Source organism: Aphis gossypii, chromosome 2 (assembly GCF_020184175.1).
Source record: "Aphis gossypii isolate Hap1 chromosome 2, ASM2018417v2, whole genome shotgun sequence".
Taxonomy (NCBI): Eukaryota; Metazoa; Arthropoda; class Insecta; order Hemiptera; family Aphididae; genus Aphis; species Aphis gossypii.
In genome coordinates, this window is record NC_065531.1 from 7,208,791 (window position 1) to 7,333,854 (window position 125,064).

The 125,064-nt window shown below is 25.4% G+C and overlaps 8 protein-coding genes and 4 long non-coding RNA genes across 19 annotated transcripts; 6 read left to right on the top strand and 6 right to left on the bottom strand.

Moving 5' to 3' along the window:
- The first annotated feature begins 12,151 nt into the window (after window positions 1-12,151).
- Window positions 12,152-15,087, top strand: LOC126549992 (uncharacterized). Its single transcript, XR_007604018.1, has 4 exons — window positions 12,152-13,151; window positions 13,555-13,584; window positions 13,814-13,849; window positions 14,838-15,087. It is a non-coding gene; the product is annotated as an uncharacterized LOC126549992 (long non-coding RNA).
- A 118-nt stretch (window positions 15,088-15,205) lies between these two features.
- On the top strand, window positions 15,206-17,593 carry LOC126550102 (uncharacterized). The gene is made up of 3 exons (XR_007604147.1): window positions 15,206-16,156; window positions 16,563-16,616; window positions 17,358-17,593. It is a non-coding gene; the product is annotated as an uncharacterized LOC126550102 (long non-coding RNA).
- A 3,831-nt stretch (window positions 17,594-21,424) lies between these two features.
- LOC126550565 (E3 SUMO-protein ligase KIAA1586-like) lies at window positions 21,425-24,306 on the bottom strand. Its single transcript, XM_050202408.1, has 6 exons — window positions 24,106-24,306; window positions 24,044-24,056; window positions 23,005-23,361; window positions 22,429-22,902; window positions 22,054-22,239; window positions 21,425-21,987 (listed from the first exon to the last, which is right to left on the bottom strand). The coding sequence occupies exons 1-6, from the start codon at window positions 24,304-24,306 to the stop codon at window positions 21,425-21,427; spliced, it is 1,794 nt and encodes a 597-aa protein (XP_050058365.1).
- A 1,404-nt stretch (window positions 24,307-25,710) lies between these two features.
- LOC114125785 (metal cation symporter ZIP8-like) lies at window positions 25,711-78,956 on the bottom strand. Of its 4 annotated transcripts, XR_007604221.1 has the most exons (10): window positions 78,587-78,956; window positions 67,292-67,427; window positions 67,056-67,228; window positions 65,926-66,051; window positions 65,716-65,835; window positions 65,422-65,587; window positions 64,733-64,917; window positions 45,929-46,077; window positions 27,538-27,588; window positions 25,711-25,907 (listed from the first exon to the last, which is right to left on the bottom strand). XR_007604221.1 is itself a non-coding variant. In XM_027989558.2 (9 exons), exons 1-8 carry the CDS (start codon window positions 78,761-78,763, stop codon window positions 45,931-45,933), a joined length of 1,230 nt encoding a protein of 409 aa, XP_027845359.1. In that variant the 5' UTR covers window positions 78,764-78,956; the 3' UTR covers window positions 25,711-25,907; window positions 45,929-45,930. The 4 variants fall into 4 exon arrangements, 3 of the variants coding, with proteins under 3 accessions (XP_027845359.1, XP_027845358.1, XP_027845360.1); XM_027989558.2 differs by lacking the exon at window positions 27,538-27,588; XM_027989557.2 differs by lacking the exons at window positions 25,711-25,907; window positions 27,538-27,588 and adding an exon at window positions 43,406-45,755.
- Window positions 78,957-79,164: 208 nt separating this feature from the next.
- Window positions 79,165-89,989, top strand: LOC114125787 (uncharacterized). Of its 3 annotated transcripts, XR_003592542.2 has the most exons (4): window positions 79,165-79,304; window positions 79,378-79,452; window positions 87,627-87,739; window positions 89,676-89,989. It is a non-coding gene; the product is annotated as an uncharacterized LOC114125787 (long non-coding RNA). The 3 variants fall into 3 exon arrangements; XR_003592541.2 differs by lacking the exon at window positions 89,676-89,989 and having other exon boundaries at window positions 87,624-88,328; XR_007604222.1 differs by lacking the exon at window positions 89,676-89,989 and having other exon boundaries at window positions 87,627-88,328.
- LOC126550185 (uncharacterized) lies at window positions 82,935-83,995 on the top strand. The gene has a single exon (XM_050201230.1). The coding sequence runs from the start codon at window positions 83,162-83,164 to the stop codon at window positions 83,927-83,929; it is 768 nt and encodes a 255-aa protein (XP_050057187.1). The 5' UTR covers window positions 82,935-83,161; the 3' UTR covers window positions 83,930-83,995.
- On the bottom strand, window positions 84,542-86,970 carry LOC126550186 (uncharacterized). Its single transcript, XM_050201232.1, has 3 exons — window positions 86,808-86,970; window positions 86,560-86,708; window positions 84,542-85,161 (listed from the first exon to the last, which is right to left on the bottom strand). Exons 2-3 carry the CDS (start codon window positions 86,592-86,594, stop codon window positions 84,576-84,578), a joined length of 621 nt encoding a protein of 206 aa, XP_050057189.1. The 5' UTR covers window positions 86,595-86,708; window positions 86,808-86,970; the 3' UTR covers window positions 84,542-84,575.
- A 4,729-nt stretch (window positions 89,990-94,718) lies between the features above and the next one.
- Window positions 94,719-99,925, bottom strand: LOC114125837 (uncharacterized). Its single transcript, XM_027989632.2, has 3 exons — window positions 98,915-99,925; window positions 97,948-98,747; window positions 94,719-95,982 (listed from the first exon to the last, which is right to left on the bottom strand). The coding sequence occupies exons 1-3, from the start codon at window positions 99,092-99,094 to the stop codon at window positions 95,898-95,900; spliced, it is 1,065 nt and encodes a 354-aa protein (XP_027845433.2). The 5' UTR covers window positions 99,095-99,925; the 3' UTR covers window positions 94,719-95,897.
- Window positions 99,926-100,054: 129 nt separating this feature from the next.
- On the top strand, window positions 100,055-101,001 carry LOC114125836 (uncharacterized). The gene is made up of 2 exons (XR_003592546.2): window positions 100,055-100,637; window positions 100,710-101,001. It is a non-coding gene; the product is annotated as an uncharacterized LOC114125836 (long non-coding RNA).
- Window positions 101,002-101,154: 153 nt separating this feature from the next.
- On the bottom strand, window positions 101,155-108,962 carry LOC114125834 (probable aconitate hydratase, mitochondrial). Of its 2 annotated transcripts, none has more exons than XM_027989630.2 (15): window positions 108,663-108,962; window positions 108,431-108,496; window positions 108,149-108,306; window positions 105,429-105,654; window positions 105,242-105,367; window positions 105,004-105,162; window positions 104,786-104,936; window positions 104,398-104,573; window positions 104,200-104,329; window positions 103,252-103,409; window positions 102,928-103,186; window positions 102,224-102,429; window positions 102,040-102,137; window positions 101,630-101,978; window positions 101,155-101,508 (listed from the first exon to the last, which is right to left on the bottom strand). In XM_027989630.2, exons 2-15 carry the CDS (start codon window positions 108,458-108,460, stop codon window positions 101,365-101,367), a joined length of 2,370 nt encoding a protein of 789 aa, XP_027845431.2. In that variant the 5' UTR covers window positions 108,461-108,496; window positions 108,663-108,962; the 3' UTR covers window positions 101,155-101,364. The 2 variants fall into 2 exon arrangements, with proteins under 2 accessions (XP_027845431.2, XP_027845429.2); XM_027989628.2 differs by having other exon boundaries at window positions 108,431-108,501.
- A 4,821-nt stretch (window positions 108,963-113,783) lies between these two features.
- On the bottom strand, window positions 113,784-115,721 carry LOC114125783 (uncharacterized). The gene is made up of 2 exons (XM_027989555.2): window positions 115,432-115,721; window positions 113,784-115,300 (listed from the first exon to the last, which is right to left on the bottom strand). Exons 1-2 carry the CDS (start codon window positions 115,483-115,485, stop codon window positions 113,984-113,986), a joined length of 1,371 nt encoding a protein of 456 aa, XP_027845356.1. The 5' UTR covers window positions 115,486-115,721; the 3' UTR covers window positions 113,784-113,983.
- A 4,102-nt stretch (window positions 115,722-119,823) lies between these two features.
- On the top strand, window positions 119,824-123,510 carry LOC114125784 (superoxide dismutase [Mn], mitochondrial). 2 transcript variants are annotated; one of them, XM_027989556.2, is made up of 6 exons: window positions 119,824-119,992; window positions 120,121-120,176; window positions 120,395-120,588; window positions 120,653-120,766; window positions 122,301-122,480; window positions 123,228-123,510. In XM_027989556.2, exons 2-6 carry the CDS (start codon window positions 120,142-120,144, stop codon window positions 123,371-123,373), a joined length of 669 nt encoding a protein of 222 aa, XP_027845357.1. In that variant the 5' UTR covers window positions 119,824-119,992; window positions 120,121-120,141; the 3' UTR covers window positions 123,374-123,510. The 2 variants fall into 2 exon arrangements, with proteins under 2 accessions (XP_027845357.1, XP_050057188.1); XM_050201231.1 differs by lacking the exon at window positions 119,824-119,992 and having other exon boundaries at window positions 119,999-120,176.
- Window positions 123,511-125,064: the final 1,554 nt, after the last annotated feature.

The window sequence follows — 125,064 nt, forward strand, 5'->3', positions numbered from 1 at the left end:
GTATAGTCTATTAATATTATATAATGTATACTACTACCAGCTACCTATGTTAAGACTTTTGAGGATTTTTATGTTTTCTCAGTCTTTTTTAGTAAGAAAAATAAATAAAAGTTCGACATTTTTAGATAAGACTTAATTCTTTACCCATAGTAAGATAGTTGAGTAAAAAAAATTTTTCTAATGAAAACTTGTTTAGAGAAATAATTTCCACGTATTGAAGAACTTAATATGATAAATGAATCAATGTGTCAATATGTCAATATTTCATGTCCAATATTTGTGTTTGTGTACTTTTACGTTAAAGGGAATGTACGTTATAACACGCTTGTGGTGGGATACATAACATACGTTTTTTTTTTATATAATCATAGTGTTTGAACAGAATTACCTTTTTTTTTTGAATCGCCGATACACGTGTGGGATAACGAGCGTCTTGTAAATGAATTATTTGGTTACAGTTCAGATGAGTTGGTAGTTTAGTACCTATACTTAATATATTATATAATGAGAGATAAAATGTATCGGTTTTATTATAGAGTGTGATTTTTTTCCTTTTTTTTTTTTATTTTTGTACTTGTCATCTCGTTTTAATGTAAAAAACAATGCTTCCGTATTTTAACATTAATAATAAATTCTTACAGAAAATTAGAAATACTTCGTAGATATTTTACTATTAAAATATAATATAAATAATAATAATGATAATTAACAGATTTCCTGAACTTTTCAAGTTAAAACTGATATAAACTTTAAGTTACGGAAAACAGAAATACATTATATGCCACACTAGCTTTAAAATTAATTATAAAAATGAATATATAAACATAAGACTGTATAGCTTGATAAAAAAGACCATCCAGTCACACTATTTCAAGAATACGATCTCTGGGTTATTAGACGTTTATCATAATATATTAATATTGTGATATCAGTACTTAAATATTTACAAGCCGCTTATCAATATGAAACGAATGTTATATAGCGTACAGAAAAATAACATAGCTCATAATAGTTTATTTCAGAATTTATGATTGTCATTTGTAACGCAAACTTTGTTTAATATTATACTATTATATTTACGATATTTAATATTATTTGCATTTCCGGGACAACATCCAACAATGCTTACAAAATATATACTCCAATATAGAAAAGGGATTATTTTCACTATATTACAGTTTCTGAACGATAAATTGATACAGCTGTGTAAATCATACACAATGTGTACATCAATATAATATAGTTACGTTTAATGTATAATATATTATTCAATTTTACTTATAAAATTACATTTTATTGTAAATTGTACGTGTGTTGTAGCAAGATAGTATTTTAAATGTCTACAGGTTAAATTCAAATAATTTTTTTTGTATAAATTTAAAATAGCATAAAATATAAATACAATGAAATCGATTTTTAATAATGCTATAAAATAATATTAACTACAATGGCAACGGCACATTTTAATATTATTTAATTTTTTCAAGAAATACATTAAAATAACTACTACGGCTTACGGTACCTCGTTTCACTTCTCACTGAGACTCAGAAAAAATACTGCTTTTGTACACGAGATTTTTTATTAGAATAAAAATTAATTAAAATACCTACCGATGCGATAGTAAAGAGAAGCCATTTTAACGTTATAGTAGGTTTTTAAACACATCTCGACATCAATATTGTATAAAACGAGTAATATTTTAGTTTGCTGTTTGTAAAGCGTCGTACAAAACATAATATAACAATGCTCAATAAAACTAATAATTACACCTTTCTATAAAAAAAAAAAAAAAAGTAAAAATACTATTAAAAAAACTCCCAATCTTCAATATGCAGTGAGAATTATACTTTTTTGATTAAAAATAAAAATATATCAATCTTATTATAAATAACACCAAACAATAAATCGCATGAATCACATATTATTACATAATTTATATAATTCCAATATGTTTTATTTTCTATTTTAAACCTGCTATAAAACATCATGTGATATCACAATAGATAGATATGTTAAAATACGCTATATTTAGTTAATAATAATAATATAAAATGTTATAAAAAAAAAGTTTATATAACTTTTCATCTATTCATTAAACAAAAAATGAACTAGTACGTAACATTATAATGCTGTGTAATAATATTATAATACATAATATTGCAATGCGCGACTGGTGCTTAATTGCCTATACAATGCGCCGTGCTTAAATTAAATTAAATTGTCTTAATAAAATTCAAAAACATAAATATTATATTTGTTATATACTAGGTAAGTATTATAACATTATTATCAACATTGAAAAATGTCTGAACTATAACACTCTTTTATAGGATTTTGACTAATGGTTGAGGTGAGTTTATGACGGAAGTACCTAAACGTTCGCATTTCCCTCAACACGTGTGTATTCACGATAAAATTAATAGGAATGTCAGTAACAATACGAATTTTTGGTCCGATTAATACATCCCAATTTTTTCAATCATAGTGTTAACCTTATTTTATTTCCTGTTAAATTATCCGTCAATATATAATATAACATATATGTATATTGTACCAATGAGAAGTTTTGAACTAGCTTAGGATTGTTGACGGTATGTGGAGTGTTCGGCAAACATGATAATTACTAAAAATATGTTTACGTGTATGATTTTACGATGTTTGGTCAAACCCACAAACGTCATGATTATGTTAATTATTATCATTATTATGGATCGCTCGGAAGACGCGGTACTCTGACTGTGCAGGGTCCATCGCAAACCATAGAACCGGCGTTTTGGGACGAAAAGGCACCACTTCAAAAATCACTGAATTTGATCTAGCCGTATACTGCAGTTATACTCACAGTTTTTTAATTCCAATATTATCCGTCATCGTTTACACGCGCGCAGCATCTAAATAATTACAACTCGAATCGTTGATTTGCAAACAATTTGTCAGTGGTCGACCCGTACGGCAAACACGCTCGGTGTCCATTAAACATTTTCTGTGCGTACGGTCAGGTTTAAACCCACTTGTGTGAGTGTGTGTATATATGTGTAGTGAGAATGACGTGAAAATAAATAAATAATATACTACTGTGTGACACGGGCGTTACGTGAATAGAAATTGCGATAAGCCAACCGTGAATATTAGGTTTACTACAGAGTTTATAAATAACAACAACTGTGTATATTATTATTATATTATATTATAACATAGTATACCATCATACGGGCCTTCATCGTCACTTCAAACACAGAAGTCGTTTACGTCCGATTCTTGAGCGTAGTGCATCGTCCTCAGCGTATAGCCCAAAGGTATATTGTATTATGTTATTATTATAGCGTGACGCAACGTGCGCGCGTGTACATGAATATTAAATGACGCGGCGACCCTTGCCTATGGACGTTATTAAATTTATTCGCATGGCGTCAGTACATATAATAACATCAACATTATATTATAATGTAATATCATTACTAAAATATATGACAAAATTTATTTTTATGAAAAAATGAATTCTCTTAATAACGGTCAGTTGTCATAACTCACTATTTGATTTTCATAAATAAATTACCAATAAATGAATGACCAACCAATAGCATACTACACACTACTTATATGTCCAGATTATGGACAAGTCTGTTATCTATTATCAACTCTATAGTATATTCATTTTATACATATATAATTAAACGGCGTTTTGATGCAACAATACTAACTTAAATTATGTCAATTTCGGTATTATTATTGTGCAATGCGGCCGGGTTTTTACGGGTTTTCGTAGTCATTATTATTATTATTATTTTAATTATATGTCTGTTTACGACGTATTATGTGTTTAATATTTTCAAACTAAGTACTTTGATGAATGCAAAAATAAAATTTCAATATTTTACTAGATTATATAGTATTATACTATAGTTGTCAAACCATCATAGCCTCAATATTTGTCAACCACCAGCTTTATATTATGATGGGTCTATCATTATTATTTTATTATTAATAAAAATTTAATTAATTACTCGTTTAATTTTTTTTTAATACAGTTGTATTTTGAAAAAAAAAGTCATATATTTAATATTTCAATGGAAAAATGAAGTATCGCAACAGGTATTCCATAAACAGTAGTATTTAATATTATAGTCGTTAAAAATTCTAAAAAATATATATATATTTAATAAATTCATTATTGAATGAAAAACATGAGTGGGTATAATCTGTCTATGAATATTAATATGCATATAGGTATGGTATAGTATAACCATAATGGTCATATATATATATTATATACATACATACATATATATATATATATATATATATATATTACAATACTGTATGAACATATTTTGCACAGTGAATTCTATAACCAATTGTTTGCATTGTAGGTACATATCGTGCAAAATGCCAAAATCACATATGTTTTCCGACAGTAATATTTTTGATAAGCTGTGCAGAAAAAAGTAAAATGTGTGCCTATACAAAAGGTTGATAAATCAAAACTGTTATTTTTCCTCCCCGCAGTTTTATCCCATAATAACAATGATGATAATAACTATTGCAATAGTCATAATAAAAGATTTGAAACTGTAGATGTCATTTATAGCGATCGCGCGACATCAATAATTGTGAAAATCGTTTCTCCCCACATCAACGCCACGCAACACACGGGATGTCGACCGTTTTAAATCAAAACACCAACAATCACATTTTACAGTAATAATAATATATAATACTCTTATAGTGTGTACTGTACATTGCCAACAATGTATATTTCCAAATCCCGGCATTCGTAAATTCATCGCCGCCGTTAACGTTCGGAAAAAAAATACGATTAAATCCGTTTTACACTTTTCACTGCATAATATATACAACCTAACCGGCATTATACAATATACATATTACGTTATTGGTATACATATGTAATATTATAATAATATGTGTGCGTGCGCATGAATAAATCATAACCACACCACCGCACCGGATTTATACCGAATATGACGACCCAGTGCTACAACAATATTTTTGCACTTGATATTAAACATATTATTATACTATAATATATATACACACGTCCGTGATGATTTCTATAGAGATAATCAATTTTTCAAATGGTGATTTTGGTGTGAAACCGTTTTTTGGCACCAAAGTCTAATTTCACGTCAAACGACATCGGGAGTCACGTGGTTGGTGAGTTCTGAGGTCTCGTCATTAAAGTCTATATGACAAAGGTTATATAAGGCTATAAGGTTAATTATTGCCTATTATTATAATTTTGATGTTTTTACAGAAGTTATATTATTATAATTTTTTTTCACAAGCTTAAAAAAAACATTATTTACCTAATAGTATTGTTGTTTAACCTAATTAAATAAATTTACCTGTATAAAAACTCAATAATGGTACTTACGCAAACCCTGTTATTAGCTTATAACTATAAAGTAAAAATAATATAATAGATTTATATACATTGAAGATAAACAGTATTTAATACGATAAATTTAACTATAAAATAAATAAATACGTCTTCTTTTTAGTTATTTTAACAGATTTTGTTTTTGATGCTCAATATTCTATAACTGATTTTTTAGATAGTTATAACAAATACTTTTCAATTAAAATGTTCAGAAGTATATTTAAATGAGAGTTTTATTTTTTATTTCATGCATAAACTCGATTATAATAATAAAAAAAAATATTAAATTTCATTTTCCAGGAAAAAAGTATACACTTGTAAGTAGTAAAAAATCTCCACTGTAAAGCAATTTTACCTAGTTTAAACAAAAAAACTTTACCTATTTTATATTTATCTATTCATATTATAAACCAAATACTTTAGGATTTAGAACAAAGTTTTATTACAAATACATATTTGATTTAAAATCACCGATCGACGTTGTATATAATACATTTGAGACTGATTAAGGTTATAAAATTAATTTTCAGTTTGAATAATATTTTTACAAAAAATAATAGATAGTATTTTAACATTGATTTAAAAACGTTATTTCAATTGGTTTCTTTACAAAAGGTATTCGCTTTATATTCATATACCTACTAACTAATTCATTGTTATATTTTAATTTATGAAATTACTGAAATAACTACTACGACCCTCATATAAAAAATTGTAATACCTATTATAAACTACGACAGTCAACAAGCTTCAAATACTGACCAATTGGTGTTTTTATACAAACTGGGGAAAAAGAAATCTTTTGCTTATTTTTTATTCAGATAATGGAAAAATTTTTACAATAGCAATAACAATAATATTATCAAAAATAAATTTAAAATAACACTTATTTATTTTAAATTTTTAATAAAATCGTATTATGCAATAATATATTTTATAAGCCAAAATAATATGAGAATAAACTTTATAGATGTCAAAATGTATTACGTATCACATACCTATAATTGAACATTAACACATATATCTAGTACTTACGTCCACAGTTTATCAAAAAATTGCATAAATACAATCTACATTATATCATAATTCATATTTATATTATACATCTTATTCTAATAATTTTTCTTACTAAAATCGTTACTGAATATCTTATTTATGAGTTATATGATTTCATTTTTTTTATTTTTTTTTGACTGGAGCACTGAATGTATTGGTTTTTTTTTTTATTCTAGGATATATTTTGGAACAGACAAATTGTTATAAAATTGAATTAAATGTAAGCTTAGGTAGCCATAGAAGATGAGTTCATTTGATGAATACTTTCATGTGCTTATCAACCATTATTTTATGTTTGAGATCAAGGTGAATTGTTTTCACATACAGTTGAAAATAATTCCTCTTTATCTTCGACCAAATTTTGTGGCCTTGTTTAGTCTATCTAACGGGTAACTTGCTAGTGTTTTGTTTAGTAGTTTCGTATTCGTGTAATAAACGGAGATATCCTGGTGGTTTATAGAGTTTGAAGAAAATCGTCTCATTCATCTTGTTGACGTGTTATTAGATGGTTTGTATACGGGCTATTTTGTTGTTTACTTGACGTTTGATGGTCAAGTCGTGGTTTCGTTAACATCGCTCGTGGTTAAATCAGTTGTTGTAGGTTGTTTCGATGATTTTTTAGATGGTAAGTTGTGGCAAGTTATTACAGTTAATGTTGTTCTTCTAAATGGCTGAACTACCTTCAATTGATTGAATGTCTATGCAGATGATTTGTCCCATGATTTCCCAAACAAAATATTGCTTACTATTTCACTAGTTTTACTTAGATTTCAACACTAAATTAAATTAATTTTATAAACAAAAAACACACTTAATTTTTTCCTTCATCTACTTACCGATGAAATATATCACATGTACCATATATGTGTATGCGTCCACTTGGGAAATGGAGAGCATAAAAAATGCTTACAATTAATGTATAGGAATATTAAGGGTTGGAAAATTATGAATTACATGAACTAAACTTGTTAAAATTATTTTATTTATAATTAGTGACAATTAATTTATAATCTGTTACAATATTTTCTAATAACTTTAAAATGTAACTCGTTACAATTATTATTGTGACTTTAAATAAAGGATGCATATTATATGTGATGTATTTAATGCTGCATGTGTATAAAATTGTATATTATAATAGTAAATTATTTAAGTACTTGTTATAATAAACAATTGGTTTTTTAATTAATATCATGGTTATAATAGTATTGACTATTTATAATTTTAAATTAAAATATAGAGGTAGTTTATCATTTGATCATATATAATATTTTTATCTTAAATGTTCTCCATTTACATCAGTAATATTAAAAAAAGAAAAATAATATAAATGGTAAATATAACATTTTATTTTATAATAAAAAGGATTTATAATAGTATTTTACATTTGTACAAACCGGTGTATAATTATTTATTAAATTGTTCGTGTCCGTATACCTATATTTCGTGTAAAACAATATATTTTAGTAATTTGATGTTAATATATATTCTTTTTATATATTTAATAATATTATCTATGAGTAAATAGTAGTTATTATTATTTTTTTTTTATGATAAATGTTTTAATAAAATTCAATATTAATTTAGTATTAACTTCCATAATGTATTTTTTCACGAATCCTTCATTCAGTTTTAACTAATTGCAAGTTTGTATTTACAAACTTGACTATAATGAAATTAAAAACTTCTGTAGACGTGATGATGAAATATTTGGTTGTTTTTTTTTTTTTTTTACAAAATTAACAATCACGTAAATTTTACTTGAATAATTTTGTTTAATTTTTGACGATTATAAATTATAATATGTTTTGCACGCAGTAAACAAAATCATTTCGCTAGTTATCACTCATTAACGTTATGACGTGCATTAAGATTAAACAGAATAAAAAAAAGTAAAATTGACACATAATCAAAAATTAATTTGTTTACAAGATAAATCACTTTACGCACATGTCTTGTGCACCTATATACATGAATTAATATACGTCGATTTTAAATCTAAAACAGATGAAGTTACCTGAAAATATAGAAATAAAAAAACTATAACATTGAATTAATTGAATTTTAGTATTGTCATCTCAAATATGTGTGGTATTTAAAATATGTCAACACATCTACGCCACGTACGTGCCTGTCACACATAATAGTAATAATATACACGCGACCAGTTTCACGAAGGTATTTTCCAACGGTACCAAAATTCTTGAAAACAACCTGATATTAAAAGTATTTAGCGATTTATAAAGCGTAAAAGTTTTCTGCTGAGTGATTGGGATTGTTTAGATTTAGTAAAATGTTGGGAAAAATAATATACAATGTGTATGGTTACCGATTGGTATAAAATGAAATAACAATAATGCACTTGATGTCATCAAAATGTCAAACAAGCGTATGATATCAGTATATAATAAAAATAATATAAAAATTACCCTAAGCACATAACTGCAACTAATTTACCATATTTGGGTGATTCCTCAATAATAAAAATATTTATGAAGACAAGTACGTGCATTTATATAACATAAATATTGAATATACAATTTTCAAAAATGACCAATAAATTAAAAAGTTTTATAAAATAAACCGATAAACGTACTTCAGTACTGAAAAAATATATAAAATTGTTCTTTTAGAAATTTATAAATACTCATTTGAAATGCATACACATGGTTATTTTTGACATATTAAAATCTTATATCAATGATTTTCACACTAAGAGTTTTGATTATTTTGTATATGTGTAGTAGCACTTTATTTAAAAAATAATTAAATATAGTGATTTTAAGAAAATGATTATAGTGTGAAATTTTTGTAAAGAGCACAAAGTACCGTGTTAAAAAAAAGTTTGAAAACCACTGTATTATACGAAGAATAACGATTTTAGTATTTTGTTGTAATTTAATAAACGTACAACTTTATGTACCTATATAAGATGGAAAACAATAAGTATAGACTTAATCATCAGTCATCATATTGACACATGGCCCAAGGGCCTTGAAGAAATAATAACTTAATTCATCATGACTTTGCCTATATTGAACTCCTTATAAGATCAATATTTATTGTTTTGCAACTAAGTTGGATTGGATAATAACAATAATGCATTTAAAACTATAAATATGAATATATAGAATGCTCGAAAAATAAAATTTATATTTTGAAACCATTTAAAATAATTAATAAAATCAAAAAATATATTTTAAGCGTCGGGTTCGGTATTTCTCACGTACATGAATTAAAATTAAAAAGATTCTTATTAGATTTTATTTAAGTTTGGAATCTCAAATTCTCAGTTATATTTTGTTAAAAAATAGTAATAACTAGATTATGTGAACATTTCAAGTAAAAGAAAAAAATCCTTTTGCAGAATAGAAAAATAGCGATAATATACGCAATGACATGATAATAAACATATTTTAATCTAAAACGGCTTTTCGACTTGAGATAGCTTAAAAACATGCATTTTTGGTTATATTTGGTTAGCAAATAGTTGCAAAATATCCTAAAATGTAAATTAAAAAAAAAAACCATTTTTATAGATTCCAGGGTACTGAAATGACGTCACTCTGATACCCGACCAACTAAAAACAGATGTTACTAGATTTCAGATAAGTTAGAAATCTCAAATTTTAAGTGACATTTGATTACAAAATAATGACAAGGTTTTCTGAAAAATGTATGTAGAAAAAAATCATTTTGAAGAAAAACGATTTTTTTTTACCGAAATTATATTTTAAACTTCTATTCAAGTTACAGAAAAGGTTATCGTAGTTAAATTTAATTTAAAAAATTGTTATAACAATATTTTGTAATTCGTAAAAGTTTCTCTAGCGCAACGCAGCTTATGTTTTTGGACAACAATTAATTCAACCTACTGTACTCGTATTACTAATAAATAATAATAGTAAAATAAATTACTATGACAGGTATATAAAACAAAATATAGTTATCATAAAATATTATAGTTCAGAATTGTTTTTCATATGCAATGATTTATCATTGAATTCTAATTGAACACATCTATTATACATCTATTATATAGTGACATACTCAATGATGAACTTCACACACACCAACTTTATAGTACAGTAATTAACTGTTTGTTTTGTTATTATTATTTAATATGTATTTATAACTTGTCAACAATATTAATTTGCAATATTTTGATAATGTTAATTCATGGCAAACCTTTCAAAGAAAAATTTAAAGAAATGAATTATTTATTTATTTATTCTGTCTAATGTTTATACACGCTCAATTTAATGATTTAGACGTTATATATATATATATATGTACAAGTCGGTACTTCAACACTATAAAATAATTTATTAGCAAGATAAAAATTGATTGTTTTATGTTAAAACTATTTTGTCACTATCGTATATTTAAATCGATACTTCCTAATTTTGACTTATACTAATTACTAATTAGTAATTACTTACAAGTATTTATAATACACACAATCAAAATAATATAATTTTCTTTATGTTTTGTTCTACAGTGACAGTATTAAGTGAAAAGTTTAAAAAAAGTTTAGTGAAAAACCTTCTTTTATCCAATTTATACACTCCTAGCTATTTTACATACATTAAGACTTAATACAATTTTTTATTTTTATATACCTATTACTAATTTTAGGGCTTTAGGATACTAAAACTTTACTAATAACTTACTATTCAATAAAACGATTTGTTGCAAATTACTTAAATGTTTTCTTGCCCTAATTTTTAATTTTAATAACGTGTATATGTTTCATTCGGTAACAATATATCTGTACCATGACTTTATGTAAACAGTGTATTTAATATAACATTGCACATAAAATGTATGTCTTGTATCAAACTAAGTTTAAAACTTATAGTTGCATTTGCTCATACCCATTAGTCAAATAAGCATTATTGACTCACGTGGTAAAAGAACAAAATACGAAAATTAAATTTTAACTTAACGATTTGTGACGATTTGTTCAAATTGTTTTTAGCAAGAAACTATAAAAATTTCAGTGAAGTATAATTTTTGATTATTGAGTAATTTATTTATTAAAAATGAAAATTATTGGTATTCAGCGTAATTTAACTTTTTTTTTTATTATTTTTTTCTTTTGCCATATTATGATAAATTGTGATGATGATAGTGATGATGATAGTGATGATAAAATATTAATCGGTAACATTAAATTACTAATTAAAATATAAGTTATTTTTTATTTTTTTTTTATTATAAGTTATGATACTAAAATAAGTTATAATTTATATAATTCTACGCCTTGTTTATAATGTATTACATTTATTCGTTTTCCTGATCTTATAAATTTTGTATTATCATATTTAAGTACAAATCAAGTGACTTATGAATTTATTTAAAACGCACGTAATTTATGATTCGTTTAAATTAAATATAAACTTATATTGTTTAACTATTTAGAATAAAAACATTCTAAGTTTAAAGATGAACACTAAACATTTCCTGTAAATAAAACGTACAAAGCGTAATGCTATATATTTTGTTCTAAAAATGTAATTATGATTTTAAACATTTTTAATATCAAATGACATGATAATATAAATATTTATACGAAAAGCGGACTTAAATGATATTACTTATAATATTTTTTCGCCCGAGATGGTAACTATTTTTTTATTATTTTTTTTTTTCTAGAAAATTGTGAAGGTAATATTACTGATCCATAATATCAAAATTGTTTACATTATACAAACAATTATTAAGTGATGTAACTTGTGTTAAAGATCTTGAATACAAAACTAAGTATATGTATATGGGGACAAATGCTTTAATATATCACATTAGATGAAAATAACTCTTGTTTATAACTTTATGAATTATGAATAACATTTAAAAATATTAAATATTGTGTAAAATATGTTTAGTTTCATTTAATGCGATAATTATTAGGAATTGTTGATTGTCGTCGTCGGAAATTCATTAAATGTTTTCGATGTAGTTAAAAAGATTAAAAGAGGAGATTTCAAAATTGGCATTATTATGGGAACTAGGCAAAACGCTGACAGTCAAAACGTCAACAGATTAAAATTTCAATAGTTAAAATATTGAAAAAGACGAAGTACTAGTCCTTTTTATTAGTGTATTATTTTTTTATTAGTGTTAGTTCTTTCTTGGGATTGGATGATTCATTTTCAATAATGTACGCAAAGATAAATACATCATTAGTGTTTAATTTGTCATATTACGATATTTAATTTTATTGCTCATTAAATTTCTTCCACCGTGGCTAATTGCGAAATGAGTTAAAATATCGAACATACGTAACATTCTATAATCCTATATTGTTTTATTTAATATTTTTACTGACAACTTTGATGATTTTAATTGATCCAAACGACAGTTATATTCGTACTTAACCTAACCCTTTGTTACAATTGCGTTTTTGTAAAATATTTATACAATTAATTATATGTTATAGGTACTTAAATACTTTTATTCTTTATAAAATTAAATCTTTAATATTATCTTTTTAATAAGATTTCCAAAAAGTTGATTTACAACTTCTGATTTTGTGCTTACAAATATTTTATTTACAATAACGGCTTACTAATTGATGACCAAATATTAAATTGAAAAGATAATGTTGGTTGGTCAACTTCACGGACATTTACACTCGGAGTAATGGAAATCTTACGTGAAAACATATTCATATATATTGGAAACCTACTTAAGGTAAAAATATGCAATTGAAAAACAAAAAAGTTGTGGTTTAGTTGAATTTTAATATTATATACAACGTATATATATGTTTTCATGTATTATGTATACAGAATGTATTAAATGTTTCGTACCACCATAATTATGTTCATGGCAAAACGGGGTATAGAAATTTTGTTTTTTTTTTTCAAAAGGAATGTTTATGATATTGATGCGGATAAAGTGGATTCTTCTTTTATATAACTATTAAAAACTCGCATTTAAATCTATTGACGTGCCATTGTGTCAAAGTGATACTTATAATAATACTGGAAACCTATTCTGTACTTTAATAGTGATATGGGTATACTATGTAGTTATTATAGGTAATTTTACTTTTTATAAAAAATATAATATTAATATAATAATATATTTACAGATTTACTAAAAGACAATTTCAATTTTACTGGTATGTATGGTTTGAATTAAGGATTTAAGGAATGAAATGAATAAAATACAATATATTTATCTAATAATATTTAATTCCTTGATACAAATACCAATGTATCATCTATTCAGAATATACTTTTCTATAATCATTTAATGAGTGAAATAAAAACACATTATAACTATAAAATTGATGAAATTATTGGGTTAAGTCATGCCTACATATTTTTATGCTATACATTTTATTACAGGGAATATTCCTAATGACTTAGAAGTTGATATAGAAGGTATTAAGCATTTTCATCGAATTTTATTAGAATTAAAATATTTAAGACTAAACCTCAAATCATTTTTAAGTTAAGTTAAGTATTTTTAATATTGGTTGGTGTAAGAGAGTTTAATAACTGGAAATGTAGGTTTTAATCTTCACAGGGTATACTAAAAGAAACCACAATAAAATCTGTTTCAATATTTCAGTGAAGGCGTTTTAAGCTACCCCTCTAGATTTTTAATTAGTTTTATAGTCTGTAACTTATAGGTCATCAACCTTTTTTTCTATTGTCATAAAATTGATAATTTTGTCTTCGCTTTTTACCTAGCAAATGGGGTGGATTCTTTAACAGCTATAAGCACATGACCATTTTTAACAAAGTCAATTCAGAAGGAAATTTAAACGCTATTATCAAGAATACTTCCCAAAATACGGTTTTATGCACTTCAATTATCTTTAGATAAGTACATTTAACTCTGCACTTGCAACAACCTGTCATGGATTTAATCCAAATGACATGAAGCAGTTTATTATAATGAGATAGTACATCGTCGATTGACAGTAGAAACCCGAACACTATGTCTCTAAGTATTTTCTTTGATGCATTTTAATGTATTCTATAAATATCCTTATCTCATTAATTTTTTAACGTTTATACACAATTATTTGACCAACGATGAGTAATGAATTCCAATTTTTGATTAGAATTAACGCTTCACCCTCGAAGTAGCTGTTATTACTTCTTCAGTGCTTTATCCTTGACTGAAGTCAAACTAATTTTTATCAATACCATAAACTTCGTAGAGATGTTTAAGCTATGTATAATTTCTTAGAACTTAAAATATCAGTATCCACAGGAGTTAGTAAATACGAGTACTTCATTTTATGAGGACGCATCGATACGTTCGTCTATATCTATTCGGAAACTTGTCCAACCTAACCCGGTATTATTGGTAAAGAATTTTTGGGGTTTCAGTTAATCATCATGTTTAGTATTTCATTAGGCAATCCTTCTGGGCCTTAACCAAATTTCCGGGAGACAAACAGCAGTCTACGTATACCAGTTTTCCAAAGGTAAAGAATAGAGCTAGGTCAAGTAGTCACTGCTGGACTAACTTTTGGAAACTAATAGTATAAGTGAGTATAAGTAAGTATAACTGCTAATATACAGTTCATAATCCTATTATTACTTAATATTATATATCTTTATATATCATCATGATCGACCAATTAGTAAATACCACTACTCATGGAATTTCAATATTGTTATTTTTTAGAAAACATTATTTGGTTTTTTTACTTAATAACTTTATTAACATTTTATTTTCAGAAAGTATTAGTACGTATTTATATGTTTTTATAGTTTTATATTATAAGAAGATATTGAATCTATTTTTATCTTGTTTTATGTCTCATTACGTAAAAGTTTATATTTATTAATTACTTATAAACCTTATAGATTAACCTTTGCACAATTATTTTTTAATTTACCTATTATTATTATTTTTAGAGGAACTCAGTACGTATTTTATTAATTTTTTGTTTAAAATATTATGTGTTAGATTTTTGTTTTGTAAGACGTATTTTATTAAATTATTTTTTCCACTTAACCATGTGAAATAAAAATAGTAAAATATAAGTACCTCAGTGTTTGTCTTAAAAAAAAGATAAAAAATTTTTTTTTTTATTTGAATTTAAAGTTTACTTACTGAATCACTGTTGATATTTTTTCGTAATTTTGAATCACAGTAATATTACATTCTGTTTAGAAATAGATAATATTATATTTGCCTATGTCCTATTTTAAACTAACCTTAACCATGTTACACCACTACAAGTACACAGGCTTTATACGTATCCATATTTGGATAGAACATCTCTTTCAAGTATAGTCATAATGGTCAATATGATATCGGTCCTTTGGTAAAAAGAGCATACGTTGCTACACCTATGTGTACACATTTGATAGCTATTACTTACACCTACCTTATTTACAAGTAAACTTTAATGAGATAATATTTACTTAAGAGAATTATATCAATAATAATAAAGTTTCATACGAAAATACGACTCCCATTACTTGTTAGTTAATTTACTCTGTCTTACAAATGTACAATATAGCACCTAGCTAATATAGGTAATAGAATCTAAGTACAATATTTTAAATCTTTGAATTGGACTAAGTTTGAAAATAATATACAAGTTCTATAAACTACCAATTTTATATCTTCATAAATTATTTCCCAAGAGATAATTATGCATCATTTTACAAAAATTATGTACATATTTATACTTCTATATTTTTTAGCTGAATCATTCACCTGTAAGTAAATTTTATGTATTGTTTTTTTTTCTTTTGGTTTTAGAATTAAAACGTAAAATTAAATTTAGTATGAGTATACCATTATTTTTATTATCTTTCATTTTTTTTCTTAACATCTATTTTTATTTAAGAAAGTTATTTCTAAGTAGAAACCTAAAGATATAAGAACTAGAAAATACGATGTTTAAAATACAATAACTAATTTTTTTTTAAAGTTTCAAAATAAGGAAAAATTACTGTGTAGTTATAGTACCTACTTATTTATAAAAATATACGTTATAATATAATATATTCTTATAAATAATAAGTAATTTTCAAAAAAAAAAAAATAAAAACAAAACAAAATTAAAATAAAATAAAATAAATTATAGTTTGCAATTAATTCTACTTTATTTATATTTTACAGATTTAGGAAATGGTTATCAAACATTTATCAATAATAATAATAAAAATTATGAGGGTATGAATTATTAATTTTAAATAGTAATACCTAACGCTAATTATGATTTAATTTATTAAATATTAATTTCTCATTCAAACATATAATTTGTTTAACTCTGGAACCGGATCTTAACTTTTTAATAGAAATTTTTATTTAATTTTATAAAGTTATAAGTATTAGAATTTTACATTCAAAACCAAAAAAATATTAAATGTACTTAAATACAACTTCTAAAAAATGATAATATTTATATCTGAAAAATAATTTATTCCATAGCGATAAACATATTAATTGTTATTAAAGGCTAAGTGCTTACGAGAAGATTTGATATTAGTTACTTCACACGAGTATCGTATTTGTTACATAAAGTACTCACATATAAAGTTACAATATATTAATTTCTAGACAAATTATTTTTTGCTATTATAATATTACAATATCATAATAAACACTGGTTCAAAAAATATAAAATCGATTATTTACAATTTTAAAGTTAACTATTAAATGAGCTACAGGGGCTACAATTAATATTTAATTTAGTAATAAATATATGAACTTGATAATAATAGACAAGGTATAAATTTATTAGTAACTATTTATAAATTTATAATCAATCATGTATATATGTAAAACAATTATTATATGATTTACAAATCCTCAGAATACATTTATGTTGGAGCATAGTTCAGATAATAATATTTATGTATAAGAAAAACTTTTTTAAATGCCATTTTATAAGGTATCTAATTTATTTTTCAGATCCTTTAACAAAATACTGTGAAAACATCTACAAATAATTTATACAATGATTTTAAAAATAATTTGAATTTGAATTCATTTTATATATTTTAATAATTGATATTTAAATTAATAAATTGTTGTCAATATTTGAACTTCAAATGCTAATAAAAAAAAATTGTGCCTATGTATTCTTATAATTTTTTAATCACTATAAGAATAACCTATGAGAAACTTTGTATTAAATTTTCAAGTATTTTGACTCGGCCAAAAAAATTCCCCATGGCCAACCTTCAGAAAAATTGAAAATTTCAATTGTCTATAAATAGTTCAAGACAAGTCAAAATATTTTAAAAATTGAATCATGTAAAGAAAATGCTAATCTAAATAACTAGTGAAATTTTCTATTAACTACAACTTATACTTTTTGAATAATAACAAATATTTAAAATCGGTCGAGGATAAATCGTTATCGTTACACTATTTCATAAAACTTTAATATTCAAACACACTTAAAATTGTTCCTATTATGATGCTTCGAGTTTTCTCTATAGCTACTTGAAGGAAAATGTATGGAAAACTTAGTGTTGTATTTTCATACCTTAATTATAAACATTTATGATTTTTCAACTTCAAAATTACTTGCAAATTTTCACGATTTCGACAGATTTCGTAAAAATTTGAACTATATAAACGCTTATAAAAAAAAATTGTGACTAACGATTTTTCATTTTTTTTAGCTACAATAAGAAAAACTCATAAGTAACCTTGTATTAAATTTTTCAAGCTTTTTTGGTTATCCAAAATTTTTTTATCGACACTTCAAAAAAAAAATTCTCATCAAAATCGAAAATTTCGATAGTCTATAAATAACTCAAAAAAAGTTAAATTTTGAAAATTTAACTGTATATAGATAACACTAACACGAACATTTAGAGAAAATTTCAAGTATTTACAGTGATTAGTTTTTAAATTACAACCATATAAAAAAATCTATTTGGTCAAAAACTGGTTTTGCGTATAAATTCCTGTTTTTCAGTAACTTTTTTAGGATTTTTCCTGACCCTTTTGAAAACTATTGTAAATTTTTTTCCAATTTTTGACCCCCCAAAGTACCAATTAGATTCACTTTTCTATCAGAAACGAGGCTGAGTCTAAAAATCGAAGCATTTTTACTATTCTAAAACGTGATGACAGACATAAAAAAAAAAAATAATAATAAAAAAAAAACACACATTATTGTAAAATCAATACATTTATATCACTCCGTTCAGAATCTAAAAATAATTTATTGTTACATTTCAAAATTTCAGCTATTAGTTATTAGAATTGACCAAATGAGTTCGCTGTTACATGATAAAATAGGGTGACCCGAATATCAATAGGTGTCTGATGTCTTTAACGAAAAATGAAAGAGTAGAATATTTTTTAAAATTAGAATTTAAAACTTTGAATGTGTAGTTATAACTTAAGAACAATAAATAAAATAAATTCAATATAAATGAAATGTTAACTCATCTTATTCAAAATAATTTTTTTGCGTGCCTATCTATTATGTTAGCGTGTACAAATATTATAAGTTATAACTAATAATGAATAGTGAATAATATACTATAATGTTATACACAGACATACAGAATTCATAGTTTCTTCTTCTTGAGAATTATCAGCTGCTAGGAATCTAGGGCCATCCTGACATGGCGTCACAAAACCAATTCTCCGGTTCCCTCTTATAAACCGCTCTTGATTTCTATCCTGGATATCAACTTAAAGATTATATATCTCTCTTTACCACGTTTTTCCATTTCAAATGGGGACTTCATACTCCTGTTTTTGTCTAGTATGTTTTGTTTCTGAAAAACTTTCTCTAATTCTTTGTTTTTTTAGATTCTGAACGAAGTGATGAATGTATTGATTTTACAATGATGTGTGTGTTTTTTTTTTTTTTTTGTGTGTCTGTGTACAGCATAACTAGTCGAAATAATGCTCCAATTTCAAACTATGGGGGTGGTTTCCGATGTAAATGTGAATATTCTTGGTGCATTATAGAGGTAAAAAGTTAACATTTTCCAACAGTTTTCAAAAAAATCGAGAAAAACAAAAAAAAAAATGACGGAAAAACGACAATTTTTACGCAAAACCAGTTTTCGACAAAATCGATTTTTTTTTATGGTTGTAATTCAAAAACTAATCACTGAAAATACTTGAAATTTTCACAAATGTTAATGTCAGTAGTATCTGTATATAGTTAAATTTTCAAAAAATTTTGACTTTTTTGAGTTATTTATAGACCACTGAAATTTTCAATTTTTTTGAGAAATTTTTTTTAAAGTGTCAATAAAAAATTGTTGGATGACCAAAAAGTTTTGAAAATTTAATACAAGGTTCCTTATGAGTTGTTTTTATCGGAGCTAAAAAAAATTAAAAATCGTTAGTCACAATTTTTTTTTATAAGCGTTTATAGTTCAAATTTTTACGAAATCTGTCGAAAACGCTAAAATTTGCAAGTAATTTTGAAGTTGAAAAATCATAAAAACTTTTTCTTTTATAACTAAGTTTTGAAAATTTGGTACAAGGTTCTCCATAAATTTGTCTTCAAATATCTGTAAAAAAAACTACCGGATTCAGACAAAAAAATTTTATGAGTGTTTGAAATTTAAATTTTTACAAAACCGCGTTAAATAACGGTTTAGCCTCAAACGATTTTTGATATTTGTTATTTTTCAAAAAGTATAAGTCGTAGATACTTGAAAATTTTACCAGTTATTAAGATTGGCATTTTCTTTACATGATTTAATTTTCAAAATATTTTGAGTTTTTTTGAGCTTATCTTTTAAATTTTAGAAATTGCGGATGCAACATTTTAAGTTAATAAATAAATATTAATATCAAACTATTATATTGGTGGGTATACACACTTTAAAAAGACAACATTATGTTAAATGTATAGGTACCTAATGATAAAAATTGATATGTCCCGAATTCCTGAGCTAGAATTATTTACTGCAGTACAACACTGACAAACTGCATGATCGTAATAACGTATAATCAGTGGTTAAAGTGGAAAATAATTGCAGGGGGGACTAAAGCTAATGCAAAAAAAAAGGCGTCCCCTTAACCAATTTTGTAGCCAAGGGTAAGGCGTATCTCCCCCCTGATTTTTTAAAATTATACTTTTAATCTATGTTATTGACACTTATTGTTGACCTAATTTTTAAAATTAATCACGTACATAATATATATTACATACTATATATTATATAGTATGTATATTTTTATACACCTATTATTATGTATTATGTACATACTCAGTGATTATAACTCTAAAATATTAATTACCTATATTCCGGCCAAGGAAAGAATGTCTGAAGAATAAGGAAAAATCAAAATAGTTTTTTTTTTATAATATAGATTTTCCAACTAATTTATAATTAAATACCATTTTTTAAACTTTTTTATTTAATTTTTGAATATTATGTACAAAATAACAATAGTCTCAACTTTTAAATAAAAATTTAGAAATATACAAGTATAACATTACTCATAGAAAAAAAAAAATCAAATTTAATCTTATTAAATACACCTTAACACCTAATTTTTGATTTATGAAGATAAAATATTATATGATATAATGTGTAATTTTAAAATATACTTAACAATATTATGAAAATAATAAAATTATATGAATAACAAAAAAAAAAAAAATCAGTTTTAACATCAAATTCAGTCTCAACTTTTAAATAAACATTTAAATGGATCCTTGGTAAATATAATGTAGTATTATTGCCTTATTAATGATTTTCATTTAAATATACATTTATATCTGTTAGTACTATACTGCGGTATTCATAATTTATAACAATACAAGTATAACATTATAGAAAAAATAAAATAAAATGAACACCTAATTGTTGGTTTATGTAGATAAATAAAAAATTCAGTCTTCGTTAAAATAAACCTTTGTTTTGGTACTAAATATAAGATCATAACATAATATAATATAATGTGTTTATTCAATTACAAAAAAAAAAATAGCTTCATTAATTGATATGTTTAGGACTGATGATTACTTTTGTTTAATTTCATTTTCATTTTTCCAAGCATGACCAAATGGATTTATATGTTTTATCATTAACTTTTAATCTTTTAGGGCAATTTTCTTCGATAGCACTTCTTTTTCCAGATACTAGCCAAGTTTTTATGTATGGCAATGGTTTAAAATTATTGACTGGTGGACCAGTGCAATTTATAAAAGCCAATGACGATATGTGGTCACTTGTCAGTAAACTTCTTTTGGAGGAAACAATTTCATTCATTGAACTGAATGATCGTTCACATTCTGCCGAAGAAATGGCCAAAGTTTTGACTGCATTCATAAGTGGTTTAATGTTATCATTTAATGAAGAAGGAAAATCTTTATATTCACGAAAGCCTCGTACACTAGCTTGTTCATCTACTTTAAAAATTTTTGATAAACGTCGTATGCTTGTATCACCATACTGAATGTCACAACTATCAGGCCAATTATTTGGAGAAATCATATCTAAATCCGCTAACAAATTATTAAATATATCTCTTGATGGATCATTACTCTCTACAGATGACACTTTAGTTGATTGTGTTGTAAACAGTCTTTGTTTTAAATTATTAGCTAAACTTGTAAAAAATTGACCTGCATTAATTTTAATCACAGAATTTTTATGTTCAAGTATAATACCTTTGAACATTTGTATTTTACATGCATTACTTACTTCTTCATTTCTTGGTCCATTTGTATTAGCCATAGAATTTAAAACTCTAATTGTTCGCTCAATAGATTTATGAGCATTTACAAATGATTGATCTCTCTTTTGAAGTTCAATAGATAAGTCTGATAATTCTGTAAGACCATCATAAAGAATACCTAGATTATGAACAAACTCAATAGATTTTAATGTATTTCTTAAACCAATATATTTTGATTTTTCTTTTGAAGATCTTTGGTCATCTATCATTGCATTAGAAAAATGTAGATAAAGTGATTCATAGTTATTCCAAACTGCCTTTATAGTTTGATTACTAGACGCAACCCAACGAATTGTAAATATTTTACCAATTCTTAGTAATTGTTTATCTAAAGAATTAGCACACTCTTTTAATTCGGTTGTATTTTTAGGTGACATGTGATATAATGAATATAAATTTTCTATAAATGATTGAAAATGATTAACTCCATTTACTTCTTTAAGACAATCAGACACTCCTAGTTCCAGGCGATGATTACAGCAATGCCACAGTATAATATTAGGAAACATTTTTTGTAATAACACACCAACGCCTGCTTTACGACCCAACATGTTAGAAGCACCATCACTAACAAAGGAAATAAGATTTTTCTTCAAAAACTCATAATTTATACCAAATTTGACTAATGACTTTAATATGTATTCTTTTATAGTCATAGCTGAAGCATTAGGTATTTCCACTATATCAAATAAAAATGTATATATATCATCAGGCTCACCAACAGCACAACGCAAACATATCACTAGCATAGACTTTTTGCTTAATGTAGTAGACTCATCAACTAAAATAGTAATTTTTCTATTATTTTCAATAATATCCAAAGCAATTTTTTTTCTCATTTCCAATGCTATGTGATCAATAATATTTGAGCATGATACATTGCTTTGAAGTACTCTTCCCATGTCAAGCCCATTTAATATTTGAAGATCAGTCATTTTTGGCAAGTCTGTATAGGGACGTTGATATTTAGCAATTGAATAAGCTGTACGGAATATTCTAGCTGTAGATTCATGTTCAGCTGCCTTAATTTTAAAAATATGTTCATCCATAACATTCTTTTCTGACTCAGTAACGATTTTTTGGGCATTTAAATGAGCAATAGAACTTTTGTGTTTAGCAATCTTTTTTCGTAAGTTGGTTTTTTTCTTTTCTAAGCTAGAACCAGATGGATACACCTCAGCATTAATCCATTCTGATGACACATGGGAACCTTTATGATCAAGCAAATTTTGTTTTATACCTTTACAAATTGTACAACCAATATTTTTATTCTTAAAATATATCCATGGGTATTCTTTTGTAAAATAAGATATCTAAAATCAAAATTAAATTACTTACTACAATCCAAGAACTACAGCTGTAAGCATAAATTACCAGTGTTGGGAAGTTACTGTTTTTTGGTAATTAAATTACAGTATTGATTCCTTATCAACATTGTAACTAAATTATTTTTAAGTTACTTTTTCTTTATTTGGTCAAGTTACATTTCTTTTGGGTTAAAAAAGTAATTTAATTACAATAGAAGTTAATTTTTTAAAAAGTATCACTGGAGCTTAATATAACCACTTGTTCAATATGACAATATATAAAATAAATATACTAAATATTAAATAATGACAATTAAAAATATAAAATTGTTAACAAATACTTATTTTGCCACACATTAAATATTAAACTTTTTTTTAAATTTATTTTAAATTAATTATAAACAAAAGTGCATTTTCAAAATTACAGTCACTAATTTTAGATTGCTTTTTAGTGCATGTATTATATCAAAGAAAGTAACGAGTAATCAATTAATAATTACTACAAAAAAGTAACTCAAATAATATATAAATATTATTTACAATAAAATATAATTAAATTGCCATCAAATTACTTAAAAAGCAATTTCGTTATAGTAACTTAAGGTATGTAGGTACATACTTTCCAACACTGTAAATTACCAATATATAATATATATATATATTAATATTGTACTTACTTGTTTTAAGTCCCAACAATCTGGAAACTCTGTATCAGACTCAAATTGCATTTCTTTAGTACCATGATCATCGTCAAGACTAGTTTCGTTTGTTACTATATTTTGTTTGGTAATATTAGGATTTATTTCACTATTATTAATGTTATTATCATTATTGATTACTTTAGTTTTAGTAAAAGAGTACTTTAGTAAACCAGACATAATTCTATAGTTAATATATATAAATAATTAAATATATAAAACTATAGCTATATAACTATAACTATATAACTTATACATATATATATGTTTATATAATAAATAATAAAAAGGTAATTAAAAATAAACAAGTAATAGTAATATTTTTAAAAGTTATGTTCACGCGTTCAATGCCGTGCCGTTAGTCCGTAATCCGTATCACCACAACGAATTTCTGCGCGGTCGTCTATGCGTCGACTATATTTGCTTATAATTTATAAATAATATTTTAATGGAACCTTCTAGATTTGATTAAATTTATTAAACGATAATATTCAGTGTACCTATTATATAATATGTTAGTATTATACTGATAAAATCTGCTCAGTCTCTTTATTCCGGGAAAAATTGAAATAATAGATGTATTTTTAGACCAAACACAGAACCAAATACACCATTCAATTAGTAATGTTATCACAAATGGGCTCAGAAGAAAAAATCAAAATAATCAAACGAATATATTTTTACTCTATGTATGATGTAATGAATAATCATCATTCATTACTACTTTTTTTGTTACCTACCTATAGGTAGGTTATATAGTATGTATAGTAGGTATATATATTATATAATATAGTATACATATATACTCAGATTTAAAATTTTTTTTATACTTTTAAATTTTAATGTAGGTATTAAAATTCAGTTTTTATGATTAAATGAATATTTTAACCGCCCCCCCGGAAATAAAACTAAAGGGGACGCAAAACTAAAGCTAAGCAAAGAAGGGGAACGCCGTCCCCCTCCGTCCTCCCCCACTTTAACCACTGCGTATAATGTACATACTCACGAAATGTACATAGGAATAAATAAGGTTACAAAAAAGCATAGATTAAAATAGTTGTTTTGACAGGGTCAAGAATTATTAAACAAAGGTAGTACATTTTGTTATTAAAAAAAATCCGTATGACTTGAGTACTTGACAATTGCATTATATGTAACTGCGTTACATGCAAACTCCGTCGTTATTATTATAATAGTACTGTTAATTATTTATATAATGTAGCCATATACTCAATAGTGTATTCAGTTTTTTACAATGGGAGATGAACTAATGTTTATCAACTCTAATGCAGTTTTCTTCTTTCCTCAGACTTTTATTTTTTTTTAAAAGAAGATACCATTTATTTATAGAATTTTTAACTCAATTTAACAATAATAAAATATAGTTCACCATCCTCCTGTAAGCACTACGGCTTATGTTGGAGGATGAGAGTTAGTACCTAGTTATAATATAATATATGTGGATAAATTTAGATTGTATAATATAATTTATAAGATTGCAATTTAAACACTAATTAAATGAAAACATTATAAATACATAAAACGTGCTGACAATAAATACAAAAAAGAAAGATACACGATCAATAAAATAAATAAGATAAATTTATGATGAACATAAATATTTTATGTCTATTTTATAAAAACTTTCAATAGATTAACAAAAAAAAAATTTAAATAAAGTATAATAGTTTCATTCAACATTATCAATTTAAAGCATGTACGAGTGTATGTCGTAGAATATTACAAATCATCTTTAATTTCGCAGTATTTTCTTAAAGGTTCTGAAAAAAAAAATTTAATCCAGTTAAAAAACTGTCTCTTCTAATCACCTAACTACTTGACTCTAATATTTAGATGTTAGAGAATGTTATTGTAATTAGTATCTAGTATAACAATTTTATACGCAAACACATAGAATTACTAGATACAGATAAATATCGAATTAAGATAGAAGAGAGCTACTATTCTATTATAACCACATACTTAAAAATTCTACTACTTATACTTCAAAATTAAGCTGCACCATTATTACAATTTAACAATAAAACTGTACATAATTGAGCATCGATTTAATTGAAGTTGATTAAACATAAGTTTGTTATTTATAAAGGTCAAACAATTTAAGCTGAGCCTTTTTTATTATAGAATCAACTACCATAAGAATATTTTTTAGCGTATGTTAAAAATTTTAAAACGCTTCTTAAAATATTTCACAATAAATAGGATTAATAGGAATTTTTTAAGATGTGCTAATTATTTCGATCAGTCAGAAACATTTTGTTCAAATTCAAGTTTCACCAAATTTTTGGTTTAGGTAGGTTATGTTACAACACAAACTATTTAAGAAACCAATCAATCATAAAATAATCAAAAGTTTTGTTTGTAATGTAAACAGAATAATCTAATTTCTCGTTTTCAAGCTTTACAGAAGCTGACTGTTGCAAAACGATATGAATTTTTTATATACTGTAAATCTTAATTTCTTTTTTGTAAAGATCTATTAATTAATCTTCCTACGAATTAAACTACTCATATCAGCTAAACATCTACCGCCAATTTAACGTAAACTGTATATAAATATCTATTATTTTTGAACTTGCATTTCACGATTATATAAATTATCGCAAATTTACATGTTTATTTACTAAAATAAGTGTTCCGTCTTAATTTGTTCCCATTTGAATATCAATATATCATATACAGAATTAGCCTGAGCTACCTTATGCAGTTGTTATGCAGTAAGTACAATATTTTTATAAGTTGTAAATAGGTGCAATGGCTATGTAAAACGATTAATTGGTATGATCTATGGAAAATTGTGTAACATTAACGTGTTGAATTTTTCGCATGAAATATTGTAGTTGCGGCAATTTTACTCCATTGTGGAGCTAAATGTAAATTTCTACACGACTAAAATATTTAACTGCAAATAAAATATCTCTTATATGGACCTTTTTATCTATGTAAAAATAAAAATGCAATCTCATACAGTCCTATACTGACCTTTTTACTTACCAACAAGCTTAAACGAGTTCAAAAATCTAAGCCTGTCGTATTATGCATATTATACTTTTTATAAACATATTATACACATTAAGTTAGGCTTTAAAAATATATTTCTACTGTATACTAATATACTAATAGACATACTATTGCTATATTATATTTTATATACTTTATCAATAATAATTATCCATTAATAATAAACTTAAAGATTTTAGTTCTAAATTAAAACAATAAGTCAAATCAATGTAAATGTAATATATTATTGTAAATAAATGAAATAAATTTAATATTTGATCACTGAAACTATGAATATCCTTACATGATTATTACTTAAATATATTACTAACTTTTTTATTGATTAATTATATTATTTATGTAACCATGCTTAAAACTAATAAATCATACCATCAATATTTTCATCACCAGTAATAAATACTTTATACCCCTCTGCTAATTCTGTAAAATATAAAGATAGTAAAATCAAGAAAATATTTTATCAAACATTTTTTTTTCAAAATTATTAACTATTTATAAGAGTTGTGAAGTATAGAAATTTCAAATTTAAGAATAATGCGTCAATTGTTTAAAAACAATTAATTTGTAAGTTTTACATTAAAATTAATTTATAGAAAGATCTGAATATTTATTATCCAACGTCGAAATCAAAATACTGGTATTGATATTTCTTCAAACTTTGGAACCTTGAATGACACTAAAGTAATAACTTATCAATAGGTATAATCTCATGTATCAAATATTCTGCTCTCGAAAAGCATTGTCTTGACTGAAATTATTTATTATACAAAAACTTAAAGATGGAAAATAACAATAGTATGTTATGTGTCATGCAAAATTAGTCCACAATACATAACATTTTACCTTTAAAACTGCTAACTAGAAAAATATAGATGTTATTAATTGTAAGTATATGAAGCTTAATTATTAATTTTAAAAGCTTTAAATAAAAAAATATATAAATATACAATGAATAATGATACATTTTCGCTCTATGCAAAATCTAAGATTTGTGATAATATCACCTTAGAATAAAAAGATTCTAACATAATTATTATAATTAGGAAAGCATCTTAAATTGAATAAGTTTTTCACTATAATCACTAAATTACGAAATGTTGATGTGGTATTAAGAAAACCATAACAACTTTACCAAAAATTTGTCTTAACATCGATTATTGATTGATTAAATAATAAAAAAGTGAAATATTATTTTTAGAATAAAAAGGTTTCATGTGTAAAACTTTTTCATTCTGAAAAAAAATTATATTTTTAGTTAGAACCGTTTTATCCCGAAAATATATATTAATAATTTAGATAAAACTTGTTGACTCCGATTTAAATCAGTTTTCTATGAAGTTGGAGTAATATCAATTTCTAAGTGTAAATTATGTTAGTTCATCACACAATATCATATTATAAATATTTTTTTATATAACATAACACAAAATACTATATTCAATTTAGTTAAATAATAATTTGTATTGTATCGGTAGTTTTATTGTATTAAGTCAATACTTTTTCATTATAAGATATTACATTAATGACTGTTTAGAACTATATTGTTCTAAGTTCTTAATTATTATTTAGAATGAAAAGATTGTAACTGATATTTTTCGGCTTCATTCTAAACATTCATATTTTAGGAGTTAGGAAATGTCGTATTTTTTATGTCATTAAATAATCAACAAATTTACATCATTTTAAGTTAAAATTATACAGCTATAAACATTAAGTAATTGTATGCATGAAAAAAAAAACAATTAAAAAAAAATTGATTTAGAACCTTTTCATTAAATCAAAAAATACCAATGTATAAATAAACTATATTATATTTTAAAAAACAAACTAACTAAAATTTAAGAACATTTAATTAAGAAATATATTTTTCCATATTTGGTTACAAATATACAATTTTTATATCAAATAATTCATTATTTTTGATGAAAGAGTATTAATATTATATTTTTGAATTTTAACAATATTTTATAAGTAGTGGTTATCATTAGATTTTATTTAAGATTTTACGAGTGAAACCAAAAGTCCAAAAGTTTCTGTTTTATTAATTTAAGCAAATAAATAAAATTAATAAAATATAAGAATCGTGAAATTCTTTATAAAATGTAATATAACAAAATAAATTAGGGTCACAAAACATACAAAACATAAAATTATTAATAAAAAATTACAAATTTACAAACCAATTTTTTCTAAAAAAAAAAAAATAATAATAATAATAATGGTATTTACTAGTGAAAAAAAAAAATTGTCTTTGATTGGTTCAAATTATAAATAAAAATTGAATAGGTATAACTAGTAATATAAAATGTATAATTACGTACGAACTTTCTCTAAAAAAAAAATAGAATACAAAAATATTTAATGAAAATAAAATAAATTTTTTTAATAAATATAATAACTAAAATGAAGATTGATCAATGATGTTGGTCGTACTATAATAAAAAACTTTTTGAAAAAGTAAAACATAGGTAAAAAAAAGTGTTAAAGCACATAAATGTTACACAGTTGAATATAAAAAATAACCACGAAACTCGCTTTGTTTATAAAGGTAAATCTAATTTCATGTTGCTGTTGTTTTTATTATTATTAATAATTTTTGTCAACTACAATAATTCATTATGCAATTAACATTGGTCCTTAACATCTTATTTTCAATATAAACAGATATAATTATTTAATACCTTTAACATTAATACATTGGTCATTTTCAATAGTCCCTGTAATAAAATATATATAAAAAAAATATATAAAATAAATAAACAAATATAAAGGCATAACTTAAATTATTTTATTTATTACTCATCAATAATTATAAAAATGGATAAATAACATTTTTTTTTATTAAGATTAGATAATGAGACATTATTGTATGATATATATTTTATTCGAGTCATAAATTACTTTTTACCATAAAATATACACACCGGTAAATTGAAAATTTTCTTCTAATGATTCTAAAAATATATATAAAATAAAAATATAATATTATTTCGATAATATTCAAAAACATATTATAAAAAGTCGAAATTCACTGTTTAGACTCTAAGACACTGTAATTATGTATAATATTGGACATAATATAAGTAAGCTGTGTAAGTAATAATGTGTTATTTTGTACTTTTGTAGACAAATTAAATGTATGATTTTAATTACTGACCATGGTAATTACTTTGAAAACTATAACGATTAAGCGCTATAAATAGTTATAAATATAGTATTCAATGAAACGGTATGGGTGATAAGTGACTTCACTAGTGTAATTAATATCCTAATTCTAAAGGTTTTCAAGTCATTTAAAAATTATCATTACAGTGATTTTTAGTACGATATGTCCATTCATAAATCATAAGACATCTTTAAATATATATAATATACATTTAAGTATATAAATATATATTTTTTTTAGCACACACGCAAATCGCATAAAACAGTAATAAGAAAGGAAACTCGCTCTGTTTTATCACGGATATGTCAAATTTTTATTTAATAACAATCATTGTACCAACTCGAAAAACTAAATTTTCGACAAAACCCGTACCTATCAACATCCATGTACAAAGATATTCGTATAATACAGATATATAACTATTACAATTTAACCAGTTTAATAATGATGTAAGGAAAAACTACATGACGTTGGATGCATGTGTTATTTAATTTGTACAAATGTAATTCTATACATAATATTCGAAAGTTTCATTTTTGATTTTTGATACGAAATTCTTGAAGAAAATATTGAAATTTTTTTGTTGTGCATTCTACTGAAATTGCATAACTAAATAAAGTACGTACCTGACGACGAATAGTCATCAAAGTTTGGAGAAGGGTCGGTCTATGTGACAGAAAATAGACCAACAAAAGCACTGCTCGAAATATTTCAGTCATGGTATGGTTAAATAACTGTTCATTTATAATGATTTGAGTGGCGCAACCTTAGTCTTGCACGTGACAAAATATACTTGTACCTTATCTTTAGCATGCACTATGTGAAGATAAACTGATACGGCTTATCCGTTTTGTGAATTATTCGAGAATCATACTACTTGGATAACCTTAGTATAACTAATGTTGATAAAATGAATTAATTGCAAACTGACAATAAAAGTTTGAATAAATACTCATTACATTTTCATTCAATCTCTTACAATATCGATGTAACCCAATCATATATTTGAACACCATATCTCCCGCATAACGCATTTTTACAAAAATAATATTTAATAAAAAAAATATCTTCAAACACAAAAAAACACCATTATTGGTAATCTAATACAATCATCACTCCGTTCAAAATCAAAATGTCAATCATACCATTCATGCCCATGGGGGCGCATTTATATTTACCAAACTGTGATAACATTAGGTAATTGTTCACACATACACACATACACATATAATATTATATTGTAATTTATAATTGTATATTGTATACTAATCGTGTGTTAAAATATTATAAAATAACTATAAAAGTGACTTATAACAATATAATAGCATAATATTATTACAATTATTATTATAATAGCGTCTATATTACCTTTACATTCTTCTAAACACGAAAAAAAAGATTAAAGATAAATATAGATAGTAAGTATAAAAATAATTATTTAGAATACTGTTCATATTCATTTTTTACATAATATGAGCGAGTTATTTTATTTAAAAATATTCAAATTATTCTATTTCAAACAAGTCATAATAAATATAGTTTTTGTATAATCAAATTTATTTTACCCTTCAAATACAATTTTTTTTTTTTAATCTCAAAAACTTAATCGTAATACATTTATATTCTATGTAAGTATGCGATTTTATTTCAGTTAAATTTAAACTACACATATTTCAAATAATATTTAGAAGAACTTGATCACTGTAATATATAAAACTTAAATTCATAAAAATTAGTTAATCAATTAAGAAATATAAACATTGTATCATAATTGGGAATCTGGTAAAAATTAAACTACAATAAATAATAACACGTTTTAGTTAATAATTTAAAATTAGGTACTTATTTTTAAAAGATTTTTCGAGGTTGAAATTTCAGGACCCTTTACCATATGATAAAAAATAAACATTATTAAAATAATTATTAATCTACGATTATCGCAAATTATTTTCATTTTATAGTGTAAAATTATAAGTAAGAAATTTAACACTGAATAATTTAAAAATTGTACTTGACTAAGTTTTTATTTATGGTTTTTGAATAAAAATCTAAACAATAATGACTACCTAATACTAACTTTTTGGAATATTAAAACAAAACATACATCAGTATTTAAACTTTTATGTCACCTGAACAAACTTGGATTATTTTACCAACAGATGCAATAACAAGTTTTAAATTCGAACAATACAGGTTTTATATTAATCATAATTTTTATCCATGGTGTTGTATTAAATATTATAGATATAAATTCAGAGTATATTGTTATGTATAGTTTTCTATTGTGCCGCGTTTACATTATTAGAATTAAGAATAAGTTTGGAAAATATTTTTGTAATATGTATTATTCAGTTTCACTCAGTGAGTTTTAGTAGATTAAAAAAAAAATGTATCAAAATAAAAAAACTGTATCAAGCCTTTATTTAGGGTTCCGCGAAATTGTTTGAAATATATTTTTATTTTATTATTCGTGCAATAATAATTAAAAATAAGAATATATAGTTAATTTTTAGTGTGAAAATTTTTTTTATAAAATATAATATGTATATATACTATATACCTACATCTTACTACTTTTTTTTTATTCATATGCACTGCTAAATAAAATCAAAACCTAAGTAGTTGATAGGGTGCCTCCGGATATTTAGAAAATGACTAAGGGTGTGGTGAGTCAAAAAAGGTTGGGAACTTTTGCCTTAATGTAAAAGAAATAAAAATGTACAAAAGAATATTCTTCAGCAGTAGTATTTTGATGCGGTAACTGTAGAACAAAGCAATAATAAAGTGTTATAATATTTTGATTGTATATGTATTTATTAATATACGTCAGAACTCTGGAGTTATCATTGTAAATATACGGCAGTTACTAAATAATTTAATGTAACACAATCAGTTTGTATTTTACCAATACATTAGGAACCTAATTATACCACATTATAAAGTACCAATTTATATATAATTTATATATATATATATATATATATATATATATATATACGCCTAAATTGCTAAATTGAACGTGTAATAAGCATAGAATGGAGTATATTTACTATTAATTTTTTTCCTCAAAAAACTTAGACATAGCACTTCAAGTATAAACATTATCACAATATTATGTATAAGTATTTTTGACAAGTTGAAAACACAAATTTATAATAATAAAACAAGTACATAACCGCTTCTCAGTAGATACTAAGTACCTACAATATGTGTTAATGAATGTGTTAAATTTGAATTCAATCATAAATCATCACACACAAAAAACGGTTTAACAGCCTATATTATTACTAAGTATATTATTAACTACAATATCTTATGATATATTATGTATATGCCTATTTAATAGATAATATTAAAGTAATTTATTTCACAGTTATATAAAGGAATACATAAATTTAATTAATATTTGCTAAAAACATTCGCAATATTACGCTGTTATTTAACTAACAAATATTATGCAATAACATGTTTTAAATGCAAACAATTTAGTTTTATACGAATCATAACAACATTTTCATATTTTTATGGAACGTATCTTCTCGGTTTTTATAATAAACGCTTATTATAACCCTATGTAGACCTTGCTATTTGGTCAAGGGCCGTGGAAGCAGAAAGCAACTTTAAGCTTAGCTTTAGTTGTTATGTCAACATTTATATTATTTTACTTTTTCGTATGGAACACGTATTTCACAATACAATCATATAAAAATATTTGATAATATTTAAGTGTAACGGAGGTAAAAAAGAAGTATTTGTTGTATTCGACAAAAGCTAAAAGGATAGGATTCCTACTAGCGAATTTATATATTAAACTTCGCCTGACCTGACTTACTTGGCTTACAGTAATCTGCGAACAATTTCATTGTCACTGAAAGTTCCTTCTGTAGTACAAAAACGATTTACTTTTTGATCCTTTTTTATTTGGGATAAATGGATCTCTTATACAATTAATAAAATTAACAAGGAACTCTCAATGTATAAATAAAATATTATGAATTATAATAATACTAAATAAATAACATAAAATTAATCTCTTGTAGCCAAAATGGTTTAAACTTTTTACCGTCATAATGGATATCTACTGAGTATAAATTAAATAAGCTTATAAATTTAAAATTCAAAACATTAAAAATATGAAAACGACATTAGAGAAAAATTATAGTCAATTTGAGGTAATAACAATTTATTGATCAATAATTTTCCTTATACAGGAAAAACACTGATTATTATAAGATTATAAACATTTTATAATAACAAAATAAGTCTTCAATATATAATTAATTGTAAATTTTTTATTTTTTGTTTTTAGTTATGTATCATCATAGGCGCCCGGAAGGACAGAAAGCTGGGGCATTTGCCCCCCTGGCTTTTCAAAAATATGTTTCAAATTGAATGTTTAAATATAAATTACTATTTATCCTATAAAAAATCCTAACATTGCCCCCTCCTAGAAAAATTTCTGCAGGCGCCAGGTGCGTATCATTGTCTTAATACAATATTAAATATACTATCAGTTAAATTATTTAAAATATCTATTTAAAAAAGCTTTCAATTAGACTGTCAATATTTTTTCATTTTTTAATAGAGTTGAATGTCGCATTAGAATAAATTGAGACATTGAAGGAGATAACTTTATGCGAGCTATTTTACTCACATAATATATTTAATCGTAATTTAAAATAAACAATAGGTACCTACAGTCACTTATCACTTATAACAACAAAAATGAAAGATATTATAACCATTTTAACAATTCCGTCACGAAAACCATTATTAATTCAACATAAAACTGTTTGTTTTTCAGTATAATAATCTTTCAAATAATCTTTGGTAATAGATACACAAATTTTAATAACTCGGAGTCTAATCATTCGAATTTTCATTCAGAAAAATCATCTGCTTAATAATTTACAATTAAAAAAAATTGTTTTTATTTGAAAAAAAAATAGATTACCACAGAACACTCCTTAAATGATGAAAATATAAATAAATGAAAATATGATAATCAAGTATAATTCAAAGTTTCAAACATCACAATATTTGAATAAATGTATCATTAAAGAAAAAATTAAAGGCGTGTTTACTTGTTGAATCACCTTGTGTATTGGCGTGTGTACAATTAATGAATTAGATCATTTGTGCTTTTTAGTTTTTATTTCTGTGCATTTACACTAATTAATAACAATGTTTATTAAATCGAACTAACGACCATTGTAATTATCGAAAAATAAATAACGGTGCAGTCATTAATATAATCTAATATAATACTCGTATACACTACATACTCGAATACTCCGTAATACATTTAGCATGCCATTATGGTGTACTGTAAAGGTGTAACTGTAATGTATGGTGTAATTGATTTTCTAAAACATCAATAAAAAAACAATATAATCATAATATCCAATACATCATCATACAGGTACGTCAAGGGAATGTTATATTTTTAAGAATTTTCTTATAATTTTCTTGTTTTTAATTTTGTAGATACTTAAAAACATAATTATTTGATATAAAGCTTGTCGTTTTAATATTATATGTATATCGTATACCAAACCTAGCGTATAGGTCATGAGTGTTAAACATAAATATTTAAACATTAATTCATATTAGAGTCGTGTAGGAAATTGATTACGAAAACTACCTTCTTCTTTCATCGTTCGATAATAGTTTTATACACACAAAAGCACATCACTCGGTCATATTATAACCACAGAATATATTAAACAAGCTATAGTAATATATCATTACTTTAGATGCCTACAGCTATAATATATTATTGTACATATTATATATGTATTGGATGAGTGTTCCGGCCGTGGAACCGTTTTCTGTCTTCCGTTTCTTCGTAATTTAATCCGGGAACTTTATAAACAGGGTGATTCATTAAACACGCGCATTGTTCACTCAAACCTTCATATTATCTTTTGAAAATTCAATTATTTAAACTATGATTTTCAAATTTTTAAGTCTACTTAAACATTCAATTTTCATATACTTCGATTCATATCTTGTAACAATACAAACTTACTATTTTTAAATTAAAATGTATTTTAAAATACGTTAAAGTAATTACTTTAAACTGATAAGTAAATGGTTTTATAAAAAATGTCAATGTATCTAAATCGATAGACGATAGTATTTTTATTAATGTTGTATATAAAACAAAATATATATACTATATTTTAGAAAAGTGTGTACTATGATCAGGTCATTCTTACTAATTGTATTATTATAAAATGTTTAAAATTTAAATATTAATTTAAATTACTGTAATATTTATAATTCAAATCATCATAATTTATAGCCTTAATATCTTTATACCTATTATCATGAACTATCATACTTAGTACATTAAGTTAAATAATTCAGAAACTACTCGTAAAAATTTCAATTTATATTTATTCAAATAAAAAAATTATCTACTTAACAATTTATGATAAAAAAAGTGATTCTTTAAAAATAATAATTCTAATAATATAGGGAACTCCTTAAATGGCGTAAAAAGTATTTTAAAATAAGGTCTTCAAGTAAACTAATGAAATTCTAAAAACTAGAATTTGAATAAATTCATTATTAAAAGGAAAATCCTTCTATGTACCTCATTGTCAGCATGCTTGGCCGAATCACCCTGTTTACCGCTTTGTGGTTTCTATGTCGCATATACTACCAACAAAACCCGGTGATTAAGTCGAACAAACTTAAATTGCAACCAAAATCTACGACGGTTATATTGCGGACTTCAACATCCGGAAGGTATTACCTTCACACACACGTACCCATATAGCTATGAGTTTTATCTAAAATACTTCGTGCATCCATCACACAATAGCTAGTAATCGTACAATACAGATGGAGAGTTGGTGTGTGATGACAAAAAAAAATTGTAATAAATAGAAGAAATACAATATCCATCCGTCTCACCATCGTAAAAGTATCTCATTGTTTGTATTTTATTTTTATTATTCGGATTATTTTTACGATACGGCCATACGTTCTATAATTCAAGGATTAAATACGTTTTAAAAACGAAACCATTCGTAAAATATTAAACTAAATAAAAGCGTAAACTTAATTTATACATTATATATACACCTATTGCCTATATATCAGAATTAGAAACGTTAAGCACACTTTGTTTAAAGCAAGAAAGCCTATCAAAACTTGAAATATTAAAAAAAAATAAAAAAACACATTCTGTCATTAATATATATTTGCATTTAATACCCAACAAACTTATTCGATTTATTGGTTTCTGAAAGTATCAATTAATTTCTTCTCAAAATACTTTTTTTTTAAACAGAATTAACTATTAATTGTATATTTCTAAGTCGTTTTCCAATGTATAATATGCATAAATTTAATCTAAACGAATAGTATTTTTAACGTGGGTAAATTATACTGAACTACTTGTAAAGCTAAAAAATTTGAAAAAAAATATTATGCATTGTATTATAGTATATTATCCAAGGTAAAATCTTACTATAGAATGAATACGTGTCTAATGAAATATTATTCCAAAATCATTAATTAACATAGATTATATTAAATATTAATATCGTCATGTTGATTATATTATTTTGATTAGGTATTATTGTTCATTTGTAAAGTGCATGCTAATACCGAAATTTATAGGTCTTAGAAAATTAGAGGTAATTAAATTAATATAAAATTGTAACTTAAATTTAATAATTAGTCAGTAAATCACACATATTAATGGGCGCCCGGGAATTGGGCCACATTTTAACTACCTGTTTTGTATAAAATATTTGTTAACATTTTTCTACCCGGAAATTGGGCCACAAATTAAATCTATACTTTTAAAGTGTACCCGGAGATTGGGCCATAAAAGTATAGCACATAAATATACTATTAATACGAATATATAATATTTATTAACTAATTATTATTTTTTTCAACATATAAAAATACAATTCGTCAAATAATTAATATTTATTTATTTAGATTCATAAAGTCAGTCAAATAATAAATAATATGAAATATTTTTTTTCTTATATAATATTTAAAAATATAATTATTATTTTTTTTTTAATAACATGATACAGATTGTACATATTCAAATCGGGTTTTTCCCCTTTTCATATTTTTTAATTTCAAGAATAAAATTTTGTCGAACTAAAGTTCGTTTTTTTGTTTTTATTGTTCCTATACTTCCAATCTTAATATAAACTTTTGATTGAAGTTGCAATAAAACATTTAAAAAATTATATATACTTAGATGTGATATATAGACATTATTTTTGAAATGTGAATGAAAAGACTCGACGGCATTTGTAGTTCGAGTTAGGTTTCATAATCTTTGCACACTACGTGTATGACTATTTCTATCCATTTCTTTTGATGACAATTGATAATTCTATATCATAAGATATTGGATAATTTATTACCTTTTAATAAGGCATACGCAGTCGATTCGAGTAAAATTTCATATGCGCTGCAGTATTAGGTATTGTATCAATTTATATAAAAATATGTATTATATTAAATATTATTTTATTATAATTTAAAATGTAATAGTGGCCCAATCATCAAGTCTGCCTATTATAAATATAAAATGTTAGTGGCCCAATTACCGGGCCTACCTGTAATAAATATACAATTTTAGTGGCCCAATTACCGTATACCTTTGGAAAAAAAGGTGAATTGTGGCCCAATTCCCTATATAATATCTAAAGTGATATTCTAATGAGGCTGCATGTTACTTTCGTCCCAAAAAAAGGTATATTTTACAAATAGTAAATATGACCGGTAACTTGCGTCCCGTTTTTGGGGACGCAAGTCAGCTGCATAATTATTATCGATATTTACTACTAAAATCACTAAAGTCGATAGTATCGTGTCACTAAAATTGATAGTTCATAAACTATACTATATAATAATTCGATCTTATGGCTATTGCTCCAACTGGTTGTAAAGAATTCAAAGATTATATTTTAGATAACTATATGTTTCGGAAAATTTTAAATTCCCTCCTCATGTTTGGTCTGAATGCTCAAATAGTTTACAAAGAACGACAAATGCATGTGAAGCTTTTCACTCAAAATTTAACTCATATTTTTATTCTAGTCATCCACATATTTTTCAATTCATCGAGGTCTTAAAATCATTTCAGATAAATACATATGTCTTAATTAATAGTACTAAAACTTCAAAAACAAATTATAGAAAAAAAATATTTAAAATTAGAATTCCTAAATAAACAAATTGAAAGTTTTAAAAAAAAGAAATTTCTCCATTAAATTTTATAATAAATGTTTCGTTTAAATTTATACCTAACCATATTTGAATTCAATGTTTGCATTTTTTTTTTATTATTTAATTACCTATATACTATACTTGAATTTTTTTATTATTTTAAATTTATACATACCATATTTGAATTTTTTTTATTATTTTAAATTTATACCTACCATATTTGAATTGAATATATGAATCTTATTATTATGACAAAATACAAAAATATAAATTTTTTTATTATGCTAAAATATAAAAAATAAGAATTTTTTATTATTTAATTACATACCATATTTTAATTATTTTATTATTTTAAATTTATACATAACAATATTTGAATTGAATACATGAATTTTTTTATTATGCCAAAATGTAAAAAATATGAATTATTTTTAAATGAATTTAAATTATACGTATATATATTACCCTATATAATATATATTTTATATTATACAATATTTGAATTGAACTAATAATTACTATTATATGAAACTTTATATATATAACAATATTCTAAACTAAAATAAATATCAATGTGTTTTTTTATGAACTTATTGATATTGATTATATCGATATTTTTGGGACGCAAATAGGCTATGACCCTTTTTGAATCTTTTTTGCGGGACGCAACTAACCTACTGATAATATTTTCGGAAGCAAGTAGTATGCTCCCACTAATGTATTAATTATAATCCTATAAATATAACACATGTCCAAAGACCAATTAATATGATTAAGTGGAATATTGAATTGTGACGATACGATGCACAATGACTGGGAATGGATCTAGGACAATTCACCGTGACCATTTCGATGTGACTGTTTAACTGAAAAGACATATTTTAGCCGTAACCGTTTCGACGTGGGAATTAAATATTTTCATCATATTCATAATTAAAAAAAAATATAATAGGTAATAATGATTAAATTTTTCATTAAATATTTTATCATATTTATAATAATAAAGGTAATCAATAATCATGGTAGTGAGATATTATGTTTTATGCCTTTTAAATATGAAATAATATAATCTCTACTGTCATATTGTTATACTGTTTTTAAAATACGTCTATACTCTATTTAGATCAGTACATTTTTTGTTGGACTTTTCTTGCAGTTAATTGATAATAAAAGTAATCATGGTCGGGTTTAACTTTTTCTAAAAAATTAATAAAAGCCCAAATTGACGGAAGGCATACTCCCATTTCAACATTCGCAGTTTTATTTGAGTTTATATACAATTTTTTGACCACGGCAAAACGGCCACAGCTATCTGTCCCATTTCGTGATTATCACTAAAGCATAATGATTTTAATAAATTTTATTTTATTTTCATAAGTAGTTATTTTATAATTTTATCAGAATGCTTATTGCTTAGTACTGTCTAAAAGTTATTTTTTTTTTATATAATAAATATTAACATATCTTATATCTATAGAATATTGGAACAAAATAATACTGTATAAAACACCTTCTTCATATTCTTCGTCGTTTAAACAATTTAACTATCGACATTTTGACGATAAAATTGATATGTCTTAATAATGTATCTATAGATTTAGATTTAACAATATTATAAAACGATTGCCTTTTACGTTTACATAATATAGTAAAATTCACTGAGTAAGACGTAAACAACGAGTCAGTAATCTCTAAACTGTTACAACATATACTTGATACCAAAAAAATATAAGAATGTCTATCACAACTTGCATTGATTCCCAAGGCAATTTAAACGGAGGAATAACCGTGGGGATCTTATCTAAGTCTAACATGAGTGAAATTATTTATAAATACAAAATAAAAAGTCACTAATGTGGTGAGAAGTATCATCTATACGATTGATATCCAATAAATGGATTATATATTTAGTGATCACAAAAAAACAAATATAATTAGAAAAGGTAATATTAATTTGTGTCAAATTTAAAAAATAAAATACATTCTAAAATTTTAAATCTAATTCTAAAATATTCAAAAAAAATAATTTCAAATTTTTATTTATTGTTTCTTGTAGTATCTAGTTTGATATTATATTTAACTATATAATAAATACCATAGTATAATTAATAAACTATCATATTACGTCTTACATTGGTATCTTAAACATAATATAAGTCAAACAATAATTGTCAAGAGTGGCTCTTCAGTTCAATTTTTTCATTTTCATTTTTCTTCTTAAGTTCACAAATAATAAAATAAAACTACTATTTTGATTTATACCAACATAACTGTACTAATATATTATGTGACGTATTCTAAACATATTTTATAGACATAATATTTCACACTCATAAAAATAAACAAATTACTACATTGTACAAAAAATAATACCAATGATGTACTTACTATAACAAAAACAAACTAAAGTTAATTTACCATTAATGAATAACGATCATAATTGTCAAAATATAACTTAACTGAATTTTAAATGTCAAAAAATACGTAATAGTATCAAGAGGATGATTACTGAAAATATTTATGAGCGACTGTGAAAATTAATCCATGTACTCGTAATGATATTATCATTGTTATCGAATGTAATATTTATTATAAGATTTATTAAAAAAAATAATAATAAACAACGCGGTTCGCCAACCACAGGAACTGATGAGTAATCTTCAAATAACCTCCTCCCCAACCCAACATTTACGATAAGCACGAACACACTGATTATCATTATTCTGTCAAGTAGTCACTTTATAGTTTCATGGAGTCATTTAAAGCGATAAATATGTTGCTCTCTGGCCTGCCTTGTAAGACAGCGAATGACGTATAAAAGGAATATCTGCCAAATAGAGAGATTGTCTTTGTCCCTTAGAAGTGTAAATCCCTTCAACTGTCCCGCCCAAAGTTATTTGGTACGCTAGAAAGTATTATCATTTCGCCAGTGAACGAAAATCAACCAGTATCCAAGTATCAAATCTTGCGGACGACATCAAGCTGTTTTCTTGTGAGCTATAATCACTGCATTCTTATTTTATTTGTATGTTATCATGATAAATGCAGTATACACATTTTCCACAGTAGTTTTTAAATAACTATTTGGTTCAAGTAAAATGTATAATTAAAATATATATATTTCATACAAAAGTTGTATTATACGATATATATTTTGCTCAGCTCTCCAATACATGAATCCCGAGACTTTTCCAAACATCTAGAGGAAGGAAAACTATAAAATAAAAAACTTTTTTATAATTTTAGAAACTGAACTCCGAAACCTTTCAAAATTAGAATTTTAAAATATTAATAATATTACTTAAGTTAAAAAATTAAAGAAATTAGAAGATTGTTTTCTGGTAAATTTAATTTACATTTATCAAACATTTGATGTTAATTTTAAGTCTAATATGACATTTATCGATTTTAAAAGATCTAAAAATGGGTCTACTCTTTTAAATTAGTATTTTTTACAATTAAAAATTATCAGTTTCACTCAAGGTAATTTTGATAACCATATATCTTTAAAATAAAATATAAACTATAAAAATAAAATTATAATATACTATAGTGATATAGGTTAACAAATTTATAACGTAAATAATTTAAAATCTGTTTTTAGAACATTAAATTCTACGATTTTAAAAATTATATTTATTTATTTAATTCATATATCGATAATGATTCTGATTTCCCAACAAAAATATATTCTAATAATCTTAACATTAAGTTTGTATTTAAATATTAAATAATTAATACATAAGAAAGTTTTTTCTTGAAATTAAATTCTTTATTTTATAACACATGTATAATATATTCATTATTTAAGTATATTAATTTCTTAAGATATTTTAAATCAATTTCAAATTAAAATGAATATATAATGTATGATACATTATTTTGTACTCTTAATCGTAAAACTAAGCAAATGAATACACTAATACACAGTTTAAAACACGAGATCGGCTTAAATAAAGTATCTATAGTTGAAAATAATTATACGTCTAGGTATTAATAATTGTAATTGTATTAAACACCAAGAAAAAATAAAGAAATATGGTAAATGGGGAGGGGCACACCCCATATTCTGCTGTCCTGAGTAGGCCATGGTACCAGTAGGTTAACAATTTAGCATACGTTCATTTAACAGAGTTTCTACAGTTGGTATTTAATAGCTACTGCATGTGCAAGAGCGAACTGTACATTATAAGTACGAGTATATGAAATTACGTAATTAATTTTAGTTAGTAAAAAGAAAATAATCAATAAGAAGGGTAATACAATTTAATGATGGTATACCTTTAAAATAATAAAACATTCGAAATAATATGATTTTTGTACAAGAATCAATATCAAAGGAAAATGTTAAATCAATATTCATCCAAATATTTATCAAACTATACAATTAATTTAAAGTTTTTACTAATTAATATTTTGATTGGCACAGCTTCACTTTTTAAAAACTCTATAACATTCTAGATTCTATCTTAAAATAATATTTAATATAATTAAGTTATTATACACTTTACAGTTTATGTACATATTTTAATAAAATACTTAAAACAATTACATACAGTTAAAACATCAACATCGAATAAAAATAATATATTGCACTTAGGTAATTATATAAAAATTAAATACATTATATATTATTCTAATTTTTGATCCATCTCACAAATTAACAATTTTGAATGGAATATCTTAAAGTATAAAAATTTTAAATTTACAGTGAATTTTAAAAATATAATCCAATGTTATAAAAGGGAAAATACTTTAAAATTAAATCAATACTTCAAATGGTTATTTCTAAAACAAAAAATTGATCGTATCTGTATATATTATGTAACTTAAGATTCTTTTAAAATACTTTGCGATACCCAGATTAAGGGGTAAATAAGATGAGCAGTAGCTTAAAGTGAAATTTATAATTTAGATTTATGCGGAGGTTGTCAAAATTCCAATCCGCTAATGAGTTTTTAAATACGCAAGTCAAAACCTGACAATATATATAATATAATTGAACTATGATGTATCATATAAAGATAACATTAAAAACAATTTAAAATTGTGAACGATTTTACTGTTTGGTAACTTATAGAAAAAACACAAGGTTTTGATATATAAAATTTTATAAAAATTAAAGATAAAAAAAACTCATTTTGAGTTTTGTTTATTGTCAACTTTAGACTGATTCAATTTAGTTAACGTTCTTATGAAATATTTTAATTTTTAAGGCAGTTACGTTTAAAGTATTATACGTCCAAACATTTTGAATTTATAAACAAATCAAAAACTTTAATTGTATTATAAAAACGTTATAAACGTCATTAACATTTCGAAAAAAAATTTTCTTTGATTATTATGTTATACTATGTAGTAAAAATGTAGAATCTTGTACCTATAGTTAAAGAAATATTTGATTGTCTATGTATTAATTATGATTAAAAAATAATAATTATAACAAACGCGTAGTTTAACATTCATAAAAATATCGATAATGATATAAATAATAAATTAAAACATATGTACTGGTTTTCATTTATAATAATTCTAGTAATAATCCTAGTTAAACATATTTAAAAAAAAAATATTCTTAAACAATTTATAAATTATATAAATTATATTATTATTATATAAAATTATCTAAATTCTAAAATGATTAAGTTATGGTTTATAAAAATCATAATACTAAAGAAATCATCTGATTCAAAAAAACGAAGTTACAACTGATAAATGCGAATATTGCGTAAAAATTGATTTACATTGATTATTTACCAGATGCTTATATATTAATCATAATATTATATATTTCTTATACATAACGTTATAAAATAAAATATTTTTTCGTAATAATCAATGGTATTAAAAGAGTATAAAGTTTACATTAAATTTTAAAAATTGATCACAAAATAACGTCCGTCGTTATTTTACATACTATATACATTTAAAATATATTAACCTCGTTTTCATAATTGACGATCGACAAAATATTGACATGTGCCTATTATTCGCTACTAACTTATAAACCATTCATTTATATTTTTCTTCGTGTTAGTTATTAATTTATTATGTTTATAATTGAAGCAATATTATTATACAATGAACGTAGCTAGTGATAATTTAAAAAAATATAAATATGTTCAATTTCATAAAACCCTCCACCAGACGCTCAAAGCAAAGTGTACGATAAATATTTAGGTATAATATTTAAATTTAAATGAATCTGAAAAAAAAAGAATAAAATAAGAATAAATATATTTTCTGTTTAATTTAAACATATTCACAAAGATACAACAGGTATCGTCTGCCCACTTATATATATATACCTACATACATATAGCACGTTTTTTGACAAGTAAAAAACGAACGTAAAATGTTTTTGTATTATTTTCTTACCATTAAATTTTCAGGAAATCCGAAAACGTGATGAGATACATCAAAGTAGCGCCGGTTAACATACCAATGTTTTGCAATAACAGCCCAGTGTATGCAGACGATTTACTTTCAATCAAGTTTTCATCGATCATACTCTTCATTTCTGGTGTCTAAAAAATAAAAATAATAAATAAATGTTTCTCCTTATAAACAATTAACTTGAATAATATGTACCTATTTATAGTAATAATAAGAAATTAAATTTTAAGAAAAAATTATCAGAAAATCACACCATTACAAACAAGAAAAAACACCATATTATCACACGCAATCATCCATGTAATGTCAATCTTACGAGGAGGCACGTAACCGGCATTTGTTTTAATAAGGTAGATAACATTTTTAGGCCCTTTGTAACCCCCTAGGGTCTCACCCTTCCAATTTTAATACACCACGACATTTTTATAAAAATACTTAAGTGTAATTGCGATTTGTAAGTACCTTTTATACTAACTTGGTAGTCACAGTATAATATTGTTCAATCTATGAATACAAATATATTGTTGCATGAACGTATATATTAGAGAACAGCATTATTAATATACATAATACAATTACAACAATTATTGTATCTATCTATTATTATTTAGCCATACACGAGTATATATTATGATATATAATAGACAATTCAAACACAAAGCTATATTATAATGTAGTGAATCCGACATCAAATTTCATAAATTCCTCACAATTATTATAAAATAAAAATTATTTATTATGTTATTGTTAAACAAGTATCTAGACAATATTTAATGTGATAACGTATTTGTAATTAGTTTTTTTATTAAAACCATCTTGTAATATCAAAAAAAATCAAAAAATTAATATTTTCCAATACCGATTAATGTATTTTATACATCCTAAAAATACGACTTTACTTAGTTTATTTGTTGGGATTTTTTTTTTTTTTTTTAATTTCGTTTACCATTACTATTGTTGACTTGGGAAATGGGAAATAACGATAAATTATATCATACATTTAAGATGACGTGAAAATCGCGATGCAAAAGTCATGTGGGCGAGGAAGTCATTCAAAATCCCTCCCTGCGTAAGCCTCCAAGGAAAAGTGTATACCTACTGCGAGACGACTTCCAAAGGTTTACGAAATAATATACAAAAACGCTGCTCTCGGACGAGTTTATATTGACAAAATAAAATCGATTCACCAATGCCGTATGTATAATAATATGATTTATTGCCGAAAAAAAGCCACGTAGAACTGACTAGCTGCACATTTCGATATCTAGACGTCCGTCTAAAATACTTCTTTGTCATCCTCGTTCACAAAACTTGTGGCTGTAGAAATTACGAAAATTGCAGACAATAAATATAAAATAACAACACTACAAGAAATAATATTTTTCGACACCTATATTTTTTTCTTGATATATACAACCATATCGACACTATTTTACTTTTTATGTTATCATATTAAGTTGATAAAAAGAGTATACACTTCTCCTGTCTTGAGGTGATAAAACTATTTTTAATTAATCTCTAGTCTTTTGTAATAATTTTATAATATAAAGTTTAGGGTATTGAAACATAAAATCTAATAAAAAAATAGTTATTAAACTCTAGTGTTTAGGAGTCTTTAGAAACCAAATACAATAACTGACTCATTGCAATTTGTTGGGAAAAAAATAGTCTTGGATAATTTAGAATAATAATGATCATACGTTTTACAATTTATTCGCTTTGGTAGTATTTGATAAATAATCACTTATTATATACGCATTATGTACATAAATACGTATAATATAATATATATATTTTACGATACGTATGAGATAAAACTGATCACGAATTAATAAGTATAAAATGCAATTAAAGTGTTATAAAATACGTCGAACAACGTCAGTTTAATAGCTGGATATAATATTTTATTCTGACAAATATTTAAAAGAAAATAATATGTATAAATATAATGACTATGCAATTCAATGATTTAATGTATAAATGTAATTTGAATAATTCATAAAAACCCTTTTATATTTTTTATTGACAATAATAAAATGATTAAGACAATTCAAACCAACGTTTTGTGAAATTTAAGACCATTTTGCATCACATTAGTACATTTATTTATCAGTAAATTAGATTTGTTATAAAGCTAAAGCTCCAATATTCATAGTCAAATCATAAGAGTATAAATGAGCACAACATAAACATATATTTTTATTTTATTTTATAATATAACCAGAGTCTTAAAGTGTTTTAAATAAATAAAGAACTGTTAAAACACTTAAAACAACATCGCTCAAAACGTATTGAGGAAAAAAGAACGTTACATTTGTGTAGCCTATTCTACAGTAACCATTAACGTACTATTTTTTTAAATTCATTTTCAAATTTTCAAACCTAGCAACAAAAAAATATTATAATATATTATTAATTTTATCTTTATTATATTATAAATTAATTAACTTTTCCAAATACTAACCTAACTGACTACTGAGTCTTTAAGATTGATACTAAATTATAATTCACTTTAAATGATAGATTTTAAAACTAATTTTATTAAAAAAAAAAAAAAATTACAAAATTTTGTTTGGTTTATAAATATGGCGTGTAAGGTACTTACATATAGGTACCAATTTAAATTTGTTATATTATGCAAAAAATTACACGTATTTATAAGAATACTGCATAATATTATGATACAATTATTTGTATTTTTATGCCAACGTAGTCTGCTGACATGATAATCTTAAATTGGAAATTTAAACTGTATAAATGTTTATACTTTTTAATACGTTTTATGTAGAATTTGATTTATGGAAAAATAATCTCTAACAGTATTGTCAACTTCTGTATTAACCCAATCTAATCGAAGAACATAACTTTAAAAATTGTCATAAATCAAAATGTACTCTATTTATCATAAAATACGTTTTAAATATCATTTTTTAAAACTATGTCATACTATATTATAATTGATAAATAGATTAATTTAGATAATACTAATTTAACAAAAAAAAAAATATATATAAAAATGATTTAGAACATTTGAAGTCGTTTTATATAATATTATAGATGCAGTGCAGTTATCTAACATTAACAGTTTAAGTTATTTTGTAAAGGTCATTCGTTTTCAGATTGCTGAAATAATAATGCTATCACAAAACACAAAATATAGATAATATGTTACATTTATATTTTATAAAGCAAAAGGACATCGGTATTCAACAAGAGCTTAACAGTGTGCAGAGTCTGTTTTATACCCCAACTGAGAGCGCAAATTTTTCAGTCACGTAGATAATCGATTTGGAGGCATCCCACAGCCACTTACAGAGATATTGCAGAACTCATCTGAGACCATTGAAAAAAAGAATATCAAAAGTATTAAGAAAATACAAACCAAAATACAAATTTTAAAACTATACGTGTACAATATGCGTAACGCAATCATTTTTGTAGAATAAAACGATCACTTAATATAAGTATAAGTATAAATAAGTATAAGTATAAGCACTAAGTATACGTGTAAATAACACAATATAATAATTATATTATATTATTCTTTCTATTATTTACCATTTTAAAAATGTAATTTAAATCCTCCATGTATTTTCACCAAAGCTCTTATAAAGTAAAAAAAAAAAATTAACCAAACGTATCCGCTTGCAGTCAAGCCCGTATTACTTAGAATTGTGTATGAAACACGAATAAAATAATATTTATTTATATATATATATATTTATTACATACCTAAATTCAACGTTTTCATTTAACGCCTAACGATTATGTAGTATAAATTACAATTATTATTATTAATATTATTAATACACGTCACACTCTTTTACTCACGCAAGTAGAGATGTAATATTGATGAAAAGATGAAAATATTATTATATATTTAAAAAAATTAGTGGCGTTCAAAATACACATAAGCCATTGTAAATAAGCTGTATAAAAAAATATCTAATAGATATGAACATAATACATAATTATGTTTAATAAAATTTTACTTATATTTTATTGAATGTCAGATAGTAGAAAATTCAAATTAAGCTATAGACATGCTGTCAGAGTTGTAGCTATTGTAATTATTATTATTATTATTATTATTATTATTATTGTTTATTTATTTGATAAAATTGCGGACTTAGGAATTTGACCGACTCAAAATAAAATGATTTAAAAGTAGTTTTCGGAAATAGTTCATATGAATAATATCTGTTGAATATTTATTACAAAATAATATTAAGAAACTATATTATATTTAATCCTAGCATAATGCAATATCTAACATTAGATTTTAATTTAAATACTAATATAGTTCATATTCTATTATATATTATACTTATTAAAATACAGAAAAAATACAAAAATGTTTTATTTGAAAATGAAAATAGTTGAATTAATAGTAATCGGTTTTTCAGTTTTTAGTTAACTAGTTAGTTTTTAAATTAGGAAAAACTTATTAGTAATTATCAGATGAAAAACATAATATAAAGTATTAATTATCAAATGATTTTTTTCTTTTATTAATCAACCAATTAAACTAAAAATCACTTAAAATCATGAAAAATACTAAAATAAAATAAATTCAAAAAGTCATTTTTAAATTCATTGTAAAAAAACCTTTTATACGTTACTTTTTTAATTAATTCAATGAACAAATCAACATACTAACTATGAAATTTAAATACTTCAATGTATGTATGTTAGTGTGTAAACATTATGATTGTTTACTGTTATTATAATATACAGTTAGTTATTTGTGACCATTTTCCAACGGTTTATTTATTCACTTTTAATATGATCAATTTGATTTCCCATGACGAAACATTAAAAAAAAAATTTAAAGGCTCGAATATTTGAATAAAATCTAATCTACATATTCATTTACATCAGTAAAAGCTTTTTTTCTTTAGCATTAAATAATAATCCAAATGTAAAATTACATATATACTATCTCGAACGAATATTTTAAAATATATTCTGATATTCATTAATACATTAAACTCAATATTTGTATAATATGTATTGAACAAACATACGTGTTACTTGTAGACTCAAAAATGCATATATTTTATCATACCTATCAGATTACATTACACTGTCAAATACTTCCAATTCTGTTTCATATTCATTCTTTTGCTATAAATTATTTCAATATAACTTATTTAATTTTTTTTTTTTTTAAATGAATGCTTTACATAACAGCTTTGGAGTAGACACCCACATATCTTAGTCATAATCGATACATTATTTAATTGGTCCCTAAAATATAAAGGTTTTGTTTAGGAACAATATAAATAAGAGACCAAAGATTCTAATTTGAAAATCAATATTAATGAGAGTTGAAACAAAAGGTTTTAATTTACATAACAATCGGTAGACCTAACTTTAAAAACTAATTTAAAATCACTTTATAAACTTGTTTTATCATTGTAATCTCTCTTAAAATATATACTAATACACCATTCGTGTTTTCAAACTACGACTAATCCGAAAAACACTCGATCGCCTAAGATGTAAAACATTTTTTCGAATAATCTAATAAAATAATATTAAACTACATCCAAATACTTAAAATACATTATTATCAGCAAAAATAAATACCATCAGCATTATTAAAATATCAATTATTGGACTTCAATAATAATTTGTAGTTTTTCTTATAAACATAATATTTTCTGTTTAATAATTTTGTAAAATAGGTATAATCTAAGTGCATATTTATTATTATTATTATTATTATTACGAGTATCTATCAAAACTTCAACAACTGTGGTTATTTGCTTGTGTTTAAATATATATTTTATAATGCATTTTAATTATAATACACAGTTTTTTTTGATAATTAAAATATTATTTAGATATATTTGTGTGTTATATTTTAATTTTAGAGCAACCTATCTTTCTTTTTGTTTTATTTTTTTTTATAGTATATTATACTACTATATAAAAATTTCAGCTATTTTAAGTCTCTAAACAGAATTATGATGAACTGTAGTAAAATTAAAAATGATAACTTCATTTATTATAATACAAATCAATTAAAACATTTAAAACTAATTAAACCCTTATTTGTTTTAAACATTTTTTTGTTGTTTCATAATTATATTACTATATATTAGTAAATATGTTAGAATTATTGTGCTATTTTCGTCAGAGAATAAAACAAAATAATAATTATTATTACATTTTTAACGATTGTTTGATTTAAGCTATTCGTTATTCTAATATATTCTTAAGTTTTTTTACATTAAACAATATTATGAATTACATCATAATGATGGTTTTTACAAAAATAAAAAAAATACGTTATACATAAATTATAGTGTCTGACTTACTCTTCAATTACAGCTATACTTAACACGTACTGTACAGCAGAGTGGTTGCCTACATATCTCCTTTTTATTTTGATATAAAGTTTATCATACAGTTAAATTTATTTTTAAAAAAACGCGAACTCACTCTGCTGTATAGTAAGTTTTGAGTGTACCTTGTAATTAGGTAGGTATTGAGTAGGAGTATGTTTTTAATGGAGTAAATTAGTAATGATTAGGATTGATAACTTTACTCTTAGATATTTCGTAAGGCCATGTAACATTTGAAACTATTAACTTGATATGTAATTGGAACATTTTATCAATGAATAGTGGTGCATACTACATATTATCCAGGGCTTGAAACCGTTTTTAAAACCGATTTCAGAAACCGGTATAAACCGTTTTAAAACCGAAACCGAAACCATAATCAAAACCGAAACGTAAAATAATAGGAAACCGGTATCAAAATCAAAACCAAAAAAAGAAAAAATTGTAAACCGTTAATTTTTTTTTTAATTTACGTGTTTTTAAAATTTTAAATACGTAAATTCCATTAATATGTCCGTGAGATCGTGATTAAAATGTTGATAACCATTTCATTATTTGCAAAATTATTAGTTGTTTTATTAATAGTAATGAATATATTTCTTTTAATTGGTAAGTATTGTTTAATTTTTATCGTTAAGGTTAGGTAACCTAACTTTTTCAACTTTAATTTTATCTAAATCGAAACTGAAACCAAAACCGAAATATATAAAAACCGGTATACAAAACCGAAACCGAAACTTAAATTTTTAATACCGGTATTGAAAAATTAAAACCGAAACCGACACCAAAAAATTTAGAAATTGGTATACAAAATCGAAACCAAAATCGTACAATTTCAAAATCGGTATACAAAATCGAAACCAAAACCGAAATTATTTCAATCGGTTTCAAGCCCTGATATTATCAATGGAAGAACACCCCCTCCCACATATTTACGCTTCTGTAAATAAATATAAAGGTAGAGATTTTTAATATTACAAAAATTAATTATGGTAAGCAATACAGCATGTAAATAAGTTCAATATATCTCTAATACTACTAATGAATAATGAATAAATAAGTTTATGTATTATGTTCGATTAGCGAATAAGGTAAATTGTATTCATATAAATTAGCAATTTTTTAATAACTGTTTGATTTTTTTGAAAATTGAATATTCATCAGTAAAATATTTCTGTCATCACATAATTTATAATTTAAAAATTCTATGTATAGTTATTCATTTTTTTTTTAATTCCTACAAAAAACAAAATCGGTTTTGTCAAAATCAAAAGCTCATATGAAATAAATATTTCAATTTTCCGTAATTTATTTTTATTTTTATTTTTTGTTTTTTACAATTATTCTGAAAAGCAGCGGTAAACATTTGAACCCTCCCTCTTAAAAGTTAAACACTAAAACATTACTTTTCATTGCAAAACCAATACATTTACTACTTTACTCAGAACCCAAAATAAATAAATACAAAACAGAAAATGTATTGTCGATCAAATAAAAAAAACGTATGACGTGAGCGTAAAATCAAAATACTAAACTACTGTAGATAAAAAGAATTTATAGTGTGAAATGCCAGTGTTGTAGTGACGATGGTGTAAGATAATATGTTAGTTCCTGTTTGTGATCTAAAATGACTAGAAACAAAATCCTATTAAACAAAACGTTTAGGTGAGCTGACAATATAAGACAAAAAAAGAAACAGAATATACTCGTGTGTATATGTTAATATTTACAAAAGATAAAAGAAAATACATTTGAAATAAACATTGTTTTAGTGTTTTACATCGTAAATCGTGAACAGGCTGACATTTCCGTTGGCCAAATGGCATGGGAGCTCAGAAATAAACAGAGGCAGATTTGCATTTTGACTGACCTAAAAAAATATATACCAACTGCTAGGTATTATTATTTATTGATTTTAAATTGTAACGGTTTTTCCTATCACTTATAATTTTATTTTTTCCGGTTTTCAAGAATCAATCGTGACGTACCTAAAACCAAATATTGTTGTTTTTCAATTTATTTTCTGGATTAAGCTAGTAATATTTATTCAATTTATGTATTATTATCTATGAAACTATGAAATAGTAGATTTATGGTTAAAATAGTATATTATAACTACAAATAATCGAAATGGTAGAATAATTTATTCAACCAATATTTTAGTAACTAGTAACTAGTACTATATGCATGTAAATAAATTTAAGAAATTTTAAAACCCGCTACTAATAAAAGAATTTTTTTCGAGTTACAAAATTATTAAAATAATACTATAACAACTGCAACAGTGATATATATGTGGACTACGTGGATTCGATTTTAATTACCTAACCAAATGTTCACGCATGTGCTTATAATATTTGCTCTATTTCTACGGTGCGCAATATATTATTATGAACCCGAATACCAATAACTACCAACGACACGTTTATTGAAAAAACACTATATTATTAAAGCAATAAATAATTTAAACAACAATTAATATTAAACAATTACGACCGTTAATAATAAATGATAAAAACTGTACAATGATTTTGATTCAATCCTACTTTATATGTAAATTGTGTACAATAAAACATAATAATATTATGTTGTATATCTTTTGTGCGTCGTCATTATTTGCTCATATTTTACATGTATGTTTAAGTTTTAAGTGACTTCGCAGTGTAAGTGAGTGACTGAGACAAGTACATCGCGTAAAGAGTATACCTATATACCGAGTGTGGATTACGGGAAGGTTAGTTTAGGCTGCCGATTCAATCCGACTTAACGTACTGGAAAACGTTGGCGTTAATAATTTATTTAAAGCCACTGCTCAGTCGAAGTAAAAATGCTATTCGCAAAGACAGCGAGTATATTATTTTTTTCTCGTGTACATAAATACATAAATGTTTATTACATTATATGACCCATATACTAATACACTACAAGCTAGATAATATACTAGATATAAATAACATACACCAAAGTTCTATATACATATATATTTTAAATTACGAGTAACATTTTTATTTAAAACTTTTATTTTTTCTTCATAATACATATAACTACTCTATTATAACCGCTTAAATGTTAGGATAATCACTAAATTATTAATGATTATTAATTTGATTCAACCCAAACCATACACTCAAGTAACGGCAAGTCGGCTACTTGAACCTGAATAAAATTAAATCGGACACGGTGATCGGTGAATGGTATAAAGCTTAGAAACTAAAATGATATTGTTCTCTAACGATTTTGAATAATATATTTATCAATCATTGTTAATTGTTTAGACTGTTGTATCGATTCAGAATATTTGTAACATAATACATTCGCATTACATATTTTTACTAACAAAAATTACTTTACTGAAACGTATGCAATATACATACTTAAATAAATAATATTCAAACTAAAATGTACAATGAACTGAAAATTCAATTAAGCTTCGACCACGATAATAACATTAAATAAGAAATGTAATCAAAATAACAGCACAAACCTATATATACAACTCTTAATTGTACCTATACAATATTATTATATGATTTTAAGATATTTCTAATGGAAATTAATTCATTTAGAATCATTATGATTAATACGTTATACAAGTCAACGTCAACAGTATATTATTTAACAAAACGTTTACAAAATATTAATAAAGCCCCTAAATCAATGCAATACAATAACGTAATAGGTACATATATTTAGTTAAAGCTATTAAAGACATGTTTTTTCATATTAAATAAATACCATAAAGAAGATACTTAAATAGTTAAATCTAAAAGTCTATTAATCACAGAATTTAATATCTGACTGTTTATTAAATCCTTTATTATAATGTATGAGAATGTAAATAGTATTTAAAATTATTTGTGGTAAAAGGTTTCTTTTTCTTTTTCTCAAACTTGAATGTTTTTTTTTTTTAATAATACTTTTATTCCTAATATTTATAAGTTTCAGGTAAATAATATAATTTGTTTTAGTTTATTCTACATTACATTATTAAAAACCCATAATTTATTATATACTAAGTTTTCAATTTTCATCTAATATAATATAATATATCTACGATGTTAACTTACAGGGTTAGGTGTTTTAATCAATTATTATTACAATGAAAAATATATGTATAATCAAATCTATTATAGTACCTATTCATAGAAAACTTTTAATAGATACCTTGCTTTTAAATTATGCTTTAACAAAAAGATCTTTTTTTTTATAATTTCATCAATTGTATTATTTACTTACTAAACATTTTAATATTATTATGTTCTATAAAATATATTTTTTCTAACTAGTTTTAAAAATATTTCATTTTTATACTCTTTTATTCACTTAATAAAACAGGTTATAATACTAGCCACATGTGAAACATGATGAGGAGTTCATACGATTACGATCTGTGACATGTATATTTTTAAATTTATCATTTTCATTTGAAGGGCAGGGTATCTAAGATATGTTTGAGGGCCAATTTCGACCGATGAATTATTGTAGGTTGGAGATCCCTGCAATAAAACATCTATCAATAAATAACATTGCTCATGTAAAATCAAGTTTTATTATTTTTATAAAACTTTAATCACATATAATACATAATAATGTTAATAGTTATATCAATTTATTTAAGTGTGGGTATTTGAGTTTATCAACTTTATTAACAAATACAATTTATTATTATTTGATATTGGATATTTCCTACGAATAATATAATAACTTCTTTACTAATGGGCAATGATACGAATATTTAAAGTGGAAAGTGGAAACTATACTGATCAAACTTTTTAAACATTATTCAAGTCAATGAATAAATTATATATTTAAATTAACTTTAAATAATATTCAACTTTAGTTTAAAAAAGTTATATGAAAATTTTAAATTCTTTTGATAGAGAAGTAAGTAATACTTTAACCACTACACTGCAAAAGATGAAATAATGTTATTCAATAAGACACCATAGATAAAAATAATAATATACTTTCTTATGTGCGAACGCTGAATACAAAAATTAACATTTTCATTTTCATTATTGATTACGTACCTAGTTGTTTTTATTTATCATAAGAAAAAAATCAAGGGAATATTCAAATATTAAAATCGTGTAAACGGTTATAAAAAATAAGTGAAGGGTCAAGTAATTTAGACCAACGACGTCATAATAATATATAAAGAGGTTGAGTATATTGTTTCGAAATAAAATACAAGTGTACCGGAATGTTGTAAATAATTTTCTAGTCCACCATTGTTTTATATATATTATTTGACACTCCTCAATAAGCACTACTGATTAAAGGTCAAAGAAGGTTTTATTCTTACCTTTATTATTTTTTTCATTTTCAGTAAAAAACTCTTAAGTATTATAGTACTATACAATTTTATGTTTGAAATTTTGAAAGGTTTTAACAGAGGTTAAAAAACTATTGTTATAACATTGTATCTTTACTTACAAAGATAGTATACAATGCAAAATATCCACTGTTGTGCACAAACTAAATTTAGAAAAATGTCATTCTACTTTTCTTAGATTATTATGTGCCTTTAGCATAGTTTTAGCTGTAGATATCTATACTTGTATACTTCTATACTTGTATTTTCATTAAAACAATAATTTAAAGTAGGTAAAATAAAAAGTATATTCAGAACTTAGATAAGGACATTAGATACAGAAAAACCACCTAATGATTTAAAAATCTAACAATTATGGCAAAGCGTATAATATTGTCATAACCAAAGTCCATAGAATTATTTTCCAATATTCATTATTGATTTTAAGTGTTAAATTTTGATGTTCGAAACATAAGTAGAAAACCCATATTTATTTTACGAAACGTCTGAAAGTACGTTAAATATTCACTGATTATTTATATAAAATTAGGAAACTTTCGACAGATAGTAAAAATTTGGTATATTTGTAAGAATACATTTATCAAAATTGGTTAAAACTTATATCATTAGAACTTGAGAATAACTTCAATTATTTCAAGACACGATCATCAAAAGCACTTATTCTGTATCAGAACATTACAATTACTGATTTTTAATAAGTTTATTGACATCAAACACACTATTTTTTTAACATTATCTTTACAAAAAATATTACAATCAGTAACATATGATTTAAGCGAAGTAGAATATGTATTAAAACAGTTGTAAGTGAAGTTAAAGATAAACAAACTAATATAAGCCAGATTTTTAAAAAAAATATTTCAAAAAGAAAAAAAAATTTTAAAGTTGATACATCACATCAAAATTCTAAAACTAGTTGGATGTCAAAAATAGATTCAACATTAATAACAGTCTATAAAAGCTTTTCTTATGTTCAGCAGTACACTGTAAGGGTTCCTAATTCTCAGTGATTCCGAATAGACTTGGAAAATTTTATTTAAATTTCTACAACAATTAATCATTTAATAATAACAATAATAAAAACAAAATTATATGTGTCTATTATTCAATTTGTTATAGACGTACTCTTTTAATTTTTATAAGCGGTTATTTAAAATAATCTCCTGATTTAAATGGTATATTTGGATTTTTCTTAGGCATTTTAAAAGGGTATTAATAAATTTTCCCTGTAAAACGATGACGACAAGAACAACAGCGATAGCTCGACAATGTCGCAAATACAATAATACAATATTATAATATTATTTTTATTGTTTATAAATTTTTGATAAAAACCATAATAAATTGTTCATTTTTGTTATGTACAAGAAGTATCTTGGGAGTTGGGTGTATAATAATATGTATGTAACAAACTTGTTACCTATTTTAATACCTATTTATTGATGACAACATTATATTAATAAATGTTGATTATTTTTAAACATGTAGTCGACTATCGCGAGTTGGAGTCACAGCTTAGTATCTTGCGAAGAAACTCGTTATATTCTCGTAAAACATTAGCAATGTCTGCAATTGCGCATGTGTGGTGTATAATAATTTATTGAATATATTATTGTAATAATAATACTACCGATAAGAGTAAACAAAATAAGTTAATTTCTTCTAAAAAAATCTAAACCTACTAAAAATACTAGCTCTGAAAACCTATCAACGATGAGTGATGTAAACGTGAAGAAAACGAAAAATCGTTAATATGATAGTGTTTGGATTCACATATACCTAACCAAAAGATGATTGCCTGAAATGCATTATTTTATCGGAAATTTTGATTTATTATGGCTACAGCAAAACTTAAAAGGCATTTGGAAACTAAACACCATCGCTTTCAGAGTAAGTCATTAGATTTATTTTTTTTTTAAAAGAAAGCGAATTGAAAGCTCAGAAGACAATGATTCGAAATACAGAAATTGGAAATGAGTTGGCTCTTAAAACATCATTTTTGATAACGTTTAGCATTGCTAATTAAATAAAAATTTCACCATAGGAGAAGACTTAATTATATCTTGTATGGTGAATGCCTGCCGTACACTTTAAGGAGATAATACTATTTAAAAAATACGAACAAGTGAACAACTCATGTTTTCTAATGATATCATTTCAAATCACATGACTACAATGAATGATGATATTCATAGACAACTTTAAATAAAAAAATAAAAGATATATACTCTGCAATTAAATGAGTTGGTTAACATTTCTGATAAAGTACTGCTGCTTATCTATTTTTGGTATGAGAACTGGAATGAAGAAAAAATTTAAAAAAAAATTATGAACCACTTGAAACTAGAGAAACATACAACTGCAGGTGCTAAAATGTTTTCAGTATTGTCTAATTATTTCTTAAGTGCTGGTTTAAAAATTTCAGGCTTCTTCTCAATTTATACTGATGGCGTAAAAATTACTACACTAGTAGACATGCAGAATCAGTCACAAAATTGAAACAAATAGTATTAAGTATCAAGGCTTATGTAGTATGATACTCTGAGAAATATTGTCAAGTAAAAGAATAATTACTAAATTAAATTAAATTAAAACAGCTCTCAAAACAGTAAATTTTATGAAGTCCTATACTCTTAATTCACAATTAGTTTCAATGTTATTTGTTAAAATGAAATCCACACATAAAATTGTATTACTGCATACAGGAGTTCGCTGACTACCGAAAGGTCAGGAATTAAAAATATTGTGTAAACTCAGAAAATAAATAATTATATACCTTTTCAGTAAAAACTGTGACCTTGTTCAGTACTTCAAAATTATAGATTAGCATGAAATTATAATATTATCTTACACACATATTTTAACTTTTGAATTATATAAACTTATCTCTTTTGAAAACACAGAAAACCATATTTCACAAGAAGAGAAGAGGAGAAGCAAAAAAAATAAAATAACCCGTGGTTCACAAGAATTGAAACATTTTTTTGATATGTTCAGTATTTTAATGTAGTTCAAGAGTGGTTCAAATAAAATAAAAGTAGGTCCTCGGACAGGATAGTATAATTTTACTGTAAGTATTCGATTTGAATGCGATATGATTGCATTCGATAAAAAACGATTCTGAGCGGACGAGAGGATTTTTTTATTTAATTTTATTCGTTTCTATGGTGATAAACAAAGCCGTAATTATTTTAAATTATCTACATAATCGTGGTGTTGTATATTTTTTCTCCTTTAACCGCTTTTATTTCGAGTATCATTTCGAAAATCGAAAAATGACCTCTCTAAAGTACCAGCTCAAAAACATTACCTTTCAGAAAATATGCTACACTTGTACTTTTGAGCAAGTTTAGGGGGAGAAAAGTGTTTACAGAATAAAATAAAAATAAACATCATTGTAAAACCAATAGGTACATTCCTCGCTCCGCTCAGAATCTAAAATTGAAGATTATAATTTTACTCAATATAAACTGATTATTTTTCATCACTTGAAAATTACGCTTCAATTAGAAATATAACCTTATAACCTAATATAACCTTCAAACCAAGACCCAAGAGGAGATTTTTTATGGATTTTGGATTTTGGACATTTCAATGGGTCAACATCATTTACGAATAAAGAACATATCTTGAACTTGACAGATTTTTCCTCATATGTCACTTTGAAAAACTTGAAAAACAATTCATCTCTATATAAGTTTTGGACTTAAGTACATAACAAATACGAGCTATTAAATTAAAAAGCATTGAAAATTCTACTTTCTTTTCTTTCAACGTATTTGTTAGAAAGCAGCTTTTCAACAGTCACCGCAACCAAGACTAAATATAATGGGTTACATTTTATACCTATTCTAAGACTCGTCATCCATCCCATTAAGATTAATACGCTGATAGTATAATAATTAATTAATTATATTTTTGATTATTAAAATCAGATAAAAAGTTTGATATGATACTTAATTAAATAGTTTAATTATATTTAATACATTGTTTATATTGCCGTTTGTTTTCTGTACCCTCCTTTTTTGATAAGTTATTAATATAAATTTTTATAGGAATTCTACATAAAATAAGTATAGGTATTTGATATTCCGTGATCTTAGAAAGATAAAAAAAAATACTACTTTAAAAGACTATTTCCATATAGCAATTTTATACAACTGAAAGTTTTCAAGTCATTAAACAGTTTCCTTCTTAAAACTTATTTATACCAAAAATATGTGATTAAACCTCAATATCATCTACGGGTTATAACTTTTATTCAAACTTTATTAGATATAATGCACTGTATAAATAAAATGAATGAAATAGAAAATAGATAACCAATCCTCAAAAATATCATCCATTTACAGACAATGACTCATTAAGCAACTATAATACTGATTTTTTTTCCCAAATAAAGATTTTATGTTAAACACGTTAATTGGTTACACCGCCAATTTCAACATAAACGCCTAATACACAGAATTAAGTAACAAACGAAATACTACTAAAAAACCACAATTAAATTGCCTGTTTCTATTAAGTGTTCATAAAAGTATCAACGTGGATCCAAAAGACATCATAATTTAATCTTTCAAAAAAATAGAAAAATGTTACTAGTATAAGATAATCAGTTGATTGCGTCTGTATAAAACGTTATTTCGTAAAATTTAGTACCTAATTATTTCTAGAATAACGATTTGTATTTTTCTGTAATGAAATTCATAAGGTTTTATATTTTAAAAGTAAAAAATGTTTGACCCTTCACCCACCTTTGAAATTTATTTCCAGTTACGGCTTTGCATATTATACAGCCATTTTACTTGCATTTTGCAATTCTTATTGTGGCAATAAATTTATGAAATATGGTTGATAATTTAAGTATAAAATATAATCAATGTGTGTTTCAGTGTTTGCGTTAGCTCAAGATGCACCATAGAAAGTTTCACAACTAAAACCAAATCCCCATTAAACTATCTACTCAAAGAAACAAACTTATAACTCCTGATAATGTATTTTAGGTTAAAGGTTAAAGGTTAGTTAAGTTTTATTTTAAAATTGATATTCTACAACGACATACACTAAAATAACAAATTATATATTTATTTAATTAAAATATATAATATAGTGCAGTATTATTGAAGTTATCATTCAGTACTTAGTAGCTAGGTAGGTATATGAATGAGAAAATAAATATACTTACACGTTATAATAATGTAAAAAGTAGAATAGTTTACAGTTTATAGCAATCAAAACAAAGTCGCAATAACCACGGCCTGTAACAAATAAGCTCACGAACCCAGTGTAATCCACGTTTAATATATTTTGTTAAACAGATTCAGAACAACGAATAAAATTGATTTTAAAAATGTAATCTTTTTTAAAAACTAAACTAGAATTTTTCCAAACTAATAAATATTTATTATTATCTCTAATTAAATAATGGTTATCGTTAGTAATAATTATTATATGTAATTAAATAATGATTTTGATTTTCTATACAATTTATTATAATTCAATAAATGTAGACAATTATTATTATTTAACTTATAATAAAAAATAAGCAATACATTTCTTTTTTAATCTTGACATATTTATAGTTAAATTTATTTTAGTGATTATTGAGTCTTTGTTAAGCGGTTTATTTAAAATTTATCTTATAAAAAAGGTAATGAATTGATGCTTTGTTTCATTGAATTATATGGTGAAAATATAAAGGTTTAATACCTCGGTGTCATTATTAATTTTACTCTGATTGAGTATATTATAAAATCAGTTAAGTTACACTAGTTCCTATCGAGGAACGTAAATACATGTGTAGGTAGAATGCAAACATGCCTGCAGACTGCTTTCGAACTCAGCTGGAATTTAATAATATTTAGGGTAGTTAAATTTTGTACATACCATGAATTTAATATAATAACATCGTCAATGGCGTTTTCAACCCAAGCTTAACAAAAGTAACTATTTTTTTATTATTATTATTATAAAATTTTAATTTCTGACTATTGAATTACTTAAATTATTTAATATTTAATTAGGCTAATAATCTCTCATGAAATTCAATGATTAAACGAATTTTTAAAAATCCATGCACGTAAAAATATAATATAAATTAATATGTTTAAGTAAAATTCAGTTTGGATTAAAACAACATTACTAATATTATATAAATACTGTATTATGTTGATTTAATATGTAATATAATAACAATTTTTATTTTTCAAGAGATCTAATGCAATTAAGAATTGAAATGTATTAAAAAAAATAAAAGTTGAACAATATTTAGAGATGTTTCAATACATTTTCAATATTTTTCATGTAACCTAATTTTATATTACCAAAAATTTTAAAATAAAACAAATATTTAGTAATATGCCATAAAAACAGAATTTTTCTACTAACATTATAAAAAATTAAATGAGTAACGTTACTTTAATAACTGAAAATTATTATTTCTTAAGATTTAATAAAGTAATTGAAAATTGAGTTCATTCGTATGACTACCACTACTTGTAGATAACTATTAAAAAATCTAACCTCTTTTTAGAATTTAAATTATTACATATATTATATAATATTAATATGAAAATATCATATTGAGTACTAAAAATGTAAACAAAAATATTATAAAAGTGTTTTCTATGAATTTGTCAGCACATTACTCCTATAGCTATTTGTAGTAGGCAATTACACAACACATATTCAATACTATCTATACAATGTACCGATGTATTTAAAACATTTTATATGTTTGAAACTACAATAATTAAATTATATGTTAGTAAATAGTTATTGATTAATCATTACGTGTTCATAAATGAAAATATTATTTATGTAAATTGGATCAACATAATATTGTTTTGTTTTTATAAGTAGAGTTTTTGAGAATTATTTCCCAAGAGAGTATTGAAATTGAATAATAAAACAACTAAAATAATTAATTTAAATTAATTTGTTGTAAAAACATATTTTTTCTTAGCATACAAAAATGTTTGGAATAATTATAATACTTACTGTGGTTTATTTAAATTGGGGTGAAGTTTTAGACGTTAGACGTATCGAATTCAATTTAATATTTAGGATAATGATTTACGAAATAATGTATTGACTTACCAAATGCGTTAACGTAATAAACAGGAACAGTCCACCGGCGAAAGAGAATACAAACCCAGAATATTCCATATTTCCCAAACAAATACCAATTACCAAACCTATAAACGCTGTACAAGCCGACAGGAAATTAAATGACAAAGCACGACGGAATGACATGCCGGACTGAATAAGTATAGCAAAATCTCCTAAAAATTAATACACTTATATTATAATAATAAACAATATTATGTAACAGCGCAAATTATAATTTTTCATGTTTTGGGTTTTGAGCGAATCGACAATTATGCCAATTTAATGTATGATTATTTTTTGAAAAATACCCTTAGATGCAGTGAAAATTACACTGAAACCTTCGTTTAGCGATTTAACGACAATTTTATAGATTGATAACGGTAAACATTGCACAACATGCAGAATATTATTTTTACAGGCTTACAGTTGTCTAATGCTTGTTAGAATCTTATAATAGTCATAACACAATTTATCGAAAGGTGGAAATTATAGAAAATATTTTCTTTTGTGTAATATCGTTTTAACTGTCGTCGAGTATCTTACATTTAAGAAAACAGTATTTTTATTTTTTTTTATGAAACTCAATGCTGTAGATGAATGGTTGAGTGAAACGAAACTTTGTAATATGCGTAGTTATATGTTGGACTTAATATTGTGGATACAAAGTGTGTGCTTACCGATTTCATGTGGGAATTCCTCGCAAGCAATTGCAACCGATATGGATATGCCGGTGGTGACATTTTCTGAGAACGCAGCACCAATCGACATACCATCGATTATGTTATGTAGACTGTCGCCAAATAGAACCAATAGAGCTAACGTCGAAATCGGGCTCTTATCATCCTAAACAGACGAATTTATTTATTTACAAAACAATATAATATTATTTTATACAAACGAAATTGTTTGTATACAATCATCACGAATTCGCGAATAAGAACTTTGCGTTTTACTCATCCATATGCACTTGCCATAGATTTATTTGTTAATTTGTGACTGTGACTGTGACCGTGACCGTGTGATATTTGTTTCATTTCTGTTCCATTGCCATTATTGAGCTGAAGTGACGGCGATAGTTCGTCAATGCCGACCTATAAACCTCATAATATTGTATAAACCGTATAAATCAAAAGAAAAAAGAAACTAAGTATATGAATCGAAATTATAAACCATACTTGTACCTTTTTTTCTTCTTTGTAGAAAATGATGCCGGCTAATGTTTCGATCATATATAATCCCCACAGGCTCAACCACATTATAAGAGCCGTGTGTCTAAAGTCGGGAAACGACTCTGCTATTTTGAACGCCTGAAAAATTTCGTTAAAACAAAATTAATTATTCCATAATCTATAGTTACATCATTTTTCAAATCACATCAACATGTAAAATTATCAATATACACATTAATACCTAGTGGCAAATTACTTATTAGTAGTTAATAATTAGTATTATTATATGCACCTATTATACACATATATTTTAATTTTTAATACATATTATTTATTTATATATATAGCCATATAGGTTATATACTATATAGGTTTAATATAATTACTTTGCAACAAAACTATGCCTGATAATAGATAGATTTTCCGAAGTTATCCATAAATGTGGAAAAAATCATAATTTAATTACTCTACGTCTCTACCCAATCTACGAGTTTTTATAAATCATAAATTATTGATCTTTCAATTCATATTAGTGATAATAATAAATGAACATAATGCGTTAGTGAAAAATAAATTTGGTTAATGATTATTTTTAGTGATTAACATTAAATAACGATACATTAAAATATAATTCTATATTACTAGCTATAAACGTCAACTTTATTTTAAAATATATTATGTTCAAAAATCGAAGAATAATTCAATTTAGTTAAAGTGACTTAGATATTTAAGTTTCCTGACATATTTGAAAAGTGTATTTCTGCGAATAATCAGAAATTATACTAACATTATTAATGATTACATAATCGTTTGTTAAAATCGAATAAATTCTAATATTTATTTTTAGTGAATATTTTAAGTAAACAGTTAATCATTTTGTCAAAAACTGGTTTATTCCCTTTTTTCAAAGTTTTTTTTTTTTAAAACTGAGAAAAATACAAGGATTTTTTTCCTTTTGACTTTCTAAATTGCCAAGCTAGATCCTATCAGAAATTACCCATAAAATTGAAGATCTGTATTCTCACAGCATAAGTGTTTGTTAATTTATATATACAATTGTATACATTAAGTTTATTATAACATATATATTTAAATCTATTTACATTAATATAATACGATATTGATATTTTAAAAACACATACTTCAGGAAGAAGTTGGAATACAGCTGAACTTGATAATGACCCTGTGGCTAAACCCAAAAGAATTCTCATAACAGTTTTCTTTCGATTCGGGTCGTTGAGTAGTGGCCAAAATATTGCGCCAACGAGCCCCGATAAACTTATGATGCCAACTGACACTAAACCTCCAATCCAAGCTATAAAACAATTTAATTACCGCCGTACAGTATTATGTTTAAAAAAACTACGATTTTACTTACCTTCAGCATTCGTGGACTTTCTAGGTTGCAATACCGGCATTTGGTTATCTGGAGATGCCATTGCTTTGATCGGATAATTTTCTTCATAACTAATGAACTCAATCGTACATGCATTTGGTCTAGATGCATTATCACACTGAAAATGAAAATATGATTAATATTTTAAAACGTATACAATACAAAATTATTTCATGTCAATGATTCTTCAAAATAAAATCGATTTTCAGATTAAAATATACATAAATGAGTTAGAATACCTATAGTAAAATAGGTATTGAAGAAAGCGAATAAAATATTAATCCATAAATAGCCATTTTGAATAATATTATATTACATTCAACTCTAAAAATGATCTCGTTGGACTACATATATTATTCCTATACCTATTTTTCAAATTCAATCAGAGGATCACCATTTAGAAATGCCAGTTAATTTATTAATTTTATTGGGCTATGTTATGCAATATAATTAGAGTAGATTATATATGCAAAGTTTTTAGTTTTTAAATCGTATGTGAAACATGATTACATGTACATTGTATACCTATTTGTTTTATTATATTTATTAATTTATTATGTAAACATCAAATAATTACATTAGACAATATTACTACCAAAGAAGTATTGGTGTACGGAAACATCAATCATACAGTCAAGTATATTAATATTCAAGATTGATTTTTCCTTATCTTTAAAAAATATATACTCAAACATTGGTATTTTTCAATCACGTTTAGCACTTGAGCTAATCAAACTAACTAATTACTGATATAAATAATAAATAAAAACTGTTTATTTATAAAACGTCGTAATAAGAATGATGATTTACAACTACATATATAAAATATGAGATTTCACTATAAGCTATATTTATTATAAACATGCAATTAACATTAGTGATTGAACTGTATAATGTGAACACAACAAAATATTATCTAAATTTGGTGTTATTTTTTTTTTTATTAATAAGTAAGTGCCCAAAAACTCAAGCATTCGTATACAATTGTTTCGTAGTATTCCTTCTTTATGCTTAAAAAAACTAATGATAAAATGAAAAACCAACCCCTCTAAAATAACAACAAGTTAATATGTCCAATCGACAAACAGTCACGTAATACTTATGAAGTAAAAATATTGATTGATATTCGTAATATTCTGAGTCATATATATAAAAAAAACCATAAATCTTAATCTAACCGATAATGATTGTATGTAATTGGTAAGTACTTACTTTAGGGTTGTGTTATATCGTCATATCGATTTGTTGTTTCAGTTTATCATATCATACAAGCAACATAAAAAAAATGATAAATTAAATTTTCTAAATTGGTGTAATTATTGACCTACTATTAAATTTAAAGATAAGAATATTATTTGTAATGTAATTCGTTTTTTGTCTACATTATGATATTGAAATTAATATATATTATAATTAAAATTAATATTAAAGATTAAGTACGTAATACAAGTTTGTTTTCTCATTTCTATAAAAAAGAATATGTGATTGACTTCTTAAAATACAATTAAGTTATGTTTTTATAATCTTAAATAGGTGGACAAATTTTGATGACCCGTAAGTAACCATAAGTTAGACAATCATATCACTTCACTTATCGTGCCATGAGAATATTGGGAGTAGCAATGTCAATATTAGTATGGTATAATTGCTTTGTATAAATTATATTAAATCGCCATCTTCAAACTCAATACAGAATTTAGTTGCCTTTTTGTTAAGTGTCAACATTTTCGGAAGGTTATCGGTAATTAATTATTGAAAATTACAAAATTATATATTTATATATTATTATAAAAACAAGATACTATATTAATATGCATATCATTACTTATGTAACCAGTAACCACACTATAGTCTGCTACTATTGACCATGTATTTATCCAAAAAGTTATATCTCATCAATAATTAGTATAAATAGGTAAATAAATAGGTTTCTACACAAACAGCAATATTTCTCAAGTATTAATATAATATGCAATTCTGACAATATCATAAACGTCAAGTTAATATAACACTTAATAATTTAACTTCTACACTCCACTCATAAAATATTGAACAATTCGTGAAATGGATAAAATTCAGTTGTTCTGAATACCGTTTTCAATGTTTTAAAACATAAATAACAATGATACTTCAAATTAGACTGAGCTTTTATAAATTTTAATTATTAATCAAATATTCGACATTTTTTTTTTTTTTATTGTTTTTGTTTTTGTTGTACAAACCGGAATTTTAAAAATCATTGATGGTATTTTATTATTGTCAATCATATAGGTATAACAAAACGCAATTCATTATAAATCAAGATATTCAAAAACGAATTCTAGATGTAGGTGTCGATTTATCAGTTTATTAAAGTGAATAATGTGATTTTTACTTTAAAACATTAAAACATAAACGCAACTATAGGGAACGGGAGAAGCCAGCACAGTCCTATTTATGTGTTATACTTAAATTATAATGTTATATATAAAAAGTTATTATACATATAAAGCATGATAATAATATAAATAATTACTCTTCAATAAATATATTCTATCGTATTGCTATTATATTACATCGAATTAAATTTGTGTTTTATTTAAAAGTGTTTGTTTATATTATTGAAACGAATTATTATAATTATTTCTGCTAATCAGCATAATAAATATAAATAATAGACATATTTTCTTGTATTTATTATAAGTTAGCGTTTAAATTAATCCGTGTTCGTAACTGTGGTAATTTGGATTAAAGGTATTGAACGTTGGTATAAAGTTTATTACGAAGTTAACCTTAAGCTTTCGTGTGCTCTTCAATGTGGTGGTCAAACTTATTGTAAACAAATCTCAAATCGACACTTACACTGCTCTTTGAACTATTTCGAACTCGTTATCTCAGTCGTCAAGTTCAGATATTGAAAAGTACTTTATCCAAGCAGGTTATTAACAATATTGGTTTGACAGAGATTCTGACCGAAGTATTTAATAAATAGGTAACATTGCTATATGATGCACGTGCCAAAAAGTTGCTTAGTCAATGTGAAAAAGAGTTGCCTTAACAATGTTAATTGTTAATACAATCAAAATACCAAGAAACATTAATGCATTAATTTAATCCACTGATTTGTGCCAGAATAGTTAACATACAAAATATCGAGAAAAAACTAAATCATTAAAATTCTTCAATTAAACTGAGCATTATCTGTACCATTCAAAAACATGAATATACACAATGAACATAATGTTCTAAAGTATTTTCCAGAAACCATATGAACACCCTGAACTAAACAATGGAGCTCATGCATTTTTTTCGAACCATTTATTTTCTGTCGTTACGTTTATATATACTTACAGCAATAACCAAGGATCAGTGTAGAAACATTCAAGTGCCTATCCGATTTATAATTAAACAATATTTATAACTTTTTTCCGTTAAAATTTGATCCAAAACACGTAAATTTAACTTTAACAGTTAAAAAGCCACGTATGAACATTTAAGTGTGACGGTTATTATAAATCGAGGTTAATCATTAAAAATTCTACTAGGATAGATATAGAGGTGAAGCTCATTACACTACAATATTATAGATAACTAAATTTTAATCATTTATAATTAATATAATATTATTATAATTAACCCTAGTCGAATAGCGAATGTATTATTGTTTATCAGCAATAAAATACATATTACGTACACTACCTATATTTATACGAACCACAATTCCTTCTTATTCGTATTTATTATTAAAGTATAACACTTAAATTACCAATGTAATAATATTTAGTGTAAGAAACTTCTTATGAAAATCTAGATAAATTGTCAATACAAAAAATTTAAAAAGTGTAATGCAAAGAAAATAAAATTAAAAATTATGATTAACAGTCAAACAAAGCCGAATCTATTCATTTGAATTCTATGGCTCGGTGACTATTCATATTCTATTCGAAAATATGCCACCAACTGAGTTATGGTATAAAATCAATATAGAAATAGAGAAATAGATATACTCAATGTTTTCCACAATCAACTCGATTTAGCAACGAAATAATAATTACAGTCTGCAGAAGATATATTAATCAAAGGTATTATAATTTGCCTTTTTTTTTTATAGACGAATATTATGTTCAATGAATTTTACAATACTGTTATAACATGCGGTTGTGAAAAAATAAACATAAAATATGAGAACGATGTTCTATTCAATACTCAGAATCGATATGCGATTAATAAACTAATCCTCAAAACGTCTATAAGCAGTACTTCACAACGGTTCACTGCTGCTATGCATAATACAGAAAGATATTATAATAGCAAAATCCAAAAAAAAAACCCGTTGGAATACTACCTACTTTCTCTTGCTATGCTTATACTAGAAACAGGCCTAATGTAATTCTTGGAAATTAAACTTCATATTGACAAACTGGAATTCTTTTGGTAGTCAGAAACAGCGTTAAAAAACCGCCTACTTGAAAATATTTAACATAGAACAGCATTATGCCTAGCTGGGCAATGAACTACAATACTAAAACCTCACCTATTTTAAATTAAAAAAAAAAAATCAAATCAAATTTACTTAAGATAAACTTGAAATTTATCACCAGTTATCGAATATATTAGGCATCTTAGAAATAATAAAATACAAACAAATACGCATCTTAACTACACACCTATAATATTACAAAATCAAACATGAAGACATTTTTATGAAGTTATCTTGAAACACTTTTATTTACCTACCTAATTATAATTTTATCGAACCGTAAGTATAAGTAATTATTACAGTGTATTTGTAAAACCACACATGTAAAATAATAAAATATGTTATAATCAGTACTTCAAACAAAAATGAAAATTATTTTGAAAATACCTAAAATTTCTTTAATTCTTTCAAATGCATAACGACGTATTAAGTAATTTTAATATAACTAATAAAATAAACTGAATAATATTTAAAACAATTAGATATTAATACAACTCACAAAATATCATGTTCTCCGTGTATATGGTTCCACCCATTTTTGTAATTTGCAGTTTAATAAGTTCTAATATTTATATATTTAGCAAGTGGAAAATTATAATTATTAACTACCTAAGTAAAAAACTATTATATTTATAGTTACACACAGTTTTATTTCCATTTTCTATTAAAATTAACAAAACTGATACCTGCAGTCTTGTTATAATTGATTGTATTTTTTTAACTACGTGATCTAAGAATCCTAACTGTAAAAAAATCCATATAAATTCTACATAAATTTTATTTTTTAACGTTATAAACTATTTTAAATTTATATACGTATTTATTTGTATATTTGATATTATTTGAGGTACCTACATTTTAACAAATATTAAACAACTTGCAATAGGCTTCTGCCATTAGACCTAGTAAAAATTCTTCTCTGCGATCGAAGTTTACCGAATTCAATGCACATTTCTATGCGTGTGCAATGACCTAGGTATAGAAGGTATTAGGCAGTCAGTGGATGGATTGATGGTCAACACTATAACCTTGAACTCGTCGTTGGCCCAACAACAGCAATGTCAAAACGCCACAGAAATCATGGCAAGCAGGTAGGTACTTAATAATATTAAACGAAGAAAATTTGAAGTATAGGAAATTTCTTAAAAACACAAGCAGTTCTAGATAGAATTTTATCACTATTATACAAGTAATATGATAATCGTTTAATCCGTTTCATTTTGTATGAGTAATATTTTTAATCACAACAAAACATTAGGTGTGAAATTGTGTTCGGAAACTAATTTCTAATTTTAATAATATTAGTTAACTATAAGACATATAGCGTACAATAAAAATATTAACATAACTATAACCTGAAATTATTATTAATAAATATTAAATCATTAATATGTATCATCTATATTATTCATTTTACATAATATAATAGATACAACCTACAACTAACACTTCTATTTCTACTTACTAGACCATAATAACTTCTATAATATTGTACCTACCTAACAATGATTGCAATGAAGAATATTATAATGCCTAAGCAATTTTTTATTTTTAGTTAATTCGATAAGCTAACTAAAAATCGTAAAATTCGCGAATAATAATGTGCTGATTTTCAAATAACATAACAGTGGATGTACTTATGGGAAACATGAAGCTTAATGTATTCTAATTACGTTATAAATGTGTTAAATATAGAAATACTTCGATACTAGCGCTATACTACAGAATCTTTATACCTTTAATGTCCAACTCTAGAATAATGAATATTTTTTTAATCTTATTGATTTCATTCAATCTAATAAAATTAATAAAATTGTCATAAATTAATAACTTTTACATAAGTTTAAAAATTAATTTTAAATTACTAATTTGTTATATTTATAACAATAAAACTTTATAATAGGTACATTAAAAAATATATATATTGCATAATCTAAATCATTATTTATTTTTTAATAAAGTGATTGTAAATACCAATTTAAAAATAAAGCTGTATCATTATAAATTAAAATTATTAATTATTAAATAGATGAATCAAATCTAATTATAAAAGATACTTAATAACAAGAATGTAGAAACATATTATTTTCCTTCATATTGAAATATTAATTATGTATATAATATATAGGTATTGACGTATAGTACAATAACTAATAGGTAGCTTTTATTATTATAGATCTATACAATAATCTTCATTTAATATTTAATAGGCAGTAGGTACTGGGCACATAGGAGGCTTATTTTAGTAGAATGATTTTCCATTTCCCATTGTATATATTTTTATTTACATTTTAAGAATTATTAAATTCATGTGAGTTAAAATGTAATATCTATTCAACTTAAAATTTTGTAACAGATCAATTCACTCAAACTTACAACAAAAAAATTGTTTTTCTTGTAAATAAATTAAACTAATAGATGAATTCCTCTTCAAAATTTTCGTAGATAACAATACAATTAGGAAAAATTTTTTAACCTACCAAGACTCACAGTCTGACTTAAGGATATATGGTACCTGCGTTGTATCATTTAGATATTTTAGATATTTTTATCAGTAGAAACTTATTTGAAATAATGGAGAAATACATTTAGGTAAAATAATATCGATTTATAAATACCTAGTTATAAAACTTCTAACTTATCGACTATGATATGTATGAAGTATAAGATAAACATTAAGCACACAGACTTAATCACAGGTTAAACCAATTATTTAAATATGTTTCCCGTGAAACAATATTTTTATTTTTACTTTTACTTTTTTTTGCTTGCTGATATATTTAATCATAAGTTTAATTCAGTTTGATTAAATATAAGAGCATAATACTATTACATATGTATTTTGGTATGCAAAATGTTCAAATCTATAAAATATTTGAAGTAGGTGCCTAACTACATGCAGTTAGAACTACATTTTATAAAAAAAAAAATCTAATTTTTTCATAGAGATTTTTTTTAATGACAATGCATTAATTGTATTATATTTTGAGAAGCAAAATACAATTATTATAAAAATGTAGATATGCTCAGGTATATATAAATCTTAAGTACCTATTGAACAAACAATACACGCAATATAAGCATTCCAACCATAATATATAATATAAAATACTTATTAGTTGTTAAGTTATAACTGCCATATAAATATACCTACAATTAATTTAGCTTTTGTATTCACATGTTTAAAATGTTGCACAAAATGAAACAATAATAATAATTATTTATAGACATTAAAAAAAAATCAACCAAAGAAATCACTGTAATAAAATTTAATTAAAAATTTGATTCTGTTACATTTTACAAGTTCTTCAAATCACATGAATTAAATTTCTATTTTAAAATAATAAAAATAAATATACCTAGGTATAACTGTACAAGTTAAATGGATCAGAATTTATCAATGGATCGTCGTGACTATGTATTTATGTAATAGTTATATGACTGCGTATGACTAAATGAGTTTAAAGTTGAGCAGCTTAGTATAATAAAATTATTATCGTAATTTATAAATATGATGAAGAGCTCGTATATTTTATGAAATGAGTTTGTATTTTAAAAATGCCAAAAATCATACACATTATACTCATAGATATTGAATTATAAACAACATTAATATGTGTTTTATATATGACTAAATAATAGTATATACTATTCGTTTAAAACACATTTAGTTTTTTAATTTTTCTATAATATTAATCAATAACTCTGCCTCCACTCCCATTTCACTAAAAATTATTCATAGGTATAGGTATATATTAATTTAAAGCGTTAATTTTATTCAAAATAAACTAATAAAAAAATAAATGAAGACATTTTGAATTAAAGTTGAAAACTTAAGCGACAAACTTTTTATAAAGTACCATTATATACAATTGATTTAATAACGTACCTTAATTTACAATTAATAAACAATTAAAATAGTCAGCTGTTAAGATGTTTATAAACAAATAATAATAACAACTGGTATGATTTAAACAAACTCTAGACTTAAATATTAGAAGATAACATCTAAGTTACAACCATAAATCTAATAAATCCATTAACCATTGATTGGTAATTAAATAACAAATCATAAATTGTGATAATATTGATGTTTTATAAATATAAGTAAATACAAATCACAAAATAATATGCTATCCTTTGGGCTTTGATATTTTGATAGCTTAGTACAATTCATACATACAATTTAAACTAAAACAACTATCAATATAGATTGATACTTAGGTAGGTATACACATTTAAATGACGTTGTCGACGATGAGAACATGGTCATATATAATATATATAAAGAGAGAAACTTATTAGCATATGTCACTGATCTATTTAAATATAAATGACAAAATATATACAATATACATGTATCTAAAATCTAAATATATCTAAGAACTTTATATAGTACTCTTGTCTACTCGTATAACACATACAAATTCGGCTCGATAAAAGAAAAATAACATAATCGGCATTCTTTATAATATATTCTTTAATTACAGCTATTATTATTATACTGTTACATTTAATTGCAACTTTAAGTATACTATTATTTTATAGTCACCTATCTCATAAAACCGACAATTATCACGTCTTGTGCCTATAAAGTTTCTATTCAAACTTTAATTACAATACTCGTATAATATTTCAACTTATGCAACGAGTGTATAATTTGGACCATTTTATAAATAATTGTGTGCTCATTGACAGCAACAGTTATTTTAATTCGTATAATACCTAAGTACGAATAACTTTCAATTCAAACATTGTGTGTTTACTAAATGGACGTGGGACTACAGACATCCGATAACCAGTAATCTTATACAAACAATAAATTCATCATAATATTAAAGTCAAACACTTGACATGATAATTTTAATGAAAACAACTTACGATGAGTTAATTTTGAAACAAAATAAAATTAATGTATACTTTTTAAAGTGTACATTTGGAATACATTTATGGAAAATAATAAAATAAATAATTTCAAAAATAAATTTTAATTTTTCAATACAATTTTACAGTATTTGTCACTTTTACAATTAATTTCCTAACTGTACTCACACATTTGGTTAAAATATTTGTTTTCAACGTAACGCATTATTATATTTGCTAGATCTACTTTTATTTTCTATCGGAAAGTAGTGAGAGAACAAATCTGAACCGATCGTTTATAATCCAATATAATTGTATGTGTTATAATATACTCGTACATGTTTGTATAAGTAGGTATGTAAATATAATAATATAACCTTATATGAGCACACTAAGATATAATATACAGAATATAATAGTAAATGTATTAAAATAAAATACAATATTACCATTTACATTTACATTTCACGTAGTGACACAGACTATTTTATCATATTATTATATGTATATAGGTACCTTATACCTATAAATTAAACACACGTGAATTAAATTCGTACATATTATTTTATATCAGTGTTATAGAGGTCCTCCTAACCACGTTACAGAATATTAACGAAATTTCTGGAATCGTATTTATAGGAAATAAATAATATATAAATATTTGACTGTCTTAAGTATTGTATATGATACACATCAAACTTTAGATTATTATATTTCATATTTTATTTATACTTTTTAATTTTATGATCTTTATTATAAACTCAACAGTTTTTTAAATCTTTTATTTATTAATATCTAAGGAATCTTCCATGCAAAAATATGCTTATAAAAACTGAGGTTATACTTCAACGAATTTCAGACTAAGATTTAAATGTATACCAAGTTTCTGGGTACTAAGGTTGTTTTGGTTAAATTTACAGCAGTCAATTAGAACGTCATTTGCCGTTTAACTAGAATATTTAACATATCTTTACTCCAGAATCTGGACAGGTAGGTTGTACTTATTCTATAAACCTAAGAAATTTTAAAGAAATACAAAAAAAAAACATTATTGCAAAATCGTTGTAATAAATACAAAAAAATTACCCTGCTGCAATACTTTAGAAGTTTTACGTTACGATATTATAATATAGATAATTATAAGTAAGTATACTTACTTACGTTTATAAAAGTAATCTAACTCGATTACTATGATATGATAATATATTACAATGACAATTTCTATAATGATTTGATTATAATAAGTGATTATTAATACCCAATAATCCTAATGTTATACACATAATTAAAATAATATATGAGACATAAATTCTTATCTATCAGCTGTATACAAGTATACAATATGAGCACCTATAAATTATAATATAATGGCCTTAGTCTATTTGAAAAAAAAAACGTAATTTTAAATGTGAAATTCAAGTATTTACATCGTTATAGGCTTAGAAGAACAAAAAAGTTATTAAGTATAAACAAAATACAACTAAAAATAATCTAACTTTGCTATTATTAGAGCATATTATAATACTTAAACTTTAAAAGGTCTATAATTACTTTATAGTTATAAATTATTTTGTTTGTATTCTGATATATAAGTATTTAAAACATTATACTGGAAACTAGCAAAATATTACTCGTATATTATGTTAATTTAAGCTTTAAAATGTGTACATTATAATACACGTGAAATCATTAAAAAGAAAAAATTTTCTAATAAACAAAGATTTAAAAAAATGTATTTAATAAAATAGATTGAGCGCTCAAACACGCGTCACGCACTACTATAATACAGTGCAGTTGCCAGTTATACACGCAGAAACTATTAATTTTCATTGAGATTTAGCCAGTATTTATCTCAGACACTTGTATAGATAATATTTGTATAGTACCTAAATACCTACTAGGTAGGTTAATTACTGGTGTTTTTTTAAAAATAAATTAAAAATAAATAGACTCACTCTTGACTGAAAAACGCATAGCCTTGGGCTGCCTGAAGAACTGTCCATTTCAGTACATGAAGGAGTCAGAGACCACACTTTCCGCCAGCAGTTATCCATCGCGATCGGGTCGGCCGAGCATTTAGACCAGACCAAAGAAAATGCAAAGATCACCAACGCAGTAGAAACTGATGCCATTTTCGAGGATTATTAAGTAAAATTTTATATATGTGTGTGTTAGTTAGAGAGACGATATAAGAAGGTTTTATTCTTTTGTAAAACGAATAAAGTTTTTAATTTATAACAAACGTGCAAACCGATAGCGGTGAAATTCAAAAGTCAAAAACGGTTAAATAATACGATGACGAATGATAACATGTAACGTTTAAATATATAATAAGATATAACGACTATGTAAATATATATTTAAAAACATACGGTTTTCGAAAACTACCGATTTGAGCAAAAATGCTAGTTATACGTATACTCAATACGGTGTCGATAAATTAATATTATTATTAAGATTATGTTATTGTTTCTAATCGGACCGTTTTGTGCGCCGTCTGTTTCCCTGGTGACTGGCCATAACCAACTGAGTGCATGCGTTGATACATGCGTATAATATGTCTGTAAGTAGTTACGACGATGGCAGTGGCGTACAGGCAAGAGGAGGCAACGAGCCATCGGTGTTCCAAAGTCCTGATAACAATATTATGTTAAATCAAACACAAATATTAAAGTATATTATATACAGTAATAATCTTTTAACGTGTGACATAATAATAATACAATTATCGTTATAATACAAATAGGTAACGTCGACCATTAAGAAGAAGCTATCCTTGCATGTGTTGTATCCGTGACTAAGTACTATAATGTGTACTAACGTAAGTAAAACATATCAAATTTACGTACCACAAAATCAATTTTAGTTGTTAGCTTAAGCATTAAAGTGAATTCATTTGTGATATTAATCAAAATTAAAGTTATTAAAGAAATTAAATCTTAGAATTTTAATTTTTATGTTATTTTGATACTTAAATGTTTACGCGAGTTATGAGCATTCTAAAGTTGTAATATTTTACATATTATATTCATAACTCGTTTAAATTTAAAATCCTAAAAATTCAACACAAATAAATCTTCATACCTAAGATTGATAATACATCAAATCAATATAATATTATAAAGCTAACAACGTGCACAATTTATTAGTTCTGCAGTTGAATACAAATTTGGCATTTAGACGGAAATGATGAAAATAACACATAATAACGATAAAACGTATTGAAAACATAGATGTTTCGTTTCTGTCTACCACATCGTCTGACTCGATTCTAGTGTTAACTCTGGTCAATGAAATGAAAATATGTCCGAAAGTCTTGGGTGGACTTCACGGTGAATCAAATTCGTTTTCAGACTATGTAACGACAAATTCATTTATAAAACATATCGATGTACTGCAGTGTGCATTGTAATAGACAGAGACAACATTTCAACGCGAAAGGCGATAGCTGCCAATCGAATATACTGTTCTATACTGTACACACAATATATATCGGTCACTGCATATTAAAAAAAGAGAAAGAAACCATTTGATAGATTATAATTTTACAATTTAATAAATAATAGTATTATATACCTCAACGTCATAGGTATAATATTGCAAATACGACCTATCGGCTTCCTATATAATAGTATTATTTTATATTTAATTATTGATAATGATTATTTTATATTAAAGTATACAAAAATGTTGTACATTAATTAAACGTTTTTATTGGTGATTTTTTTTTCTTCGTATCAACCCATCGGTCTTCTTCCGAGTATTCACGGATTTAAATTAAAATAAATCATAACATTAAAATAGATACTATAATATGTTTGAAGTCAAAATCCAACCAACCACACCGCCGCCCGCAGTGATAGTTGCTCGACACTACGAGTATAATATATAGCTATATACTCCTTTATAATATTAACTATGTTATACAGGTAGGCCTATAATAGCGTTTTTATCTTTTTTTTTGAAATATCCGGTTTTTTTTTTTAACCGGTAAGATGCTTACATATATTGTGTATAGGTAAAATATAGCTCTATGCCTACAGAGACTAGAGTACAAAATCTGATAATACGCATTCCCGAGGCGCGGCGCCGTTCGTCATATTATATATTTATATATGTATATATAATAGGTACCCATTTATTTGGTTGCATATTATAACGAGCTGCTGCAGTAACGATGATCCGACGTGTTTTATACGGTACACTAGTCGGTCTAGTCGATAAGAATATATATTATTAATTATTATTATACGCACTTCGCCCCGTTGTCAGACGACGATAGTGTAATAATCATTGCTGAACGACCATAATAATAAATACGTGAATTTAATTGATAAATTATTCAATTATCCATAATAATATAATCGCGATGAAAACATTTAAAAAACTGTAATATTTCTCGCATTTTTTTATTCGATATACCTAAAAGCTATACAATAGTAAATTATGCATTATGTATAATGTCGTTGAGTCTAATATCATTCCGTTATAATTGTTATAATACATTTTTCTAGGGGAAAGGCAGTATTGATATTATTCCAGACACATTATAAGTACTTGCGAAATACTGAATGTATTTTCTCACAATAAAATTAAAAGAATTAAAAAAATAAACATAATTATATTAATTTACATGATTTAAAAACTCATACTCATTATTTTTAAATGTATATATTTTATGAAGTGATGTCATTAGTTTTCTGCTAAGTGTTAAAATCTCAGATTTGATTCTTATTTCTCATTATTGACCTACAGTAGGCACCTACTATATATTCTTTTCACGGTCGAATATTTCGTACATAAGTCGTTATTTTTTAGTTAGGTATTAATTATGTTTATTTTTTAATATATTATTAAAAGCTTTATCATAACTCATAATAAATCAGTAATCGAAAATTGCATTTAAGCTGGTTTCACACGGAGCGGTTTAATCGCGCGCGGTCGCGGCTAAAAAACGCGGCGATTTAAAACCGCTTTGGTGTATGTATACACACTAGGAGATTAAATCGCGTGCGATTTAAACGCCTTTGAATATTTACCCGCCAAATTTGAAAGGTTTTCATTGTCACTTGAACTTATCATTAAATTAGTCGTGTAGAAAACGTGGTTTGTGTTAATTGTGTATGTTGTGGTAAAGTATAAAAACAGTTATTCTCCATTGTTTTGTAAAATGGAGATCATAGACGATGTTGAAGCAGTTTGTGTAGTGTATGCTTTATATAAAAGACAAAAAACAAAACAAAAAATTACCACCAAGAGAAAATATTGGGTGCATCCATTGAATATGAAAAGGATTAAAGAAGGCCAGTTTCAAGTTAATTTTTTAACTCTAAGATCACACCCAGATGAGTTTTTTAAATATTATCGTATGTCAATCTCGTCGTTCGATTCACTGGTAAGTTATTAAGTAATACATTAGCTTTCAAATTATAATATAATAATTTTGAAAATAGAAACACGTGTCCACAGCATAATATATTTACCTACTAACAATATTATTTATTCAATGATCTCAGGTCTCATATATTGGTAAATATCTAATAAAACAACATACGAATATGCGAGTTCCAATTTCACCAGAAGAAAGATTGACTGTTACGTTAAGGTATAGGTACAATTTTAATAAATAATTTTCTTTTATTTAAATTATTATCTAAAAATTAAAATAGCTTAATTTTATGTAGGTAAGTTGAACTCATGTAAAAAATGTTACTTACATAATTAGACTTATTTAATTAAATTACATACATAACCAATCCCTTATCAAAATTATAACTAAATTATTTTTATTTTTTATTTTTTATTTTACATGTGTTCAATACGACAAATTTTTTTTATACAAAAGTGCGCATATTCAAAATTACAGTCAATAATTTTAGATCGCTTTTTACTGCATGTATTAAACCAAATGAAGTAATGAGTAGTTAAGTAATAATTACTACGAATAAGTAACTCAAATCACATATAAATTACTTACAATAAAATTTAATTTAATTATCATCAAATTATTTAAAAAGTAATTTAGTTATAGTAACTTGTAACTTGGGTTAAGTTACTCCCCAACACTGCAGTTAACTATATAGTATTTTGTGTATATTTCTGTAATAAAATATATGATTCAAGGTAAATTGATAATTATGTTGAATATTTAATATTTATTTTTGAATTTATAATGTTTTATCATTAAGTCTTAACATTTAATAATTTGTTATCACAATAATATTGCGGAAATGGACACTTAAATAGCTTATAAATTTGTTAAATTAAGAACAAAATATCACTGAACTTATTTCAATTATATTACCAATTATATTAAGTCCACTGTTTCATAGTTAATAATTATGCTTAAATAATATTGAGTGATTATTGTTTTAATTAATACCTACTGCAATGTGTGTCTATTCAGATATTTGGCTACTGGTTCTAACTTTTCGACTTTACACTTCGAATTTTTAATTGGAATATCTACAATATCAAATATCGTACGCGAAACTTGTGATATAATATGGAAAGTATTACAACCAATTGAAATGGCACAACCAACTATTGACGATTGGTTAGACATTGCAGCCGGATATTTCGAGAAAGCTCAGTTTCCAAATTGCGTCGGTGCCGTAGATGGCAAACATATACGTTTGGAATGTCCCAAAAACAGTGGGACATTGTATTATAATTACAAACATTATTTTTCACTCATCCTGATGGCAATTTGTGATTCTAATTACTGTTTTAGAATCATAGATGTGGGTTCCTACGGCAAGGAAAGTGACTGTAATGTCTTCAAACGATCAGTGTTTGGTAAAAAATTATACGGAAATAATTTAAATTTGCCACCCAAAATTTGTTTACCTGGTGATGATAATGGTATTCCTCAGCCTTATGTAATAGTCGCTGATGAAGCATTTGCGTTACATACAAATTTATTGCGACCTTTTCCCGGCAGATCATTAAATGACGACAGAAGAATTTTCAATTACAGGTTATCAAGGGCTCGACAACATATAGAATGTTCTTTTGGAATATTGTCGAAAAAGTGGAGAGTTTTTCAAACAAGTTTACTGGTTGAACATGATTTTGCTGTCGCTGTGACAAAAGCATGTTGTGTGCTACACAATTTCGTTCGGCGTAGAGATGGCATCAACAATGATGATATCCTTAGTTGTACAATGGACGATTTAACAAGCCGTAGAACGGGAAATCCGCCAACAAATGCCAAAGAAGTTCGAGAATACTTTGTTAAGTATTTCAACGCTCCACAACATGCACTTAAGTGGCAAAACAAAGTCATTGGAAAATAATATTGTTATTAGAATATTTTATATTTATTTTTTTTAGTTTTTACAAGTCTGCATAATAGACAATAGTTATAATTAATTTTTAAATAATTAAAATGTATTGTTTTCAAATATAAATTATACTTGCTAGTTGCCATCATTCTAATACATAGTAACCTAACCTAAATATTATATTTTAATTAGGGTTCGGATGCTATTAAACTTGAATAAAGTTTTTTGTGTAATTATTAGGTATTTATAACTAAATAAGCTAATACTCCAATACTCCATTTTATACTCGAAAAATCAAAACTATTTAAATTTTCTTACCTACAATTACTTAGATACTTATATATTATACATGAAACATAATATAATATTTATACAATATATTTGCGCGTACAGCGTGTTACTCAACAAATATAAATATGTGTGTAGTGAATTTAATATGTATAACAATATGCAATATTGTCACTTAGACGTAATACAAAATAATAACTAATAAACCTTATTTTTATTCAAAACACTTTATATTTAAATAATATAATACCTTTTTATAAAATTCTTACAAAAAAAAAAAAAATAATAATTATAATAGTTAAATTATAAGTAACTTCCTTAAATAAACTTGAATAAACATGATAGATTATATGATCATGATGATGTGTAATTAATTATTGTTATTTTCAAAATCAGAATGTTGAAATGTATTAACGGAATGTGAGGAAGATGCAGATGTTTGAGGATTATACTGAGAGTAATAAGAATGCAAAGAATGATTTATAGTTTCAATTTGAGGTGGGTTTATGGTCGAGTTTAATGAAGTTGAAGAAAATGCAGGTGAAGTTTGATTTGAATTATAATAGGAATAGTTAAAAGGAATATGACCAGTGCTTACTTGAGAAGGTATGTGTTGCATTTGAGGTGGAGTAGAATATTTAACTCTTTGAAGAACAGTCAAAAATTCAATGTAAACCCTGCTTTTTTGTTCCTCGGTTAAACTGCGGATTTGAGGAAGGAGTGACATTAGAAAAGAAGTTTCCGCATCTTCTGTACGGCGGTTTTCCAAAATATGAAGTAAATTATCTTCAAATGAAGGTTTCTTTACTGGTTTGGTTTTTGAAGGTCTCTTTAGAACCGGGTCATCTAAAATATCATTTTCGTCATCTTCATCGTTTTCAATAATATTTTCTTCTCGTGCAGAGTCGTTGATATCAATTTCATTGTCACTGGATTCTTCAACATTACCTTCAGTGCTATATAATGATTTTCTTTTAAATTAAATTTGATTATAGATTTGTATAATGTGGAATATAAACCATATAATGACTATTTATATATTATCTTTTTATGTTAATTAAAAAATAATCATTATTTTTACAGAAATTTTAGTTTTTAACAGTTCAAAATGTATGTATACTGTATTAGTTTGTAAACAAAAGAGGTTATTAATTTCAATGTAAATGCTACGACTTATACTTTTTGAATAATAACAAATATTTAAAATCGTTTGAGGATAAATCGTTATTTAGCGCGGTTTTGGAAAAATTTAAATTTCAAACACTCAGAAAAATTTGTTGTCTGAATCCGGTATAGTTTTTTTTACAGATATTTGAAGAAAAATGTATGGAGAACCTTGTACCAAATTTTCAAACCTTAGTTATAAAAGAAAAAAATTTTATGATTTTTCAACTTCAAAATTACTTACAAATTTTCGCGTTTTCGACAGATTTCGTAAAAATTTGAACTATAAACTCTTATAAAAAAAAATTGTGACTAACGATTTTTAATTTTTTTTAGCTACATTAAAAACAACTCATAAGGAACCTTGTATTAAATTTTCAAAACTTTTTGGTCATCCAAAAATTTTTTATCGACACTTTAAAAAAAATTTCTCAAAAAAATCGAAAATTTCAGTGGTCTATAAATAACTCAAAAAAAGTCAAAATTTTTTGAAAATTTAACTATATACGGATACCACTGACATTAACATTTGGTGAAAATTTCAAGTATTTTCAGTGATTAGTTTTTGAATTACAACTATAAAAAACATCGATTTGGTCGAAAACTGGTTTTGCGTAAAAATTGCCGTTTTTCCGTCATTTTTTTTTGTTTTTCTCGATTTTTTTGAAAACTGTTGGAAAATGTTAACTTTTTACCTCTATTATGCACCAAGGATATTCACTTTTACATCGGAAACCACCCCCATAGTTTGAAATTGGAGCATTATTTCGACTAGTTATGCTGTACCCAGACACAAAAACAAAAAAAAAAAAAAAAAAAAAACACACCATTGTAAAATCAATACATTCATCACTTCGTTCAGAATCTAAAATGCCCATTTAAGGAAATTTTTAAACGATAGGTACTCGTATAAAAACATTAAAATTCCTAATAAACTGGTCTAATTCACTCGCTAAATAATTTGTAATTTAATATAATTATTTTACAATTTAGTATTTAATTATTTTGTTTTATTAAATTTTTTCAACTTATAAATTATTTTACAGTTTTTTTTCTTAAAAAACCAAAAACAACATCGAAATCCAATAAGAGATAGGTACTGTATTTTAAATATTTTGGAAATGTATTTCGTTAAGAGTTTTTGTTAACAAACACAAAGCCCCCGAATTACTTTTAAGTATCTAACCTACCTTCTGTTTTCCATAGTTGGTCGCAAAAATTCCATTATATCAGCATATATATACTTTTTTTTTTTTATTCGCAGCTTGTCCGGACTTAATTACACATTTTTTTCTATAATTATCACGGAGATTTTTCCATCTCTTTTGAAGATCGATAACTATTGGAAAATAATTTTATTTAAATTAGTAAGTATTTTACTGATTTTCAACAACATTTGAATGTTCATTCTATAAAATATAAATGAATAATTTCTTACTTTTAGCATCTTTTTCCCTATCACCAAGATTTTCAAATCCGTCGACACATGTCTTAGCGACTTTGGTCCAGCTAACATGTTTAGCTACCCGATCATGATATGTTTTGGATTCTACAAGTTTTATATCACATATTAATATTATATTCAAATGAGTGTATTATAGATTTATTATTTAATTTATTCATTCAATTATAATAATTAATAATAATTATTACAAGGTAATTCATTTCTTACTTATATTCCAGATACTTTCTTCAACAGAAATTTCTAAAATGAATTCTTCGTTGTCAAATCCCATTTTTAAAATTCGTTTTGTTTTAAATATTATTACTAGCTTATAATATAATATCAATAATTTTCGTGCAAACACATGAATGGTAAATTATTGAATGAAAACATATTGTAATCGCAGCGGTTTAAACGCTCCGTCTAAACAGTTGTATTAGAAATAGGCAGTTTAATTTTAGAAATCAACCGCTTCCAACCGCTGGAAAATTGAACGGGAGCGGTCGAAAGCGGTTTTAAAACGCGCGGTTTTTCCCGTGTGAATACATCAATGTTAAAATATTTGTTTAATTTTAGGCGATTAATCGCCGCGATTTTTAATCGCGACCGCGCGCGATTAAACCGCTCCGTGTGAAACCAGCTTTAATATGTTAATTTAATGCATTTAATTGAATTATTTCCCAAATTATCTTGTGACATTTAAATAATCTAATATTACAATGACTCGACGAATGATCGTATATTTTTAAATCTGTTTTAATTATAAGCCTATTTTTTATTGAAGCTTAATAATAGTTTATATTTTATCAGCAGGTACCAACATTTTAATGCATTATCCGATAAATCAAAACAGAACTAGAAAACTGTTTGAAGTTGATCATTACTACTACCAGCATTATTACAAAAAGATATATAATATTATATAGGTAAGTAATATACTCTATATCAAGGATGGCCAGCGAGAAGAGACTCGCGAGCCACCAAATGTATTAATAAATATGGAAGAGCCAAAATGAAAAAAAAAAACAAAAAAGGTCATATTATTATATTATAATACGTAAATTCATATTAAAAAAATTTGTTTGTAAAAATGTTACGGTAAAATGCAAGCCGCATAAGTCTATGTGGCGAGCCGCAGTTTAGCCACCCCTGCTCTATATACTACCACAATTATTATCATATCAATGTAACACGAAAGCACGTTTTAAAAAAATATATATTTTTTTATATAATATGTTAATATAGGTATTTATATGCGTGATACACATAATAATACATTGGTTATCCCGTAGAATTGATTTAATAATGCTTCTATTAATAGACATGGTAAGAATAATTAGTTTATGCACAGTACAAATGTGCGATAACAATAGAGTATAATTTATGTAATATCCCCGTATTTACCTTTTATTACATGGTCATATGTCTTAAGTATAAAAGTTAAAATATTATGCATTTTTAACTACAAAATAATTTGTTGATCTCCATGATTATAATGAATTTCATCTATTTAAAATGCTTAAAAAAAAAAATAAAAAAAATTGACTAAATAGCTATAATAACAATTTATAAGGAATTTTTGCTGTATTACTTTAACTAAATTGAAAATTCTAAGTATCTATAAATATTCACTGAAATGATATACAGAAAATCAAACAATTCAAGGCAGTCCCTGTAGTTATTAGTTTATACATATATAAATTTAATATTTATTTCCAATTTTTTTCATATAATCACTATTTCACATACTTTTTCTTTTCAAATGCTATTGCGGCCTATTACCGTAATTTATACTAGTGATGCACAGGCGTATACACGGGTATGCAACGTTTATCCACATCTTTATTTTTCAGTTAATGCATATTATGTTAATAGAAATATAGAATAATATAATAATATGATCCGCGGGTATACGAAGGCACTTCTACTATTCTCTTCTATAAATCAATTTGATAAATTAATACTTCAACAGTGATCTCAAAGAAAATGAGATAAATTTATATTTTGTATTTTAATATTTTCCTGTAGGTAATCCTATTTTTTTTTTTCATTATTATTTATTAAACTTAAAAAAATCTTCATGACTATTTTATTAAAAGTTTAAGGATATTACTATTAATTACTAACTATTATATTTTTCTAAGTGTCATACAAAATTTAAATGTATATAATGATATATTTCTATAAGTATAATTGTAGAAGCTCAATATTGTGGCAGGGTAGTAATATAGTCTACCTATTTTGTTATAAATATAAAAAATAATTATTACGTAGTAGGTACATGGAGAGTAGGGAGTAAACCCCCTTACTTAACTAACAAGCCTACATAGATACAAAAAAAATACAACTGCATCACTGCGCAATACATACTTTCTGGCATCGATCCTAATTCAAAGTTACCTACATAATAAATAATAAGTAATAACTATTTACAATTAAAAATAAAACATTTTTTTTCTCATAACTCATACTTACTGTACTACAGCAGCACTACAGAGCGGTTACCAACTTTTCCCCTTTTTATTTATTTTTGTTTGAACTAATTGAACTCACCATTTATATTTCACAATCTGTATATATATATATATATTATATATATTCAGTAACGTATTTACACTGGAGACCCAAAAGTATACGTCTAAGTTGAGGGACCCCATATCAATAAAATAACCACTGAGACATTTTTTTAATTAAACGATAGCTCGAAAAGATCATATGTAGGCATACAACTTTATTATTTTATAGTTTTTTATAATTTTATAAATATTAAAACAATTAAATTATTATTATAAAGTTTTTTTATTAGCTTCTAGAATCAAAATCTTTCTATCAATATTTAATCATTTTTTTTTTGTTTTTAAGGATACTTCTACTTTCTATAAACCCCTAGAGCCACCATGTTTCAGGCTACCCCACTGGTATGTATATTTACGTATATCATATATATATTATATACAATGTTTGCATTCTTAATATCTTCCAAAAATTAAAAACCAAACATAACTTTTGTTGAAAAATATAAAATGTATACCTAGTAAATATTAGATATTCAACAGAATCGTCCAGCAATTTTTTTCTTATTAAATTTTAATGATTCTTGTTAGTAAAATAAGATATTAGATATTTGGGTATAAATTTCTAATTTTTTTGTTATATTTATTAATTAATAAATTAAATACTACGAAGACGAAAGTTGTGTACTGAACTATATACATTCTCAGTATTTTATTACAAAAAATATATCATGTTATTAAGTATAATATTTACAGTATTTACACATACAATCACATTTATTATGATAAATATTCATATTCATATTCAAACGTATAAAATGTAATTCAATTATACACATGAAGTAGTCATACACAAATAAATTATTTAATAATTTCTTATAATCTTTAAAATATAAATTAAATTACAAATAAAAATGTAAAGCTGTATAGCAGCATAGGTGATAAGTACCTAAACATTATTGTGGTAATTTATTATACAAAGCGATAATCCTTACGTACGAATATACGTAACAATCATTATTGTCCAAGAAAATTACAAACAATATAAGTATTCACAATATTTACAGTGAAAAAAAGAGTGGTGAAATGGTGAAATGTATTTTATCGCCACAAAATACCTACTTGCTAAGTAGTAAAAAAACCTAAGTCGATAAATATTTGAAAATATGAACTGTAGGAATTATTAAACACGATAAAAACTCCAAAATCTAAGTATAGAATTTTTACATTATTAAATATAAAAGTATGGGGAAGGTAAACATACTGTATGCTGATGAATCACCATCATATGTATAAAATAAACACATTAATAAAAACGTTATTGATATTTGGTCATAAAAATGTATTAAAAAACTAGTGTTTATTATTTTATATTGTACATGAATATGAAATTATTATGTTTCATAATCTACGATCTACGAAACTAGTTTATAAGCTTACGTCGAGTTAAGTAGGCAATAAATAATTATTTAACTAGGTATGGAAAAATATTATAACATTATATTACTTATTTTGTCAACATTAACTCGTTTTATACTTAATTTTAGTATATTATCTGCTACAAAACAAAAAACGAATAAAAATAAGACCTATTCGGTCACAAATTATAAAAAGGAATAATATTAATATATTGATTTAAAGTGTTGGGGCAATAAAAACTTCAATGAGGTCTACCACTTGAAACTACCAATATTTTATATACACTCCCTAATATGAAGATATAGAGTCCATATTAATCAGTAGTAAGCACATATTATTATGAGTACATCTACTACATCCTGTATACGTATATAATGCAATATAAAAATTTACAAATACTTTAATATAGTCAACATAATGTAATGTATGTATCGTAATTCGTAGGTATCTGCTTTAAGTACCTATTGTATTTAAAAATTACCTTTGGTATAATAGATACATATAAAAACAATTTGACATGTTTTATTTTTTGTAACAGCTTTTAATCGTGTTAAACCTGAATAAATAATTAGTACCTTAATAATGATAACATTATTAATATTTAAAAACAAAACAAACATGACAATTTTCCTACGTGATGTCTTGAATGTATTCATGTATATAGTATATATACCTACCTAATATACCGAGTGATGACTATATAATCTCAATATAATATTAGGTATATATATTTGATTTCGATCAAACTATAGCTTTATGTATTGTATTAGCATGCTGTTATAATGTACCTAAGTAGGTACTCGTGATGTAAGAAGGAATACCTATTAATAATATTTTTTTTTCTATTACAGATAATGTAATGTAATACTTGTTATAGGTGTGACCTATAATCTTCAAAAGCGTATATTATCACGCAAAACGACTTAAGAGGTTATTAATTTAAACAATACTCGTGTAATAATACATTATATATAGTTGCATATGATAATAAAGTTAATGATAAAGAAATATAAATAATATTGCAACTTGAAAGAGACACGTAATGCATATCGCATAGTATTTTATGGAGCCTAAAACCTAATCGAATTGTTTTTTAAAATATTTTCTGTACTACGTTAAAATACATTAAACACTAAAATATTATTTAGGTACCTACCTACCTATAAATGAGATACTATGAATAAGAATATAGAAATACCTTTATTTTCAGATTAAAAAATGTAATCCGGGACGCAAGGAAGATAATATTGCCCTCTAACATTATAGTTGTGACAAAGCTATAATTTTGCTTTTCCCCCTCCAATCCAGTCAATATCACTAGTTCTAATTTATTACAACTATACTACAATGAGGGTTATTGAATAAACTATAAAGTATTTAAGTTTACAACAAATGTAACAAATTTATTTTTTAATTCAAGTATAATATTTGAATATTATTTTATACTTAGTGCATATTTTATAAATTACTTATTATTATAATCATTAAAATATTTAAATTGCACATTAATTATAATTTTATGCATTAATTAAATTGTACTACACAAATTATAATCATTTTAATTTGAACAATAGTGGCATTTTTAAAATAGAACCCCACTAAGTACCTCCCCTCATAAATACCCCGCTGATAGACAGTACTCGCCTAGGAGTACAAATGAAATTGGCACTGGTTTTATCATAAGAAAATGGGTAAAAAATACTAGTACTTTTAATACTATTGACTATAGATTCTATGATCAATGATAATATACTAGGTAGGTAAGCTATAACCATTTCTTCTAAAGTTCTAAATTCTACATTCTACTGTTGTTGTTGTTTTTTTTTTTTAAAGTAATTATAAAACATTAATTCTTTAGGTACTTACCAAAAACAATATCATACATCACAAAACTAGAAAAAAATGATACGTAACCATATTAAAACAAAAAAAGATACTTTGCAAATATTAATATTAGTGCCGGATGAATAGAAATAATAACAGACGAAAATTCACTACTTACTCGAACAAGAAACCAAGTACACTACAAGAAATCGCTAATATTTGGATAACTGTTTATCAATTTTAATTTAAATATCAATCATTACTATATATCTTTTTATAACGAAGAATTAAAGAATACCGATATTAACCTTACTTAAATTAAATCACTAATCTTGATTAATTTTCAAATCGTTATAACATTTTTATAAATAAAAATCCATAAAACCCTTTTCAAAGATAGTAATAAAACACGATTTTAAGGTATACCTTAAAAAGATATACCTATCTTAAATCATGGTTTAAAATAATTGTGATAAACTGATTAGAAAAACGTTTTAATCGGATCGTTATAGATGCGGATTAAGATAATAAAAACTAATAATAGGTACCTAAAACCAGAGAGCCTATTATCTAGGCTCACTACCTAAAACGTTAGATATTAGGTCTTAGTTAGTGTTCGTTAATCATATTCATATAGGCATAATGCATATAGCTTATAGTGCTTATACCATTGATTATAGAATAGACTATTGCTTATACCTTCAAATATTGTGGCGATAGATTATATTTAAAAAACGGTTAACGGACAATTTTAACCTACTAACAATATTTTGTCATGCACACGAGTTCGTATTTGTAGCTTAAATTTACCATAAATAGTTTTTAGTACTTGCAAAAATTAATTTCGATATTTTATAGGTACAAAAAAACTACAGCCTGCCGTCTTGAGGGATGTGCCACTGCACACCTTTTGCGCATGCCTATTGCAGCCTATATGGTGCTAAACTGCTAACTATAAAATATATACCTACACATATATATATATTATAATTATTACATTCACTGAATTTTGCAAAACTTTGTTGACTGCTAATATGCGCTTTATCTATACTTAGTCGTGCTTACATGGGTGGATTCATTATTGGTAAATTATTTGCGGGATAGAAGGGCGTCATCTATTTCTTTTTTTTTTTGTTATCACTATACCACCAAGGGAAACCGCGTGTACAATAACTTCTCTCTATATCGTCGGCAATCGGCATTGTTAATTGTTAATAATTTATAAATACAAAATTACAAGTTTAACAATTATCAGTTCGACCTTCAATTCTAACATACTCATAAGTACATTGTCCTTTGACCTAGATCTATTTTAATCATAGACCTTTTACTCTAGTATAAGGTCTATGCTTTTAATATATAAATATAGGTTATAAAGGACAAAGGAGTACAAATTTTATTATTACCTATTTTTTTTTAACTAAACGGTTTATTTGTTCGTATCTGGACCGAGAATTACTAAAACCCAATTCTACTGAATCTCTACTTTGTCTTCAATTTTCCAAATTATCATAATATTGGATTGTCTATTTGCTCTCTTACAATCTTACATAGTTATACAGGCTCCCTCGCGCTCAATATAGCTATTGCCTGCAGTCGAAAAAAAAAGGATGACGAATGTTGCATGTACGCTTTCATATTATATTTAAAGTACCTATACAAAAAAATGATTACATAATAATCAACATATTAGCACATGGACAAATTAAAATTTTCTATTACGCTGCATTTTGACTTATTTGGTTAATAGACTCAAATTCTCTAGCATCAAGATCCAAAGCGAGTCCAATAATTGGCGACTAGGTACCTACTATAATTATTACCTATATTTGTGAATATTATAATATTGTGATAATACTATATAATAGTCCAATAGCATTTAAATATATTATGGTGTTAGTTTCAAAAAGATATATTCTTAAAGTGATACAAGACTTTTGTGATACCTACACTATATAAAACTACAGTATAACTATATAGGTATTGCAGTGTTTCTTATACATAAAATATATATATTTTTTTTAAATAATAAAAAACAGTACACAGGAATAACTGAATTAATTAAAAATATATATATATATATTGACTGTAATGATACCTACTTTATAATAATTGTTCACAAATAATTTAAGTCGAGAAAATATATAAATGTTCTCATCATTTAATTTGACTCATTTATTTTTATAATCCATACAGTTTCAATATTTGAAATAATTTCATTATGGCAACTAAAAATTAAAAATAAGTTCTTATCAGGTACATTATAAAAAAAAAACTGTACAATGGTTTTATAGAAATATCAATTCTAAATAAAAGCATAAATTATTATCTTAAGCAAGGACAATGCTTTAACAGTAACTTGGTTGGTTATATTACCCATAAGATGTCAAGGGTGATTTCTGTAACACCAATGTTAGTTGGACACCTGCCATTTTTTTATTCTTAATTTATTAAGCAGCAATCCACATAATTAATAATTATGAGTACTTAAATAAAATTAACAATCAGCATACAGAACCATACATTTTAGTTAAACATTCAGTATTTTATTATTAAATATAATTAACATATAAATATGGCCAATATGGGTATAAATAAAAAACACATATTAAAGCTAAAAGTTGACATAGAGATTAAAAATGTACTTTGTTCAAACAAAAAAATTATAATTTTTTATATGTATCATTACAAATCTAAAATGCTTAAAAATGTGTTAAATTCATTCAAAATGTATGTTTCCATTTATTCATACAAAACATAATATATGTAAAAACTATACATTTAATTTCCGATAAAAACTAAAGTTTATTACCCATCATTAGTTATAACATGTCTGAACATTTTTACATGTTGGAACTTACTACCATATTACTAAATAAAACAATAATAAATTATAAAGACATACTCAGGCCAAATATTCTAAAAGAAATGAAAATATTATTTAAAAAGTAAATATATACTCATGTTAAATTTCTCTGGATAATCTGAAAAAATGTTGAGAGTAAATCTTTAAACCCCTTCCCTCCATCAGGTATGGCCTTGCATAATTATATTAAATCTATAGATATATTTTTATCACATAAATTAAGCGTATTGAATAAAAAGAATTAAATCAAGATTTTATACACTGTACAAAAATATTTAAAATAATTTAAATGAGTAAATAATGAAATCCATTGATTTGTAGGTCAAACAATATTTAACTTAAATAAAATAACTATACTTATTTTGTTTATTTAATTACATAAAGAATAATAATTTGGTTTTAAGTTTTAACAATTCAAAAATAGATAAATACTATACAAATTTTAATAGAGATTGAGTGATTTTAATTTTTTTTTATTTTCTTGGATGGTTCACTATTTTTGGTCTCCAAACTTCGCTTTTCAGTAGTTTCAACACATGAAATTGAACTAAAAAATAATAAATTAATAACATAAATATATTATTAATTTAGTTATTATTTTCATAATTAATTAAATAAGTTATCATCAGGACTCGTTAGTTTATGCATTTATATATCAATCTTCTTAAGTCGTAAATGTTAGATGACATAGAAATCCATATCAAGATATCATGGTGAAGTTTTATTTTACATATTTTTCCATATTTATTCACTATTTTATTTTATTAGGGATATTTAGCATATTTTTGGCTAAAATTTGATAGCATAGGTATTACCAACTATTGGCTATAAACTACAAATGTCTACTATTTTAATTATTGTTATTCTTAATTAATTAAATATTTATTGATAATTAATAACAGACATTTACAGTATCATACAATGAACCTCTCAGTTCAAAAACAATAATGTAATACTTAAATACTATTGTTAATATCAAATACATACAAATAAAACATTATTTTAAAATAAATATATAAATATTACCTAAGCTTTAGTCTATACTAAATAAGAGCATTCCGCGTTGGAACATCTAAATAAACTGCGGAGCCCCCTAGCCTAGTCTATTTGTTTTGTCATTAGAAGCACTCTAAACCATGTACAAATTTTGACCGATTTTCATACATCACCCAGGGTGCTCTTATTTGGTACAAGCTACAGATTATAGTGTATTGTTGAATAATATTGTTATCAAATTTTTTTTTTTTTTTTATTTTTATTTTAGAAAATTGTACAATCTGTAAATATTACTTTTACAATAAGCACAAATGATATTTATGTAGGTAACACAATCATATTAAATTAAATAAACAATTCAATATTTATTGCATCAAGGCAGTTTATGTTTTGAGAGAAGGATCCATCCATTAATGGAACTTTATGGCCGATATGAAGTTTGGAGTTTAGTTCTCCAAAAGGTCACGACACCATTTTCGTTTTAGGCACCTTCTGGGGTCACCTGGAATTGTGCGAGTTGACAAGTCGGATATTAGAGGGTTTCGGTGGTTGGAGAGATTGGAGTGGAGGCGTTTATAGAATATTTTGGCTACGTTTTGGATGGCTGGAATATTAAGATCTCTATGGAGAGTGTCATTAGAAACATAAAAAGGAGCTTTAACTATTTGGTGGAGGCATTTTGACTGAAATGTTTGGATTTTATTGGTGTTGGAGGGTTTAGATGTTCCCCAAAGTTGTATACCGTAAGTCCATATCGGTTTAAGCAGGAGTTTGTATATTAGTAGTTTATTTTTGACATTAACGTATTTAGATATGAGAAGATGACGGAGCTGGTGAAAACGATTATTTAGGGTGCAAAGTTTGGTTTGGAAATGAGTTGCCTAGGTTAGGCGTTGGTCGAAATGGAAACCTAGATAGCAAACACTTTGGGAAGGCGGTAGAGGGAGGTTATTGAGGTGGATGGTTGAACAGTCTTTGAGTTTGAGAGTAAACGTACATTGTATAGATTTTAATTCATTTACTTTTATTCCCCATTCTTTATACCAGATTAAAAGGAGGTTTAGGTGTTTTTGAATGAAATGAGAGGTCAGTTCAGGGTCAGAGTGATGAGCTAATCTAGCTTTATCGTCTACAAAATCGCCAGTGATAGTTTTAGGAGTAGTGGGTTGGTCTGCTATAAATAGATTAAATAAAATTATTTTCAGATAAAAATTGTTCCTCACAAGTTAACTTTATTCAACTCAACACAAGATGAGAAATTAAGAGGCTATAGGCCCATTTCACATGGACGCATATCGTACGTGCGCGTTTTTTAATTTACATTGGTTAAGTTCATACGCGCCATATCGGCGAGCAAAACGCGTCAAAGTCAGAGTGTGGCATATGAACTTAATCAATGTAAACTAAAAACATGTGTGTACAATATGCGTCCAAGTGAAATGGGCCTTAGAATGTTTTTTAATATTTTATATTTATAAATAAATGCCATTTTTTAAAACTCTAAAAGCAAACATACCTATTTGTTTTATCCTTAGTTGTATTAGCTCTTGTTTCTCTTTTGTTCATTTTTGTAGTAGCTTTATTATTATTGCTTTTGTTCGACTTGTTTTTTTTTAATTTGTCAGAAAATTGAGAAAACAAAGCATCACATTTTTTTATTAAGACCAGAGGTTGAACAGCTCTTAGTGGGTGCGTACAATCTTCACCATTTGGCCATTTTACAGTAAAGTGAGTAGCATTGACATTATTTATGATAAATGCAGAGGGATCATAAGGTGCATTTTGCAGCCTACTTTTTAACAACTCATAAACATTTCTATTGTTCTCCATGTCTCGTCCGGTAAATGGTCCATTTAAATCATTTTGAACAGTGTAATTTGGATCGTTTTGAGTATCATCATTTGAATCATTTTGTACAGAGTAGGTAACATTAGTAATTGGTATGTTCTCTAAAGGATTATTTTGAGATTCAGGTTCCTGAACTGAGTCTTCTAAAGGAGGCTTTATTTGATCAATATAATTGTACTTATTTTTATATTTTCGATGAATTCGAACTCTATCTGCTTCTTCGATTTTCTTCAATTTCTTAATTTCAGTATCATTATCATTAGAGGTTGAAGTCGAAGGTTGTTGAGCACTCGGGAATGAATTAACTACATCCATTGCCTCTTTTAATATGCTTTTCACCCGATCCATAGTTATAGGAATTTGATCAACATTTTGGTCTGTAGTGGAAATAGGATGAATAGTGTGTAAAAGAGCATCCGAATCAACTAGGATAGTTCGCAACGCTGTGCTGTCCAACTTACGTAAGCCCTAAAATAAAAAATAAAAATATCATAGTTAACATTTTAAAAACAGCTATGCCTATTAATATAGGTAAGACTAGTGATTGCTAGTAATTTTCCATAGCCTATAAGCAAAATATTATATAAGCCCTATTTTCTAGCCGTTTATAGTAAATTATAGTAAATAATACATACTGCCAAAAGTCTGATGATAACAGTAATGGAATTGGCGGATTTTCGCATTGTTTCATCTCTAGTTTGTTGCAATGTAGCTATATTACTTATCTTTTGATCCAACGAGTTTAGTTTCTCAGTCATAACATCTAATTTCTGGTTTAACGACCGTATCTCGTCAATCAATTTTGCCGAATCCATATCGAATAGTTAGCGGTCAACAAAACAATGCCGGGAAAATAAAACGCGAACGACTTGAATAAATATCTATTTTCTGGTTGTCGTATAAGTTATAGAAAATCGCGATCCACTGAGTAGAGTTCGAAATACGGAAAATTAAAATGCTCAATTCTTCGTACAAGAACGACAAACGCAATTCACAATGTATAATATCGTACATGCAATAGTGATTAATCTTTTCTATGCGAGTATGAGACTTCAGACTGACAATGCATTAATGGTAATACTAATACAAAATACAAACGAGAAAACACCAAACAGCGACAATCGCGACTAAGAGACAAGAGGCTAAGAGTACAAGTCAGTAGTCACTTCAACGACGCAGTCGAGCTTGTATGTTTGAAAACCATGGAGGCATGGACATTGGACGCTATTGATTGGACGGAGGCGAACACCACAAACAATGATTAGGAATAACAACTAACAGTGTAGACACTAGACCCTACAGTGTTAGACAGTGCAGCCTTGACCGTGACGTCGTGATCGAAACCGAACTACCGAATGTCTGATCACTCTGATCCTTAAAATTTAAAAATTATGCAGTAGGTAACTATATTATATTGTCACAATGCCTCTTCAAAATTTTTAGTAATATTATTTAATATTAAGATAAATAATTATGACAAAATATTCACAAAATGACTATTATTCGTATGATATTATGGATTTGCGTACCTACCTATACAATTTGTTTTTCATATATAAACAACAAAAACATTAACATCTATGTATATTATATACATTGATAGGTTTCTTGTTACATCAAATAATAACTACTTAAACACACATACTAAAATCAATGAAGAATTTTAGAATTTCAACTTTTCAATCTGTTAAACCAATAATTAATAAACACCAAAGTACCTATTGTATTATCATTTATGCTTTTTAGCGTAATATGTATGTGGAGGACACAGACTAAAAAAAAATATATACAAATCAACATGAACTTAAAACATAACTTAATTCATTTTACCTAATTCACTTTGTTTCAAATACTAAATAGGACAGGTAGTATGTGGCCTATTCTAAAATCATGTATCAATAATCATTATAAAATTATTTTCGAAATGATAAATACAAAAAATTACTTCCAAATTGCTTTTACTGTTCAATAAATACTGTACATGAAATATCTACAGAAACAATTCTTACAGGCTCAAAGTTTACAATTCATACATTTGAATTTCGAAGTTCCTAAAAGTTTTCGGACCCTTAAATTATTTTTGAAGAATGTAAACTTATAGTAAAATAGGTTGGCAACGCTGCCATGAGATAACAGATAACATCGTGATCATCTTCATTTAGACATGGTCAATGGTGTAGTTGCCTGTAGTCTGTATTTTCGATTTTAATAAAAAAATTTGATCGAATATTTGCCCAACGGCTCAACTCTCGTACGACCCGCAAACAGAATGTTCGGAAGACCAGCCCAAGCCGTCCAGCCAAAACCTCGCACAGCCATGGAAAAGGTCAAGATGATTTACCAGGACGAGAATGTATGGTAAGTATCATGCAAATTACATTATTTACTAGTAATGATATATTAATATTATTGACACCGTCCGTGTTTTAGGAACATCGTGAAGAGCATAGCTTTTTTCGCCATCGCTGTCAAGTTCACCAGAGAATTTCACGGCGTTGAGCTCATACACTAATGTCTGATACCGTATGAGAATCTTCCCCATCATATAGTTGTACCCTCCCCTTTACCGATGTACATACTAACTAATTAAATATATTTAAATGTACTACTTGATAATATAATGATTATAAGTCTTATTGAAAAAAAATCTTTGTTTTATGTTATCATGAAATTCATAATATAATATTGTGCAAGGTTTAGTAACCTTGTGTAACCACTCAAATTATGTGTACAAAGTTTATAAACCTTATGTGTTTTCTTAAAAACTTTTTAATAGTACATTTTTTTTTTTTTTTTTACTGCTTTATTGTATTAAGTATTTTTAATGCAAAATTGAAGAATTATAATAGAGAACATACAACAATAATCAACATACTTAAAACTATCAAAATTGGTATATTTAATTTATTAACAATTATAATATATAAAACAATAGTAATGGATCTAAATCCGATGATTTTTTCCTAAAAAATATTTGACTAAAACAGTTATTTTTACATGAATTTACTTTTAGTTTTAATTTAAAATATCAACAATGAATTAAATATAAATAGATAATACAATTGAATATGGATGAATCAACATTTTATTTAGAAGCAGCGGCTAATTGCTTCATTCGGTTTAATGCACTGCCAGACTTAAACCATTGTATTTGTTGTTCATTGAATGTGTGATTAAGTAATATTTCGTCAGTACTTCCATCAGCATGGCGCAATATACATTTCAAAGGCTGAAAAAGTAGAAACTAGTATTAGTTGAGTACTTGAGTAACTCGATAATGATTTGATTTATAAAATATATAGTTTGTACTGTAAAACTGGATGAATTTTAAATTAATTGACTAGTTATACCTTGCCAGGAGCAAATTGGTTAAGTCCAACCAAAGACACTTTATCAGTTGGTTGAACTTTATCGTAGTCCTTAGTATCGGCAAATGTCAGGGCTAATACTCCTTGTTTTTTCAAATTAGTTTCATGAATACGGGCAAAAGATTTAACAATGATGGCACGTCCACCCAAATGACGTGGTTCTAAAGCGGCATGTTCTCTGCTACTTCCTTCGCCGTAGTTTTCATCACCAAACACTACCCATGATATACCTTTAGCTTTGTATGCTCTGGCTGTGTCTGGTACTGCACCCCATTCTCCAGTATATTGGTTTTTTACCTTGTTCATTTCATTATTATCTGCATTGGTTGCACTAGAATAATAAATAATTATATTTAATACATTTTAGTAAAAACAAAGTTATAATAACTTACGTTAAGAACATGTTATTCGATATATTATCTAAATGACCTCGGTATTTCAACCATGGGCCGGCCGCAGAAATGTGATCAGTTGTACATTTTCCTTTTACCTATTGAAAATGTATACACATTAGAAAATCTTCAGTAAAAAATAAAATAGTAATATGTATATTATTTAATATTTATTAATACTTACTTTAATAAGTATAGTAAGATCTTCCAAATCTTTTCCATCCCAAACTTTAAATGGTTCCAATAATTGAAGACGATTGGATTTAGGGTCTACTACCACACTCACAGCTGATCCATCAGCAGGTGGAGCTTGGTAAGTATCTTGACCTGGATCAAATCCTCTTGCGGGTAATTCATCACCAAATGGATTACTTAATTTAAATTCTTTACCTATAATAATAGATAAAATTATAAAATAATTAATACTCTGTTATAAATGAGGATCATTCCTGAATAGCTTCATTTAGTATTAAAACATTAAACTAGAGATAAAGAAGAACTTTAATCACAAACAAAACTCCTTGGAATTTTGTATCAATACATAAATCACCTCATTCTTATAGCATTGAATGTAGAATAGATGAGAAAGTCCAGCAGAAAATATAAATATTTTATTGTGCAATTTATGTTTTCATTAATGTTCAAAATAAGAAACGCCTGCGGCAGCGACCAGTTTTCGTCGCCGGTGGTCAGATCACGTCCATTATTTACCAGCTCTACTGACTCGGCCCGACTGAACCAGTATTAGTGAAACCACGCCCATGCACAGAAACTGGCCACCGCAGGCGTTTCTTTTTTGAACAGAGTATAAGTGGTATTTTTTTTAGTGACTAAAGTTTATAATCACAAAAATAATTAATAAATAATAAGACGTAATATTGAACTAACCATCAGCTCCCTTGATTGAATCTTTTGTGGGATCAAAGTCCAAACGAGCTTCAATAGCTAAAGCAGTAACTAGTTCTGGAGAAGTGACAAAAGCATGAGTTGCTGCATTGGCATCATTACGTCCAGTAAAGTTTCTGTTGTACGAACTTACAATGGTGTTTTTTTCGCCTTTTTTAACATCTTTGCGGTCCCATTGACCAATACAAGGACCACATGCATTAGCTAATACGGTACCGCCAAATTCTCTCAAGGTTTGTGCCTAAATAATAAAATAATTAAAATATCAACTGATAAATAATAATATAACATTATGTTTTTATATACAATTCCATCTCTTTCAATTGTTGCCCTAATTTGTTCAGACCCAGGAGTAACATTAAATGGAATTTTTGATTTACGCCCATGAGCTAAGGCTTCTTTTGCAATAGTAGCACATCTTGACATGTCTTCGTAACTTGAGTTAGTACAGCTTCCAATAAGACCTTAAAATAAAATATATATTATTCTAGTAAATATCTAAGACGTCATTACAATTGCTATTACTAAATTTTTAAACAAGTTATTTAATTTGGTTAATAAATACATACATAAGCAGTTTTGTTAAACACACAGTATTAGCTAACTACTCCACATCCCATCTATAAGCCTGACTCTCCTGTTATCATTGGTAGAATATATTATATAAAATATACATATAATATTGTTTTATTGTAGGTTATAAGTAATAACAATCAAAGAAATGAAGGAAATATATGACCATACATCAGCCTGAACAAAACTAGTAATATGATTGAAATACCTATTAAGTATTTATTTTGTTAAACCATTTAGCATTTAGTAATAAAGTTAATTTTTTTAATTTGAAATATAAAATAAACTGGATTAGTTGATTATATTATGACGGCAACAGATATGTTATTTGTAATTTATGAATATTTGTATTTTTAATAGTAAATAAAATAACTTCAGTTAATCAGAAAAAAACAAGCACTAGTGAATTTCTAACTATTTAACTCCATCATATAAACTTACTTATAAATATATTGTAATATTAAATATGATTTATATTTTATCAAAAGTATAATTATTACATTATTATTTCAACTAAAGAGGGGTGAAATATTATTAATTCCCAAGAAATTTTTAACTCTTAACCATACCAATTTTTAGATCTTTTGGGTGAAATCGAGGGTGTAATTAAGTGTAATTTTCTCTTTTAATAATTGCTACAAAATAAATTAAGCATTACTAGCATTACTATAAGTAACTAACCAACTTTGATTTCCACAGGCCAATTGTTTTTCTTGGCATTGTTTCCTAATTTTGAAATAGGATGGGCAAGATCAGGTGTGAATGGTCCATTCACATGAGGTTCCAGTGTTGTTAAATCAATTTCAATCAACTACATTGATGATAATAATAAAACAAAATATTAGTATAATATTTAAACAATTTAAGGGAAAATATTACCTGGTCATAATGACTGCCATTATCGGGAGTCAATAATGACTTACTGTACTTGGCTGCTTCTTCAGCAATATCAGCACGAGATGTAGCTTTTAAATAATCTGCCATACGATGATTAAAAGGGAACAATGAAGTAGTAGCTCCAATTTCTGCACCCATATTACAGATGGTACCCATACCTTTGTAAATAAAATAAATAATTACCATAAATATTATACTCTTTTTTTTTTCTGTTTGAAATCGACGACAACACAAGAATGGTTACTCAATACATCCTTAATGCCGACATTGTTTATTGAGAAAAATCAATATTATATAGACATAATTATATAACAAATGGTATCTCTAAATCATACTATACACTTTATAAAATAATCTTTTTAGTGTTTACCTGTGCATGATATATTATCTACTCCAGGTCCATGATATTCAATAATAGCACCAGTACCTCCTTTAACGGTTAAAATATCTGCAACTTTAAGGATCACATCTTTTGGTGTAGTCCAACCAGACATCTTTCCTGTTAGATGAACACCAATAACCTATTTAAAATTTATATTATAAATTAAAAACAATATTTAAAACAATTAATTCATTATAATTGGTTACTTTAGGACATTTTAGTTCCCAAGGAATATCAGCCATCACATCCACAGCGTCCGCACCGCCAACTCCAATACACAAACCACCAAGTCCACCACCATTAGGTGTATGGGAGTCGGTACCAATCATCAATAATCCAGGAAAAGCATAGTTTTCCAGAATAATCTAAACAAAATATTATAATTTAATTTTTTACTCATGAAAATCAATATAAGCCGTACAGCTAATATTTCGTTATTATTACTTGATGAATAATTCCAGATCCAGGGTGCCAAAAACCAACCCCATATTTGGCTCCAGCAGTTTTCAAAAAGTTGTAAACTTCTTCATTCATTTCTTTAGCCCTTTTCAAGTCCTCAACTCCACCTATCTGTTATCAAACAATTATTAATAAAAATAGTTAAAAACTATTACTGTTAAATCTAATTTACTTGAGCTTCAATTAAATGATCACAATGAATTGTGGAAGGAACGGCAACTTTTGGTAAACCTGAGGATATAAATTGCAACATAGCCATTTGAGCAGTGGCATCTTGCATAGCCACACGATCAGGCCTCAACTTTAAGTAAGAGACGCCACGCTCAATATCTTGATTAACCGGATCATCCAAGTGAGAGTACAGTACTTTTTCTGCCAAGGACAATGGCTTTCCTAATCTATAATATATATATATATATATATTACAATTCTAAATTCCAAATTAATTATTTTAAATCACCATGTAATATCAAAATTTTATTTAATATAATATTGTTTATAACCACAAAAAAATTCTCATATTAAAAATGCAATATGCGTATAATATAATAGTTACAAAAGCCTTAAGTTAGGTTAATTTAATTGATCCTTTAATTATATGCTTCAAATACAGTTAACATATTAAACAGATATGCTGAGGCATCTGTATTTCACAAGTTTATAAATTAAAATAATAGATAACCTTACAATATCACCTACTTAAATTATTAATAATATTGAATTTGTTACTAACACCATGTGTTACATAGTAAATACTGGCTACTATAATTTGAATTTTGATAATTATATAAAATAATAATATAATAAAAAAATTGTTTTTTAAACTAAACTAAACCTCGAGAAATATACTTAAAAATTAAAAAAATGTATGTTAGATACTTATATCGAAAACAAAGAATGGTATTGGTATCTTTAGGAACAAAAATATAACACATAGACTACTTTTCTACTCACTTAAAACTGATAAAACCTTCAAGAAATAAACAAAATAGATTTTTATTATTTAAAATGCAAGTTACACTCAGTGGCGTACGCAGGGTACCAAATGACTTTAAAAGTAATAAACACCAAAAAATGCAAAAAAAAAATAGTTATTAAGATTCACATGCTAATGAAACAAATTTGTGGTCAGGAGAGGATCATCTAAACAGTTCAAAAAAAAAAAAAAAAAAATGCAAAATGTATCAACTTCCAAGCCCCAGTTATCTCAGTTCATTCCAAAAAATATACACAGGTATAAATAACAATGTTTGAAGAAAAACATTATTATTTTAGAGTTTGTATTTTTTTTCTTAGGACCTAAAAGGTCATCCATTCATGTACCTATATTATGACACTTCCTTAAAAAAATCCTGTGTACGCCTCTGGTTACACTATTGATTTTTTTATATACATAAGTAGAATCAAAACTATTGTATTGGTTATTTTATGTGATGAAAGGCCAAAATAAAGTTAAAAAAAAAACATAATTTAATACATTTATAAATCTTGGAAATATAAAAAATATTATATAAGTATATATTATAATGATTAGTAATTAATTAAATTATCAGAAAATTAATTAAAATAGACATAATTTTTTGTGTTTTTCTTCCACCTGTTTATCTACTCTATTTAACCATTTACTGATACTTCAAGAGGTAATACCTAGATTTTGCAGGCATATAAAATGAGATAATAAGTAATCCTGAATCAATAATTAGTACAATTAACTTCAAATTATTTAAAATACTATTTTGTATCTATATATAGTCTAAGATAAGATAAAGTGTATAGCTAATACTAATGAAATAGATAATTTGTTCATAAAAGCTTTAGAACTATTGTACTTAAAAGCTATAATAAAAAATGCCTTTTTCTTTTATTAAAATTATAGTTACACTACCTAAAAAATATATAACTTATCTCAACCATTTATAATACATATATTATTTTTTTTTTTTTAATAATTTTCATTTCAAATAAAGTTAATATTATGATTGAAATTGATGAATGATTATACATAGACATTTAAGTCAGTATGTAAGGGTTAAAATAAAACCATTTGAAATCACAACCTAATATATACTAAAGATAGGTCACACTAAAAATAGTTGGCAATAGATCAACTTCACCGTAAAAATAGATAAACTAAAATCATCAGACCTGGTTTTTTTTTATTTTTTATATGACCGCTAACTAAAATTTTATTCTTCCCAATGAAAAAATAAACTATTAAAATAGTCTCACAATTTAAATTGAAGAAAATGAATTACTAATAACAAGCATAATATGATCTGAAAAAACAATTTAAAGTGATCATATTTTATCATATCAATAGATTATAATAATATTATGCAATAACTAAAAGAATAAAGTACCCGGAAATATTTTAAATAAAGTAATTAGTTGAATTAATAAAAATATGTAATAATTTTAATGCCCAAGGTCTACAGATATAAACATGATGTGCAAAGTTCATGTTTTCTTAGGCCATACATTCCTTCCTCAACCGTACTAATTATCTTTGTTGATCATAAAAATATTGTAAAAATATCAATAAAATATAGGTAATTGCTATTTGTTAAATTATAATTTGCCAAGAAATAAAAAATGTCACAAGTAAAAATCATAATGCTACATAGGTACATAGATGTAAGTAAATACTCAATTAAATTTATTTTTAATATGGACACATACTAAATTGTTATCTACCTTTAGTTACCTATAATTACCTAGATATTATAATAGTCATTATTATTTGATGAGTTGGTCAAGGCTATACCAATGAATTGTGATTGATTAAAACAATGGAAACAGCAGGTTAATATTGAAGCAATTTAAATATACGATATAGAACAGGTGATACATCAGGGAAAGATAAAAGCCATCTCTAGCACACATATTACGCACCTATCGGCAACAATTTTGATACGCTTTTCTAAGGTTTCGTATGGTAAGGGCTTAGTGTCCAACTTGCTCATAGCTACTTTGCTTGCGCCAAATACGGCTGGAGATGAGTGGAAGCATCTCTGCTGGATCTCACCGGACACCAGTTTAGTCCACGATACCTGTAAACATAATAAGAGAGAATACCATTATAAATTAACAACAATTTAACTTGAAATGTAAACCAAGTCAGGGGAAGAATACCCCAAACTATAGTGTCCTTTGGCTACTGAGCGAAATATGTACCTGGGACTTGAACGTTCTGCAATACGCCATAGTATCAAGTTCGTCGGCTGTTTGCAAACTGAATTACTGAACTGACGATGAGGATGAATAGAAAAATAACGGTTTCAAAAGCACATTGGAGTAGGGACCATCAACGGAAACAACAATAATATAATAAATAATTAAAAACTAGTATCAATAAGTAGATAAAATTATAATAACTTGTGTAATAAATATTAATTTTAATATATACCGGATTGGTCTTTGAGCAGAAGGTACGATCGATCGATCGAACGCGATCGCCGCGTAACAATTTGTAAGCAAAACAATAATATTAATAAATAATAATACTGATCGTCCGGTGAAGTCAAAACAATTTTAGGCAAATTTATTTGAAGTATATGAAGGATAGGGTTACGCGGGCGGACGGATACTACGTCGCTACCCGGTGATGAAAGGAAAGTTGTCACTTGTCGATAAAAACTGAGCTTGAGTGGCTAAAAATCGAAAAAAGTTTGGAGGAGGCTTAACAGTTGTTAACAGCGGTGGCGCGGTCAACGATTACTACAACTGACTCGCCCAACCAATGATGAGTATTACCAATTATTACAATAAAAAAATAAATCCTTATGAATATCACATTAAATTTTTTTATCCAAGACCAATTGATAAAAGGCCCAGTGTCCCCCAAACTACTATTTTACTATAAAAAAAATAATTCTAATATGGCTGTTCTTCCGAGATCTTCTTTTAAAAGAAATATGAGAATAAAATATCTATACTATAGAAATTGATGTTAATAAATAACAGATATTATGTCTGTGTCTATGACTGTAGGAAAAAACGATGAATTAATAGTTCTGTGATAAAATTAAAAAACATCAAAACATGTTATCAAAAATTTAAGTGTACCAACTGCGAAATTAAAGAAATCCTATTTTTCCCGGCTTTATTTATTTTAAAATTCAATATTGATAAGTTATAATTATTATTATAGGATTCAAAAATTTTAAAAATATCTCGCATTTTTTCGAGAAAACTATAAGATAGGTATTGGGCGGCCGACGTAAAAATTATAAATTGTTTATTGTTTGGTAACAATAACATGGTGAACGACATTTGTTAACTAATGCAATTATTTGCTTAGCCCTAAAAATTAATCTTGAATTTAAAAATTTAAATGTATCTAGGTGTATGTATAATTAATTATCATAATATTTTTTTTTATACACAGTAAATAGTAGTTGATATCTATGTCCTATAATAAAAAATTCTAATAAGCATAACGTTTTTAATTATATATTTTATTATAGGGGGATAGAGGGTGGATCTTTGTTTGAATACTTAGCTCCAAGTTACTACCATCTTCGTAGTCGTCATACTTTAAGTCTAAGGGTTTTTAAAAACAAAAATATTCATAATCAACGCTTAAAAAAAATTAAAAATGTATTCCATTATTATTGATTTCAATTGTATTTACTAAGATTAGGTATTTAGGTAAACGGTGAAACAATTACACCGCGTATTAGACGTAAACCGTGCAACAAAATATATTAAGGTTAATAATATTTTGATTATACTAGTATAGAATATTTATTAATTTTTTAATACATTATAAAATGAATTTCAAAAACTTTTGAGTACCTAGGTATAGTAGAGTATTATCAATGGTCAGGATATTATAATATACTATTATACCTATAAAGGTAGTAGCAGGCGTACTAGTTTTATTCATTTTTAAAGCTTTACTTATACTAATGTCTAATGCTGTAATTCAATTTTACCATACTATGTTAAAAACTTCAATGTAGAATCATTTTTGCACAAAACCCTGAATGTTTTATACACAATGTCTGGCATTAATCCTAACCTATTATTTCTATTAAATCAAATCTGAAATCCAACCAAATCGTAAAATATCGAATTTAAAATTATATAATTTATAAATTATAGTACCCATATTATATACTAATTACTAAGGTATCCAAACATCTATAGACTATAATATAAAGAAACTGTTTGTCCAAATTCGAAGTATGACTTATAAAGTGACTAGATATACTAGTTAGTGCGTAGTTGTATGGTGCTTACTATACAGCTGACCCTAAATATATTATTAATATCTACTTAATACTTAATTGGTACTTATTTATGCGTATTATAAAAATAGTTCTAAAACTTGTTTCATAAAAATCTAGCTGAGTCTGGATTATTTTTTTATTCTAGAAAAAATATCTAAAGAAACTATGACTGAATTTCAGATGAGTTTATAAAAAAAAAATTAAAAAGTTCAAGTACTCGTGCAAGTTAATAGTCAAAAGTTCAAAACTAGGACTAATGGCTATAGATAGGGTTGCCAACTTTTTAATTTAAAAAACTGGACATCAAACTGAAAACCTTTTTTTTTAGTCGTCATAATTTATGAAAATAAATAATATAAATATTTATTATCATGAATTATTAATTTTTATTAGTTTATTACTATACTTCTGATAATACAATAAATAAACTAAATAATTAATAATAACATATAAATAAAAGTATATTAATTAAATAAATAATTAATATAGTATAATATAATAAATCAAGTTAATGTCAATTTTTTTTTTTAAAGTGTTTTATTTAGAGCTCAAGCTTGTTTGCAGTCAGGTGGGGAACACTTTGAAAATCTTATTAATTAATCAAATAATCATAACATTTATTTCCTTGTTATTTAATTATTATTATTATTAAACTACTTTATTTTCATTTTATTTTTAAAAAAAATTGACTTCTTACATTATTTATATCACCTCTAATCAGTTTATGCCTAAGTTAGACTTGATGTTTAGAAAAATTATAAATTGCCAATAATTAAAATCACAAAAGACCTGTAATGTTTAGCTGCGTATAACTCTGCGATTATGAAAGATATGAAAACTAAACTTATAAGGTATTCAAGGTATTATTCTGTAGAATAATACACAACCAAAATAACCCATACTAAATATTGAATTATTTTGAGTAATACGAGATTTATTTTTAAAAATTCCAACTTTTGATAAAAAAATTTAATTTTTTCAATTTAATAATAATAATTTACATAAGTTTGGTTTAATTGCGTATGTTGGTTGAAAGGACAATTAAATAGCTTTAAAACAAAAAAAAAAATTATGTTAAAATGTTGAAAATTTTCGGAGAAACATAAAAAAATCCGTGGTAGTTTTTGTTTGGTTTAAAAAAACTTAAATTGCTCATAACTCAAAAAAAAAAAAGAGTTAGACCCCCACTTTAAAGGTTATTTCTTCGTCATTTTAGGTATACTTTCATATGACGGCGGCCGGTCACTTCGCCCCGGGACACATTGTATATTAGTATATGACCAATTTCTGTTTCTAAAAATTCTCAAAATTCTTAACATGACAAACTGTAGTTGAAATTTTGGACATTTAATAATTTATGGCGTCCAGTTAAAAGGTATATAACTGTAGACTGGACAGGAACCAGAAAATCTGGACTGTCAAGGCGAAAACTGGACGGTTGGCAACCATAGCTATAAAAAGTTTAATGACTTGTCGAGTATTTTTTGGGAAACAACGAGTCATACTTTATCTTATTTAAAAGAGAAAAACTTGAATATAATATTATTACTACATGAAAATATGTATACTTACAAGTGGGAGAGATGCTATGTCAAAACGATAGATAACCATAAAAACCTTAAAACTATCAACAAATTGTATGATATAAACAGTAAACACTTATTTGTATGTTGACAAGTATAAAAATAATTAATAAAGACATTAAGTTTTCATAATCGGAGTGCCATATAGGTGCACTAGAGACTACACATTTCGAGAAATGATGATTTATACTTGCGACTTCACTCACATTTTCTAAACTTTAATTAATAGGCAGTAGAATTAATAAAAATGTATTCATTACCTATATATTATATTCGACTATATTAATACATTAAAATGTTTTTAAAAATAATAATCTGAACCACATATTATGTTGCTGCTTCACGGGTAATTATTCTATTTGTCTACAAACTGTGGCCCGCAACAGAATAGTCAATAGGTAGATGATATTTCATTAAGATTAAACATTTATACATTGCACATAATATGATTATGTGATGGTCAAATTAATGGTCAAAGGGAAATTTAAAATGAGGAGGCGCCGGCAAATCTGATAACAATGATAACAATCCGTCTCCAGGATTTGATATACGTACGGAATTAAAATATACATCCGTCTGTGATCGATGGTAATCCGTCAAAAAGTCCAAGCATATTGTTATTGTCAGACAAATAATTTTACGTCAACTTTTATTAAAGGGAAAAATGGGAATTTGAAGCTTATTTCATTAAAATACGGGGAATTTTACTCAATTTAAAATAATAAAAAAAAATTATAAAAATATATTATATAAATTAATTATAAAAATTATATATAAATATAATTTAAAATTAAATTATGTTAAGTTTAATATTGCGAATTTTTAGTGCAACCGTGATAACGCGTAAATTATTAGTGATAGGTATATGCCGTCCTATAAAAACGTAAATCGAAAAAAAAAAAAGATCATATCAGTATTATTATACATCAATAATACATCAATATACAGCGCTGATTTTATGTATTTTCATATTTATTCTGGTTGATCGTATGATATTGATAAATAAATAAAAGATATATTTTCATGACATACTGATTTAAAAAATGACTTTTTTAATGCATATTTCAATGTTTTTTTGTTGCTTTTTTAGACATTTTTTAAATGTGTACTTTGTCCATTATAATATAAGAAAAAATATGATATATTTATAGTTTCGATTAATAACAAAATTAATTAATAGGTATACTTGTAGGACTAAACTGTTTTCCTTATAAGACTTATAGATCAATTATCGAGGAAATAAAATACATAAACTAAAATAAGAAAATATCGGTTAAGATTATGTGATCGAGCATTGACCTTATTTCACTATTCTTAAAAAAATATAAATATTTACTATCTACACTCTAAAGTAATTTATATTTATTATAATAATATTTGTCATGGCAGTTTTAGTTTATGAGATATTACAATATTATACCATCTACCTATATAAAATATGAAGCTATAATTGCTTAAAATTGTCCTATATCCCTCCGCCACTGAATACTACTATATAGGCTAGTGACGTATATAAAATTAATTATTAATTATATTTACGAACTTTTTGACTGACAATAAAAATGTGTTCGGACTTTTTGTCCAACAATAAAAAAATGAATCCGGACTTATTGTTCAACTTTTTTTAAAATAGACTTTTTATCCGGGATTCGTAGTCGACAGTTAAAATAAGTACCTAATGATAATAATTAATAATATTTTATCATATCATTAAGTAAAAAAAGTTTTTTTGTTTATATTGTAGTAAAAACTTGTTTACACAAACATTAAACACTAATACAAAATATAAAAATAATAATTAATCGATTAAAAATATATATATAATATGGAACACTATAATACAATTAATTGTACAAAAATACTTATGTTATAATATCTATTACCTATTCTATTCATCATTACTTATGTTTTTAAAATGACATGTTATCATCACTACAATCACTTGATGAATTGCTTGTATCGACATTAAATATACAAGAATTCTCATCATCCATGAAATCGTCAACTATGTTATCTACTTCCCAGAATTTAGCTTCTTCGTTAATTGTGTAATCCTCGGCATTTCGCCAATCTTCCGTCGTAACCGATTTAATACCTTCAAACATCAACTGTTTCGCATCGTCCAATTTGAAAGTGGTATTTTTATTTTTTACATATCCTTTAACTATGGACCATGCTAGTTCAATTGGATTCAATTCGAAGTGGTATGGCGGTATTCGTAAAACAAATTTATTTTCTGCCTTGGCCAACTCGTCTACAACATATTTATCGTAAGGTAGTTTATGTTTTCTTACTAGATCCATTAGCTCTGCTTTAACAAATGAATTATCAACTTGAATATTTTTCTCTTGAAGCCATTTTATAATATTCTCCTTTTTCCACGATGGTACTGGAATTTGTTCAACCTTCGTGTTGTGGTAAAAAGCATTATCCATTATAATGATTGCATTATCGTCTAATAAAGGCAAAATATTTTTAAACCATTCTAAAAATTTGTCACCGTCCATTTCTTTATGGTAGTCACTGCAATTGGTCTTAAATTCGAAACACTGTAGACCACCTTTTAGAAATCCTTCTCGTGAACCAATGTGTAAAATAATAATATAATCTTTGTTTTTGCCAGTTGTGTTGCTTGCACCTGTTTTTATTTTTTTTTGGAATGAATCGCCATTTGATTTTATTGTATTGTCAACCCATAACTTTTGAGAACACCATGTTTCGCCCAAATAATATAATGTTCGTCCTTCTTCTCGGAATTTTTTTATACTTCGTAAATAATTTCGACGCCATATAATTAAATCGTCTCCCTCAGATAAAACACTGTTTCGTTTTCTTTTTGTATATACGTAATTTAAATCTTTAAGAAGATTGTACATGGTTGTCCGTTTCAATGTCGGTAAACTGTTGTCGTTAGAAGCAGAATTTACAATTTTATCCAACGTTGGTGGATCACGATTTAACCAAAATGAATGCACTTTTTGACGAATGCCATTTTTATAATAACCATTTATCACTTCGACAATTTTCGGTCTGGCTCTCTTCATAGTTGGAGAAGAAATGGGTTTATTTGAATTATATTCTGAAATAATTTTTTCAATACTATTTTTTCCTATTCCAGTTTCATCCATTAATTCTTTTATTAACTGTCTGTATAATATGTCAGGTTCATTTGCCTTCTTTCTTTTATAAATATTTATAACTAATCTTTTTTTTTTACTTCGAATTACCTATATAAAATAAAAGAATATTGTTTTACATACGAACAATAAATGTTATAAAAGATATAATAATATGTACAGATAAGTTTACAAATTGGTTAACTCTCGATAATAAATATTAAAAAAGGATTAATTCTTACCTCGCCTCTTTTATTTTTTTTGACAGGTATAACTGGTAATTCTTTATCACACATTTTAAAAAATTATTTAATAAAATACAGATCATAAAATATTATTAACACAATAACTTATTATTAAAAAATCTGTTGAACAATCGAGAAAAACTAACGGTTATAATTTAAAAACGATCATCAGTAATATATAATGTTAAATTGTTAAGTGCGGAATGATGTAAATAATATATTGTAATCTGTCAAATACTAAACAGTTAACACAATTTAATCAATTTATGAACCGCGGCTAACAAGTATCAACATCACTATCACGATCACTATCTACGTGGAGCAGTTCGTTTTTTACCGCTTGGATCGCCACTTAGAAACACACTACAGTGTTACCGCGCACAAGAATATGTCAATTTCTTTTTACATATTACGGGTCTCCGGGCTTCTTTTTTTATGTACTTATCATAGACCTTTTACGTTTATTCTTTGCTCTTAGTGCTTTTACCAAGGTAAAAGCTATAAGGTATACCTAGTGTAAAGTCTACGATACTTCAAGAGGTATCCACACACTCTCAGGCACTTGACGGTGGCGGTAAAATTGTGTCCGGACTCACTTTAACCATCACCACTGTTGTGTGTAGAGACATTAATAATAGTATATACTTATCCACTTTTATCGATTATCCAAAATTTTGGATTGTATTAGAACTTATGCGTCATGACGATCTGGGCGATCTGAGCAATGAGCATAGACTTATATTATCGCAGGAGACTTAAGTACAATTTAGGGTATTAAATGTACCTACCCCTCATCTACATTTTTTATTGTTCAAAATTATGTACAAATATTTAAAATATTATTTGATATTGACATAATATATAATACTTAAAAATATTTGTTATATGTTGAGTCTTTTGATATTTCGTTTAATACTCTGAACTCCTCAATTACATCATCAAAATTGATTGAAGTCGCAAGGGCTTATTCCTCGAAAATCATTAGCATGCAATCTAATCTCTCTAGTTTCTTTCAATAATATTTTTCAATACTTAGTATGGATAAATTACTGAAACAATCTTGATCTATTGTAGATCACAAGTAGATATTCACTATGAATTCACCTCGTTGCAGAAAATGCTCGCTCAGGTGTCACCGAGAAATTGGCAATATATTAGCAACTTGAACCATCATGACCATCTTGTACTAGTTTGGAAAAACTGTTTTGGCTAAATATTCCTGTATGAGGTCAAAATGTACGGTTTCTTCATTATTATAGAATTAATTTTTAAAGACAGCCATTTCATTTTTAGATCAATTTAAGATAGCTGAGTTAGGTCAAAAATATTTTTTATTAAGCTGATACAAACGAAATGATTATTTTAAATTAAATTCAAAAATGTATAAAATATATATTTTTTTTTTGAGGAGGGGAGTGATAAGCCCTCGAGGTCCCTCTAGTTACGATTATGTATACAACTCCTCATTTTGATTTTTACAATATTTAATTTTGAAAATCACCGCTCACAGGAGCAACTGATACCGATATACCTATTGCAAGTTATAACCCCAAAATGGGTTAGTAGGTAGGTACTTACTTTGATGACTGTTACACCGAATTTATGAAATCAGCATCATAAATTTGGCGTAGCCGCGTAGGTAACATATATTAATATGTGGTTTGGTTTAGTTCAATCATATGCAGTAGCGGCTCGTGAGTTAATATTCTGGGGAGACTTAAAATTATTTAACATAAACTACGTACAAAAACGAACAAGAAAAACCCTGTTATTGAAAATCTAATAATATTATAGTATTACATATTTAGTTAATATTTTTAAGTTTAATTTGATTTTTTTGTTCGTAAGTTAAAGTATTAAAACCACTAGTTAATAATATGTCTATTATATTGTCTTTTTGCATTTTTAAAATAATTAGAAATATAACAAATATCAAATAGAAGATAGTATAAAACCCTGTAGTAAACGTGTTATAGTTATTAAATCATAAAAATGCATTAAATTATGACAGCGACTAAGAACGGCGCGCGGTACGGCAATTATTGTCGTGAACGGTGAACGTGAACCCAGTCTCAATAGAGTCTATAATACGCAGCTTATTCTCCCTGCCCCCTCCGGCCCTCCATCAAACCGGCCGTACCATTTTACATGTTATGATTGAAACTGTCGGGCGGCAGTTTCACTGTAACGGCGTCATCGATAAAACTAAAATTGCATTTCTATTAAAATAACTATTTAAAGGTTTTAGACTTGGTTGCTTTCAATTTATAATAATAAACAAAGAAAACGATATAAATTATATAATATTATATTTTCAATTCGAATAAAAATATTTTTATGCATTATTATTTTAATTAATTATTATTTACAAGTAACTGGGTTTTTTTAAGGGGGAGACTCAGTCTCAAAGTCTCCCCTGATGAGCCGCCCCTGATCATATGTCCAACCGAGCCAATGATATGTAAAGTTTTTTGACTGAATCTGGTATAAAGACCATTTTTATTTTTAATGATATCTAAAACTATATTAAATTCATGATAGGTATGTCATTTTATTTTTTGTTAGAGCTGAAATATTGGTTTCTATAAAATTGTCAATTTTACAGGATACTTTTCTTTTATTTAACAAATGGAGTTTCAATGGGTTACCTATAAATTGCCCACGTAAGTTGAGATAATTTTTAAAAAAAATGAAATTTTGCTCAAAATAATAAGTTTATTACTAATATTAGTGGATTTCTATTAGTTAATATTTTATTATTTAAAATAATATTAATAATAATAATAAATAATTATTATTAATTATTATAATATTTATAATAATATTTTTTTTATTATTTTATTTTTTTTTTATATATTTTTTTTTATTTTTTTTTCTACTAGTAAATATTTTATTAGTTCTTTATACTTTCAATTTAAGAATCTTGACACGACTTTTATAGAATGTACATCACACTCCGTGGACCCCGTAGATGTGCCTATGAATTCACTGGATTCAGGGCTTAGGCTACCCTCTCTAGTCTCTCCCCACCATTAACTTTAAGTCAGATTTGATTAACCTATCAGTTTTTCTCTTGTTCTCAAAATGGTTTGATAGTTCAACACTATTGATTTTAGATTTTTAATTTAAGCCTTATAGGTACTTGCTACTTACACAAGATCCGAATAGCACTTGAACCGAAAAATACCTACTAGCACCGAATTCAATTCGACAGAGTAAACTGCCCATTTGTCCATCTATAAATCGGTTTTCACTACAGATGAATAATGATAATTAAACACTCAAACACAGTTTTGAATAGGTATTACCCTATTTACGTGTAAAAAATACCAGACGAGATTATTTAGGAGTGCTCAGCGTACTCTGCAATTCTACTTACAGTCGAGGTTAGTTTAAAGGGTACGTGTCTCACTTGCACGTAAACCGATTACACTGATGATGTACCCAGATAGCCCAGTGCCCAGATATAAAGCATAGATTTTCACTGGAGATGACTAGACCAGCGTTTCCCAAACTTTTTCTCTGCCGGATCCTTTAGAGTTAGTAAAAATGATTACGGATCCCCTTAATAAAAATAAAATTTTCGTTTTTATACATACTACATACTACATAGTATAAAGTATTCTCAATTTACGTTCGTGGACCCCCTTCGGTACCATGAGTACCATGAGCGTAAGTAGAAAATATTTCGGTTTTGGTCTAGATATACATTAAGTTTAATTCACAATATTTATCATAAAATTGTTTTATCTTAAATTTCGGGGGGTGTTTGAACACCCAAAACACCTCCCTTAACTACGCCCATGTTCGGTACACGTGCGAAAACCTAGGGGTCCGCGAACCACAGTTTGGGAAACGCCCAACTAGACACTCAAACATGGTTTTCCACCTTACGTATTTACTTAAAAAAAAAAATAATAAATAGCAGATAAGCGCTATAAGAGACATAAGCTGTCTAGGTTTAATTTATTATATCGATCATTGACGATTATAGATACCTACCTATTCAAATTATAATAAGTTTTCGACAACTTATTTTATACATTCAAAAGGTTTATAAATTGTTGCAACTTACTAGAATTATCTTTTCACACTAGTAAAACATACATTCTCATCAAAACACAAGCTGTTTGTCAAACATTTAAATTCTGATGAGTGTCGAATGACGACACACAATATTAAAATAACTAAACTATTTAAAATAATGAAATTTTGTTTTAAGAACATATTATTGTTATTATTTGAAACGAGTTTAAGCGCCATCTATACGTATTATTATAGTTATTATACCAATAATAATATTCCAGTCCGTGATTTATATTATCACAGAACATACATTATACTATTATAGGTTTGTTCTTTGATTATAGTATTATACAGTAATAGTACGATAATAGAAATATATTATATAAACATCATAATTATATAGGTTCATGTCTACGAGTACGATGTCCATATGATATTGTAGATAGTGAGTTGTTTTAAATGTTCCTATTATCTGCTTAACTTTTATTTGATCTTCATTCTACCGATTTTTCGACTTCTCTGCTGATATCAGGTATTTTGAAAACTAAATTCAGAAATTTTTATTTCAAAATTTTATAATTTTATGTTTATTCATCAGCCAATAAACGTATACGCTTAATTACATTACATAAAAGTTAAAGCATTTTTTTTTTGTGCTAGATACCAATAATTTCGTGAAAAATGTCTGCCAAAATTGTTCAAAATATGTTGAAAAGGTAATGTATTAAAGTAAATCCTTAAGAAGTTTGTGTAATAAGTATCTAGAAATACCTCTGAAAATCGGTAACAATTACGAATATTTCATATTGTTTCATATCCTACAATGTTAAAACAAAAAAAATATTTCATTATGATTTCAAGAATGATCACCTATATAAAAAAAGATAATTTTGTATTTTTTTTTTATAATAAAAATGGTTTAAAATTTTTCCAGTGTACCATTCAGTCGTCTGTGTATGTCCCAAATCAGAACAAAAGCAACGTTACCTACTCTTGCATTTGAATATAAAGACTTGGAACCAATCATATCACGTGATATTATGGAAATTCACCATCAAAAACATCATAATACTTATGTAGTAAACTACAATAATACACTTGATAAATTACAGACTGCTGTTACAAAAGGTTGTTTATATTTCTACTACATGATTTAATTAGTAAATTATTAAAATCTTTGTTTCTCTTTTAGACGATACAGCAACAATCATAAGCTTGGCACCTGCACTTAGGTTCAATGGCGGTGGTCATATTAATCATTCTATTTTCTGGGATGTACTTACACCTCATTCGACTAAACCTTCTGGTAAAATATTTATTATTATTTTTATTTTTTGATGTTATTTTAAATTATAAGAATTATACGAGCTTGTTTAATTATCATATCAAGTGCATATATTTAATTGTGTTCAATGAAAGTTCAATTATTATACAGCAATTAATTTTACTGTAAACTGAACACATTTTGATATTTAGTAGATTTTTATTTACTAAAAAATGAACATCAAATTGACAGTCTTTTTTAATTACTTATAAAGTATCATTTAAGCCAAGCATAGATCAATTTTTTTTAATTATACTAAATATTATCATTATATTAAAAGATTACTTTTATAATTTTTTTTACTTTGGTGCTTTATAAGCTTAGCAACTTAGCTATGCTATATTATGCTAGGTAAATAACATCCAAATAATAAAAAAATTATTTAAAAAATAAAAAATGTCCATTTAATTACTTTTGCAATATATAAGATGTCCTGTGAGGATTTACCCATTGTGAAATCACCTTAAACAATGGATATATCATAATTGTATTTTTTTCATAAGGCTCACAGAGATAAGGACTTCTAATATTTTGTATTTGAATTTAATTTAATGTTTTGGTAAAAAATGTTGAAAAAATTTTTTATTTAATTATTTTTAAATTAATTGAAAATAGGCATTTGTAGGGTTTATTTTTCTGAACATTTTGACGTTCCAACATTTTATTTTATTTAAGATCGTTATTTTTAATGGTTTTTTAAGTACACTGAAATCATTGCTGGCTACACAAGTCCATAAGCCAAAAATTTGATATCACTGGTACTATAGTATTCATAAATAAAATTCATAATTTTTCTTAAAACTAGAAAAAATATTAAAAATCTTGAAACTAATGAAAATAATATTTTGAAATGTCAAAATTTTCAGAAAAATAAACTTTACGAAATGGCTATTTTCAATTGTTTTGAAAATAATCCAAATTAAATTTAATTAAAATATGAAACACTTGATGTCCTTGTCTCTATGAGTCTATAACAAAAAAAAAAAATAAATAAATAAATAGAATAGAATTTTGATATTTCCATTATTTCAGGAGGTATTGCAATGGGTAAATCCTCACAGGACATTGTATGAATTTTAAATAATAATTTTATCATAAAATTATCTTTGTTTATAGAAATAGGAATATAAGTACATGTATAAATTAATTTGAAATCAAATCTAACAATCTAACTTAATCAAAGTCTATTCAATGTTTTATAAATATATATATAAATATTATTTGTTGATATATTATTGACATTTCAGTAATTCAGTTTAATTTTTAACTTTTATTCCAATAATATAATAAATTACATTTTGAACATTTTACTTAACATACACAACTTTTTTTACATACAATAAATTTAATGACTTAAGTTTGAACTTATAATCTTATGGTAAATAATATTTGAACTATATAGAAACATGTTTCCATTTTAATCTTAATATATCTAATAATATAATAATATAATATTATTATTCAGTTTATATTTTGTTATAGTTTTATAAGTATAAAAAATATTTATTTTATTTAGATAATTTGAATAAGGCTTTAATCGAAAACTTTGGTTCATGTGACGAATTTAAGAAACAACTAGCTACAGCTTCTATTGCTGTTCAAGGTTCAGGATGGGGTTGGCTTGGGTTTAATCCTCAAACCAAGAAGTTGTCAGTTGTAAGTTGTGCTAACCAAGATCCACTGTTCCCCACTACTGGTAAGATTATATGATTGTTAAGTACTGGTTTGTTATTGTTTGAAAATGGCATTGCATTGGTTTGTTATCGTCCATCAACATTTGAAACTTTTATTGTTCTAATTGATAGTAGGATTAATGATTTCAATAGTTTTGGTTATGGTTTTATTGGTGACTCTTCTATTGTAATATATTTTTTACATAAATCTATAAAACATTGACTTATATACAGAATAATAACTAATTATTTTAATTAAATATTTAAAAAAAAAAAATAATTTTGTGTAGTAAAAACTAACAAAAAACATTAAAACCAAGCTCTATACAAATCGGCGTTAAAAAAAAAAAAAAAATTAAATTTGATTTTTAGTGATTTATGATTGTTATGAATGTTCTCTCTGATATGGTCTATTCATAACTATGTTTTCTGATTAATATTTCCATACTAACTATGAAATCTTAACTAAATCTATGAACAATGACGAACATAAAAATGTATTGAAAAATTGTCAAGTTGGTTATAACAAGAAATTTTGTGTTCAATTTATATTTTATTAATTTGAATTTTGATTTTTATGATACTTAGTAATAATATATTTTTTTCAAAGAACCATAAAATTATTAGATGAGTTTTTGATAGTGGGACGAAAAAAAAACCAGAGTGAGGCAAAATAATTACAAACCAGTGCCCAGTACTTATTTTACGATTATAGTTATGTTTAAATTGTCAAGTTTTTATATTTTATTTAAATATTTTTTTATGATTAGGATTGATTCCTTTGTTTGGAATCGATGTTTGGGAACATGCTTACTACTTGCAATATAAAAATGTACGTGCTGATTATGTCAATGCAATTTTTGAAGTTATAAATTGGGATGCTGTATCTAAACGTTTTGCTGAAGCTTCTGCCTAATTTTTCACAATTTTTATTATTTATTTAAATTTTATAGTTCTTATTGAGTATATTATATTATTTAAACAATTAAATATGTAATTTTTATGTATTCATGTAAACACTGTTTAGTTTCAATTAAAATATATTAATGATAATTGAATTTTATTTTATTTCTTAACAAAAAAGTAAGAAATATAATTTTTTTTTAGTAAATCATTTAAATCATTAAAAAATAAAATAAAATAAAGTAAGTTAAAAATATAAAAACTAGCTTTTAATATTATATTACTCGTATATGTTATGTTCTATTGTTTATTAAAATAATTCTATTACTATTTTGATGACTCAATTACTTCATTTTGTATAATAAAAATAGTAAAAACAAAAAAGTATCAACATTAAATGCAGATACATCAGTACATTTTTATGTCTGGTTATACCAATTGGTTGTTATAACAACCAATTATTATAAGCATTCATTGTCTCAACTGCTAATATTCTCGGTGTTGCAAAAATTAACAGAATGACCTCCAGCCTTAAGACATATACAAGTCAAAAAGAATAAATTGGATGAAAGCATAATGTAATATGATGTAATATGAAAAATGAATACTATAAAATAGGGATGGGCAACTGGTGGCCTGCGAGCTTTTTTCATCTGGCCCGTTCTACATTTCTAAATTATATCATACAATTTTAAAGTTTATCGTCTATACTCCATATTCTATAATCTATATGTGTACTTAATGTGTAGTCTATCTTATTAATTTAATAATTGTTATCTGATATTGAAAATTGTTAAATGGCTAAATGTCATAATGTCATATAAATATATAATAGTATATACACAGTACACACGTATGTACAAGAATAGCTTTTAACCGTACTTATTAGTATATTTGTATTGTGCTGTTATTTATTTATTATTATTTTCATGTTTTTTTAGTGCTTAATAATATCCTCAAAAAAGCGTAAAATTTATGATTTTAATACATGGGAGAATGACTATTTATAATTATTAACAAAATAACGTAACCTATGCACTGGCCTGCTAGATTTTTATTTTCTAAAAATTAGCTCCCTAGCAACATAAAGTTAAGTTGTCAATAATATCATGTATTTTGTTTGATTTATTCTTGCTTATACATTTTTTCTAGTTTAAATACAACATTGCTATAAATAATAACCAATAAGTTATGATTTTATGAATACGTATTATTATTATTACCTATCTAATTTAAAATATTTTATTAAAATGTACTATTATTGACATTTTCAAATTTTTTCCTAAAACTAAAGGGATAAGTTATATTTAATTCTGTACCAACCTAGTACACCTATAGTATTTCATAATAACAATAAAGTAATACATTACTAAATACAAATAATATATATTATATGCAACAGGTACTTGTTTATTATGTGAAAACATACATTTTGAAAATTTAGTTCAAAATTATCACAAAAAGTGCAATTTTGGGCAAAATTAAGATTTAGATAAATTACTTGTTACTATAAGAGAGTTTACTCCGATTAAGAAAAACACCATAATAAAAGTTGTAACTGCATGAGAATTTCGTATTTACTCATAAAACATAAAAAAAAACCATATTTATAATTATAAAAAAATAAAAATGTATAAAGTATAAAATATAAGTTATAATTAATATTGATTAGTAATTATTTACCTATTAATCTGAAATAAAAAT

What these genes read in the sequence shown, in the direction of transcription:
- LOC126550185 (XM_050201230.1), top strand. Translation starts at nt 83,162, where the DNA reads ATGGCACAACCAACTATTGACGATTGGTTAGACATTGCAGCCGGATAT.
- LOC114125784 (XM_027989556.2), top strand. Translation starts at nt 120,142, where the DNA reads ATGTCTGCCAAAATTGTTCAAAATATGTTGAAAAG. An exon ending in GTTCAAAATATGTTGAAAAG is followed by an intron (nt 120,177 to 120,394) that starts GTAATGTATTAA and finishes AAATTTTTCCAG; the next exon opens with TGTACCATTCAGTCGTCTGT. An exon ending in TCATTCGACTAAACCTTCTG is followed by an intron (nt 120,767 to 122,300) that starts GTAAAATATTTA and finishes TATTTTATTTAG; the next exon opens with ATAATTTGAATAAGGCTTTA.
- LOC126550186 (XM_050201232.1), bottom strand. Translation starts at nt 86,594, where the DNA reads ATGGAATTTTTGCGACCAACTATGGAAAACAGAAG. An exon ending in CCAACTATGGAAAACAGAAG is followed by an intron (nt 85,162 to 86,559) that starts GTAGGTTAGATA and finishes ATCATTATATAG; the next exon opens with CACTGAAGGTAATGTTGAAG.
- LOC114125837 (XM_027989632.2), bottom strand. Translation starts at nt 99,094, where the DNA reads ATGGATTCGGCAAAATTGATTGACGAGATACGGTCGTTAAACCAGAAA. An exon ending in TTATCATCAGACTTTTGGCA is followed by an intron (nt 98,748 to 98,914) that starts GTATGTATTATT and finishes TTTTTATTTTAG; the next exon opens with GGCTTACGTAAGTTGGACAG. An exon ending in ACTAAGGATAAAACAAATAG is followed by an intron (nt 95,983 to 97,947) that starts GTATGTTTGCTT and finishes ATTATTTTTTAG; the next exon opens with TTCAATTTCATGTGTTGAAA.
- LOC114125785 (XM_027989558.2), bottom strand. Translation starts at nt 78,763, where the DNA reads ATGGCATCAGTTTCTACTGCGTTGGTGATCTTTGCATTTTCTTTGGTC. An exon ending in TATTCCAACTTCTTCCTGAA is followed by an intron (nt 66,052 to 67,055) that starts GTATGTGTTTTT and finishes GAAATTTTTCAG; the next exon opens with GCGTTCAAAATAGCAGAGTC. An exon ending in TTATTACGTTAACGCATTTG is followed by an intron (nt 46,078 to 64,732) that starts GTAAGTCAATAC and finishes TTTATTTTTTAG; the next exon opens with ACACCAGAAATGAAGAGTAT.
- LOC114125783 (XM_027989555.2), bottom strand. Translation starts at nt 115,485, where the DNA reads ATGTGTGATAAAGAATTACCAGTTATACCTGTCAAAAAAAATAAAAGA. An exon ending in AAAAAAATAAAAGAGGCGAG is followed by an intron (nt 115,301 to 115,431) that starts GTAAGAATTAAT and finishes TATTTTATATAG; the next exon opens with GTAATTCGAAGTAAAAAAAA.
- LOC126550565 (XM_050202408.1), bottom strand. Translation starts at nt 24,306, where the DNA reads ATGTCTGGTTTACTAAAGTACTCTTTTACTAAAACTAAAGTAATCAAT. An exon ending in TAAACAATTACTAAGAATTG is followed by an intron (nt 22,240 to 22,428) that starts GTAAAATATTTA and finishes TTCATAATCTAG; the next exon opens with GTATTCTTTATGATGGTCTT. An exon ending in TAAAATACAAATGTTCAAAG is followed by an intron (nt 21,988 to 22,053) that starts GTATTATACTTG and finishes TTACAAGTTTAG; the next exon opens with CTAATAATTTAAAACAAAGA.
- LOC114125834 (XM_027989630.2), bottom strand. Translation starts at nt 108,460, where the DNA reads ATGGCGTATTGCAGAACGTTCAAGTCCCAG. An exon ending in ATGGCAGTCATTATGACCAG is followed by an intron (nt 104,330 to 104,397) that starts GTAATATTTTCC and finishes TCATCAATGTAG; the next exon opens with TTGATTGAAATTGATTTAAC. An exon ending in ATCTTACTATACTTATTAAA is followed by an intron (nt 102,138 to 102,223) that starts GTAAGTATTAAT and finishes CATTTTCAATAG; the next exon opens with GTAAAAGGAAAATGTACAAC.